This window comes from Cornus florida, unplaced genomic scaffold (genome assembly GCF_030987335.1).
Source record: "Cornus florida cultivar Cherokee Brave unplaced genomic scaffold, ASM3098733v1 CherokeeBrave_3.0.0_Hap2_Chr03, whole genome shotgun sequence".
NCBI lineage: Eukaryota > Viridiplantae > Streptophyta > Magnoliopsida > Cornales > Cornaceae > Cornus > Cornus florida.
In genome coordinates, this window is record NW_026775573.1 from 371947 (window position 1) to 516125 (window position 144179).

The 144179-nt window shown below is 34.3% G+C and overlaps 7 protein-coding genes, 1 long non-coding RNA gene and 1 pseudogene across 12 annotated transcripts; 4 read left to right on the forward strand and 5 right to left on the reverse strand.

Moving 5' to 3' along the window:
- The first annotated feature begins 12514 nt into the window (after positions 1–12514).
- On the forward strand, positions 12515–21195 carry LOC132298877 (U-box domain-containing protein 44-like). 3 transcript variants are annotated; one of them, XM_059795214.1, is made up of 6 exons: positions 12515–12626; positions 12846–13050; positions 13510–14939; positions 15554–15857; positions 18215–18699; positions 19458–21195. In XM_059795214.1, exons 3-6 carry the CDS (start codon positions 13716–13718, stop codon positions 20451–20453), a joined length of 3009 nt encoding a protein of 1002 aa, XP_059651197.1. In that variant the 5' UTR covers positions 12515–12626; positions 12846–13050; positions 13510–13715; the 3' UTR covers positions 20454–21195. The 3 variants fall into 3 exon arrangements, with proteins under 3 accessions (XP_059651197.1, XP_059651196.1, XP_059651198.1); XM_059795213.1 differs by having other exon boundaries at positions 12515–13050; XM_059795215.1 differs by having other exon boundaries at positions 12515–13050; positions 13592–14939.
- A 775-nt stretch (positions 21196–21970) lies between these two features.
- Positions 21971–24260, forward strand: LOC132298879 (pentatricopeptide repeat-containing protein At5g08510). The gene is made up of 2 exons (XM_059795219.1): positions 21971–23382; positions 23556–24260. Exons 1-2 carry the CDS (start codon positions 22456–22458, stop codon positions 24165–24167), a joined length of 1539 nt encoding a protein of 512 aa, XP_059651202.1. The 5' UTR covers positions 21971–22455; the 3' UTR covers positions 24168–24260.
- A 125-nt stretch (positions 24261–24385) lies between these two features.
- On the reverse strand, positions 24386–41615 carry LOC132298878 (calcium-transporting ATPase, endoplasmic reticulum-type). Of its 2 annotated transcripts, none has more exons than XM_059795217.1 (8): positions 41229–41615; positions 32680–34224; positions 32468–32589; positions 31312–31590; positions 30797–31180; positions 26930–27039; positions 26639–26867; positions 24386–25169 (listed from the first exon to the last, which is right to left on the reverse strand). In XM_059795217.1, the coding sequence occupies exons 2-8, from the start codon at positions 34157–34159 to the stop codon at positions 24609–24611; spliced, it is 3165 nt and encodes a 1054-aa protein (XP_059651200.1). In that variant the 5' UTR covers positions 34160–34224; positions 41229–41615; the 3' UTR covers positions 24386–24608. The 2 variants fall into 2 exon arrangements, with proteins under 2 accessions (XP_059651200.1, XP_059651201.1); XM_059795218.1 differs by having other exon boundaries at positions 32680–34237.
- A 5797-nt stretch (positions 41616–47412) lies between these two features.
- On the reverse strand, positions 47413–48312 carry LOC132298880 (calcium-binding protein KIC). The gene has a single exon (XM_059795220.1). It carries the CDS (start codon positions 48145–48147, stop codon positions 47689–47691), a length of 459 nt encoding a protein of 152 aa, XP_059651203.1. The 5' UTR covers positions 48148–48312; the 3' UTR covers positions 47413–47688.
- Positions 48313–51626: 3314 nt separating this feature from the next.
- LOC132298882 (uncharacterized) lies at positions 51627–55056 on the forward strand. Its single transcript, XR_009479982.1, has 2 exons — positions 51627–53012; positions 54725–55056. It is a non-coding gene; the product is annotated as an uncharacterized LOC132298882 (long non-coding RNA).
- Positions 55057–55652: 596 nt separating this feature from the next.
- On the reverse strand, positions 55653–59623 carry LOC132298881 (serine/threonine-protein kinase WNK8-like). Of its 2 annotated transcripts, XM_059795222.1 has the most exons (8): positions 58788–59623; positions 58344–58381; positions 57945–58172; positions 57640–57860; positions 57393–57550; positions 56899–57292; positions 56352–56821; positions 55653–56204 (listed from the first exon to the last, which is right to left on the reverse strand). In XM_059795222.1, exons 1-8 carry the CDS (start codon positions 59136–59138, stop codon positions 55917–55919), a joined length of 2148 nt encoding a protein of 715 aa, XP_059651205.1. In that variant the 5' UTR covers positions 59139–59623; the 3' UTR covers positions 55653–55916. The 2 variants fall into 2 exon arrangements, with proteins under 2 accessions (XP_059651205.1, XP_059651204.1); XM_059795221.1 differs by having other exon boundaries at positions 55653–56821; positions 58788–59622.
- Positions 59624–78378: 18755 nt separating this feature from the next.
- On the reverse strand, positions 78379–95626 carry LOC132300912 (aluminum-activated malate transporter 10-like; annotated as a pseudogene).
- A 27349-nt stretch (positions 95627–122975) lies between these two features.
- Positions 122976–128221, forward strand: LOC132298885 (uncharacterized). The gene is made up of 3 exons (XM_059795224.1): positions 122976–123434; positions 124706–124854; positions 127813–128221. The coding sequence occupies exons 1-3, from the start codon at positions 123258–123260 to the stop codon at positions 127946–127948; spliced, it is 462 nt and encodes a 153-aa protein (XP_059651207.1). The 5' UTR covers positions 122976–123257; the 3' UTR covers positions 127949–128221.
- Positions 128222–128292: 71 nt separating this feature from the next.
- LOC132298883 (dof zinc finger protein DOF2.5-like) lies at positions 128293–129879 on the reverse strand. The gene has a single exon (XM_059795223.1). The coding sequence runs from the start codon at positions 129378–129380 to the stop codon at positions 128664–128666; it is 717 nt and encodes a 238-aa protein (XP_059651206.1). The 5' UTR covers positions 129381–129879; the 3' UTR covers positions 128293–128663.
- Between the last annotated feature and the right edge of the window lie 14300 nt (positions 129880–144179).

Consider the following 144179-nt stretch of genomic DNA (forward strand, 5'->3'; position numbering starts at 1 on the left):
TTTAATATAATATTAAAAGGTTTAAGGGAAATATATATATATATATATATATATATATATATATATATATAAGAAAGTCATATTTTTTTAATAGAAAGTTAGAAACTATTTATAGTTAGAAAATATTTTGAAGGCCAAGTATGCATTTATCTATATTATTCGTATTAATAAAAGTTAATAAAATTTTTGGGGGGGCCATGTACCCTGCTGGCCTACCCCTGCCTCCGCTCCTAGGTTCGAGCTCGGGCGTGGGTAAAAAAGTGTATGTGTGTGTAACGTGTGTTTGTTTTACCATCTTAAAAAATAAATAAAAAATAAAAATTGAAGAAGAAAGAAAGATATTGTCCAAACCATTCTCTGTCCGTAGAAAAGCCCATGGATAAGTCTTTGTGGAGGCCACAAAAAGCGCACTTCATTTTGAATGCATGCCCCCTCCCCCCTTTCTCTACACTGAGACACTCTCTCTCTACAATTTGATGCGCGCCAGATGCTCTTAGAAGAGCCCATCCATCCATCCTACTAATTGATGGTGCAGCTGTTGGGAAACGTGCAAGTTTTAATAACTTTTCGAGGGATTTTGATTCATAGATCTTGATTCATCACATAGATACAAGTTTTATGCAAAAATAAAAATATGATGTATCATTCAATTAATGGATTGAATACTTACATCAAAAGTCTGAGTAAATCTTTAAAACTTTCCTCTAAAGTGAATGTTCTCACTTATTGTAGATCCCTTAACAAGATGCCTTCTCCTTGGATTTTCATCTTCTTGGTAATTATTTTGCCTTTAGGAATCACTCATAAGCCTCCATGAATTACCTTGGAAAATTAGGCTTGTGGGAGCCTCTATTAGATGAGACCATAAACCCTAATTTTCTAGAGAGAGAAAAGTTATTCATTTTTCCTTCTCATAAAAATCACCACCTAAAATATACATAGACCATGTATATTTATAGGCAACATAAAAATAAAGAAAAGGAAACAACAAATCCTTCTCCATCTCTAATTCATATGTCTCAAATCTAATATGATTCCAATATCAAGTTGGGCTATGAGTGAGAATCCATTGGGCCTATTATTTTATTGGCTACAATGAATTAATAATTGGCCCGGTCCATGAACCCAATTCAATTAATTCATAAATTAATTTCTACTCCACTAAAAGAAATTAATTGAACTCCAATTAAATAATAAATAACCTCTAAGTCAATATTGCACTTTGACCCCTCTATGCATAATTAGTTATCGGATAAATATAGCCATCAATCCGACTACTTAATTAATATATTTATTTTGGTACCTTTGATTATTTCTGGCTCGATCACAATAAAACATTTGTTTGACAAAAATAATAATTTAAATAAATAAATATATAATAAATCATTTTGTCTAAAAACACATGAAGGCCTTCGAATTTACTTTGTGATCAACCATAATCAATACAAAATAAATACAAGTAGCAATGATGCAAATATTGAAAATATAACCCTCTAACTATTAATTACATAACTACCCAAAGTGTCGGTCTAAGGATCCCGAAGAATCAGCCGAACAAATCAAAATAATTATTAATTAATAAAAGAGTCTATACTTTTCTCATGCTTAAGAGTCAAATGCCATGACGGTGATAAGGAGTAATTGCATACGACGGCTCTCGCAATATATCTCAACCTAACGCGGATCCAGTTCAAGTCTTAATTAATTATGAGTCCATCCATAATTACCGACTATGAACAATTTATAATTACTATTTATATATCATGCATTGATTGTCATCACATACATATATATAAATATTTCTTGTAATTAAATGGACACTATCAATTTCATAGTGAATCGAAACATAATACATTGAATTCACCAATTATATAAATCATAAATATTTCAGATATGTCAGGAACATATGTCACTACAATCCAGATAGGAATTTGCTATGCCAAGGCATATAAATCCCAACAGCTCCCACTTGCCCTCATAGCCAATTCAAATTGCACCTAACTCCAATGTTATCCAGATGATGATCAAAATTATTGATCAATGACACCTTTGATAATGGATCAACAAAGTTGTGTTCCAATGCAATGTTCTAACTACAAGTGCATTTTCTTGCCGGACAATATCATGTAGAACATGATACTTCCTCTCAGTGTATTTTGTTCCTCTATGGAACCTTGGGTCATTGGTTTGGACTACTTCTGCACTATTGTCACAACATAGCTTAATAGGCAGGCTAGTATACTCCACAACCTCTAAATCAGTGAGATCAAACTAATAGGCTTCCTTTGCCGCCTTTAAAGCTGCAATATATTCCACCTACAGGTTTGAGTCAGCAGTTGAAATCTGCTTAACAATCTACCAACTGATCTCCCTTCGATTAAGTGAACTTACACTGAGTCATGAACCTCATAGTATCTACTTCTGATTGAAAATCAGAACTAGCATACCTGACTAGGACTATATCATCACATCCATAAATGAATATGATATCATTGGTTCTCCTTAGGTACTTAATGATATTTTTCACAATAGACCAGTTGTCAAGTCCAGTATTGGACTGATCTCTACTGACTATCCCTACTATGTAGCGGATGTCCTGTTTGGTATAGACCATGGCATATATGAGACTCTCATATGCCGAAACATATTGGTCCAGTCTCATTTGCTCAATCTCCTTTGATAGTCTTGAAAAACTACTTACTAGAGAGAGCCATCCATATCAATAAAGCAAGAACTCAATCTTTGAGTTATGCATACCAAACCTGGTCAAAACTTTATCAATGTAGGATTATTAAGATAAGCCTATTTTCCTTTTAACCTGATCTTGCAAAAGCTTGATCCTAGGAATATAGCTTACATCTTAAAAATCCTTCATTTAAAAGTAATTGAACAACTACCTTTTTATTGATGACACAACTTCCACATCATTCTAAATGAGTAGGATGTCATCAATATATATAGAATTAGAAAAATAATGACATTCCCTTGCACACTCATGATTTATTCACTAAGAAATCTTCTGGTATCTTTTTGTAGATTAGCTTACCTTCCATAGGAATCACCCTACTAGAAAGTTTTACAAGATCCCAGAATTTATTAGAATACATCGATTCCAACTCTGATTTCATAGTAACTCACCAAAACGATCTGTATCCACATCGGTTCACGCTTCCGTGTAGCTTACTGGGTCCAACTCATGTTTAACAGGGATGTCCATAATGGTCTCACCTAAAAACATGATTCTGTCGAATTGGATGATAATCTTCCCACTACATCAATGTACCGATATAAGAATCTGTGTAGTAGATGATGCTAACGCATCAATAGGGAATTCATATATTATTCTCAATCTCTATAATAAGTGTGTTCACATGTGGTACATCTGGTACTCATACCAAATTCTCTAACATTACGCTACTAGGTATGTGATTCATAATATGATTCTCCTATAGATAAACAGTGAGTGAAAACAATTAACTTTTATCTTTGAGATTATAAAATAATCTATCCTAGTGACATTTAGAGTAGCTATCAAATCTAGCATGCCTATGATCTGCTTCCAACTTACTTGTCCATATCAAGCGCACATGTGCAAGACTACCCCATATGTGCATATGATTCAAACTAATATTTAGTAAAAAAACACAGCTCAACGGTATCCTTGAGACAGACTAAGATGGAATGCAGTTCATAATGCGCATCGATGTCATTAACGCTAAACTCTTAAATGAAAGAGATAATGTAGCATAGCTGATCATAGATCTACCCATGTTAAGTGGAATTCTGTTATTCCTATTTGACACCTAAATACATTTAGCGTCAATTGCGGAAAACTGGTCCATAATACCCTCATTGACCATATAGTCTTTGCACTATCCCAAGAAATACTCATATCCTCGATCAGATCGAAGTGTCTTGACAAGTTTACCTAATATGTGTTCCACATCAGTCTTAACCTTCTCAGAAAATACCAAGAGTTTAAGACTTGTGTTGCATCAGATAAACTTATCCAAAACGTGAGTAATCTTGCTTGGATGTTCATAAGACCACACGTGTCAGTGTGTACCGACTCCAATTGTCCTTTATGTCTATTTCATCTGGCTGATTAAGCCCTAAGAGTTATCTATCCTTCAAAACAGGGTTCACAAGTTTGGTTTAGGCTTCCCTGCCTCACTAGGTAATTAACCTTCTTTGACCAATCTTTGAATCTTATTTTGATTGATAACAAGCCAAAAATAGACATTAAAAATACAATGAGTCAGGAATAACAAATTTTCTCTTAACATTCAATCTAGAAGATGCAACATTAGTTTCTACATCCTGCAAATCTTAAGAGTTTGTGATTATAGTATATTAACCATCTTTCAATACACCAGAAGTAATCGCATATCTATTCAATTTTATAAAACCAGTTTTACAAAATAACAACACAGTTTTTATAAATCACAACTGAAACAAGAATAAGATAGCGTCTAACTTCTGTGCATAAAAATAGTTCTCTAATACTAATATCCTCATACTCTCTATTTTCAGATGTAATACTCCCACTGACTTAGCTACAACCTTGATATCAGGTTAAGTACAAATATATTCCATATCATCGAGGCTTCTGGAATCCTGAAATCCTTACAATAAATTGCAAACATGTTTAGTGGCTCCAGAATCTATCCATCAGGAATTAATAGACACAACCACATAACATGGCTCAATGATTAAATATATATTTTCCTATGCCACGTCATTGCTTAAACAGTTCGTCCTTTAGTGTTTTAGTTAGCGACAAAAGAAACAGTTTTCTTCGCCCTCAACATACACTGCCTTATTCCCTTTAACCTTTTTGAATACCCATGTTTTGTGCTAGTCTAGTCCTATTATCATCATTCTTCTTTGCTTTGCCCGTCCACTTGGGCCTAGAAGAAGATGGTATAGACTAGGTTAGATTGATAGGAACGCCCATACTCTTGATTATCCCTTCATCTGTTACCAATTCTATAAGAATATCAGCGAGTGTGAACTCAAACTGATTCCTTATTTAGTTCACTCTAACAGAGTCGAATGAGTTTGGTAACAAGGCAATAATCATGTCAACTTGAAACTTACCACCCAAGTCAGCCTTATTGATCTTCAGCTAATTTTTAAATAATAAACAATCATTTTCCAAAATTTGATTTCAAACTGGAGTTCATGAGGCTATCTTGATGGTATTTAAATTTGACACAGTACTTAGGCATATGCTCTATCTAATCTCACCAAAATATCTCATTGACATTTAATATGATGCTTGAAGAAAATAAAATAATACAAATGTTAGCTTTGGAGTATATTCGAGCTAAACTCTAGAATATTGCACCAAGTAATATCATTTGCCTTATCTAATTTATTAAAAGCATTAATGTCAAATTTGGTATCTCAAAGTAAAAGAGATAGGTATAGGAGTAATAAACACATTTTGTACCCTTACGTTGTGAATAAAATATCTAAGTTCATTTTCCAGTCATTATAAATAAGGTCCAATATCATAGAATATGTAAGCAAGCAGATAAACTGGAGTAGACATAATTAATCTGAATATAAATGCATTCATACAATATGCAAGGTGAACTATTAATAATGTCATGCATATTTAAAATTAAAATGAGCTTGTTAACCACATAATACAATAAATCTCAATCGAACAAGAGATCATTATCATTATTGGTGAACAATCCCTTTTAATTAATGCGGGTCCCTCAACTCTGTAGCATAATAAATCAGCTAATCAATATGTCAATAACTTATCCTGTTGGAGGAGTTCATTATTACTATTATTGAGATTCATTTGCTATTAAGCGAGCACTTCCATTAAAATAATAATATGTGGGTCCCTTAACCACTGCATGAAAAATCGAATAACCAATACGCCAATAACTTATTCGGTTGGCGAAGTTCATTATTGCTATTGGCGGGCAAATCCCATCATTTCCATATCTCTTAAGACAATGCCTTGTCTATCATATGAAATGATTCCCGATTTAATTTAGCCTTTCTAAAATCACCTAGTATAGACCACTTCGTTGGGAAGCTAACACTATTGATTTTAGATTGAGTGTATAACGTTATTAAAACTCTAACGAAAAATTAAACATTAAATATGTTGTCATTATAATCTAGACTCTTTAAATCATGCGTAGGGCCTTATTTTTAAAGATCTAATTACAATGAACATTTAATATTTGTATTTTCATGAGACAACCATTCTTGTAATATTAAGACTCTTCAAATCATGCGTGGGGCCTTATTTTTGAAGATCTAATTACAATGGTGTTAATAACAAAGGCCATGGGGCAATGTATAAAAATCCCCGCTCCCACTCAATTTTTAATCATTCATAATTAGGGCTTTCATTTTATTCATTTACATGATATAATGCATGCAAAACGTCTTGATTTTAATCCAATTAAATTTAGAAAATATTTGTACTTTAAACGATTCACTAATATTTAATTTGAAGCACACTTTAAAAATAATTTTTCTGTTTCCCAATAAATGCCCTCAAATTAATTAGCAATCTAATCCAATTTATCTTCATAATTTAACTAATATAAATCAAGCCATTTAATTAAAAATCATGGATCCAATGCATGAACAATTATAACAACTATTAAATTATTACATGCATCAAATAATAGGCAGAAGCAATATAAATGGCCAATGGATTCAGCTTTTAACATTTAAAAACTATTCTTGCTGTACGGGCATCCTTCAACTGTCTGTAAACACCCATAGGAAGCTTGTACGCGTCAGGAGAAGCAAAACGCCGCTTGAAACTAGCCCGGAGGACCCCACACTCGCTGGCACGCGCCTAGGGCAAGCTGCACGTGGTCCCACGCGCCGGCACGCGCCTGGGGCGCGTGGAATGCACACTCACGCCCTCCCACGCGCCTGGGGCGCGTGGGACGCGCCTCCACGTGCCTTCACGCGCGTGGAGGTCAAGCTACCTTGGCTGGCGCGTGCAATGCACGCGCCAGCATGTGCACTCTCCTGGCGACTGTGGAACACGCGCCAGGCTCACCATCTTGACGCCACACCTGATCCGGGCCACCTCCGACGCCCCTTCTCGCCGCCGGCGAAGCTCCGGCCACCGGAAAAACGCCGAAAAAATTTCAAAAAATCCGGAAAAATCCCAGAAAATTAAATTTAGCCTCAAAAAATTCCCGAAAAATTCGGAAAAATTCCAGAAAATTACTGAAGCATAATTTAACCCTTTCGGACCCTATTGAAGCTTCATAGCATCCTTTGATGAATATTACATGGCTTTAATAAATACTTACAATTTGAAATACAATGGAAAAAATTAAATTACATCATTGAATTTTCAAACGGCTAAAACAAAGCCTTAATTACATTCATCCAAAAATAAAATTACATTCTATATACCTATAAGCTTCATCCATGGCCCAAACACACATCATCATCCATTCACAATTATACATACATCAACATGTATTAATATATATCAACATAATAAATCATACATCAACATATATCAATAATTTTATATATGTATATATAATTTGGATCCATGAATATGATTTTTATAAACACATGTTCTCTAGTAATGAATCAAACCATGTGCTCTGATACCACTGTCGGGAAACGTGCAAGTTTTAATAACTTTTCGAGGGATTTTGATTCATAGATCTTGATTCATCACATAGAGACAAGTTTTATGCAAAAATAAAAATATGATGTATCATTCAATTAATGGATTGAATACTTATATCAAAGGTCTGAGTAAACCTTTAAAACTTTCCTCTAAAGTGAATATTCTCACTTATTGTAGATCCCTTAGCAAGATGCCTTCTCCTTGGATCTCCATCTTCTTGGTAATTATTTTGCCTTTAGGAATCACTCATAAGCCTCCATGAATTACCTTGGAAAACTAGGCTTGTGGGAGCCTCTATTAGATGAGACCATAAACCCTAATTTTCTAGAGAGAGAAAAGTTATTCCTTTTTCCTTCTCATAAAAATCACCACCTAAAATATACATAGACCATGTATATTTATAGGCAACATAAAAATAAAGAAAAGGAAACAACAAATCCTTCTCCATCTCTAATTCATATATCTCAAATCTAATATAATTCCAATATCAAGTTGGGCTATGAGTGAGAATCCATTGGGCCTATTATTTTATTGGCTACAGTGAATTAATAATTGGCCCGGTCCATGGACCCAATTCAATTAATTCATAAATTAATTCTTACTCCACTAAAAGAAATTAATTGAACTCCAATTAAATAATAAATAACCTCTGAGTCAATATTGCACTTTGACCCCTCTATGCATAATTAGTTATCGGATAAATATAGCCATCAATCCGACTACTTAATTAATATATTTATTTTGGTACCTTTGATTATTTCTGGCTCGATCACAATAAAACATTTGTTTGACAAAAATAATAATTTAAATAAATAAATATATAATAAATCATTTTGTCTAAAAACACACGAAGGCCTTCGAATTTACTTTGTGATCAACCATAATCAATACAAAATAAATACAAGTAGCAATGATGCAAATATTGAAAATATAACCCTTTAACTATTAATTACATAACTACCCAAAGTGTCGGTTTAAGGATCCCGAAGAATCCGCCGAACAAATCAAAGTAATTATTAATTAATAAAAGAGTCTATACTTTTCTCATGCTTAAGAGTCAAATGCCATGACGGTGATAGGGAGTAATTGCATACGACGGCTCTCGCAATATATCTCAACCTAACGCGGATCCAGTTCAAGTCTTAATTAATTATGAGTCCATCCATAATTACCGACTATGAACAATTTATAATTACTATTTATATATCATGCATTGATTGTCATCACATACATATATATAAATATTTCTTGTAATTAAATGGACACTATCAATTTCATAGTGAATCGAAACATAATACATTGAATTCACCAATTATATAAATCATAAATATTTCAGATATGTCAGGAACATATGTCACTACAATCCAGATAGGAATTTGCTATGCCAGGGCATATAAATCCCAACAGCAGCACCATTGGCCTCAGGGGAGCTGAAAAATTTATGTTTCTCATATATATTCTTCTTTAAACACCCAACATCGACATTCACTGCTTTAACAATTACCTGGGCATCACCCAACAATGGCCACATATGAGTAGCTAGCTAGCTATATTATTATTTGTTTGTTTATTTTATTGTATGTTGACTTGTGCAGTCGTCCTGATTAATTTTGCAGAAAAATTAGTCCAATTTGGGAAAATAACATATTGTTGTAAATTTGTATTGATTGACATTTTCTTCTATGGTTGCTTCATGCTTGTGATTATAGTATATACATATTCTATTTATTTTATTTTAAATATTTATTTCGAAAATTGTGACACACAATAACATCTAAAATAGAGCGAAGATGGTATATGCACACACATGTAATATAAAAGAGCTTAGTGGGTAGCCAAGTGTGTGATGGCTTTGACATTTCCCTTTTATTATATGGGAAGTATAGTTCTTGTTGACAACTTAGCTGTACATCGTTTGATACACGTTTTCGTACGCGTGGTGCAAGAGCTACTAAATTCTTTCCTACATGCCTTTTAGTTGGAATTTTTGTTCCTTATTTTGTGGACCGTAAAAATGTTTAAAAAATAGTGGTCTAAATTCAAACTATTAATTTAATATTTTTACATATTACGTACTGTAGCAACTGGTAATAGATTTGTTAATCCTTTCGGGAATGTGCAAGAATCGAATGGTTGCTTAGTTTGTAATTTTGAAAATAATATTCTCTAATAATTAATTACTATAAAGGTAATTTATAAATTGACCAAATAATATAATTTAATCTGATATTTATTTACTTAATTATTTTTTATTTATTTACTTTATATTCACTTATTTTTTTCATGATTTCATCCATGTAATTGAACAAATCATTTCCATGTAAAAAGTGTTATTTTTCTTTTGGTTTCTTACCATCTTAAAAAAATAATAATAAATAAAAAAAAATCTTAATAATAAGAGTGAGTAAACTTTCCAAAAGTTATTCCCTATACTTCTTCATCCACATAGTATGTAATTTTTGAATAGTAGGTGGTGGAATTAAAACAATTTTTGAGTAGTAGGTGGTGGAATCAAAATAGTATATGATGAGATGATAAATGCATTTCTCTCAAATTAAATGACTTAAATATCCTTTATAATTAAATTATTGTGAATTGAATAGATGGCAATGATGTCCTTTCACATTAAAAGCGTCATATTTTTAGGTTTTTAACTTGAGTACATCAATTACAACAATTTCATTTCAAAAAGTTACTTTGTGGTATTTCGTGTTCTCAAAGTAAGGAATTTTTTTTCGGATTTTAAAAAGAAATTATGTTGTTTTTTAATTGTCAATTTTAGTGTACTTCCCTTGCAGTACCATAATTCAATTAAGAAAAAGAAAGAAATTGGACTAAGGAAACATGACAAATTATTAATTATTTTTCTTAAAATAATTAACTGTTATAATGGCCGCTAAAGATCAAGTGCACTGAGAGTTTTTGAGCTGCTTAATTTTTCCATCTTCTATTCAAATTCAAAAGCCATTTTTTTTTTTTTTTTTTTTTTTCGGGAATTTTTCTTTACTACTTCATCTACTTGCTTGAGGGAGAGACATAGAAAATAAATAAATAAATAAATTGTCTAAAGAATAATATGTTAAGGAGTAATTGCTTTCGAAAAATGCCCTCATATAATTGCTTGAACGAACATCAGTTAAAAACACCCTTTGAGATTGTTGAAGGAAGTTTTTTGCCAAAAATATTCGTAAGAGAATTTTTCGCAGTTGGTTAATGGTCGAGCAATTTTTTACAATTCGCCATTTTTTATAACATTATCAAATTGATTTATTAAACAAGTTCATTAATTACATAATACTGCTTCTTTTCCATAATAGATGTCCCTTATGGGGAGTAGAACTTTTTAAGGGGACATGTAATTATTGCATTGTCCCCTTTAAAAATTATAAAGATACCCTTTCAAGTTAATATATATATATATATATATATATATATATATATATATATATATATCTTTTCATAAATTTTTTTTTAAATTTTAAGGGTAATTTATGAAAGATATATATATATATATATATATATATATATATATATATATATATATAATCAAGTTTGAATTTTTTTTAAAATTTTAAGGGTAATTTATGAAAAGATGTGAAATATGTTGTTTAAACTTGGTAAATGGACAAGTATTATGGAACAATCCAAAAAGAAAAGATAGACAACTATTATGGGACGGAGGAAGTAGTCATTTACCTTTTAAGAATGATAAATTAAAAAAATTCACTCAAATAAAAAAATATTAGAAATTCACTATCATTAAATAAAAAGTTGAATTCCCAAACATACATGTTATTATTATTAGGGCAAAGTACAGAAAACCCCCCCTCAACTTGTAACATTTTCTAGTAAACCCCCTGTCTATTTTTTTTACCAAAGAACCCCCCTCAACTTGTATCAATTTTCCAATAAATCTCCCTTATCTAATTTTTTTACCAAAGAACTCTCCTCAACTATCTGAAGGAGGTAAAATAGTTGATAATTGAACCAAAATGCTCTTTTATTTAAATATTAATTCTCCCGAACTTCAAAAATTCATATCTCACAAACCGTATATTTAAAAATTATAAATAATATATGCACGAAAAGCTTATAAAATAAGGATTCTAGAAATATTAGATTTGTACAACAAACCTTCATAACCAGATAAAAATTGGAAATTTAAAAATCTACTCCAACAATCTTATTTTGTTTTTAATAAATAAAATACTCGAGATCTTTACAAGAAAATTTTCAGAATTATTCATTTACATATGGAGCCGAATATATAAAAAATTAACCCCAACAGAGATCAATTTCATGAGATATCATATTTTGCGTCAAAGTATTTTCATTCTTTTATAGACTCGCCATTTAAAAAAATATAAAAATAAATATTCGGTCTCTATAGGGGCTAATTTTTTTATATGTCATGCTCCATATGAAAATGAATAACTTTGAAAATTTTCTTTCAAATAATCCGAGTATTTTATAAAAAATAAAATAAAATAAAATTATTGCAGTAGATTTTTAGATTGTCTATTTCTCTCTGGTTATGAAGTTTTATTAAATAAATCTTATATTTTTAGAATCTTTGTTTTATAAGCTTTTCGCGCATATATTACTTACAATATTTGGATGTACGATTTGTGATATATGAATTTTTGAAGTTCGAAAAAATTAAGATTTAAATAAAATGATATTTTAATTCAAATATTAACTCTTTTACTCCCTTTGGATAGTTGACTAGGGTTATTTGGTAAAAAATTGGACAATGAAGATTTCTTAAAAAGGACTACAAATAGAAAGGTTCTTTGCTAAAAAAAATTACAAGAAGGGGGTTTATTAAAAAAAATTACGAGTAGATGGGTTTTCTTTACTTTGCCCTCATTATTATTGTGCAGAGAATGGAACACGGAAACGGTAGACCTCAAAGTAGAAGTGGTCAATTTGGGGAAAAGATGATCTGATGAATCGAAAATGTTTGCAAAGCCAAAAGGAGGTAGTACTAACGTAGTAGTGGTCTCCTCCTACCAATAACATCCATTCGTTTTATGTTTGTCTTAGTCCAACTACGGTTGATTGACTGACGAACTCCTCCTGATTGTGTGTGTGTGTGTGTGTGTGTGTATAGTCCATTCACACAATCGATCGCTTAAATCAACACCGTCTACTCTACTATTTTATACCATATACAAACAATTTTTCTCGAATTTTCCAGGAAAATAAACTGAGGCAGCAGGAAGAGCTAGCATTTTCATCCTCGAATTTTCCGTCACCAATCCAACTTGGATTGCAATCTAACTGGGCAGACGACTCGGTGTTTGTTTGTTGATCATCCTCTCTGATTTTTTGATACACATACACCCCCCGACACACAGACAGACAGACAGACAGACTTGGTGGTTAAATTTTTCTCTCCTCAGGTCAGCTTTACTAAATTGGTCTTCTTTGCTGCTTTCCTTAACTTTATAATCCCAGGTGTTTTGTTTCAATATCTTCAATTTCATCAACAATTAATTATGCTGAAAACACCTCAACTTTTTTCACATCATATACTTATTATTTCTATTTCTCAACTATAAAATTTTGCCGTATCTTTTTGTATACTTCAATTCAACTCTGCTGCGTTAAATGATTATGGTGCTCACTTCAATCCTTCTTTTCTGGATGAATTCTTCGTTTTCTTGCCAACAACACTAGGAGGAACACAGCAAACCATGTTTGGTTCTAGTTTCCAATCTTAAACTTTTCATTTTTTAGATTACATGTATGAAAACTCCTCCACTCAATTTACCCCTGTTGACTTTAGGTTTTCGTCAAACTTGACGCTGCAAATGTAAAATTCAAAACCCTGTATTCTCTTCTTTTCTTTGCCTTTTCAGCTACCAAATGAAGCGCTGGTGGTTTCATGTGCTTCTTTTCATCTTACCGTCAATTAAGTGCACATGTGGGTAACTCGTGTAGGTGCTGATACAAACGCACACTAATTCGGGTTCAACTGCATTCAGCTGTGGAGTTGACGAGATCTGGTCACATGGGGCAGACCATCAAGCTTTCTATACCTCTTTAGCTGGGTAACAGGATAGTAATGGATGTCATTACTAGTACCTCATTTGCACCAGCTGCTGAAGTTCTATCACAGACCATAGAAATCATTATTGAGATTGTAACTACTGGCACTAGTGTTTCCATTGAGAAGAAGAGTTTTGCACAATTCACAGCTTACCTGGACAGGATCATCCCTCTCCTAAAAGAGTTGAACAAAAAAAATGTCACTAATTCTCAAGGCTTAAACAATGTTGTCGACATTCTTAATAGGGAGATCAAAGTTGGAAAGCAACTAATTATGGAATGCAGTAAGAGAAACAAAGTATATCTCTTTGTCAACTGCCGCTCAGTTGCTAAACGTTTACAGGAGTGTACAAGAGAGATTAGCCGGGCGCTAAGTCTCATTCCTTTGGCCTCGCTGGACATTTCATCGGGTTTAATCGAGGACATCAGCCAGCTATGTGAAAGTATGCATAATGCAGAGTTCAAGGCAGCTATAGAAGAGGAACAGATTTTGGAGAAGTTAGAATCAGGAATACAGGAGAGGAGTGTTGACCGCTCATATGCCAACAATTTGTTGATTTCCATTGCAGAGGCTGTTGGAATTTCAACTGAGCGCTCAGCATTAAAGAAAGAATTTGAAGAATTCAAGAGTGAGATCGAGAATGTTCGGCTGAAGAAGGACGAGGCAGAAGCTATACAAATGGAACAAATAATCATGTTGCTAGAAAAAGCAGATGCTACTTCATCTCTGAAAGAGAAAGAAGCTAAGTATTTCACTAAAAGGAATTCCTTGGGTAGTCAACCATTGGAACCCCTACAATCATTTTATTGCCCAATCACTAGGGAAGTTATGGTTGATCCTGTGGAGACTTCTTCAGGACACACATTTGAGAGAACTGCGATAGATAAGTGGTTTGCTGAGGGTAATTACTTGTGCCCCCTGACCATGATCCCTTTGGATACAACAATGCTACGGCCTAACAAGACTCTGCGCCAATCAATTGAAGAATGGAAGGATAGAAATACCATGATTACAATTGCTTCCTTGAAACCAAAACTCCAGTCAGTAGATGAGGAAGAAGTGCTTCATTGCCTGGGACAACTACAGGATCTCTGTGAACAAAGGGACCTACATCGAGAATGGGTAGTATTGGAGGACTACATACCTGTTCTTATTGAACTTCTTGCTGCCAAAAATCGAGACATAAGGAATCATGCTCTTGTCATCCTTTGCATCCTGGCAAAGCACGATGATGCTAAGGTACATCTTAGCATGTTAAATTTATGTCTTTTTTTCTTCTAGCCTTGAAACTTAACTACAAAGTTTGTTTTTCTCTTTCTGATATAATGCAAAACATTGTAAGTTCAATCTCTTACCAATTTGATTTTCTATATACTCCCATATTAGTGAAACACAGCTGTCATGTGTAGTCCTCTCAGGATGCCTTCAAATTAGTTATGAGAACCTTGAAATTGATGCGAGAAGAATACGTTCGAATGTGCATATGATATTTCTAATATAAGAACAAATCCTTAGGACTTGATTTGAATTTGATTTACATTCCTACGGAGTTAGTAGGTGAAATTTGATTTTTGGTGTCAATTAGATAGATCAAACTCAGGATGCCTAACCGATACTAAATGAAAACTCAATGAAATTTTCATTTTGTGATCAAACGGAAATCAGAGTCCAATAAAGAAGAAGTTCTAATTGTGTTCACTTGTGATCTTCCATACTGCTTACAAATCATACACTCTTGTTAATGAATCACTAAAATTAGCTCCATTTTCCTTAAATAAATTTGGTCATCTTTAACTGAAAAGATAGTTGGTGGTCTCAGATTTGTGCTTGCCTGTGATTGAAACATGTTGCAGGAAAGAATTGCAGAAGCTGATAATGCAATTGAATCTATTGTTCGCTTTCTTGGACGTCGTGTTGGAGAAAGGAAGTTAGCAGTGACATTGCTACTGGAACTGTCAAAAAGTGAGTCACTACGAGACTGCATTGGGAATGTTCAGGGTTGCATACTCCTCTTGGTGACTATGTCAAGCAGTGATGACATTCAAGCTGCCTCAGATGCCAAGGAGCTTTTGGAAAATCTGTCATTCTCTAATCAGAATATTGTCCACATGGCAAAGGCAAATTATTTTAAACATCTCCTGCAGCGTCTTTCTTCAGGTTCTTTCCTCTAATATGATGTCCTTTTAGGGTTTAGAAGAATTATTGATATCAGTATGTTATAGTGGCATTATAGCAATTGAATCATCATTTGAAACTCATTTAAATGCTAAAACTATGAGTAAAATAAGCCCACAGAATGTTGAAATATTGATAAATGCTTTAAATTTAACATATGGAGTAGCCTGGAAAGGACCCTGACATGTAGGGCCGCAAGTTAACTGAGTTGTTCATAATAGCTCGGGCTCGTTCATTAAGCAAATGAGCCAAGCTTGAGCTTGATTTCTAGGCTCATTTAGTAAATGAGCCGATCCTAAACAATATTGGGTTCGATTTGTGCAAGCTCATGAATATATTCATGAACATAGGGTTTGTGTCGTATAAATTCATGAACAAGTCGAAATGGTCTCGAACACGAGCTTAAATTGAGCCCAAATGACTTTCATTATTAAATGAGCCGAGCCTGAACTTTTCAAAATAATAATGAGCTGAGTCCGAGCTCAGCTTTTTGAGCTCGTCACGAACCTGAGTTGAGCCCACACATGAACGAGCCGAGCCCGAACAGACTCAAGCTCAGTTCGGCTGCTTCGGCATGGTTCATTTGCAGCCCTATGAGATTTTGCTCTCAAGTCCTAACTTTCTTCTCATATTGGAACTCCTTTTAGTGGGAACCCGATAATAATGTATATGGACTGAGTTGTAGAAAGATGTAACTCAGGAACTTCTTTTCAGTAAGAGGTTAAGATGAAAATAACCAAAAAGGTTGAATCCAGTGGCATTCTGCTGAAATAATTAGACATATGCGTCTTACAGAATCACAAGGAGCCTAATTTCTCGAGTTTGTAGGCCTTGTTGATACAAGGGGAAAGATTAAAATGACATGAAAAAAGGCAACGTGGAATGATGCAATCAATGAAAAGAGTTTAGTTTAGTGGAGCGATGGCCCTGCAAAGATGCAATCAATGAAAAGAGTTTAGTTAGTTTGAGCTCTTTATAAGGGTACTGATGTTAAACACTGGGCCAAAGAGGCAATCAATGCAAAGAGTTTAGTTAGTTTGAGACTCTTTATAAGGATACTGATGTTAAGCATTTCTTCTTGCAACTGTCTGCTTCACTCTGCTATTTAAATTTCTACTTTGTGTGTGTATCTATACACATTCTCATTGGTAAACTGTCTTTCTAAATGCACTGACCAATTAATAAGAGGAGCTATAGTATGACATGAATACTATAGCTTAGTTTTATTTCCTTTTTTTTTTCTTTTCTTCTTCTTTTTCCTTATATTTTATGCCTTCAATTGGAATATCAGTGTAAATTGTTTGTCTCGCCCAAAATTCTGATTTACGTGAAAGAATAATGGACTAGCGCTGATGATTAAAATACACTTTGTGAGAGATTTCCTCATAATGCAGTAATAACTTAAAGAGAAGATGCATAATGCGCTTGTTCCAAATGCCACGACTCTCATATTCGCTTCTTAATCTTTCACTGAGACCTTGTTTGATAACTTCATCATTTCATGTAACTTCCTCTCGCAATAGAGAAATGACTTTATCTCTGCAAAGAAGAAAATTTATAAATAAGTTTTCAACAAAATTAGAGTGGGATGGATGAAATGGAGAAGTGTTTCTGAAAGAAAGAGAAAGGAGATGACTACTTGACCAAATTACTCATCCAACCATAGTGCAAGAAGATTACTGACTCTTACCTTTCTCCTTCTTTCTCTTACTTGCACAAATTGTTTTTTGGAGTCATTTGGAATTCATCCTAGGATTTTTTATTGACACCTAGAATCTTAGCTTCTTTAGCGAAGATTGCAGTAATATCTGGTTGAATACTGATACTCTTGATAATTATTCTATTCGTGGTTGATTTCTTTTCAAAATTCAAGTCTAAATCCTTGTGGAATTAATTGTTATTCACACCAAACAATAGATTCTTTCATCAATACATTATTACTCGGTACTGATATGGAGAAACAAATTTTCCTACATTGCAACTTTTGTTATATTGTTTTGCCAAATCTTTAACAATGCATGAGCTGATTGATTTATTGAAGGTCAAATTCATCCTCAATGTTACATCATTCATGGAATGTTATTGAAATCGTATGTAATAAATTTGAATCGATTTCATAGAAGAACAACATTTATAATGATAATGTAAAAGGGGTATACTAATATATTTACTTCTTATCTGTTGGAGATGGTTGAGATATAGGTATACAAATGCTGATGTCTACATCTAAACACTTCTAAATCATCTGTGATAATTTGCATCTAATGTCCGGCTGATTGTTTAACTTATTATCAAATAAATTATATAACCCGTGAACACTGGGCTATCTGTTTCTGCAGGACAAGATGACATAAAAATGATCATGGCATCAACTTTGGCAGAAATGGAGTTGACTGATCACAATAAATCATCGCTGCTCGAAGATGGTGTACTAGGTTCACTTCTTGACCTGCTTTCACATGATGATATTGAGATGAAGAAAGTAGTAGTTAAAGCTCTTCAGAACCTCTCAAGCTTACCAAAGAATGGTCGGAAGATGATAAGAGATGGTGCTGCAGGGCCATTACTCGACCTTCTTTACCGTCACACATCATCACCACTACGTGAACAGGTTGCTGCCACAATTATGCATCTTGCTATATCAACTGTAACACGAGATTCCAATGAGCCACAGGTGTTGCTGTTGGAATCTGATGATGATATTTATAGACTTTTCTCCTTGATTAACCTAACTGGGCCTACTGTACAACAAAGCATTCTTCGAGCTTTTCATGCCATGTGCCTATCTCCTTCTGCTACTATTATCAAGACCAAGTTAGCACAGGTACATACCTTTGTGAGGAAGATATTTCCTTTTTTATGAAAATTTGACATCCTCTTTATGGATAGACAACATAGAAACTGTTGCCACAAACAAGTAGGGTATATATTGTGAAACAATGGTCATTTTGCTCAAATTACCTTCTTGTGTCCAAAAACAATGTGTTCAGATGTAGAAGTGGAAATGATTTCTCATGTAACCACAAAAAATAATAATAATAATAATAATAATAATAATAATAAATAAATAAATAAATAAATAAACGAAAAGGTAAAGAGTGCCTAGTTTCTCAAAAACTTGCAAAATGGTGTCGAGAAATCTCGTTGGTAAAGAGGTCCTACTTTTAAGAAGGATATATGCAATTCAATATATCTGTCAATAAAAGCCTGGAACCTAAGAAAATAGCTAGATGTTAATTCCATTTGTGACAGAAGCACCCTTAAAAGCATTTTAGTATCAGTTGGTCTTTATATATATATATATATATATATATATTCTTTCTTCCCCCTTGCCCTTTCTAACGTCTTTGCATGTGGGGGTGCCTATGAAGAGAGTACTGATTCCTTTTTCCTTCCGTATTTTGTTTCCTGCGGACTAGAAAATTATAACCTGTTATGGCCTTCCTTTATGACCTTTAAGCATTTAGATTCTAATTTTTACAATCCTCTCACGCTTTTGCTTATTTGTTTTCATCACTACCAATGTGATCTTTATTATCAGTTGGATTGTTACTTACTCTTGGTGATTTGTTGCATTTACAGTGCTCAGCCGTGCAAGTATTGGTACAGTTATGCGAGCTCGATAACCCTAATATAAGGGCAAATGCCATTAAGCTGTTCTGCTGCTTGACAGAAGATGGTGATGAAGCCACCATCTTAGAGCATGTTCGTCAGAAGTCAATTGAGACCATACTCCAGATCATTAAAACTTCTAATGATGAGGAAGAAATTGTTTCAGCAATGGGTATAATCTCTAACCTTCCTGAAGACTCCCAGCTCACTCAATGGCTACTAGATGCAGGGGGTCTTCAGACCATTTCCAATTTTATTTCCAATGGCAAGAATAACAGTCCTCATAACAAACAGTTAATAGAGAATGCTGTTGGAGCTGTATGCCGTTTTACAGTTCCAACAAACCTGCAAGCACAGAAGAAAGCAGCTGAGGCTGGTGTTATTCTTGTGTTGGTACAGTTGCTAGACTTTGGAACTAGCTTGACAAAAAGACGAGCAGCCATTTCACTTGCTCAATTTTCAAAGAATTCCCTTGGGCTTAGTCGGCCGATTACAAAGCATCAGAAATTCTGGTGCTTTTCAGCTGCACCAGAAATGGTGTGCCCAGTTCATCGGGGAATCTGTACGGTGGAATCATCATTTTGCCTTGTGGAGGCTGGTGGAGTGGAACCTCTTGTGAGAGTTCTTGGGGAACCAGACCCCGAAGCATGTGAAGCTTCTTTAGATGCACTGTTGACTTTGATTGAAGGTGAAAGACTGCAAAGCGGTAGTAAGGTGCTTGATGAAGCAAAAGCCATACCTTCGATAATAAAATTACTTAGCGCCCCTTCCCCCAGATTGCAAGAGAAAGTTCTGAGTTCTTTAGAGCGAATTTTTCGACAGGTGGAGTTCAAATACAAATATGGAGCCTCAGCTCATATGCCTTTAATTGACCTGACTCAGAGGGGAAATACTAGTACAAAATCTTTGGCAGCCAGGATACTTGCTCACTTGAATGTCCTTCATGAGCAGTCCTCTTATTTCTGAAGGTTTTTTTAGTGTTTCATAGCTCTCATCATGTGAATGTAACTCCCTCTAATCAGTTTTCAGGAGGTTGTTCTCTGCTTGCTCATAGAACTCCCCCCGGGATTCTTTATTATGCAAGCGTCATGGATTTGTGTAGGAATTCAGATCATCCATTATACCAGGCGTAAAGCATCGTCCCTCTTGCATGTTTAGCAGGACAGAACATCTTTCTCCTTTCATCTTCGAGTTGGCTCAGCAGCAATTTGCTGCAAAAGCAAGACTAGTGGTGGTTATACTTGGATCATACTCATGGTTAAATATATGGGGAGCATGCATGCCACATGTGATGGATGTGAAGTGGTGCTTGTGGTGGTTGCTCACCACCGCATGACAGTATAACCATAATATGGATCGAATTCAATTTGTCATTTGTATAGTACGTACGTGAAGAAAGCAAAGGGCTGCTGAAGTGTAAGGAGAGATCTTCCATGGCTTGTATTATTAGCACTGAAGGATCAGTTGTTTCAGTAATAGAAGCTTGACGTGTCTGTGAATGCAGTGTAAGGAGATGAGAAATCAATGAAAGCCACCATTGGGATTGGACAGACTGATGCTGCAGACTAGATTCTTTAGAATTAAGTATATTATTTTCTGTGATTGATGATATAGATAGCTAGCTAGTAGCTTATTCGATTCGGTTGCATCTCTGGAAAATTAGTTTTAAAGAGTGAAAATAAAAGACCAAGTCTGAGTTCAGTTCTCTCAAACTTCTGATCAAAATTACATGCAAGCACGTGAGTTTACGTGCGCTTAAGAGTTGCATGCATATATATATATATATATATATATGTTCGTGTGTGCTTGAGAGAGTGAGAAAGAGGCAGTTAAATGATGATAGAAAACGTGGTCAACCCAAATGCGTTTAAATGTCTATCTAACCATTAAAATCTGTAAAATTTGTCAGGGTACAAGTTGTAACTGACATTTACTTGGGCCTGTTTGGCATATGTTTTATTTTAGACGTTTTGTTTTTGGCTAAAACAGAAATGTTTTTGCAATAAGAGTCGTTTTGGAAAAAAATTGGAAACACGTTCAGGAACGATGTTTTACTGTGGAAATGTCGGAAACAGAAACATGCACAGTTATAGTTTTGGGCCATGAAGAGTTGTCAAAACAAGAAAAAAAACATATTTTTGGTATTTTGGTTTTGGGTTATTGTTCACGAAGTGTTTTAGCACTGTGTAAAATAAAATTAGACTGCACCAAAGATGTTTTTATTGTCAAAATCGACATTGTAACAGTCCAAAAATAAAAACAGCAGAAACAAAACGCATGTCAAACGAGACCTTAGCGATCAATCGCATGTCAAACGAGACCTTAGCGATCAATTAGAATATTTGACATACGAATTTTGACTAATGGTGTTTAGAAGTGACCGAATCCACTTCTTTACACCTTGGAGTAGTAAATATTTATTTTTTTGAATAATGATGCGGAGCAAAATATTCTTTAGCCAAAATGTTCTGCTAAGTAGTTTAGGATACATTATCCCACTATAGAAGCATAGACAAAAACCCAAAATGTTCTGCTAAGTAGTTTAGGATACATCATCCCACTATAGAAGCATAGACAAAAACAGTTTGACTAAGTTGGTTTTTACGAGGGTGTTTTGCGTGAGTGCCATTACTTTTTGTTTTTTTATGGGTTCAATTAGAATGAAGCGGGGGATAACTCTTTTTCTGAGTTGGTAACTACAGTAATAAATAGTAATATACATGGAAAATACCCCTAAGAAATAGATGTGTCCATGCCCAGTTCAGAGCCACACCATAGGTCATAACCCTAAGAAGACACATTTTAGTAAGTGGTGAACTACTTTATTACTCCTTAAAAAATACTATGAGATTGATTCCAATATATATATATATATGATGTGTAGTAGAGCTTAGCTTATCAGCTATTTGGTTGGTGAGCTAATTATAGATATTGTCACATCATCCATCACATAGGGTCAAATTTTGTTATGAACCAACTGAAGCAAATACATGCCTACACCCTCAGAAATGGCACAGACTTCTCCCGGTTCCTCATTGTCAAACTGCTTGAAATCCCCAACATCCCGTATGCCCACGCACTGTTCGATCTTATTCCTAGCCCAGCTTTCTATCTATATAACAAGCTCATTAAAGCATACTCTTCTCATGGCCCTTACCATCACTGTTTGTCCCTCTTCAATCAAATGTGCCTCCAAGGTTTCTCCCCAAACCAACACACCTTCACTTACCTCTTCTCTGCTTGTGCTTCCCTTTCCTCCCCGCGCAACGCTCAAATGCTCCACACCCATTTTATCAAATCTTTTTTCCAATTTGACATGTATGCTTTAACAACTTTGGTTGACATGTATGCTAAACTGGGTTTGTTGGCATGGGCTCGCCAACAATTTAATGAAATGAGAAGAAGAGATGTGCCCACCTGGAATTCGATGATTGCGGGGCATGCTAGGTGTGGGGATATGGAGGGAGCATTAGAATTGTTCGGTTTGATGCCTAGGAGGAATGTGATTTCATGGACAACAATGATATCTGGATATTCACAGAATGGGCAGTACGGAAAGGCACTTGAGATGTTTATGGTTATGGAGAAACAGAAAGGAGTGAAGCCAAATCAAGTGACAATAGCTAGTGTTCTTCCAGCCTGTGCAAACACTGGGGCATTGGAAGTTGGGCAGAGGATTGAATGGTATGCAAGGGTAAATGGATACTTCAAAGATATGATTGTATGCAATGCTATACTGGAAATGTACTCCAGGTGTGGTTTGATCGATATGGCAAAGCGAGTGTTTGATGAGATTGGTAGCAGGAGAGATGTGTGGTCTTGGAATTCAATGATCATGGGTTTGGCTATCCATGGAAAATGCAACGAGGCTCTTCAACTTTTCCATGAAATGCTGGTGAGTGAGTTTGTCTGTCTGTCTCTCTATGGCTGATGATGCTACTTACCCATTATTATTATTATTATTATTATTATTGTGATTATAATAACTTCTTGTTGGGTTGCTTCCCACTAACATAAACCATAAACATGGTTCGTGTCTTTATGTTGTTGACTGTTAATAATAACCAGAGAGAAGGAATGGCACCTGATGATGTCACTTTCGTGGGGGTTTTGTTGGCATGCACTCATGGAGGCAAGGTTGAAGAAGGCCGCAAACTATTCGAATCAATGGAACACAAGTTCTCGATCACTGCCAAAAAAGAACACTATGGTTGCATGGTCGATCTCCTAGGCCGTGCTGGAGAATTGCATGATGCTTATGAGCTCATACAAAGTATGCCTATGAAACCAGATGCTGTAGTATGGGGAGCTATGCTGGGAGCATGCAGTTTCTCTGGCAATGTTGAGCTGGCTGAAAGAGCGGCAGAGTATCTCTTTGAGCTTGAGCCATGGAATCCAGGAAACTACGTAATTCTTTCCAATATATATGCAAAAGCAGGCCAATGGGATGGAGTTGCGAGGCTAAGGATGCTGATGAAGGGCTGCCAGATAACCAAGGCTGCAGGATATAGTTTTATCGAAGAGGGAGGCCAAATTCACAAGTTCATCGTAGAAGATAGGTCGCATCCAAGATCTCACGAGATATATGCGTTACTGGATGAAATTTCCATTAGGTTGAAGCTTCATGGAAATCCATCTCATTTAGATTATGCCGTTGAACAATTGTGCATAGTCAACTAGATTCTATTGTTTCTATTTATTGAACCGTAATCTCTCTACATTATTTAAATTACAACACAATATATCTAAAATTGACAGATATTTAAACATAAATATGTAGCTTGATGTTTGCATGATAAAAGGAATGAGACAATGCATCAAGCCCGAGCCGGTGCACGTAGTACAAATGTATTGGTTGAAGTTGAGTAAAAGGAGAACAAATCTGTTGAGATAAGCACTTCAACAAATAACTAAAATTCGTTTCTCATTTCATTTCTGTTAATTTTCCGAACAAACATAATTAATGTCACTCCATCAATATGGAACAAGGTATTGTTGTGCAGCGAGAAAGAAAGAAACATATATGAACGAAAATTATTTCTTAAAACCTCAACATTTTTTCTTCTAATTAATGACCTGCGGAAAGACAATGCTTCACCAAGCGGGAACCTGATACACAAATTATGCTGTCTTTATCTTTGCTTTCCATCTTCTACTCCTTACCACAAATTTAAGGAGCTCATCAATTAGAATCACTGGTGCTGAAACCAAAATGACCAGAAGCCATTCGTTCAGGCTTAGTGGAACAACAGCAAATACATCTGCTAGGAAAGGAACATAGAGTATCAGGCAGTGGAGCCCAAATGAGACCGACATTGCAACAAGAAGCCATGGATTCCTCCAAGGTGGCATTCTAACCAAACTGTTGTCTTCAGAAAGGGCATTTAGGGAATTGAACATCTCAATCGCCACCAAGACAGAAAGTGACAGAGTCACTGCCTTCACTTTACCAACAGAAAAATAGTCACAAGGGTTTGAGAAAGTAATCACACGGCCTCCACCAACTGTGAATGGAGTTGCAGAGAAATTTGCCCATGAGGAGCACTCTCCCCAGTTGCGAAGCTGAGATAATTCAACAAGTGTGTGCCCATCACTTAGAATATTGATACCCAACAAAGAAGCCTGAGTGTACCACAAGATAAAAATGCCCACGGTTGCAATGCCCACATATGAACCTATTACCTGTAATTGCATACATAATAGTGATTTAATAAGTATTAACATAATTTATTTTTTCTTTTTTGCTCAACACATAGTAATAGTCCTCTAACTAAATTACTTCCTTGTGGAGCACACGATAAGGGGATTGAATTCTGCCGTTTAAGTTGTAATATACATACACAAGCATGCACTCTCATAAACAAATGCAAAATTCATGCCAAATGACAGCAAGAAAATCCATTGACGGGACTGCAGGCTAACAACTAGGGTATACACAATGTGAAATAATAAGAATGAAGTTGCTTATTTTACCACTGAGACTTTAGCTCAAGTGTCAACTCCTCTACCTTCCACATGGAAAGTTGAGGGTTAGTCCTCAATGGGGCAATAGTAGGTATGTGTATTATCTGCCAGGTGAAAAAAGAGTTGCTTATATTGTCTTGATAAAATTACAACATCAAAATTCATAATAACATTGGTGTGAATTTATTAATATCTGGTGAAACTCCAGCCCAGGAATTCGACTAAAATTACTACTTGAACCTTCATGTCCTGAAATACATGGATTGTGATCACTGGGGGAAACTACACATAATGTGGTTGTATTGAATGGAAATAATATGGGATCAAAAGCACATGTAATCTAGTTAAAACTATTGCATAGTGGGAAATTACGAGGGTAATTTAATTTCTATTTGCTGTAATATCATGCTAGTTATCATTGTTCTGTGATAACCAACCAATGGTGGCATAATAGCCTCTCAAGTAGAACCTGCTTTAGACTTGCTACTTATATATCGTTCAAATAGTATTTTCAAACAAATTTAAATATCCCCATGAGCGGAGCATCGGGGGAGGAGGACAGTCCAGCTCACACCTCATCATATACCCCACCCCACCACGAGTTACAGGGACTCTGCCAAGCTCCCACAGACACAAGCTCTTCAAAGTTTCAACCACCATCAAATTACACACTCACAGTCCATTGCTAAAATTAATACTGAAGTGGCAAAGATGTAACACAATCAATAAGAATAACATTTGTTGGAGAAAAAACTCATTTTATACCAAAATATGTTAGATTCTCAATTACCCAATTAAAGCTTTTTTTGCTCAAAGTTACCACACGTTAATAAATCATGTTCTGAGCGTTGAACAAACAACTAGCTATAATGCTGAAGGTGCAAATGCTTGCACCTGTATCTTACTCGTTAGCTTTCTACGATAATGTAAACACCTTGGTTTCCAAGCCAAATGGGATTTTAATGAATCGACAATTATTACACATCTTAAACCATAGAAAATTTTAATTACTAATGATAATAATATGCAAAATCTGGGATACGAATACTATTACCATTCATTTTAAAAATGGGAACTCATCTTGAAATTCGGGGTTGGTAGACAAGAAGGTTAGGCAAATAGGAAACTATGAATGACCAGGGGCTATGTGCTAAAATCAAAGAAAAACAGCAATAATCAACACTAACCATGTATCGAAAGAGAACCCAAGAGTTTATTAGAGCATCATCACTTTTGCGCGGCGGTTTTTGCATTATATCAACATCAGCAGGGTTAAACCCAAGAGCTGTTGCAGGTGGGCCATCAGTGACCAAATTGACCCATAGAAGCTGCACTGGCATCAAACATTCTGGTATGCCCAGAGCAGCAGTCAAGAATATAGATATAACCTCCCCAAAATTAGATGATATCATGTACCTGCAGATTAAAAAAAGGCTCTGTTAACTGCTCCAGGAAAAGATTACAAAGAAAAGTCATACCTGATAAAAGCTTTCATATTATTATAAATAGAGCGACCCTCAGCAACAGCTGAAACAATAGTGCTGAAATTATCATCTGCCAGCACCATATCTGAAGCTTCTTTTGCAACCTGGAATATTGGATGGTCAAAGGATAACAAGTGACCGTTACTTATGAAGTCAGAAAGAATTTATGCAGTCAAAATGTAAAACAAAAATGAATATTGGAACAAAGTCACTAAAACAAATCATAGGTATTGTTGTGACAAACCACAACAAAGCACAAAGTCAAACAAGAAATATGCAATGGCCACAAAATGAGAAACCACACGCCAGACTGAACACAAAGAATAAAACATGGTTCAGCTTATAGCCTACGTCCACCATTGAAGACAGCAAAAGATTCCACTATGCAAAAAAGAAAGACGTAAAGTCTCTCAAACTCTAACCTCAATACACCCTTTCTATGTCTCACTCTCTATTTCGGGATTTTCGCTATTCAACCTGAACAATACAAACCCTAACACACTGAAATATATCGAGTAACAATAGAGACTAGAGACCAGGTCAAAACCCACAGAAGTATCCATAAATCGGGTCGAAACTGAGTTGCAACACCTTGAAGAATTCAGGCTACAACTGAACTTCCTTGAAGTTCAGGAAAATCAAATGTCGGCCATTGGCTAGAAGTGCTAACATGCACGATGTGTTGGGTTGGTGACTCAAATTCTTGAAGTTTGATGAATGTTGAAGAAGTCCCACTTTAAGTCCGACCGGTCCGATTTGGTTCTTTTGTAACACATTGCTAAGTCCCACCACTTATGTGGGACTGGTCAAACTTGTTATGGATATTTTAATAATATATATATATATATATATATATATATATATATATATTTAATATATTAATTTATTATATATTAAGGTTATATTTAATAGCATGGTTTATTTCTTTTAAATCCCTTATTGAATTGGACTAATTACATTCACATTCCTTGAGATTTGCCCTATTGACAACCAGATGATTTTTGAACAATCACTGACACAGGACAAGTAGTGTGTAAATAGTAACCAGAAAGAAAGAAAAGGAATGAGAATGAGAAGATGAGATGAGACTTACAAAGGAGTGACAAAATAGACGAATGAGATGAGAAATCAGACTGAAGGAGGTAGGCTAGAGAGACTGAGGGATTAAGAACAACAACAACACGAGGGAGAATAGATACAAAGAGAGAGAGAGTTTGCAGACTCAACGATAATAGTCAATATTCCAAAAACTGATTTGTCTAATTACATTTGAGCCTTTATATAGGCAAAACATAAACAAACTCTAAAACAATAAAGTACTAAAATACACCCAAAATTAAAACATTACAAAAAATAACCATAAACATAAATAAAAACCTTAATTTACTAATATCCTTAATTCTATCTTTCTTTTCCCCTTCTCCAATGATAAGTTCGGGTCATATGTGGTTCTAGCTCTTGAGTTGTGCCTTGTTCTCCACAAATTCTCCTTGGCTGAGAAGAACTCTTCTTCGAAGACTAAAACGGCTCAAAATAACTCGGATCAAAATGGCAAGACTTGTCTGTGTATCTGTATCTATACGTGTGTGCAAGAGAGGGAAGACCTATGTGTATCTATATATGTGTACATATGTGTGTGCGCGCAAAATTGGGAAGAATCGATTTCAATTGTCTATATATATATATATGACTCTCTGCAAAAAAGGGAAGAAACGATTTCAATTGTCTTTATATGAGTATCTGTATATATGTGTGTGCAAGAGAGGGAAGAAGCATGATTTGGGGGTTGTTGTGGGCTTATAGCCATGGTGGTGATGAGTAATGGTGGTAAGTGGTGGAACAATCCAACGAGATGGTGGTTGCGGTGGCGAGTGCAGAGAGATGGTGGCGGTGGTTGAGGAGAGATGGTGGCGATAACAGTGGTTGAAAGATGGTGGTGGTACACAGAGAGAGGAAGAGAAAGAGTGTGTGTTTGGGCTAGAAGCGTATGAAAATCCTTGGACAAAGTTGTCATTTTACAATTTGAGATATTTTTTTCTTTTTATTATTAAGATAAAATTAAATATTGAAGGACAATCTTGTCTTTTCCCCGTGTTTAAGGGCCTGTTCAGATCCAAATTCTGACCAGGGGGTGTCATTGTTCAAAAAGAAGCCTACTTTTATATGGATGTCAATAGGGAAAACCTCAGGGGTGTGAGTGTAATTAACCCTATTAAATTTTATCGAAGTCGTTACCTTTCTATGCACCTAAAAGACACCATCTTTATCTTTTGTGGTAATTCAAGTGAAGTTGACATTCTTGAGAAAAAAACCTTTCATATATTCTTCTCTATATATTCCTTTCTTTGTTCTACTCTTTCTTATATGTATATGAGTGTTTGAGTATTTTACGTATTGACTGGGCAACGGGACTTATATAGACTTGGACCTAGGCTTCTTGTGGTCGTGCACATAGAGGAGACGCCGCTGCGAGCTGATTGGGCTGCATCTTCGCCAATACCCACACTAAGGAGAGGACTATCAACTTTAGGTCAATGTGTTTACACGTGCCTCTACAATCAGGCTAACTCTTTCTTATCTATTTTACTATTGTTGTTTTCATTTCTTAATTTATGTTATTATGTTAATTTTCTATTATTGAGATTATTCTACATTATATTCTATATACTATTGCCAACCACTTTTGTTCACATTGATGTATCATTCATTGTGTTGTAAGAATTGCAAAGTGTTATTGATGTATTATTCGAAGTTATTTAGTAATAAATTATTCATTGTTTTATTTTATTGAGTATCAATAGATTGTTCTATTGTTGTTTGTGTTTTTTCTTTAAAATATGTTCCTTTTCCACAACAAAACTTGCCTAAAATATGCGAGAATAGTTTCCTTAATTCAGAAATTGCTTTCCTAAATGCTGCAGACTTGTTGGGCAACAAGTTGTTTTTTTTTTTTTTGTAATTAAGGAAGTTGTCTCTCACTTGAATTCCATTTTGGAGTTAGTGATCGATATGGTAACTTTTTGTTAGACAAGAACAAGGAATGGGTTGAAGACTTCATAAATAAAGGTGGAGTTGGTGAAAGAAGGTAGAGAAAAGAAAAAAGGTTTGAATGGGTGAGGAGAGAAGAGAGTGGGTGAGTGTAGAGAGATGTAGCCTCATAAGAAGTAGGTTGGCTCTTAACCAGAAATCAAGAGCAGGTTAGCTTTGAGCCCAAAAAGAGCTAGTGAGGTTGGTTGGTAGATAGACTTCTTATGGGATGGGTTGAGAGCTATCTACTTGTAATATCTCTTCTTGATTCATAATAGTGAAAGTTTTCTCTCTGTGGACGTAGCCCTAGAGGATTGGGTGAACCGGCGTTAAATATTGTGTTGTTCTTGATTGATGTATGATTGTATCTCTACACGATTGTGTGATTGATGATGTGCTTCCACTGTGCTTGAATGAAGAAGGGATTTATTTCCAAACAACTGGTATCAGACCTAGTTGGAGGGAGTTAATATTTCTAACACAATGATCAACAAATAATTTGGTATATTGAACATTAGCTGTTCATACAAGAAGAATAAATCAGCCAATATTGACCATCCAACATATTGTGCGCACTTAAATGAATCAAATTATTAAATTTTAATATATACCACCAGTGGCCTCAAGAAAATGTCATCACATATCCATATCCCCTGCATAGATCAATAGTAAATATATCTCCCTGAGGTCGAAGAACTTGGGGAGTTTGCTATCTCAATGACGTGATCTAGGAATTACTTTAAGTGACGAGAGAGCGGAGAGAGAGTATAATTCAACAAGTAAAGAGTGAGGTGCATGAATTAAACAGTCCCAGTGAGTGGTTGAGTACGATACCTCTGTCCCAGTGATACCCATGGCGATTCCAATATCGGCAAGTTTCAGTGCAGGTGCATCATTAACACCATCTCCAGTCATTGCAACAATTTCCCCCATCTCCTTTAGCATCCTTACAATTTCTTGCTTGTGCCTAGGCTCCGCACGTGAAAACACCTTCCCTCCAGGTTTTGACAAAATTTTTATTTGTTCTGAAGAGGAAAGAGCCATGAACTCTTTGCCTGTAAAACTTCTCCCTCCGAGATCATCGCCTTCAGAAAACAATCTAATCTCCTGACAGATAGCCTCGGCAGTGGACTTGTTATCACCAGTTATCACCATGACTTTAATTCCAGCTCCTCTACAATCATCAATTGCTTTGTGAACTTCCTCACGAGGTGGATCCTGTTTAATCCAGTTGTTTATCAAAGGTTTCCCAAAAAAATAATTATTGTTAATAAGCAAAGCTGTGAACCTTTAACAAATAAGAGTACCCTTTTATCCTTTTTAAATACCAGACAAATAAGTACACTCACCCTTAGACCAACAACACCTACAAAAACTAGGTTACTTTCAATGGAGGAGTAGCAAGCCTGATCAAGCAATTTCTTGTGGGCAGGATGATTTTCAGTATAGTAGTCTGAAAACTCTCCCATGTCATCCTTGTATGCCAAACCCAAGCACCGCAATCCCTTTGAACTCATCTCCAAATTTCTAGACAATAAAAGTTGCCTACAAGGTTCATCAATTGGAACAAGTGACCCATCTGCAAGTTGCACGTGTGAACTACGCTCCAAAAGACTCTCAATAGCACCCTGAAAATACCAGTTTAACAGAAATGCAGAACAATAAGATCAATCATGAAAGCATGCACCAATGTGTAAATAAGTAACAAAGGCCAGTGACAGCAATGGAAGGGTATTTGGCAACTGTAGACCAAACCATATGTAAAGCAAAAGAAAATTCAGTTAAAGACATTAGTTTTTCTTTTTTCTTTCTTTCGTTTTGGGGGGGGGGGGGGTGTGTGGGTTTCTGCAGTTGCATTTTCATGAATTATATAATGAAGCAAAATAAATGAAAACCTTCACGTTTAAAATATTACACAAAGTACGATATTGGTTTCTAGGAATCCTTATCCTAGCAGAACATTGTTATAAAACTGAAGTTTGCTCAAAATTCAAACTAGACAAGTTGACTCTCCAGACTATAAAACCCACTCAATAACAATTCAATCAGTTATATTTCACAAAAAAACCTGGCCAACTTGGCAAAAAAGGCTCAAAATTCCATGCCTTTTTAATTAATTTAGCAGCTCGGTGGAAACTACTTAGTTTTCAAGGCATTTTTAATTTTATTTCAGTAACAATAATTAGTTTAGATTGCCATCCATAAAGTCATCACTCAGTTAGCCTCAGCTATGTGGGGTGCTAGGAGGTGAAGACTGGAGACAGACGTAAACTTTGGTATTAATTTTACACAAAGTAGCTATTCTCATACTCCAACCATGCTTGAACTCCAGACAGCACTATGGGAGGAAAAACATTAGAAATATCCAGTTAATCTTTTCTCAAACATTCAAACAGGAGAAAACTCATGCCATGTGGGAAATAGGTAACAGATTGTCAGTGGGAACTCAAACAATGTTAATCTCACTCCTTAAAACAGACGGGCATGAACAGAAATAACAGTTACCTTGACAAGAAGTCGATTATTCCCAGTTGGCTCACGGACGATTACACTCATAGACTTGCGAACACGATCAAACTCCAATGTAGCAAGTCTCCTTGATCTTTTCGTCCACCATTCACAACAGCCTATACTAAACAGTAATGAATACAAAACCATATTCTCATAGTATAATTGCAACAAATACAGATATCATATAAAGGAAGTTTCCTGCTCACCTAATTTAACAGTGTCGTGGTCAATCAAATAGTTTGCTGCAAGCTGTGAATCACGGATTTTGCTCTTTACCTTGCTGTCTGGAACACCCATCTTCTCCACCAAAACCTTAAGAGCTGCCTCAGTGGGCAGACCTGTTGCTCGAAAGAGGCGGCCATTGCTGAAAATACCAGCATCATTGCAGACTGCACAAATTTCTGCAATAGCTTGCAAGTTAGCGTCCATATTATAGCAGTTCCAATCAACAATTTCCCCATCTCTAGGATCATAAGTTGTCCCTTCAACACGAAAAATTCGAGACGTGGTGGTTTTCCCTCCTAAAGTGAAAAATTCTGTCACAGACATCTGATTTGTTGTCAGAGTCCCAGTTTTGTCTGAACAAATGACAGTTGTACATCCTAAGGTCTCGACACTTGGAAGCTTTCGTACAACGGCATTCTTTTGTGCCATTTTCCTCGTACCCAGAGCTAAACATGTTGTGATTACAGCTGGAAGACCTTCTGGGATTGCAGCAACTGCAAGGGCAACAGCTATCTTGAAATAATATGTGCACTTCTCAAAAGAAAATTGGAAATTTGTAGGCCATCCATTCACAATATCCCATATGAGGAAATATTTATAGTTAATAACCCACACAATGAGGCAAACAAGGCCAATTGCAGTTGTAAGTCTATTCCCAAATTCATCAAGCTTCTTTTTCAAAGGCGTGTTGCTCTCTTCCAGAGAAGCCTCATGAATTTGCCTTTGAATCTTGCCAATCTCAGAGTGCATCCCAGTGCTTATGACAACACAAATGCAGCTACCATTCACAACTGTTGTGCCCGCAAACACCATATTTTCTTTAGCCTGCAATTCACAGTCATCCACGAAAATAGGATTAGTGCCTTTTAGAACAGGCATTGCCTCTCCAGTCAACGAGCTCTGTTCAACTCTTAGGGTTGAGGTTTTCAAAACTGCAACTCGCATGTCAGCAGGGACTTTATCACCAACCCGCAATTCCACAATATCCCCAGGGACAACTTCTCTTGCTGGCAAATCTGGCACTAAATATCCATCTCTTAAAACCCTGCAAGATTCACATTGCATCTCTTTAAGGGCTTCAAGTGCCTTCTCAGCATTAGCCTCTTGCCAAACTCCCACAATGGCATTAAGTACTAAAATCAACACGATCACAAATGGCTCCACATAGGCTTCAACCCCAGATTCCCCAGATTCATTTCCATGCAAGTGAGCTAGAATGAAAGATATGAAGGCTGCAATTAGAAGAATTTTTACAAGCATGTCATCAAACTGTTCTAATACGTGTCGCCACAGGGGCTTCCCCTTCTCTTTCTTGAGCTCATTCCAACCATATCTCTCACGCCGCTTCTCAACCTCAAATGTGCTAAGACCCTTATCTAGTTTCACTTGGTACTCTTTCAAACACTGATCAACTGGCCATGACCATGCAGGGAATGATTTTTCATCCATCAATTGTTCCATGTGGAGTTCAAATGTCACTCCAACCAAAACTTCTACATATATTCTCTTAAACCAATTTCAAATCCCTATAAAGAAGTTCTGATAAGTGCACAAAACACATCATTTTATGCACTCAAATAAATATTTTATTAGTATTTTATATTATTTAAGTATTATTATATATAGGTTTTATGTTTTATAGATATAAATTCCAGAATGAGAAGAAAAGAAGCAAAAATGGCAGAAAATGAGAATGTATGGCAGCAGAAAGGATGAGAATTATTTATGGCTAAAGAAAAGAATCAAAAACATTGCAGAAGAGATGGTCCAATGCATAATTTACTTCCCAAGAGGTCTCAAGTTCAAGATTTGCTTGTAGCACAATTGCTTTATTTTTTATACACCGCATTCAAATTCAAAATTGGCACTCCATCAAATCAGCAAATATCAATTCAAATTGGAAAGCAGCATGGTTTTAGGAAGATTTTATTTTCTTATTTTCTCTCCTGTATTTTGATTTTCAAATTGTTTTCTTTTTCAGTCCTAATTCCTCCCTTCTAAACTGTATAAATAGGGACATATGAAGGGAGTTAGGGATATACAGAGAATGAAGGAAAAAAGTGAGAGCGAAACAGAGAGAGCTAAATGGAGCAAGCTCAATCTTTATGTATTTATTTATTTTTCTCATTCAATAAAATTAGTTATGTTTTCATCTATTCTTTTCTTGTTCTTATGTTAGTATAATATGTTGGAAGATATATATTATTTCCCTTTATTTTAGGGATTTGATTGATTTCTCACTATTGTAAATTAGAACAAGATTGTAGGACATATTAATTGCAGTAAATTAGGATAGATTGATTGCTTTAAATTAGGAACAGACATCACTATGGGAGGAAAAACATACTTGTACAAGATGTTAATGTTAATATATGAGGCAGAATATTTTACAGAGAGAATTTCTACATGGTATCAGAGAGAAAAGTTTCATCGGTCTGAGCGATTACCGCTGACTTATTCTCTTTGTCCTCATACTCTTGTTCTCTTGGTGTGCAATTGTCTTGGACAACACCCTAAAGCCTAGATTCTAAACACCATACACATCGAAACATGTCTGTTGTTACCTCTAAATCTTCTGATTCTAGTACAGCACCGCCCATTCCTTCGATTGTGACAAATCAACTTGATAACATGAGTGTGCAGATGACTTCTTACAAATTTGATGGGACGAATTATTCTGCCTGGTCCCAGTTTGTGAAGTTGTACATCACTGGAAAGGGAAAGTTGGGGTACTTGACTGGGGTGAAGAAACAGCCGGCAGATACTGAACCTTCCTTCTCTATTTGGTTGGAGGAGAATGCCATGTTGATGTCATGGCTTCTTAACTCAATGACTCCGGATATTAGCGCCAGTTTTCTTCGACTTCCCACAGCTCATGCTGTTTGGGAAGCCATGGCTCAAACCTATTTTGATGTTAGTGATGCTTCTCAGATTTATGAACTAAGGCGCAGGGCAAATGAGACTCGACAGCAAGGGAAGACATTGGCTAGCTATTTTTCTGCTTTGCAGGCCATTTGGCAGGAGCTGGATTTTCTCCAGCCATATGATATGGAGTGTGTTGGGGATACAAATCATACAACAAAGCTAAAGAAGAGAATTGAGAATGAAAGGGTCTACGATTTCCTAACCGACCTCGACCCAGGGTTTGATCAGATCAGAGTACAGGTTTTAAGGCATGATCCTCTTCCTAATCTTCGTGGTGCATATGCCTATGTTCGACGTGAGGAGCTCCGTCAGGCCACCATGCTTACAGGTGTCTCACAGGAGAGTTCAGCCTTGGCTACTATGCAGACTCCAACTGCACTGGTTACTTCTTTCTCGAGGAAACCTAAGAACAAAGAGTCTTTGTTCTGTACACACTGTAATAAGGCTGGACATACTCAACAGACTTGTTTTAAGCTGAAAGGTTATCAAGACTGGTTCCGTAAGAAAGGTGGAAACAAGAGGGATAACTCAAATTCTAGGGCACATCATACAACTTTTGATGTGCAGTCTGATGCACAATCTTCTTTTGCAGCCCAGCCACAATATTCTCAAGCTTAGGTAGATAAAATAATGCAAGAGTATGCTCAGAAGCTATCCTCAAAAGAGGCTTCATGTAACTCAGCCAATACAGGTAACTTTGGATTAGCCTTGAACACTTCTGGTCGTGTTGAGTCATCTTGGATTATTGATTCAGGTACTACTGATCATATGACACGTGAATCTAGATTTTTTTCTTCTTATAACACTCATCCTAGTACAAAGAGTGTTAAAACAACAAATGGATCTACTTTTATTGTGTCTGGGGAAGGTTCCATTCCAATTACTTCTTCGATGTCTCTTTTTAGTGTCTTACATATTTCATGTTTATCTGATAACCTATTGTCCATTAGTCAAATTACTAAGGCTCTTAAATGTTCCGTAACATTCTTTGATACTCATTGTGTCTTTCAGGACCTTCTTACGGGAGCGAAGAGTGGTCTTGGTAGAGAAAGAGGTAGTTTACTACTTGGTTATGAACTGGGCTTCGAATGGAAAAGCAAATCAAATAGTTGGCAGGTCAACATCAAAAGAGCAGATTTGGCTATGGCACAAAAGATTAGGACGCCCTCATTTAGCTATTTGCATAAGTTGTTTCCATCTTTATTCTCCAGCATTGATATTTCTAATTTTCATTGCGATAGTTGTGTGTTAGCCACACACACCATTGCACTTCTTTTCCTTCAAGTTTTAATAAAAATTTTGTGCCTTTCTCAATTGTTCACAGTGATGTGTGGGGGCCAACTCGTGTTCCTAATCATTTAAGTTCTAAATGGTTTGTTTCCATTATTGATGATTGCACTCGTGTTTCATGGATCTATTTGTTGAAAGAAAAAAGTGATGTTTTTGCCACATTCTAATCCTTTCACCAAATGGTTTTGACCCAGTTTAACACGAGAGTACAAGTTATATGATCAGATAATGGAGGGGTGTATTTTAAGAGAGGGCTTGGTGTCTACTTTCAGGCTCATGGCATCATTCATCAAACTTCGTGTGTTGATACACCCCAGGAGAATGGAGTAGCAGAGCGTAAGAATCGCCATCTCTTAAAGGTTGCTAGGACATTACTCTTTACTATTAACATTCCTAAAACTTTATGGGGAGATGTTGTCCTTACTGCAGCATATCTCATTAATAGAATGCCTTCAAAAGTCCTTCAGTTTCAAACTCCTACCAAAACACACGCTATTCCAACTCTTCTTCACATTCCATCAAAAGTGTTTGGCTGTGTTTGTTATACTCATATCCACAAACAACACCGAAGTAAGCTGGATTCGAGAGCACTCATTGGGGTATTCTGCCACAAAAAAGGGATACAAATGCTATCACCCTCCTTCAGCAAAGATAATTGTTTCTATGGACGTTACTTTTGTTGAAAATCAGGCTTACTATTCAGGGGGAGATTCAAATGCTACTCTTCAGGGGGAGAATTTAGGAAATGAAGAGAAGTCTTGGGAGGTGTTGCCACTACCATTAACCAGTGTATCATCATCTATTGAAACTTCTGCATTGACTTCGAAGGAATCTCATGAAAATTCTGCACCGACTTCAAAGAAATTCCTTGAGCCATACAGATTTGTATACTCAAGAAGGGAGAAGACACAGACAAATCAGCCACCTCTTGATCAACCCAATGACCAATTAAGCGCTCCTGTAACTGGTAATCCTGTGGTAATTCCTTCCTCTGAACTCTTTATTGATACTTCTAATGAGTCCGCTCATTTACCTATTGATCAACTTCATCAACCACATGATGCTACTGAATTAGTTATTGAGAATCAGGCACATTATCCCACTCGAGAAAGAAAACCTCCCTCTCGTTTTAGTCTTTCAGTTGTAAAATATCCCATCTCTCATTATGTATCTTCACTGCGTTTATCTTCATCTAATAAAATATTTGCAAACCAGTTATCGTCATTGTTAGTCCCTAATAAGTTACAGGAAGCTCTTGACAACCCCAAGTGGAAAGCTACCATGATTGAAGAAATGGAGGCTTTGCAGAAAAATTCTACATGGGAACTTGTTGAGCTACCAAAGGGAAAGAAGATAATTGGTTGCAAATGGGTATTCACAGTGAAGCATAAGGTAGATGGTTTAGTGGAGAGGTTCAAAGCAAGATTGGTAGCTAAAGGTTATACCCAAACCTATGGGATAGACTATCAAGAAACATTTGCACTGGTGGCGAAGATAAATACAATAAGGGTCCTCTTATCCTTGCCTGCAAATTAAGAGTGGCCTTTTCAGCAGTCCGATGTGAAGAATGCATTTCTTCACGGCAATTTAGAGGAAGAAGTATACATGGACTTTCCTCCAGGCTTTGTGAATTCCTCTAAAAGAGGTAAGGTATGCAGATTGAGGAAATCCTTGAATGGACTCAAGCAGTCACTTAGAGCTTGGTTTGGCAAGTTACTCAGGCCATGAAGAAATATGGATAACACCAGAGCCAGTCGGAGCACACTCTATTTCTCAAACATTCACTTGGAGGTAAGATTACTGCCTTAATCGTGTACGTGGATGATATTGTGGTAACTAGTAGTGATGGTGAGGAGATGGGTAAGCTGAAAGCATATCTGGCAAAAGAATTTGAGATTAAAGACCTTGAGTCTTTACGATATTTTTTGGTATTGAAGTTGCTAAGTCAAAGAAGGAGATCTTTGTTTCCCAAGGAAAATATGTCTTAGACTTATTGGTTGAAACTGGAATGTTGACTTGCAAACCTATTGATACTCCAATTGAACAAAATCACAGGTCAGGTGAATGCACAAATGATACACCTATAGACAAAGAGAGATACCAAAGGTTGGTTGGGAAGCTAATATATTTGGCACATACTCGCCCTGACATAGCCTATGCGGTGAGTGTAGTAAGTCAGTTCATGCATGCTCCTTACAAAACACACATGTTGGCTGTACATAGGATTCTTAGGTATTTAAAATTAGCTCATGGGAAAGGTCTGCTATTCTCCAACCAAGGTCATCTCGAAATGGAAGGATATACAGATGCTGATTGGCCAGGATGTGTAACAGATAGAAGATCAACTTCAGGATACTGCACCTTTGTGGGAGGGAATCTAGTCATGTGGCGTAGTAAGAAACAATCTGTTGTGGCCAGATCCAGTGCTGAAGCAAAATTTAGAGCCATGGCTCATGGTATATGCGAGATGTTGTGGCTGAAGGCTTTGTTAAAGGAGCTGGGCTTTAATTCTAGGGATCCAATAAAGCTTTTCTGTGATAACAAAGCTGCCATTAGCATTGCTCACAATCCAATTCAGCATGATCGTACTAAACATGTTGAAGTGGATAGACACTTTATCAAGGAGAAATTGATAGGTGGATTAATTTGCACTCCGTTTGTGAAGACAGAATATCAGCTTGCAGATTTTTTGACAAAGGGAGTGTCAAGTACGACTTTCAATTTGGCACTTGACAAGCTAGGCATTCGAGACATCTATGCTCCAGCTTGAGGGGGAGTGTTGGAAGATATATATTATTTCTCTTTATTTTAGGGATTTGATTGATTTCTCACTGTGGTAAATTAGAACAAGATTGTAGGACAGATTAATTGCAGTAAATTAGGATAGATTGATTGTTTTAAATTAGGAACAGATTTGTAGGAATATTTTTTATTCTTTTCCTTGTATAGCTTTTCCTCTTTCCTATATATACTTGTACAAGATGTTAATGTTAATATATGAGGCAGAATATTTTACACAGACAATTTCTACATAATAATCCCTTTCAAGGGAGTGATGAAGCCACCATGATTATATTTAGATAAATATATTTTATTTCTTGTATTAAATATTCCTCTAGCGAAAATTCTTTGTGAATCTCATTGATATAAACCTCACAATGAAGGTTAGTGGCTAGAAAAAATAGAGGGAGCATCATTCGTATTAGTGTGATAATGGCGACCATTATTTACAATACATTTTACTAGAGAAATAAAGGAAGGATTATTCATTTTATGCCAATTAATGGAAATATGGGGAATGCCTGCCACTATTTATTCTTTCTAGCAAAAGAGGTAGTCAAGTAGGTTTTACAAGAATATCACTCATGATGGAAAATTTATATAAGAAAGGTAAATTATTTGTTTATATGAATCCGTGGTGATGTATTCTCTTCCTTGAGATTTTTTTTAAAACTTATTTAGTCTTATTATTATTATTTTTATTTTTAGTTTCATTATTCAAGACTCAAAATTTTGTTTTAAAATATTCTTTTTCATCCCATAAATTTTGGTTTAGACTTTGAGTTCTGAATCAAACTTGAGAGTGGTTCGACCCTGCTTATCCTATACCATTTTTATTAGGTATTTGTAGGTTTTATCATTTTTGCACGAGGTGTAGAAGAATAACGACAAATATCCATAATTCCATAATTCTATACCCGTAAAGTTCTTACACAAAACCAATTTAAGGAAACTTGAAATACATCTACTTAAAACAGGTTTATGGTTTTGGTCAAAAAGCCAAGCACATAATCACAGACTATAATTCAAAAAATCAAAAGAAGTAATTAAAAAATATTTATGCGTAGGATTTGTGTTCAAGTCTACAAGAAATTAATGCAAAAAAATTAACATTTATTTGACCTTAAAACAAAAGACTAATTGATGTGAACCGGCAATGGAAATTAATAAGAAAGACTTAAATCACAATAAAAGCTGAAAACAATCTACACGTCTCAATGCGTATCTGCATTAAGTTATGAGGTTATTACTTATTCGCTATAACAAAGCAACAAGGATGGGGGAGACTAAACCCAACAAACACTTGGAATCTAAATTTCAAAACCCCCAACCAACTTAAATATGGGAAGCAAGAGAAAAAATGAACAAAAAAAAAATAAACAGGAAAATTACCAAAAAACCTAAGTGAAAAAAATCAGACAAAAACACCACCAAATTACAAAGACGACTACCAATAGTGAGAATAGAAGTAGTTGGTAAAACAAATATAAAACCAAATAACACAGATACTTATGTAAAACATAGATGAACTTACCAACAATAATCAACCAACCGTCGTCGGAACTATTGTCCCACATGCACGGACTCCAATTTGGATGCAGATATATATATATATATATATCTGACAAAGCAACGTTTAAGCAGAGAAAAATTAAGAAGGAAGAGAGGAATTGAACCTATATGAAGGAAGATATCGATGGAGAAATGGCTTTGAGACAAAGCAACGAATATATATATAAAATGAAGAAATTCTTGAGGGGCTCCACAGAGTACTTTTCTCACATTCAAGGGCTTCGAATTGAATTGAATTGAATTGAATGAGAAGCTGGTTCGTTCTTCGCTCACTTTTGAAGGAAGAGTGATAGAGAGAGTGCGCCTCTGCTTTTTAGACTATCCGACTCGCTCAAAGTGCTTTAGAAGAATTTTGGTACAGTAAAACCAACACTATTCTTGTTTTTTCCTTTTTAAAATTCCTTCCTTCCAAGTGTCAGTTTTTTTTCAAATTTTAAAAGAGCCTATCATGTAATTACAATAAAGCCCCTTGTTTTTTTCTTCCCACTTTTAACACTGATTATGCCTCACTTGTTCACTCCCATCACCGTATCTCCATGCATTCGTATACACAAAATCTGTGTGAAATTCCTGTTTTTTGTTTTTCTCTCTCTAAGGCGTGGGAGTTCAGAGTTCAAACAATACTCTACATTATATGTATATCATAGAAAAGAAATTGGTTGAAATTTATAAAATACAATAAAAAAATCCAAACGTTCACTTCTTCTTTTATCTATTTTTTTGCGTTTTCATTTATGTGTATTATACAATCCCATTCATATTGTTTCTAACAAAGCCGTAGTACTCAATTTCTTCTTTGGAGGGGAGAGACTAATACGATAATACCTCATTGATGGACAAGTGTTTTTTTTTTACCTTGGCACTTGTAGTACAATAGTAAGTTTTACCGTATTAATCTTTTAAAATAAAAGGTCAAGAATTTAAATTTCTATATAGGGGTATAATTGTTATCAAGATTTTTATTAAAAAAAAACTCATAAAAGTTATATAAAGGTTTTAGTTATGTTGCATAATAATGATAAAATTAATTGAGTTGCATAATAATAATAATAATAACTACATCAATAATCGTGTGCATGTATTGCACGTTTTGGCATAAACTAATAAGGGCTATTAACTATACTCATAAGAACGCTACAGATCATTTTAACAGTTGAGCAAGAAATTAAAAAAGAAAAAAGAAGTCTAGGGAACAGTTATTATCGAATATTAAAACACACACGCAAGAGCGGCTCGCACATATATAATTGTGTATAATATATATCTATATATAATATATAAACAGAGGAAATTCCTGGAAAGTTCCTGTTTTTACTTTTTACCTGCAACACCCAAAATGTCAGGTATATTAGTAGTAGTATAAGATAAGATGTTGCAAGCGTGGGTGTGGTCTAAAAAAAGGCGCTTTGATTTTACATGTGTCTCTGCTTAGCCAACCAACCTTCTAAAATTTTATTTTATTTTTTATTAAACCCTCTATAATTTTTAAGTATAGTCGTTGTCCACTTTTCTTGTTCCTGGCCCCTTCCGTCGGTTTTATTATGTTTCTTTTTCCTGTGCTATATGGGTAGTCACTATATCCTACCTTACACAATTATTCTCGGTATCACTTTCACATATCCAACGCGCTCTCATCCTCATTTTTTGTGCGTGTTCTGGTTCAAATGATCGTTATTTTATTTATGACGTTTTCACACTTTTATTCTCGAATTCGCTCTCGCTTTATGTGACTTAGACTATATTTGTTCAAATAATTAATAATAAAAATAAACTTACAAAAGTGTTTCATAATGTACCTTGGGTTGCAATGACAGCTCATATTCATAATTTGACATCATGATATCATATGTGTGCATAAAATAGATGGACCAAAAGTAGTGTGTATGCTACAAATGCCTTTTCTTTTTCTCACTAGTGCTATAACACAGGAACTACATACATTTTCTGTTTTTTTTCGAATACCCAGTAAATTTTGAATGTAAGCAAGGCCCGAAAACAAATTAAGTATGAACTCCATTTATTCCATTCATATTGAGTTTTGAAATCTAGTCTAAAATCTCTTATTAAATTTGATTTCTTATTTAAAGATTTTGTTATTATTATTTTTATCCTCTTATAGGTACGTAGAAGACAAGAAAAGAAGAAAGTAGTAATAAATAAACTTTATTTTAAGACTTTAGATGTTTTTTACCAAAAATAAATGCAGTAGATATGCAAGAACACAAAAGAGTACAGAAAATAATAAGAAATATGGATGGTTGGTTGGTTTGAGAATTAAAGTTTGTTTCTTGGTTTTTGTATTCTTCATCCATTTAAACCAATTTAAGTTGTGTACCAACAATTGGAAGTCATGAATTGAAGCCGAACCATGTAACTGTCTTCAACATTATTATATACACGTATACAGTACCTATATATATATATATATATATATACAGGGATAATTACATTTACCTCCCTGAGATTAGGCGTAATTACAGGCAATACCCCTAACGTTTCAAATATTACAGTAACCTCCCTCCAATGTGACTGAGGTCAGTTCCGGTAAAAACCCCATGTTAAATGACTAAACTATCCTCTATTATTAAATTAATTTTATTAATTGAAAAAACCTTTAATAAAGTTCCCATTCTACCCCTAATTGAAAAAAATGGTGAGGAAAAAAACAAAAAATTTGAACCAGGAACAAAATTTTCATTTTTCCCAGACCTGATCCCATCCACATGAGCCTTCGTTCCAAGACCTGAACAACACCATTGTTGAACCCATTAAAGTCTGCCTACTTATTTATCTGTACTCTGAAACCCCAACACTTCCTCCATTTTCGTTACAACGAACCACCTCTGCACCACCATAGCCACTACCGATACCATCACATCTCACCTCATACACTTCTATCACCATAAAACGCATATATAGTTTTATACATAAATGGTAAGTGTGTATATATGATAAGTGTGTGTGTGTGTCTATATATATATATATATACACATATATATATGTATATGCAATCTCAACAAAGGGAATCGGATTTAGACGAGATCTGTAAATGCAGAGATTACGGTGGTGCAAGTAACAACATTCGGATGAAGCATTTCATCAAACAACACATATGCATCATTCGAGAGTTAGACAAACATAAGATTCAATAACAGAACTAGAAAACCAATCTAGCCGCAGTCCTCACCAACAAGTTACCGCCGCCACTGGTTCAACGACAGCGTCCTTGCTTACCGATGGTCAGTATCACTGTTGAGATCATGCATCACCGTCGCTGTTTCAGTTCGCTTCATCACCGGATCAGAGCGCCGCAGGTGTCTTACGTCACAGGGCTCACTCTCTTTTTCTACATCCATTATGCCCACTGACCGTAGATCAGTCCTCCATCGCCGCCGTCGTTTCATTCCTCGCTGCTTGCTCACCGTCTAGACCTCACGCCGGTAAACATCGATAAGTCATTTCGTCCTTTTTGTTTACCGTTCAAACCTCACCGTCGCCGCATCACTGACGTCCTTGTTTGCCGTCGACTGAGCACATCGTTGCTCATCGCCGGTGGGTTATTCATAGCTCGCTAACTTGGGTGATTATCCTATCAGCGACGGTCCAGACGTGGATCCAAGAGATTAAACGGATGTGATTGCAGCCCTCGATGAAAACCGTTGATATGAAATTGGCGATGGAGAGGGGAGCGAATTCCAAGTAGTCTTTTGGCGAGGTAGTGCCGGTGATCAAGCACACCATATACTAGTGGGACGATGGACCATGGAACCACTTTTCAAGGTCGGTGGTGAGAAGCTTGTGGATAGTTTTAACGTCTCGAGCGTTTAAGGCTTCATTCTGGGCGAGCACCAGAGAGTGTACAATTTTTTTCATAATTTCGATTGTGGGAATCCTCCAGAATATCCTTGGAGTTATACATATCAGAGGCTTTGGAAAGAGAGTTTAGAGGGAGAGAGGACATCAGAGAGTGTATAATTTTTTTCCCCTAACTATTAGGGTAATTCGTAATTTTCAATTAAAAATGAGGGTATAAATGTCTTTGCAATCTTTGTAAGGGTAAATGTGATATTTCACCTTTAAAAAAGATGATATCAGCAAAAAACGATCCTTGACTAGCGTTGACTGCTACCGGAAGGGGCAAAATGTTATGCCGGGGTTAACCTTGAGGAAGGTTATTGTAATATTTAAAACGTTAGGAGTATCGCCTGTAATTACGTCTAATCTCAGGAGGGTAAGTATAATTATCCCTATATGTATATATAGAAAGGGTAAAAAAATTTGGGAACAAAGCTTTACATCGATCATCAGCGTCACTTTCCAAAGGTGGGCGGATTTGACTTTTTGACCGTTGCTTTGTAAACCTTTTGACCCATTCTTTTACCTATTGTCAATTTTGAGATCTTCAGTCTCTGTTTAAGTTTTAAGTGTGTAGTTGAAACAAAAATAGTAAACAATAAAAATAGAGAGTTGTGACTTTAAAAATAAGTGAAGTCAACAACTGTACATATTTTTTAATGAATTTGTTGGGCCAAATTCAGCATAACTTAATTACCCTTCAAAATATTTAATTATAATAAGGAAGTTTACCTTTAAATCTTGAATTCTAGCAAATCAAGTACTGCTCCAAGTCTTTAGCCTTCATTAAGGATTTACTAATTAAGTTATCAGAGAAACAAGAAAGACGGTCTTTTATTGGGGTAACCAATTCAACATCAATTCATCATGTTTTTTCAGTCTTATCAAGTAGTATACCCTTTCTCAATTACTTTTATTCACACCAATTACAAATCCATTAAATTCAAAGAGTAGAGGGTGTGTTCGGTTGCATGATCAAATTAGAGATTTGAAATTAGAATTTGTAAAATTTGAAATATTTTTTGTTCAATTTTCTTAATTGTTTTTCTTAAATTCAACAAATTTCAATTTCAAGCGACCAAACACACCCCTAAATACTTTTATGAATTATATATGATATATCAGTCTCCAACCTTTATTGAATTTTAAATTAGGGTTATGCTAATATGCCCACTGTGTACGTAATAACTAACTAATAACTGAACTTTGGCCCATCCATTGTGGCATGGGCACTAAAAGCCTAACCCTTCCTTCATCCATGAAATAAAATCTGAGCCCAAAGCCAATAAAACCAGTTCTAGCTGCTTAATTATGAACCTTGAGGGTTTAGGGTCCATTTATAATGGAGCAGTGGGTTTTTTCAAATATTGCATTTGAAAATCTATGGATTTTGTGGTGATCATTTTTCCAACCCAGCCTGTTTAGTCGTTAATTTGAATGATTTTCATTAGATGAAATACTGGTTGGCTTTAAGTGTAAATAATTTTAACTTGTCAGTTCTATTCATATAATAATTGTGCGTGACCAACAGAGATGTCCTAGTATTGGGACTTGGGAGAGATACGTAGTTCTTATACAAATATATGCGAGGAAGGCCTCTAACACTACGTACTGTGTGAATCTTTCAAATTTTTTTTTTGTTTGTATAGCTGACGTCATTGTTCCATATTATACCCAATATTATTTGCTAATATTATATATATATGTGTGTGTGTGTGTGTGTGTTCATTAATTTTATGCTTAGCTTAATTAAGTTTAGGTGATGAAAGAACGTAATTTGATTGATTTGCGCTGACAACTGACTTTAATTTCTTCAAAAAGTGTATTTGGATCGAGTTCAAAATGGTTAGGTGGCTAACGCTTAACATCTTTTATATATGATGGACACACCCTATATACAATACAAATATGAAGCAGATCGAATAACTTAATTTAATTTCTGGTTATGCAACTTTGGTTGAAAATATATAGCTAGCATGAATATTAAGGGAAGAATTTAGCCAGATATTTTAATTAATTTGGAAGACTGGCAAATTTTAATACATCGATGCCTCATGGACATAGCAGCGTTGACAGAAATTTAAGAAGTAAGTTATTGAAGTTTCAGTTTTGAAATCGCACTCCTACGTTAAATGGTGCTATGTGTTGTAGGGATCGATACACGTACTCAGAAAAAAATTAAAATAAATAAATTAGTCTAGTTAGTGGGGAAGTGGTTGATCTAGCTATCATATTACTCTCACTCATTAACCCTATTGTTTCGATCAAGTGTGAGTGATTGAAATCCTTAATTTCTCAAAAACCAAGTTAATATTAAGCCTCTATCATAATCCTAGTGGTACATAAAAGTTCCATCAAATATATATATATAAATATATATATATATATATATATATGATCATTACATATAATTCGCATCCCATGATCATATATAATTAAGCAGCCAGATAAGACAGCCAGTTGAAAATGAAAATACGTACGTACAAATTGATCGATCATAAGGTATATTGGATCGAGTGTAATATATATATATATATATATAGGGAAAGCGAATAATTAATAATTAATTAAGCTGATGATGATGGCGGGGAAGCCATATCCATATGATGCAGCATCTCTTGATCAAGTGCCTTCTGAAGCCAAGTCTGGGCATCTTGCATGATGGTTGGGCTAAGTCTGACCATGAGGATGCAAAATTCAGTCTGATTGAGTGCTCCATCTCCATCCAAGTCTCCTTCTCTCACCATCGCCTCCGACTCTTGCTTGCTCATCCCTTCCATACCAACAACTCTACAATTCTTCCTCAGACTCTCCGATGTTATCAGCCCCGTTGTAGCATCTGCCAGAAGACGGAATCCTCCACACAGTTCCGACACAAAGCTGTCCACGTCTAGCTTCTCCGCCATCACTCCCATCAAATCCTCATACTTGTACTCATCATCATCACCACCACCACCACCACCACCACCACCACCACCACCAGCAGTACTACTCGTCGACATACCTTTATAAGCTTCCGCGGCCATATATATATATATATATAATGAAATCGAAAGCTGGCTATCTTTATAGCAATCTAAAGTGATGGAGAATGCTTTTTCAAGCCATTTTTAGTGATGAATGAATGAATGCATGTGACGCAAGTAGTGGTGTGACACGCACTTGTGCTATGGACCATACATATATATATATTGATTCAAAGGAGCTAGGGTGATATATATCTGAAATGATCGAATATATGAATGGCTGATTGATCATAGAATTGGACACTTGTATGGCTGATTGATCATAGAATTGGACACTTGTATGGCTTATAATAATCCTCAGTGCCAAACTATACCACGTTGATCCACCTACTTTATGTACATGGCTAGTGCATCGTAATTATTAGTGAATTGATGATATAGTAGGTTGTTGTCACGTACAGAAGAGAGTTTCTAGGAAGGTTCCTTTGAATTGAAGAAGGTGGAGTTGGGGGGATCTTTTGGCTTAACGCAACTGTCATTGCTTAATTTGTCCGGGGATCACCCTTTCTTCGAAGCTTCCTTTGCCGCGATCTCTATCTCTTTTTCATACACACACTAATTATTTCATAAATGTTTTTTTGTATTCTTCTATATCTTTTTTTTCTAAGTGGTCCAGCTGTCCAATTTTTCTATCCATCAAAACAAAAGTAATTAGCAACTACGGAGTACTAAAATAACGCATGCTTAATTTTATTTATTTGTATGTGATATTAATTTTATTAACTCTCTGCTGGGACCATTTATAATATATAGTTTTTCACATTTTGTTTGTTTGTTTGCTTGCTTATTATGATCATTAAACATTGAAGGTCGGTCCATGTATAATATCTAGCCCTCGCAAATTTTCACTAGTCAAGCTACTCAGAATCTTTACTTCATCATGTGCTATAGACTATAAGCATGGGACGCGAAACTACGTAATTTTCATATACACACCTACAATAATGAGCATATATATATGTATGACATTGTCAAAATATTGTTTCAAATAAAAACGTACAATCTCTTAAAAACCAAATACCAACATAGTATTTTCCTTTCTTCTTTTTTTTCTTCTTTTTTTTTTTTTTTTTTTTTTTTTTTTTTTTTAAAATGGTAAAACGAACACACACTTTTTTGCTCACGCTGGGACTTGAACCCCTCTCCTCTTCTTTGAAGATGGGTGAGCCAAAGGCCCTTTGGTTATTTTTCTTTCTTTTGAACCGAACAAAAATAACAATTATTACATTAAGTAAGGGAAGAGATATTTGCACTCTATTTTTTTTTTTACGTTTACACTCCATTTTTCTTTTTTCTTAAATGTGAATGACGAAAAGCCCCTAAGCTAATTAATGCATCATTCCTTATTTTGTTATACTATAACTATCCTTTTTTCTATAAGCTTTCTTTTTTTTTTACTTCTTTACTTATTCCGAAAATATAGTTTAACCTTAAGTGACAATCTTACATGGCATATTAAATGCACTAACTAATTTTAGATAAATTTACCCTTTCATCATTATTTTCTTCACCTTTTTTCTTACTATATCAGATATCCCCTTTCATCGTCACCTTAGTCATCATTTTTCTTTCTATATCAGTTATTCTATGCAGTATTGTTTTAGCTGAAAATTCTTCTTTTATAAAATACTTTTCTTTAATAACTCTTTTGCTTTTGATATACATCTTTAATTAATATTATATATTGTTAATTTTTATAAATAAAAAAATTCCAAGTCAAAAAAAAAAAAGAAAAGGAGAAAATATTTGGAAGGTGAATTATATGGATGTAGGTTTTGACGTAATACCCATCTCTTTTTTTTTTTTTTTTTTTTCATAAAATCCCTATTCTTAAAATTTTATTGTCAAAACAATTAGGGCTTTTCTCATCAATAAGAAAAATTTAAAAATTTAAATACATTACAAATTAATTCTTAAAAATCACGTGAAGGAAAAAAAATTGAAATTAAACTCAAAAAACAAAATACCAAAACAAAAATAAAAGAAAAAATTACCATCACCATTAACATGATGGTGTTGAATGGCTCTTGGAGTTCTTACACGCTTTTTGTAATATTAAACCCTAACTAAAATAGAGCAGATAATTAATACAAAGTAGATATTTAATCGAGAGATATTGTAAATGACCCAAACCGTTAAAATTGGGGAGAGATTGTGAAAAAAAGATTTATTTCTATAACAAAAATAGAGATTGTGAACAAAAGATATATTTCTATAACAAAAATAGAGATTGTGAAAAATAGAGATAAATTTCTAATGATCAAACTAAGAAAATGATTAAGATTCAAAATAATTTGAATTCCATTCGACTTCCAACAAATTAAAAATCTAAAATATTTTACTTGTCTATTATACAACACTAAAAAAATGTGAAAATAAAATCCTAAAAATAAAAGAATTTGGATGAAAAGGCAATGTATCCATCTTTTGTTAGAACATGTTATGTAGACTTGTACAATGGATATGTTATGAGTATATTTTGCGTGGATATTTAATTGCTATATATTTTTGCATATCATTGTTTGCATTTTCTAATTGATTGTATATTTATTTGGGATATATGGAGATGTAAATTTCTTTTAGCAAATCTCTAAGAAATATTTTATTAAGAAATAATTTCACCAAAAACATTTATCAAAATTCCTTATTAGCGACCAAAACTGTCACATAAAGATATTTTGGTCATAAAAAAGAAATTGTTTTTCTAATCTAAATACTTGCGACCAAATTCTTTTGACATTTAGAAGGAAAAAATAAAAAAGGTATTATCAAATTTTTGAGTCTTTGGTATTATATCATTTTTCACATTTTTTGGGCCACATGTATATTAAATATGACTAATAAATATTAATAAAAATGCAAGTTGGATCAAGTATTTTAATTTAAATACCATGATTAAGGGAAGGAATGGCTAATACTATAAAAGAAAATGGGGACCAAAATCTAGACAAATTATTGAGTATTCATGGTACCGACAATTGAGTACCCATAAAATAAGCACTTACTTTGTATAATTTTTTTTTTACTTATTTAACTTTTTGTTAATAAGAAATAATCACCCATTATTGATAAAATGCACACCGTGTAACAATTCGCTTGGGTTTAATAAGGCATTGGGATTGAGAAGAAAATCGTCCCGTTTATATTAGGAGTGTAAAGTTTGATATGATTCGTCAACACGACATGTGTTAAATGTGATTGGATTGACTTTAAACGAGTTTGAATTATAAACGGGTGTTTAGTTAATTGTATTATGTTTGACTTGAGATGATTCAACCCGTATAACCCGTTTATATCTATTTAATCATATTTATTATAAATAAATTTATATTTAAATTCTAAAATAAATCTCTAAACTTGTGTCTTACTATAATTTACTCTTTTATATGATTGAGTATTATTAATAATTTAATATTTTATTTTAGTAAATCGGTCATTAAAAGGGTTACATGTGTAACTCGTTTAATAAGTATGTTAAATTAGTATTGAGAGTTCTTAATACGAATATTAAACGAGTGGTGTGTTCAAGTTTTAACTACTTAATAAAATACCTTTATATGAACCTCTGTTCAAGTTTTAACTATTTAATAAAATATTTTTAGATGGACATGACATGATGATTATCAATTGCCACCCCCTAATTTATATAAATAATGATGAATTTACCAAAAAAAAATAAAAAAAATAAAAAATTGCTAGACTTTACTGGTAAGTGGTAATGACTATATATCGCCACGTAATTCTAATTTTCTTTGGATCCACAGTCCCCACCACAGTCTCTTCTTCTTTCTCCAGCTGGTGAGTGGTGATATGTTACTCCTTTTTGCGAGTTGAAGTTGCAGGTTGTCTCTCTTCTCTTCTCATTTTGTATTCCTAAACTAAACAATGCTAGGTAGGCTTTGACAATTGCTACAAATCTAAGTGGTGCTGTCAAAATCTAAGTGGTTTCACAATTGCTACAAATGGAGAACACTGTCAATTCCATTAGATTGATTGTTCCCAACCTCACATTCATATACATTTTTTTTCTTTTCCCCCTCTTTTTTAACTACACATATACATGCATATATTTGTTTAACTAATTCACCAATCACAGTCAACAGTTTATTTTGGTCGCAAACCTCTTTTGCACTTTGATCAAACTATTCAAATTCAGTTTTTCAGTCAACAAGTTGGTTACCCAAACTCCCCTGGAATATAAACAAATAGTAACCAAGTCTACTAACCATATTCACCCCTTACTTAGTTCATGAATAAATCATCCAGCTTTTAGTTGGCGATTGTATTAACCCTTGGGGAAGTACTATTTTTTTTCTTTCTATAATCTGCACCTAAGCTGTTTGATGAAATGCTTTTTGTTTTTATGGGTTTAAAGTAGCCTTCTTTTTAAAAATGCTTCATGGTTCATTAGTCTAGAGCTAGGCACTAAGGGCCTGTTTGGCAATTGTAATGTTAACATGGAAAAATGCAACAACAAAACATATGTTTTTCTATTGTAAGATGGATGGGCTTGAATTAAAGTCTCAACCTTCCATTTGGCTCAAATTATTAAATGTATTGTTCTATAATCCTTTTTTATTTTCTTTACCAATTCATTGGAAAAATGCAAGGAATGGAGGTTTATGCCCTCTCGTCCGCGCCAGGTGTTTCATACTGTAAAATTTTGGATCACCTTAGCTTATTGTTCATTTTTTAATATTATTTTTATTGGAAAGCAACATATAACAAGCAGGGAAAAAAAAAAGCACACACACATTACAGTTTACGGGGCATGCCACCCAACAAGAGAAGGCAACATTTAGTTAAGAAAGAGATAGAACCCATTTTTTCCTAAGAGGATATGAAGAATGCTTCCACAACCGAAGGTGTATTTCTATTCTATACTTTTTGATTCATAATGTGTGCTCTATGTAGTTATGCTTATGTTGTGTAATTGAAGATTTTCAAGCTTGCTTTTTATTTCTCTATATGTAGTTTTCCTGTTGTGTTCAAATTTCCATATCCTTTTACAGAAGCTGATCTGATGCAATTGTCCACATGATATGTTCTTTTTTTTTTTTTTTTTTTTTTTTTTTTTTTGAGGATTTAGTTAAATGTGGTATACTTACCGAAAAAGAGTTTAATATGGTACTCACATTTCTGGGTTTGAAGGATATTAACTGCTTGTCCTTTGTACTTTATTAGAATCGTAGCTTTCATGATATAATCAAGATAGTAAACTCTAATAAAGGTCTGAACTATATTTTGATTTTCATATTAACTGAGTTCTCTGAAAGTCATCCTCCTACCACTTGATAAACAGGTTAATGGTATGATGATTTCTGTGATATTGTTAGTGGTTAATATTAGCTCTCTTCTCCTTTAGGTTACATTCTCCTATTAAGGCTTCATAAGTGGAATGGTGTAGTTAAGTTCATAGATGGAGTAGATAGAGCGATAGACTAAGTAGATGCAAGGACTTGTTTCAAACACATTGTTTTTTTTTTTTTTTGTTGATAAGTCGTTTCAAACACATTGTTGTATACTTGTATTACATCCTTTACACCTCATGTCCATTACGCAACTTATTATTACTACAGCAGCCATACTGTCAATTAAAACCTCTGTTTGATGTTTGAAAATTGGTTGCCAATTTTTCTATTCTATTTTTAGGGGAAAATTGCGTATAATTCTTGTTTCCTTGGTACACTTACTCACTTAGTATGGAGGGGTTATTGCTTACTGTAATAGTAAAAGCTTGATCTCACAAGTGTGGGACATTTTGTGCAAAATAATGTCAAGGTTAGGTCTTGTCTCCCATCTTTCCGTCCCAAGTTCCCACACCTTGAGGAGGCAGGGATATACACTGGTGATGCCCTTCTTTTAGCCCTTGTGTATTTCTTGCGTAACAACTGGAAAAAAGTTTTCACAATTTCTATTAAATAATAAATCGTAATGCACCTTTGGGAACAGAGTTGAAGTAACTAACAAGATGCATCCTGTGAAAGGGTTCATTTCCTCTACCATCCAATTTTTTGTCAAATTTTGTAGAAGTATGGAACTAGGATACATACTTCATGTAATAGTTGCAGTCACTTGTAGATTTCCCTCCAATCTCAGATTGGTGGGCTGAGAGAAAATTCTGCGGATTGTGAAAGATTTGACTTCTGTTAATGAGATGTTGACATTTGATCAGAGGACTTTATGGAATATTTCAAAACTTACATGGAATTGGTTTCCTCGAACACAAGACCTGATGCATGCACAAAGCTGAAAGCCCTACGACGATGAGGCTGTGTGGTTAGCTTTTTAAAATTAGAGTAGTTTATAATATTCATATAAACTTAAGACTTAAGTAAATACACGTAAACTTGGTAGGATAGAACTTGATGAGAATATGGACCAACATAAATAAGATTCTATTGTTGGATGCCTGAATTTATAGGTTGAAGCGACATTGCGTAACTGTGATATAGAAAGTTCATGTTGTAGTTATTCATGCTCTACTTCCTTTAGATGTTGGCTAATTGTGTAATTCTGAAATCCTTTTTTCCCCTCCCCCCTTTTTCTTCTTCTTCTTCTCTCTCTCTCTCTGCAGCAACATGCCCTAAGTGTGGGTTTGGGAAGGCTGCTTTCCAGCAAATTCAGATCGGGTCAGCTGATGAGCTGATGTCAACATTTTACAAGTGCTTGAATGAGCATTGTGGAGAGCAGTGGCGCGAGGACTAAATACTTGGCATGCCTGCATTTATCTTTGCTGCAATGCAGGTTGGACGTGGCCATCCTTTCATGTTTTTGAGTGTCATTCTCTTTTGGTTGCTTGTAGTCTCGAGTGAAATTCCCTTTTGGTTGCTACAATTTTGAGTGAAATGATTTTTTGTTCCATGAGTCAGTTTACAGAAATGAAAAGCCTAATATTTTATAATTCAATTCTGTTCAGTAATTTCAATTTCTGTTAGCAGTCTGCTATTTTATTCATGGTATATTTGATTTCAATCTTAAATATTATTGTGTCCATAATCCAATCTTAGTGAGGTATATAGTTCATTCTTGATGATATTAAGTTTGGGCATTGCATTTCATCCTAGATATCATGGTTTTTAATTTGCCAATTACCGGTGGAACTCCACTCCCTGCCTTTTGTGCCTTCAGTTTTCCCATTGACTTGTCGCTAGGATGCTATTATTTTGCCCCCCTCCCCTGGGAAATCACACACACCCCACTAATATGTCTCACCTGGCACCCGAACTTCCAAATGAATGTAAGCTTGAAGTTTCATACTCACTGGGGTGGAAAAAAAAAAAAAAAAAAAAAAAAAAAAAAAAAATGAAAAAAAGCAGAAAAAAACTTCAATTTCCATTTGCCAAAGTCATATCCTCTAATGAATCGAAAGCTTCTTCTCTAGCGTATTTGTACTTTGCTGTCCTTGGTGTATATACACATTAAGGTTTTTTTTTTTTTTTTTTTTCTCAGATGAAGATAATTGTTACTGTGTGAATAAAGTGCACCAAGAATCACGAGGATAATTTTTCTTTAACAATAATAATAATAATAAGGAATACAAGATCAATCCAGCTGTTCAAAACTGGTCAACCTATATACACAAAAACAACATAACCTTTCTCCCCTATATACAAAAAGGTGTCCAGAGAGATCGTGTTCCACAAAAATATAGGTTGTCCCAAATAATATGACCATAGCCCACATATATATAGATATATATAATATCAGTGGAAATTGTAAACGAATAAGCAAATCGAACACCTGAAAATATATGTGAACACTACTAATTAATAAACAACCGGCTTCTTTTTTACTATCCATTTCTTCCTGGTGGCCTCCAATGTCTCCTCCCTCATCCTTGAGAGTTCTTGGAACCATTGCTGGTACTGTTCTTCAATTGTGTCAAGCTCCGACTTCAGCTCAAGATGTTGATCTTTGTCTGATGAGGACAAAGATGAACTGCTGCTTGTCAAGCTCATTACCTTAGAAACTTCAGATACATCAATGACAGACAATTCCGAGCTCTTTGCAAATTCATTCATTGCTTTACATTCTACAGCACTGCTACTATTTTCCTGCATTTTAAACTCGTCATAGTACAGGTGGTCTCTGAACTCCACCTGAGAAACCCACTCACACAAACCTTTAGAGCTTTCATCAATAACAAAATCAACACATTCAGCTGTATTATCATTTTTGGTAGAAACAACCTCGGCCATTACCTCAGAAGAAGCAACTGATGCTTGTGACTCTTTATCTTCCGAATTTGTAAAACTTTGAGGAGTATTGATTTCAACATGAGTAACACAATTAGAGTTGCTATGTGAGGTACCTTCATCAGCTTGTACATAAACTTGTTGAGGACTTGTCTTTAACTCAGAGAGTACATCTTTCTCAATCCCTGATTTGGCAGGAATACTTGTTAGCACTGTATCCCATGGATTCGCAAATGAGTTTATATCATTTGCAGCTACTGGAGACCCTGCTCCATATGCACTTGTCACTCCAGTCAAGTTATAATCTGATGAGGCTTTCCAACCAGGTGAAATTCTCATTAATAAGTAATCAATAAACTCAGCAATGAAAGCCACGTCATGATCTGCTAGCTCGAGTTGTTCAACCATCTCTCCCGCGACTGAGAGTGCAGTGTCAGTATCAAGGTAGAAATCAAAGTGAATATTCCTTACCCTGCCTGCAAGTAACAAAGACCATTTACATAATGTAACATATGAAACAGAAACAACTAAGCTAATGGGGTGATCCACTTACCACATGAGTCGGCAATTCGCAATGTCAATGATATCGAGTTGTCATCATTTTTCTTACCCCTCAACCTAAAATCATTATTATGATGCATCCTCTGTAATTCCAGAAAAGGAGAATGTGGACTTCCACTGTTGGAGTCTGTACATACAGACTGGTTATACTCGGGATCTATATCCATGGAAAGAGGCCCCGAATTCAATAAATTTAATGGTCTTGGAGATGGGGATGGTAACTGTAAGGGATCACGAATAGGGTCCTTCAGATTCCCTAGTTGAAGAAATGGATCTTTAAGAAGCTCCTTAGCGGGCAATCTTTTAGATGCTGGAACTAGGCATTTCTCAATGAATTTCTTCACTTCAGGATCATTCACCTTGTCAAGGGAGGCAGGTTTAATGCCCTGCAAATGCAAAAAGGTCATTCATTTGTACGCGGTGGTAAAAAAGTAAAACAGAGTGTGAGTGGTGATGCTTGATTAGTTGAAGATAATCTCAACTTACAGAGGTAACCTTCTTAAAGATTTGCGCTGGATTCTTGCACTCGCTATAAGGATATTCAAAAGTAACCATTTCCAACATACACATCCCAAAAGAATATATGTCAGCTAGTTCATTATATTCCTCTTCATAAAGCTCAGGAGCCATGAATTCAGGAGTTCCTTTATGTAAAAAAAAAAACACAAAATAGTGAGCACTTCTAACTATCTATGTTGCTTGTTTTCAAATAAGTCAAGAAAATTTCTCTTACCAATAACACTCTTAGCTGTAGGCCGTTGCATTACAGTTGCCAACCCAAGATCTCCAATTTTAACTTCTCCATGATTTCCATTAACAAAAATATTGTCGCATTTCAAGTCCCTGTGGATAATAGGCGGGTTCTGACTGTGAAGATGGTATAAACCTCGAAGAATCTGCCCTGCCCAATTCTTTATAGCCTTCAAATCAACATTTTTATGCTTCTTACGATATCTAATAATCAAAATATACATGGATTACTTTGAAGATCACACAACGACCAACACAAAGAAAGTAGGAACAATCAGTATAACTTACTGCCTCAGACTCCCAGATGTGAAGAGCTCAGTAATCATGTTAACAGTCTTCTTCTCATAATCAATCCACGAATCGTAACATTTAACAATACTTTCATGTTTCAATGATCTAAGAAGATGAACCTCCGAATACAATTTTTCCAAATCTTCTGGTGACTGCATTACATCATCAATCCTCACCCGGTTCCAGGCAACTTCAATTCCGTCAAGCTCGTCAAATGCCTTGTAGCTACAAACAAGAATGGAGGAACCAGAAGTAGAACCATCCATGAAGTTAGTTAGTAAATGTTTCTCCCAACAAAAAGTCAGATTTTTTTTTCTTCTTTCTACTGTTCTATATTGATTTATAAATAAGAAATTGAACTAAATTACAGTAAAAGATAAAGTTTTGGAACCATACACAGTCTTGAATGCACCCTTTCCCAAGATTTCATTGTACTGAAAAGAAAAAAGAAATAAATAATAAATAATAGAGGAATAAGGACTAAAAATGATGCAGAATCTATGTGATTAAAGTTTTCTAAATTTTCATTTGTCTGGTTGACTAGACTGCTGCTCAGTTGCTAACAGGGACTAAAAAAAACACTTAACTCTGCCATATAATTGATCAAAATTAACTGACTTGATATATTGTGTTATTGGAAAATGAAGTATCTCAATGGAAAAAAAAAAAAAAAAAAAAGAGGGAATGATAGGGATTGCAGCAAATCAGCATCAATACACCACAAACCCCATCAAGGGAAGAACTCAGAAACAAACAAACAAGTAGGGATTACCAAATTTAAGGAACAATACTGGAATACAATGTGCTTTCAAGGTGTAAAGAAAAGATTAGTAGTATTACCCGAACATAACGTTTTTTTGGGTCTTTTTCCACATAGTGGGTCTCCAAATCAGGAGAAAGCTCTGGTTTTCCAAACAAGAAAGTGTTGGTTTTGAATTCATTTGTAGAATGAGGCAATGGAGAGCCAGGACCGGAATTCATTCCCGTGAACAAGTATAACCAAAGAGCTACAGGGAGGAGGAAGAAGAAGAAGAAGAATAAGGAGGAGAAGAAGAAGAAAAGAAGAGAGAGGAGGGTTTTTCTCGGAATCCAATCAAAGAACTCCGAATGGAAGGTAAGCGGGAAGGGTCTGGCGAGCCATGGAGTAGGGATCCAATGCCAATCGCAGACGCAATTGGGACCCACATTCATCTACAACAGCAACCAATACATCGAGATCCAAGGAGCTCGATGATGATGATGATGACGATGAGGAGGATGAGGAGGAGGAGAATGAAGAAAAATGCGACATGACCATAACCCAACTTCCCATATGTTGTTACCAACTACTCCTTCATTATATGAATCAGTGGCAACACCGTCATCAGAGACTCTTTGACACCATTTTCTTTTTGAAGTTAGTTGTTTTTTGTCCCTTTCGATCCATCATCCAAACCCAAAATGAAAGATAAAATTGTTGGAAATGGAGTGTGGTGTGGAATGAAAAAACAAGAAAGAAAAATGGAAAAAAAAGGAATGTTAGGGAGATGGAAAAAGGATTGAGCTTGGAAGAGGGAAAGGAAGGGAGAGGAGGAAGAGGAATGAGATTGATTTAGGGGAGGAGGAGTGTGCGAAAGACAAGGAATGAACAAACACTTGTCTGGTCAGTCCCTTTTCCTTTTTTTCAACAAAAACAAAAACAAAAACAAAAACGTTTGCTGTGAATTGAATTCTGCTTTAAACACTTGTCACAAACGGCATTGTTAAATTTTTATGCTACATCAATTCTCTTTTTTTCACTCTCTTTCCTATTCCTATGCTTAACTTTCAAATTTACTAAAATGCTCCACAAAATAATTTTTAAAATTTACCAAATTAGTTAGTGTGCAAAGAATAAACTTAGTTGGACATAAATAATAGATTTTTTTTTTTTTTTTTTAAATATCAATTTTGTGAATCTTTACAACTAAGACTTACAATCACACATTACATACCCATGGTCGGAATAAGATTAATGTTGCAGTTGATAACTTCGGATTTGAAATTTTAAAAAATTAATTTAAAATTTTAATTAAATTCCTTTTAATTTCAAATTTATGTTATTAATTCGGTACTCCCAAACATAACACCAGAATTTCATAACTATGCCATAATTCAAGCAAATTTGACCATCAACTATTTGAAATAACAGTGCATTAATATATCAATAAATTTAAGATCAATATAGATGAAAAATTATAGTGCAAGAAATAAATATATAGTAAAACAAAAAATACAGTAAGAGTTTAAACGCTCAAACTATTACATATATAGATGATCATTTTTTTTTAAAAGGAGTTGAATTATGCTCATCAACCCTCGGTTAAAACAAAAAGTTGCCAAACCCATTAACCAAATTCCTAAAAAAGATAGAAGTCTTCTATCAACAACATAGTTGAATTGAGTGTGAGAGGTTTGTCCAAGGAAGGTTAAAACATGTTCAAATGTTTGATTTCTTTCCTCCTCAAGTGATGGAAGCTGCTCTGAATCATTGTAATTTTCTTGTTTGATTTACTGTAATTTTATTTCTATCATTGCTTTAAAATAAATAATAATAATAAAAAGTGAAGCGGACTGAAAATTGATGAAATCAAAAGTTCCAACTATATAAAAAGTTCCAATTTTTATCATTGCTTTAAACTATTTGTTGGGATTTATATGCCCTGGCATAGCAAATTCCTATCTGGATTGTATTGACATATGTTCCTGACATATCTGAAATATTTATGATTTATATAATTGGTGAATTCAATGTATTATGTTTCGATTCACTATGAAATTGATAGTGTCCAGTTAATTACAAGAAATATTTATATATATATGTATGTGATGACAATCAATGCATGATATATAAATAGTAATTATAAATTGTTCATAGTCGGTAATTATGGATGGACTCATAATTAATTAAGACTTGAACTGGATCCGCGTTAGGTTGAGATATATTGCGAGAGCTGTCGTATGCAATTACTCCCTATCACCGTCATGGCATTTGACTATTAAGCATGAGAAAAGTATAGACTCTTTTATTAATTAATAATTACTTTGATTTGTTCGGCGGATTCTTCGGGATCCTTAGACCGACACTTTGGGTAGTTATGTAATTAATAGTTAGAGGGTTATATTTTCAATATTTGAATCATTGCTACTTGTATTTATTTTGTATTGATTATGGTTGATCACAAAGTAAATTCGAAGGCCTTCGTGTGTTTTTAGACAAAATGATTTATTATATATTTATTTATTTAAATTATTATTTTTGTCAAACAAATGTTTTATTGTGATTGAGCCAGAAATAATCAAAGGTACCAAAATAAATATATTAATTAAGTAGTCGGATTGATGGCTATATTTATCCGATAACTAATTATGTATAGAGGGGTCAAAGTGCAATATTGACTTAGAGGTTATTTATTATTTAATTGGAGTTCAATTAATTTCTTTTAGTGGAGTAGAAATTAATTTATGAATTAATTGAATTGGATCCATGGACCGGGCCAATTATTAATTCATTGTAGCCAATAAAATAATAGGCCCAATGGATTCTCACTCATAGCCTAACTTGATATTAGAATCATATTAGATTTGAGACATATGAATTAGAGATGGAGAAGGATTTGTTGTTTCCTTTTCTTTATTTTTATGTTGCCTATAAATATACATGGTCTATGTATATTTTAGGGTGTGATTTTTATGAGAAGGAAAAAGGAATAAATTTTCTCTCTCTAGAAAATTAGGGTTTATGTTCTCATCTAATGGAGGCTCCCACAAGCCTAGTTTTCCAAGGTCATTCAAGGAGGCTTATGAGTGATTCCTAAAGGCAAAACCATTACCAAGAAGATGGAGATCCATGGAAAAGATGTCTAGCAAAAGGGATCTACAATAAGTGAGAACATTCACTTTAGAGGAGAGATCTGAGGTTTACTCAAACCTTGATGTAAGTATTCAATCTTTTAGTTGAATAATACATCATATTTTATTTTATTTTTTGCATAAAACTTGTCTCTATGTGATGAATTAAGATCTATGAATTTAAATCCCTCGAAAAGTTTTTAAAACTAGCACGTTTTCCAACAGTGGTATCAGAGCATGGTTTGATTCATTACTAGAGATCATGATTTTATGAAAATCATCATTCATGGATCCAAAATTATATTTATATATATTTTTATTGATGTATGTTGATGTATGATTTAATATGTTGATATATATTGATACATAATGATGTATGAATGATTGTGAATGAATGATGATGTATGGTTGGGCCATGGATGAAGCTTATAGGTTAAATGAATGTAATTTTATCTTTGGATGAATGTAATTAAGGCTTTGATTTAGCCGTTTGAAAGTTCAATGATGTAATTTAATTTTTTCCATTGTATATCAAATTGTAAATTTATTTAAAGCCATGTAATCTTCATCAAAGGATGCTATGAAGCTTCAAGAAGGTCCAAGAGGGTTAAATTAGGCTTCAGAAATTTTCTGGGATTTTTTAGCAATTTTTCTGGAATTTTTTAAGGCCTAATTTAATTTCTGGAAATTTTTATTAATTTTTCTGGATTTTTCAGCGTTTTTCCGGTGGCCGGAGCATCACCGGCGGCGAGAAGAGACGTCGGAGGAGGCTAAAATCAAGTGTAGTGCATGTGGGGTGAGCCTGGCGCGTGAGGAACACGCGCCAGGAGGTGACATATGCTGGCGCGTGCATTGCACGCGCCAGCCAAGTGTGTATGGCCTCCACGCGCGTGCAGGCGCGTGGAGGCGCGTCCCATGCGTCCCACGCGCGTGCCAGCGCGTGGGGGCGCGTGGCTTCACCTGCAGCATGCCCCAGGCGCGTGTGAGCGCGTGTGGGGCCCTCCAGTCGCGTTCCAAGCAGTGTTTTGCTTCTCCTAGCGCGTATCAACCTCCTGCGGGTGTTTGCAAGCTGATGGAAGATCCTCACGCAATACTTAGAGTAATTAAATGTTAAAAGCTGAATCCATTGGCCATTTAATTTGCTTTATCTGTCATTTATTGTTGTATGTGATGCATGAAATAATTAATTGCTAATTATTATTGTTCATGCATTGGATCCATGATATTTATTTAAATGGCTTGATTTATATTAATTAAATTATGAAAATTAATTGGATTAGATTACTAATTAATTTGAGGGCACTTATTGGGAAACGAAAAATTATTTTTGTAAATTATTTTTAAAGTGTGCTTCAAATTAAATATTAGTGAATCGTTTAAAGTCCAAATATTTTCTAAATTTAATGGGATTAAAATCAAGACGTTTTGCATGCATTATATCATGTAAATTGAAAACCCTAATTATTAATGACTAAAAATTGAGTGGGAGCGGGGATTTTTATACATTACCCCATGGCCTTCGTTATTAAAACCATTGTAATTAGATCTTCAAAAATAAGGCCCCACGCATGATTTGAAGAGTCTTAATATTACAAGAATGGTTGTCTCATGAAAATAAAAATATTAAATGTTCATTGTAATTAGATCTTTAAAAATAAGGCCCTACGCATGATTTAAAGAGTCTAGATTATAATGACAACATATTTAATGTTTTATTTTTCATTAGAGCATTAATAATGTTATACACTCAATCTAAAATCAATAGTGTTAGCTCCCCAACGGAGTGGTCTACACTAGGTGATTTTAGAAAGGCTAAACATAATCGGGAGTCATTTCATATAGATAGACAAGGCATTGTCTTAAGAGATATGGAGATGATGGGATTTGCCCGCCAATAGCAATAATGAACTTCGCCAACCGAATAAGTTATTGGTGTATTGGTTATCCGATTTTTCATGCAGTGGTTAAGGGACCCACATACTATTTTAATGGAAGTGCTCACCTAATAGTAAATGAATCTCAACAATAGTAATAATGAACTCCTCCAACAGGATAAGTTATTGACATATTGATTGGTTGATTTATTATGCTACAGAGTTGAGGGACCCGCATTAATTAAAAGGGATTGTTCACCAATAATGATAATGATCTCTTATTCGATTGAGATTTATTGTATTATGTGGTTAACAAGCTCATTTTAATTTTAAATATGCATGACATTATTAATAGTTCACCTTGCATATTCTATGAATGCATTTATATTCAGATTAATTATGTCTAATCCAGTTTATCTACTTGCTTACATATTCTATGATATTGGACCTTATTTATAATGACTGGAAAATGAACTTAGATATTTTATTCACAACGTAAGGGTACAAAATGTGTTTATTACTCCTATACCTATCTCTTTTACTTTGAGATACCAAATTTGACATTAATGCTTTTAATAAATTAGATAAGGCAAATGATATGACTTGGTGCAATATTCTAGAGTTTAGCTCGAATATACTCCAAAGCTAACATTTGTATTATTTTATTTTCTTCAAGCATCATATTAAATGTCAATGAGATATTTTGGTGAGATTAGATAGAGCATATGCCTAAGTACTGTGTCAAATTTAAATACCATCAAGATAGCCTGATAAACTCCAGTTTGAAATCAAATTTTGGAAAATGATTGTTTATTATTTAAAATTAGCTGGAGATCAATAAGGCTGACTTGGGTGGTAAGTTTCAAGTTGACATGATTATTGCCTTGTTACCAAACTCATTCGACTCTGTTAGAGTGAACTAAATAAGGAATCAGTTTGAGTTCACACTCGCTGATATTCTTATAGAATTGGTAACAGAAGAAGGGATAATCAAGAGTATGGGCGTTCCTATCAATCTAACTTAGTCTATACCATCTTCTTCTAGGCCCAAGTGGATGGGCAAAGCAAAGAAGAAGGATGATAATAGGACTAGGCTAGCACAAAACATAGGTATCTAAAAGGTTAAAGGGAATAAGGCAGTGTATGTTGAGGGCGAATGAAACTGTTTCTTTTGCCGTTAACTAAGACACTAAAGGACAAACTGTCTAAGCAATGACGTGGCATAGGAAAATATATATTTAATCATTGAGCCATGTTATGTGGTTGTATCTATTGATTCCTGATGGATAGATTCTGGAGCCACTAAACATGTTTGCAATTTATTGTAAGGATTTCAGGAATCCAGAAGCCTTGATGATATGGGTATATATTTATCTTTTGACCTGATGCCAAGGTTGTAACTAAGTCAGTGGGAGTATTACATCTGAAAATAGAGAGTATGAGGATATTAGTATTAGAGAACTATTTTTATGCACAGAAGTTAGACGCTATCTTATTCTTGTTTCACTTGTGGTTTATAAAAACTGTGTTGCTATTTTGTAAAACTGGTTTTATAAAATTGAATAGATATGCGATTACTTCTGGTGTGTTGAAAGATGGTTAATATACTATAATCACAAACTCTTAAAGATTTGCAGGATGTAGAAACTAATGTTGCATCTTCTAGATTGAATGTTAAGAGCAAATTTGTTATTCCTGACTCATTGTATTTTTAATGTCTATTTTTGGTTTGTTATCAATCAAAATAAGATTCAAAGATTGGTTAAAGAAGGTTAATTACCTAGTAAGGCAGGGGAGCCTAAACCAAACTTGTGAACCCTGTTTTGAAGGATAGATAACTCTTAGGGCTTAATCAGCCAGATGAAATAGACATAAAGGACAATTGGAGTCGGTACACACTGACACGTGTGGTCTTATGAACATCCAAGCAATATTACTCACGTTTTGGATAAGTTTATCTGATGCAACACAAGTCTTAAACTCTTGGTATTTTCTGAGAAGGTTAAGACTGATGTGGAACACATATTAGGTAAACTTGTCAAGACACTTCGATCTGATCGAGGATATGAGTATTTCTTGGGATAGTGCAAAGACTATATGGTCAATGAGGGTATGATGTACCAGTTTTCCGCAATTGACGCTAAACGTATTTAGGTGTCAAATAGGAATAACAGAATTCCACTTAACATGGGTAGATCTATGATCAGCTATGCCACATTATCTCTTTCATTTAAGAGTTTAGCGTTAATGACATCGATGCGCATTATGAACTGCATTCCATCTTAGTCTGTCTCAAGGATACCGTTGAGCTGTGTTTTTGACTAAATATTAGTTTGAATCATATGCACATATGGGGTAGTCTTGCACATGTGCGCTTGATATGGACAAGTAAGTTGGAAGCAGATCATAGGCATGCTAGATTTGATAGCTACTCTAAATGTCACTAGGATGGATTATTTTATGATCTCAAAGATAAAAGTTAATTGTTTTGACTCACTGTTTATCTATAGGAGAATCATATTATGAATCACATACTTAGTAGCATAATGTTAGAGAATTTAGTATGAGTACCAGATATACCACATGTGAACACACTTATTATAGAGATTGAGAATAATATATGAATTCCCTATTGATGCGTTAGCATCATCTATTACACAGATTCTTGCATCGGTACATTGATGTAGTGGGAGGATTATCATCTAATTCGACAGAATTATGTTTTTAGGTGAGACCATTATGGACATCCCTGTTAAACATGAGTTGGACCCAGTAAGCTACACGGAAGCGTGAACCGATGTGGATACAGATCGTTTTGGTGAGTTACTATGAAATCAGAGTTGGAATCTATGTATACTAATAAATTCTGGGATCTTGTAGAACTTTCTAGTAGGGTGATTCCTTTGGAAGGCAAGTTAATCTACAAAAAGATACCAGAAGATTTCTTAGTGAATAAATCATGAGTGTACAAGGGAATGTCATTATTTTTCTTAATTCTGTATATTGATGACATCCTACTCATTTATAATGACGTGGAAGTTTTGTCATCAATTAAAAGGTAGTTGTTCAATTACTTTTAAATGAAGGATTTTCAAGATGTAAGCTATATTCCTAGGATCAAGCTTTTGCAAGATCAGGTTAAAAGGAAAATAGGCTTATCTTAATAATCCTACATTGATAAAGTTTTGACCAAGTTTGGTATGCATAACTCAAAGAATGAGTTCTTGCTTTATTGATATGGATGGCTCTCTCTAATAAGTAGTTTTTCAAGACTATCAAAGGAGATTGAGCAAATGGGACTGGAACAATATGTTTCGGCATATGAGAGTCTCATATATGCCATTGTCTATACCAAACAGGACATCCGCTACATAGTAGGGATAGTCAGTAGAGATCAGTCAAATACTGGACTTGACAACTGGTCTATTGTGAAAAATATCATTAAGTACCTAAGGAGAACCAATGATATCATATTCATTTATGGATGTGATGATATGGTCCTAGTCAGGTATGCTAGTTCTGATTTTCAATCAGAAGTAGATACTATGAGGTTCATGACTCAGTGTAAGTTCACTTAATAGAAGGGAGATCAGTTGGTAGATTGTTAAGCAGATTTCAACTGCTGACTCAAACCTGTAGGTGGAATATATTGCAGCCTTAAAGGCGGCAAAGGAAGCCTATTAGTTTGATCTCACTGATTTAGAGTTTGTGGAGTATACTAGCCTGCTTATTGAGCTATGTTGTAACAATAGTGCAGAAGTAGTCCAAACCAATGACCCAAGGTTCCATAGAGGAAAAAGATACACTGAGAGGAAGTATCATGTTCTACATGATATTGTCTGGCAAGAAAATGCACTTGTAGTTAAAACATTGCATTGGAACACAACTTTGTTGATCCATTATCAAAGGTGTCATTGATCAATAATTTTGATCATCATCTGGATAACATTGGAGTTAGGTGCAATTTGAATTGGCTATGAGGGCAAGTGGGAGCTGTTGGGATTTATATGCCCTGGCATAGCAAATTCCTATCTGGATTGTATTGACATATGTTCCTGACATATCTGAAATATTTATGATTTATATAATTGGTGAATTCAATGTATTATGTTTCGATTCACTATGAAATTGATAGTGTCCAGTTAATTACAAGAAATATTTATATATATGTATGTGATGACAATCAATGCATGATATATAAATAGTAATTATAAATTGTTCATAGTCGGTAATTATGGATGGACTCATAATTAATTAAGACTTTAACTGGATCCGCGTTAGGTTGAGATATATTGCGAGAGCCGTCGTATGCAATTACTCCCTATCACCGTCATGGCATTTGACTCTTAAGCATGAGAAAAGTATAGACTCTTTTATTAATTAATAATTACTTTGATTTGTTCGGCGGATTCTTCGGGATCCTTAGACCGACACTTTGGGTAGTTATGTAATTAATAGTTAGAGGGTTATATTTTCAATATTTGCATCATTGCTACTTGTATTTATTTTGTATTGATTATGGTTGATCACAAAGTAAATTCGAAGGCCTTCGTGTGTTTTTAGACAAAATGATTTATTATATATTTATTTATTTAAATTATTATTTTTGTCAAACAAATGTTTTATTGTGATCGAGCCAGAAATAATCAAAGGTACCAAAATAAATATATTAATTAAGTAGTCGGATTGATGGCTATATTTATCCGATAACTAATTATGCATAGAGGGGTCAAAGTGCAATATTGACTTAGAGGTTATTTATTATTTAATTGGAGTTCAATTAATTTCTTTTAGTGGAGTAGAAATTAATTTATGAATTAATTGAATTGGGTCCATGGACCGGGCCAATTATTAATTCATTGTAGCCAATAAAATAATAGGCCCAATGGATTCTCACTCATAGCCCAACTTGATATTGGAATCATATTAGATTTGAGACATATGAATTAGAGATGGAGAAGGATTTGCTGTTTCTTTTTCTTTATTTTTATGTTGCCTATAAATATACATGGTCTATGTATATTTTAGGGTGTGATTTTTATGAGAAGGAAAAAGGAATAAATTTTCTCTCTCTAGAAAATTAGGGTTTATGTTCTCATCTAATGGAGGCTCCCACAAGCCTAGTTTTCCAAGGTCATTCAAGGAGGCTTATGAGTGATTCCTAAAGGCAAGACCATTACCAAGAAGATGGAGATCCATGGAAAAGATGTCTAGCAAAAAGGATCTACAATAAGTGAGAACATTCACTTTAGAGGAGAGATCTGAGGTTTACTCAAACCTTGATGTAAGTATTCAATCTTTTAGTTGAATAATACATCATATTTTATTTTATTTTTTGCATAAAACTTGTCTCTATGTGATGAATCAAGATCTATGAATTTAAATCCCTCGAAAAGTTTTTTAAAACTAGCACGTTTCCCAACACTATTATCACTCAAAATGAGAAGTTGGAATAGCTGCTCAAGGTTAGAATGTTATACCAAACATAACATCTTGCATGTTACAGCCTTAAAAACACCTAGTATTTAGTTAGAAAATAAGAATTATGGGCACCCAAAACACATTTTTAATTTGTAGGGGAGGCCTCCTTTTGTAGGCAATTTGGTTTCTTCCTCGTGACTGTTTAACTTTTTTATGCGGTGACTAAAGAAGCTCGATCAGTCAAATTGAGATATTAAGTTTCAATCAACTTTGGATATGATGAGTCGGTTTCTGTTGGGAAACGTGCAAGTTTTAAAAACTTTTCGAGGGATTTTGATTCATAGATCTTGATTCATCACATAGAGACAAGTTTTATGCAAAAATAAAAATATGATGTATCATTCAATTAATGGATTGAATACTTACATCAAAGGTCTGAGTAAACCTTTAAAACTTTCCTCTAAAGTGAATGTTCTCACTTATTGTAGATCCCTTAGCAAGATGCCTTCTCCTTGGATCTCCATCTTCTTGGTAATTGTTTTGCCTTTAGGAATCACTCATAAGCCTCCATGAATGACCTTGGAAAACTAGGCTTGTGGGAGCCTCCATTAGATGAGAACATAAACCCTAATTTTCTAGAGAGAGAAAAGTTATTCCTTTTTTTCCTCTCATCAAAATCACCCTTAAAATATACATAGACCATGTATATTTATAGGCAACATAAAGGTAAAGAAAAGGAAACAACGAATCCTTCTCAATCTCTAATTTACATGTCTCAAATCTAATATGATTCCAATATCAAGTTGGGCTATGAGTGAGAATCCATTGGGCCTATTATTTTATTGGCTACAATGAATTAATGATTGGCCCGGTCCATGGACCCAATTAAATTAATTCATAAATTAATTTCTACTCCACTAAAAGAAATTAATTGAACTCCAATTAAATAATAAATAACCTCTAAGTCAATATTGCACTTTGACCCCTCTATGCATAATTAGTTATCGGATAAATATAGCCATCAATCCGACTACTTAATTAATATATTTATTTTGATACCTTTGATTATTTCTGGCTCGATCACAATAAAATATTTGTTTGACAAAAATAATAATTTAATAAATAAATATATAATAAATCATTTTGTCTAAAATCATACGAAGGCCTTCGAATTTACTTTGTGATCAACCATAATCTATACAAAATAAATATAAGTAGCAATGATGCAAATATTGAAAATATAACCCTCTAACTATTAATTACATAACTACCCGAAGTATCGGTCTAAGGATCCCGAAGAATCCGCCGAACAAATCAAAGTAATTATTAATTAATAAAAGAGTCTATACTTTTCTCATGCTTAAGAGTCAAATACCATGACGGTGATAGGGAGTAATTGCATACGACGGCTCTCGCAATATATCTCACCCTAACGCGGATCCTGTTCAAGTCTTAATTAATTATTAGTCCATCCATAATTACCGACTATGAACAATTTATAATTACTATTTATATATCATGCATTGATTGCCATCACATACATATATATAAATATTTTTTGTAATTACATGGACACTATCAATTTCATAGTGAATCGAAATATAATACATTAAATTCACCAATTGTATAAAACATAAATATTTCAGAAACGTCAGGAACATATGTCAATTAATCCAAACAGGAATTTGCTATGCCAGGGCATATAAATCCCAACAGCTCCCACTTGCCCTCATAGCCAATTCAAATTGCACCTAACTCCAATGTTATCCAGATGATGATCAAAATTATTGATCAATGACACCTTTTGATAATGGATCAACAAAGTTGTGTTCCAATGCAATGTTCTAGATACAAGTACATTTTCTTGCCGAACAATATCATGTAGAACATGATACTTCCTATCAGTGTATTTTGTTCATCTATGGAACCTTGGGTAATTGGTTTGGACTACTTCTGCACTATTGTCGCAATATAGCTCGATAGGCAGGCTAGTATGCTCCACAACCTCTAAATCAGTGAGATCAAACCAATAGGCTTATATTGCCACCTTTAAGGCTGCAATATATTCCACCTGCAGGTTTGAGTCAACAGTTGAAATCTGCTTGACAATCTACCAACTGATTTCCCTTCCATTAAGTGAACATACACTAAGTCATGAACCTCATAGTATCTACTTCTGATTGAAAATCAGAACTAGCATACCTGACTAGGACCATATCATCACATCCATAAATGAGTATGATATCATTGGTTCTCCTTAGGTACTTAATGATATTTTTCACAATAGACCAGTTGTCAAGTCCAGTATTGGACTGATCTCTACTGACTATCCCTACTATGTAGCGGATGTCCTGTTTGGTATAGACCATGGCATATATGAGACTCTCATATGCCGAAACATATTGTTCCAGTCTCATTTGCTCAATCTCCTTTGATAGTCTTGAAAAACTACTTATTATAGAGAGCCATCCATATCAATAAAGCAAGAACTCATTCTTTGAGTTATGCATACCAAACCTGGTTAAAACTTTATCAATGTAGGATTATTAAGATAAGCCTATTTTCCTTTTAACCTGATCTTGCAAAAGCTTGATCCTAGGAATCTAGCTTACATCTTGAAAATCCTTCATTTAAAAGTAATTGAACAACTACCTCTTTATTAATGACAAAACTTCCACATCATTCTAAATGAGTAGGATGTCATCAATATATATAGAATTAGGAAAAATAATGACATTCCCTTGTACACTCATGATTTATTCACTAAGAAATCTTCTGGTATCTTTTTGTAGATTAACTTGCCTTCCATAGGAATCACCCTACTAGAAAGTTCTACAAGATCCCAGAATTTATTAGAATACATAGATTCCAACTCTGATTTCATAGTAACTCACCAAAACGATCTGTATCCATATCGGTTCACGCTTCCGTGTAGCTTACTGGGTCCAACTCATGTTTAACAGGGATGTTCATAATGGTCTCACCTAAAAACATGATTCTGTCGAATTGGATGATAATCCTCCCACTACATCAATGTACCGATGTAGAAATCAATGATGCTAACGCATTAATAGGGAATTCATATATTATTCTCAATCTCTATAATAAGTGTGTTCACATTTGGTACATCTGGTACTCATACCATATTCTCTAACATTATGCTACTAGGTATATAATTCATAATATGATCCTCCTATAGATAAACAGTGAGTGTAAACAATCGACTTTTATCATTGAGATCATAAAATAATCCATTCTAGTAACTTTTAGAGTAGCTATAAATCTATCATGTATATGATCTGTTTCCAACTTACTTGTCCATATCAAGCGCACATGTGCAAGAATACCCCATATGTGCATGTGATTCAAACTAAGATTTAGTCAAAAACACAGCTCAACGGTATCCTTGAGACAGACTAAGATGGAATGCAGTTCATAATGCGCATCGATGTCATTAACGCTAAACTCTTAAATGAAAGAGGTAATGTGGCATAACTGATCATAGATCTAACCATGTTAATTGGAATTCTGTTATTCCTATTTGACACCTAAATTAATTTAGCGTCAATTGCGGAAAACTGGTACACAACACCCTCATTGACCATATAGTCTTTGCACTATCCCAAGAAATACTCAAATACTCAATCAGATCGAAGTGTCTTGATAAGTTTACCTAATCTGTGCTCCACATCAGTCTTGACCCTCTCGGAATATACCAAAAGTATAAGACTTGTGTCGCAACAGGTAAATTTATCCAAAACGTGAGTAATCTTGATTGGATGTTCATAAGACTACACGTGTACGTGTGTACCGACTCCAATTGTTCTTTATGTCTATTTCATTTGGCTGATTAAGCCCTTAGAGTTATCTATCCTTCAAAACAAGATTCACAAGTTTGGTTTAGGCTCCTCTGCCTCACTAGGTAATAAACCTTCTTTAACCAATCTTTAAATCTCATTTTGATTGATTACAACCCAAAAATAGACACCAAAAATACAATGAGTCAGGAATAACAAATGTTCTCTTAACATTCAATCTAGAAGATGCAACATTAGTTTCTACATCCTGCAAATCTTAAGAGCTTGTGATTATAGTATATTAACCATCTTTCAATGCACCAGAAGCAATCGCATATCTATTCAATTTTATAAAACCAGTTTTAGAAAATAACAACACAGTTTTTATAAACCACAAGTGAAACAAAAATTAGATAGCGTCTAACCTCTGTGCATAAAGATAATTCTCTAATACTAATATCCTCATACTCTCTAATTTCAGATGTAATACTCCTACTGACTTAGTTACAACATTGACATCAGGTCAAGTACAAATATATTCCATATCATCGAGACTTCTGGATTCCTGAAATCCGTGCAATGAATTGCAAACATGTTTAGTGGCTCCAGAATCTATTCATCAGAAATTAATAGATACAACCACAGAACCTGGCTCAATGATTAAATATATATTTTCCTATGCCACGTCATTGCTTAGACAGTTTGTCCTTTAGTGTCTTAGTTAGCGACAAAAGAAACAGTTTTTTTTGCCCTCAACATACACTGCCTTATTCCCTTTAACCTTTTGGATACCTATGTTTTGTGCTAGCATAGTCCTATTATCATCCTTCTTCTTTGCTTTGCCCGTCCACTTGGGCCTAGAAGAAGATGGTATAGACTAGGTTAGATTGATAGAAACGCCCATACTCTTGATTATCCCTTCATCTGTTACCAATTCTATAAGAATATCAGCGAGTGTGAACTCAAACTGATTCCTTATTTAGTTCACTATAACAGAATCGAACGAGTTTGGTAACAAGACAATAATCATGTCAACTTGAAACTTACCACCCAAGTCAGCCCTATTGATCTCCAGCTAATTTTAAATAATAAACAATCATTTTTCAAAATTCGGTTTCATACTGGAGTTCCTTAGGCTATCTTGATGCTATTCAAGTCTGACATAGTACTTTGGCATACTCTCTATCTAATCTCACCAAAACATTTTATTGACATTTAACATGAGGCTTGAAAAAAATAAAATAATATAAATGTTAGCTTTGGAGTATATTCGAGCTAAACTCTAGAATATTGCACCAAGTCATATCATTTGCCTTATCTAATTTATTAAAAGCATTAATGTCAAATTTGGTATCTCAAAGTAAAAGAGATAGGTATAGGAGTAATAAACACATTTTGTACCCTTACGTTGTGAATAAAATATCTAAGTTCATTTTCCAGTCATTATAAATAAGGTCCAATATCATAGAATATGTAAGCAATCAGATAAACTAGATTAGACATAATTAATCTGAATATAAATGCATTCATACAATATGCAAGGTGAACTATTAATAATGTCATGCATATTTAAAATTAAAATGAGCTTGTTAACCACATAATACAATAAATCTCAATCGAACAAGAGATCATTATCATTATTGGTGAACAATCCCTTTTAATTAATGCGGGTCCCTCAACTCTGTAGCATAATAAATCAACTAATCAATATGTCAATAACTTATCCTGTTGGAGGAGTTCATTATTACTATTATTGAGATTCATTTGCTATTAAGCGAGCACTTCCATTAAAATAATAATATGTGGGTCCCTTAACCACTGCATGAAAAATCGAATAACCAATACGCCAATAACTTATTCGGTTGGCGAAGTTCATTATTGCTATTGGCGGGCAAATCCCATCATTTCCATATCTCTTAAGACAATGCCTTATCTATCATATGAAATGATTCCCGATTTAATTTAGCCTTTCTAAAATCACCTAGTATAGACCACTTCGTTGGGAAGCTAACACTATTGATTTTAGATTGAGTGTATAACGTTATTAAAACTCTAACGAAAAATTAAACATTAAATATGTTGTCATTATAATCTAGACTCTTTAAATCATGCGTAGGGCCTTATTTTTAAAGATCTAATTACAATGAATATTTAATATTTGTATTTTCATGAGACAACCATTCTTGTAATATTAAGACTCTTCAAATCATGCGTGGGGCCTTATTTTTGAAGATCTAATTACAATGGTGTTAATAACAAAGGCCATGGGGCAATGTATAAAAATCCCCGCTCCCACTCAATTTTTAATCATTCATAATTAGGGTTTTCATTTTATTCATTTACATGATATAATGCATGCAAAACGTCTTGATTTCAATCCAATTAAATTTAGAAAATATTTGAACTTTAAACGATTCACTAATATTTAACTTGAGGCACACTTCAAAAATAATTTATAAAAATAATTTTTCGTTTCCCAATAAGTGCCCTCTAATTAATTAGTAATCAAATCCAATTAATTTTCATAATTTAACTAATATAAATCAAGCCATTTAAATAAATATCATGGATCCAATGCATGAATAATAATTAATTAACAATTATATATTCCATGCATTTCATACATCGCATAAATAAATAAATGACAGATAAAGCAAATAAAATGGCCAATGGAATCAGCTTTTAACATTTAATTGCTCTAATCACTGCGCGAAGATCTTCCATCAGCTTGCAAACACCCACATAAGGTTGGTACGCACCAGGAGAAGCAAAACACGGCTTGGAACGCGCCTGGAGGGCCCCACACGCGCTCACACGCGCCTGGGGCATGCTGCAGGTCTTTGCACGCGCTCCCACGCTTCCCCACGCGCCGACACGCGCTTGGGGCGCGTGGGACGCGCCCTCACGCGCTCCCACGCGCCTGGGGCGAGTGGGACGCGCCTCCACGCGCCTTCACGCGCGTGGAGGACAAAACCTCCATGGCTGGCGCGTGAGATCCACGCGCCAGCTTGCCCATTGATTAGTCCACTCCTGGCGCGTGTGGAACACGCGCCAGGCTCACCTAACCGCTGCCACACCTGATCCGGGCCACCTTCGACGCCTCTTCTCGCCGCCGGCGAAGCTCCGGCCACCGGAAAAACGCCGGAAAAATTCCAAAAAATCCGGAAAAATCCCAGAAAATTAAATTATGCCTCAAAAAATTCCAGAAAAATTCCAAAAAAAATCGAAAAAATTCCAGAAAATTACTGAAGCATAATTTAACCCTTTTGGACCTTCTTGAAGCTTCATAGCATCCTTTGATGAATATTACATGGCTTTAAAAATATTTACAACTTGAAATACAATGGGAAAAATAAATTACATCATTGAACTTTCAAACGGCTAAATCAAAGCCTTAATTACATTCATCCAAAGATAAAATTACATTCAATATTCCTATAAGCTTCATCCATGGCCCAACCATACATCATCATTCATTCACAATTATTCATACATCATCATGTATCAATATATATCAACATATTAAATCATACATCAACATACATCAATAAAAATATATATGAATATAATTTTGGATCCATGAATGATGATTTTCATAAAATCATGATCTCTAATAATGAATCAAACCATGCTCTGATACCGCTGTTGGGAAACGGCAAGTTTTAAAAACTTTTCGAGGGATTTTGATTCATAGATCTTTATTCATCACATAGAGACAAGTTTTATGCAAAAATAAAAATATGATGTATCATTCAATTAATGGATTGAATACTTACATCAAAGGTCTGAGTAAACCTTTAAAACTTTCCTCTAAAGTGAATGTTCTCACTTATTGTAGATCCCTTAGCAAGATGCCTTCTCCTTGGATCTCCATCTTCTTGGTAATTGTTTTGCCTTTAGGAATCACTCATAAGCCTCCATGAATGACCTTGGAAAACTAGGCTTGTGGGAGCCTCCATTAGATGAGAACATAAACCCTAATTTTCTAGAGAGAGAAAAATTATTCATTTTTTTCCTCTCATCAAAATCACCCTTAAAATATACATAGACCATGTATATTTATAGGCAACATAAAGGTAAAGAAAAGGAAACAACGAATCCTTCTCAATCTCTAATTTACATGTCTCAAATCTAATATGATTCCAATATCAAGTTGGGCTATGAGTGAGAATCCATTGGGCCTATTATTTTATTGGCTACAATGAATTAATGATTGGCCCGGTCCATGGACCCAATTAAATTAATTCATAAATTAATTTCTACTCCACTAAAAGAAATTAATTGAACTCCAATTAAATAATAAATAACCTCTAAGTCAATATTGCACTTTGACCCCTCTATGCATAATTAGTTATCGGATAAATATAGCCATCAATCCGACTACTTAATTAATATATTTATTTTGATACCTTTGATTATTTCTGGCTCGATCACAATAAAATATTTGTTTGACAAAAATAATAATTTAATAAATAAATATATAATAAATCATTTTGTCTAAAATCATACGAAGGCCTTCGAATTTACTTTGTGATCAACCATAATCAATACAAAATAAATACAAGTAGCAATGATGCAAATATTGAAAATATAACCCTCTAACTATTAATTACATAACTACCCGAAGTGTCGGTCTAAGGATCTCGAAGAATCCGCCGAACAAATCAAAGTAATTATTAATTAATAAAAGAGTCTATACTTTTCTCATGCTTAAGAGTGAAATACCATGACGGTGATAGGGAGTAATTGCATACGACGGCTTTCGCAATATATCTCAACCTAACGTGGATCCTGTTCAAGTCTTAATTAATTATGAGTCCATCCATAATTACTGACTATGAACAATTTATAATTACTATTTATATATCATACATTGATTGCCATCACATACATATATATAAATATTTTTTGTAATTACATGGACACTATCAATTTCATAGTGAATCGAAATATAATACATTAAATTCACCAATTGTATAAAACATAAATATTTCAGAAACGTCAGGAACATATGTCAATTAATCCAAACAGGAATTTGCTATGCCAGGGCATATAAATCCCAACAGTTTCATCTATTAAATCACACATATGGAGAGTCATAGTCTTCAGTTTTGGAAATGGTGACCAAGATTTGTTGTCCTACAGTTGAAACTTTTGTTCATAGTACCTATAAGAAGGTAGTATTGATGTAAAACAATCATGTTGTAGATTGCATAAGTGAGGAAGCATATACCCAGTTGGTTCATTGTTAATGGTGTATGCAATTTTTTCCCCGAATCATATACTCCAATTAATTAGTTTCTAAAACTTACTTTGTTGAACAATTTGTCTTTGTGATCTTATAAAGTAATTGACTTTTAGTAGATTAAGTTCTCTGAGCTCATCAACAATTAATGTACACGTACCTCATGTAGAGTTTTGTGACAGAAAAAAAATAACCTATGATCGGCATAGTCAGTCTTGATTAACTCAGACCTCTGCATTATCTCTAATGGACTTCTTATTCCTTGGGGGTTTGAATTCCGCTTGTCTTGCTAGATCGTCCACTTCACTGACAATTCCTTCTATTCTTGCTGCAATTTCGATCAACAATGATACCACTGTGCCTAGTGGAAGAATCTCCATTAGAGGTATCACCATGGGTTTCCGGATCGTCTCTCCCTTTGCATCATTGGAAGCTTCAGCTGTCGGTAGTGATGTAGGAACCAACTGATTAGGAAGAGATTTCAAGGCATTCTGAAGGTTTTCTACTGCAAACTTCATCTCTCCAACTGATAAGTCTATCTTTGATGATTTTCTCATGGTAGTCATTGTAGTGGCCAATTCTTTCAAGACATTGGAAGAGTAAGAGCTCAACTTCATGCAAACATCACTGAAATGCTTCTTTAGGAACTCAGGTGCCTGTGGCGTGCAAGAATGTGAGTCTTATGTCACGTAGAACAATAATATTGTTACAAATGACTTACTAGATAATTCAATCAAAGGTGATTAGTTATAATTTATTTAAACCTACTCTTGCTAAGAAATAAATTCATTATCAAAAGTTAAACGCAAATCTTACTATTATTATTATTATTTTGTAGGCTGTAGGCATGCTAACCTGAATTTAAGAGTCAATGCAACCATTAAGAGTCTCAATGCAATAAGCACAGTTCCGCATTGCGGCTCCAACCCTGAGGTACTGTTTCCATGGATGTCGGAAGTTTAAGCGCCCATGTGCAGGCTCCCATCTAGCAAAATTAGCCTGCATAAATATGTAAAGTTACTAGACTCTTTAACAAAATGAATTTTAAAGTTGTTGCTGAATCACTTGCTTAGTGATGTACCATGGATTCCTCTGTTGCCTTTGAATTAAGCACACATTTGTAACCTTGCAATTTTTTATGGACATCTTCCTCATTGATGTTCACATTCCCATCATCTTTGAAGTACTCTGCTACACTTGCCTGAATTTCAAGTTGATAAAGAAAATCAACTTTGTATCATATGCCATAAGGTATTACATTATGTTTTAGCCATCAAAACATGAATATTCCCAACAATAGTTTTTATGTATATACCAGGTAATGAACATACCATCCAAGGAATTGGCAAAATTTTCCAGATTACAGTTGATGAGAAGGTGAAGCTCATATCCAGACCAGACGGGACATATGAGCATACTTATTAGAATGCAGATGGAGGTCCCTATGGCAATTGTGGATAATCTTTGCTGGGCCATTTCAAACAATTTATCCACACGATAGTCTGAAACTGACACCAGACTGAAGGTGAGGATGAAGATCGTGGCACCATAATCATATCGGGCTTTGACTGATGGAATGAATCGGGAGAAGGTAGCCACTGATGCTGCAAGGCAACAATTGCAGGTAACTGTTAGAAAGACATTTCTAATTATAAGCAAGAAAAAATATATGTGTGTGTGTGCGCGTGTGTGAGTAACAACATGAATATGTCAGGTAATTGAATCCAAGTCTCTTTGTGAGCTTTAACACCATATTCATCATTTAAGGTTACAAAATCTAACAACTAACTTTGGAGTCTTGTCCGCCTAACATCCCCACACCCTGAACACAAATAGGAAATTGACATACCAACAAGGAATGCTGAGACCCCCAGAATAATAGGCTCAATTTTTTTTTCAGATTGACTTGCAATCCAATGAACACCAACGCCCAAAGATCCGGCAAGAAAAGTTGCAATTGCTCTGCTAATGCACTTAGAGAGTGTTGCACCTGCAATAGGAAGAGCTCAACTTTAGATAGTCTCCACTAGAAATTAAAGAAAACTTTAGTGTTATGTGATAACCCTTGGATCCGAGACACGAGTTGATCAGGCCCAGGTCCAAATCCGAGGGAATACCAAACAATTAATACTTTAAAACGAACACAGAATACAAATTGAATTAAGAAATAAATTAATATAAATCCTTTAAAAATTGAATACAAATCCGAGGGAATACCAAACAATTAATACTTTAAAACGAACACAGAATACAAATTGAATTAAGAAATAAATTTTAAGCTGAAAGAAACTAAATATAAATCCTTTAAAAATTGAATACTAAAAAACTTACAATTCAAAACTTCATGAGTTTAACAACTCAGGAATCCAACTCTAGTAGATCCCTAATAAAAATCCAAACTGAAATAGAACAATTGAAAGAACATCCTGATATAAGCTATAGAGAAAAATCCTACATCGTCAATAGAGTGAGTAGAAACCTCTGCTCAGCACGAACACGTCTAAGTCTGGAACTGTCGTGTACCTGAAAAATAAAAGTGGATCAGGCCGACGCGCAAGTTCTATACTACTACAATCCAAACAGAGTCCCGATACGTATGTACATCCTAAACAATTCAACAATAGCTAATAGTCTGTAAATATATATATAGTTGTACTAAAGGACTCTCACTGGACTACATGCCGGTCTCAACCTGAATAGAGGTAACATGCTAAAACGCACCTGAAGTGAGCATGTGTACCTAAACCTAAACAGGGTACACCTCCAACCATCGTATCCAGCTATGCATTCCAATGCATATACGCTCCCTAACCGTTGATCCTGAGACTCAAGCTCATATCGAGGTACCATAACAATATATTTAAAATCCATCCTGTATCTTAGTAGTGCCGCTCAACTAGTCGTTGCCATGACACTAAAATCAATAGGACTTAACTTTTAGTTAATCCAATTCTTAATTCAGAGTAGGTAGGTTTTGGTATTTTGAAACCAAACCGTCCCTAGTATATCACCGTCCCATACGGGTGTATACTATCTAATCATCCAGCAGTTGATAATACCAACAATTAAAGTAGACCTCAACTGAATCCATATCTCCATCACAGATACTAAAAGCATAGTGTAAGCATCTAGGAACACGGTCAACTATATACATAATCATGTTCAGCTTTTTATCCATCACTGATACTAACAATTATAATGTAAGCATTAATTAACATAGTCACAGTATATACATAAACCTACTCAGTTTTGGTTGTTCCATAAAATTCGGTATCATGCCAAGTTTAAATCTTAATAGCATTCAACCTCCAGCAATTGATATTATAGACAGTTAAGGTAAACATCAACAAGATCCATGCCTCCAATAATTGATACTAGTAGTGATAATGAAAACATCAATACATAATTACAGTAGACACATAGACATGCTTGATCTGTAATGTTTTCACAAAATCCAGTGTAGTGCTAAGTTTGTTTAAATCCTAAAGCCACTTAACACCAATTCATCCAAAACAAATACAATTCAGACACATGATCATGATATATGATAAAACATGTTTTAATTAAATTATCTGTCTCAGAAGATTACAAATCACAGAGAATTAAACCAAATTAATTCTTCCAATTCCAACCACAGTGTGTTATTTTGTTTACAACGTATACTGTTCAAGTGACAACCATAATTAGATTATTAACATGCCTCCTAAAGTCTTAGAATTGTTTCTAAGCATCATCCATACACCTCACACACAGTTTTAAACCCAACTGCAAACACAGAAAACCAACCACTGCAACTAAAATTGACTGAAAACGAAAAAAAAAAAAAATTTCATCAAGGAGACGTCTCCCAAAAGTGGAGCCGCCTCCTTTAGAACTTGGAGCCTGCTCCCACACTTGGGAGCCGTCTCTTCGTTTTCCCTTTTCTTCAGAACCCTTCTGCAACTCTTCTGCCTTATGCTATGGTTTCCAGAAGTTGTAACTCAATCCCAGTAGGTTCCCCAGTCCATGCTTAAGTCTTTAATTGTAATATCCCTAATTTTAAAAGGATAGTCTAAGTATTTATTTATTTGTTTTAATTGTATTTTTAATTAATTAATTGATTATTTGACTAATTGCTTTTGTGTTTAATTGAATTAGGCATTACTTGATTATTTGATTATGTGACTACGTGTTATTTATATTTGTCTATGTGTTAATTGTTTAATTAGATTATGCGCTTAAATGGTATTTTGATTAATTATAAATTAAATATTTTCTTTTATTTTTCTTTTATGGTTTTGGTTAGTAGTAATGTGTCAACTAATTAGGTCACATGGACTCCTTAGATAGGAGGTTGGATGGGTATGGATTATTACCCATGGGTAGGTGTGTATGTATGTATATAGATATATATTATATACATATATAAAAGGGAAAGTAATTTATTAATTACCTTTATGGTAACTTAGGTAGTAATATTTAATCTGATGTATATGTTTTATATTTAAATAATAAAAATATACATAGATTTGATACGTGTTATGTTTTAAGTTACTTTATAATATTATGGTAACTTAATACTAGTATTATTAGATAATCCATTAATAAATACTGGGATGTGTATAATTTATGTATATTTATTTAATAAAGATATACATAAATTGTATGCGTAACATATTTTACTTACCTTTTTAATATATATAAAAGGGAAAATAATTTATTAATTACTTTTATGGTAACTTGGGCAGTAATATTTAATCTGATGTATATGTTTTATATTTAAATAATAAAAATATACATAGATTTGATACGTTTTATATTTTAAGTTACCTTATAATATTATGGTAACTTAAGTATTATTAGATAATCTACTAATAAATAATGAGATGTATATAATTTATTTATTTAATAAGGATATACATAAATTATATTCGTATCATGTTTTAGGTTATCTTATAATATCATGGTAACTTAATATTATTAGATAATTTGCTAATAAATAATGGGATATATATAATTTATTTATTTAATAAGGATATACATAAATTATATACGTAACATATTTTACGTTACCTTTTTATATTTTAATTTTAATTTTTCTTTATTAAGTTGACTTGGAATGAAATTAGGATTAGGGTTAATTTTCTTTAGCCTATATATACATAAGTATAAATTTGTAGGAGGATTCAAAAATATAGTACGTGATTTTATATTAGAGAGAGAGAGTTAAAGAGAGAAGGAGGAAGAGGAAAAAAGGAGGAGAAAACCCTTTAGAGAAGAGGATCTAGGAAGAAGAAGTTGAACTTTCGATCCGAAAGCTTAAGGCAAGTTCTTCTTCTATCTCTTTCCCTTTGATTCGTGTTTCTGTACATGCCTAGGAAATTCCAGGATTTATTAAACACATAAAATTAAATAATTATGCATGTTTAATTGGATTAGAACATAGGTTTTATGAATTTGGTTCATATATGTTCTTGTGTTATGAATTGATAAATGCATGATTTTAATTTAATTTTTGGTGTGAATTTTTACATGTTTAAATTATGTATTTTTCATATCTGTGGAATGATGGAACGTAGAAACATGCCTAGGATTCCTGAACTTTAAATAGGAATTAGGTTTGAGTTTAAATAAATTTAAATAGACTCAATCATAATGATACTTGCTATTTTGAATGTTTTAAACAAACGAATGGATTTAGTCTTTTAAAATGTTTTAGCAATTGAGATTAAATGTGTAAGATGAATTGGATATGGAAAATACTTATTTGACGGTATAATAAAATATCATCATGTATAAGATTCAGTTTGTGTAGGACATATGATATAGGAAGCTTAAATAAATAATAAGTCATTCATATTTTGTGATAACTTGATATCATATTATCATAGTTATTTCTGGATTGTTTGATGTATTTCCTTAATCGTTACATCAATTGTTGGATTGTGTGATTTAATGCACTGGTATGGGACGGTGGCATTCTAGAGACGAATTAACTTATCAGTTAAGTCCTACCTATTTTATATAAGGGAATGGATTAACTAAAATTTTAAGTCCTACTTATATTCAAGTCAGCTCAGCTGAAAAAGTTGAATGACTTACGAAGGATTAATTTATTATATAAGGGAATTGATTAACTAAAATGTTAAGTCCTACTTATATTCAAGTCATGTCAGCTGAACAAGTTGAATGACTTATGGAGGATTAATTTATACTAGATAGGATGGTTACTAGATTTTATATATATAAGTATGGTGCCATGATATGAGCTTGAGTCTCAGGATCAGTGGTTAGGGCGCGTATATCGCTAGGGATGTGTAGCTAGATATAATATAATTATGTACCCTGGTAGGTCTAGGTACTCATGCCCACTATATGTGTGTTTTGGATGTTGCCTACTATTAAGATTGAGACAACCTTATAGTCTAGTGAGGTTCCTTTAGTATGTATTTATATATATACGGACTACTAGTTATTGTTAGATTGACTAGGATGTATACGTGTATCAAATCTTTGCTTGGACTGTAGTAGAGTAGAACTTGTTTGTGGGCCTGACCCACCATTATTTTTCAGGTGTTCATCAGGAATAGAGGTTGTTCGTGCTGAGCAGTGATCAATCTACTTCACTCTTCCAGATTTTCTACGTAGGAGTTTCCTTTACGTTTCAGTTTTCTGATATAGATAGTTATTGCTGTCACTTGTTCAGATGAGATTATCTAGTGGTCCATATGGTATGGATTCCCGAGTTGTATATTTTTGGAGGATCAGTTGCATCAGAAGAGTTTATTAATTAATAGAAATTTATTCTGAAGTTTTATTATTGAATTATCATTTAGTTTCTTTTCAGCATTTTATTTATTCTTCTTTATTCTTTTGTAATCTGTGTTCGTTTATTGCCGATTTGTTTTTGATATCCCCGGGCGTTTGGGCGTGGGCTTGGCCAACCCGCATTCGGAAATCCGGGGGTATCACTGTACATTCCATACATAGGTTTAAACAAAGAAATGAGCAAGCAAGTAAAACGGTTTAACAGGTTTAGCAAGCAAACAAACATACTGTGATAATCCAATTTTTTTAGCATAAACAGATAACGTTTTTATTGAATAAATCAATCCTAGAATTATTTAGGAATGCAAAGAACACGAAGCCAAAGGGAGAGAGTAAGGATAGAACTTGCCTTATACCGACGTCCGTCTAAAATCTCCGGCGAATCCTCTGTTTCTTCACTTGGTTGTTTCCCCAGACGTCTCCAAACTTTCTGTGTCTTACTATGGCGTAATATACTTCTAAAACCCTAGACAAACACCGTAGATGAGTATTTATAAGCCACACTAATCCTAGGCTCCTTTAAACCCTAATTGGATTTACTCGGCCCATAGAGAAATCTGGGTTAAAACTTATGTCGGCTACTTATGTGTATACTATATATACAACCAACCCTAACAGTTACGTTAACAAAAAAATAAATTACATTTAATTAAATAAATTCATAACATTAAATCAATACTTAACACAATTAATTAAAGCAAAAACAATTAAATAACAATTAACATAATAATACAATTAAAGCAATAATTAAAACCATTAAATAAAAACAACTAATTAAATCAATGAAACAAACACAAATACACTTAAACAATTAAAAATTGAAATTTAAACAATAAAATAAATACTAGGACTATCCTTTTGAAATTAGGGGTATTACATTCTTCCTCCCTAACAAAATGAATTCTGTCATCAGAATTCGCTCTTACCTTCTTCCAAAATTTCAGGAAACTGCGAGCGAATGACGTCCTCCCGTTCCCAAGTAGACTCAGCCTCATTGTGATGACTCCACTGGATACGAACTAAAGGAATAACATTGTTACGAAGGATTTGATCCCGACGGTCGACAATTGCATCCGGCTGCAACTCAATCTCCCCAACATCGATATGCTTATACCAATCCTCATCTCGCAGAAAATTCCGTAACATGGAACACATTATGGATGCGATCCAAGTTATCCGGAAGTGCCAACCGATAAGCAACACCTCCAACACGATCCATAATCATGAATGGATCGACAAACCACGGTGACAACTTCCATTTCTTCCCAAAGCGCATGACACCTTTCATAGGTGACACTTTGAGTAGAACCTGATCTCCAACCTTAAACTCCAAAGCACGAGTACGCCGATTAGCATAACTCTTCTGCCTATTCTAAGCAATACGCATGCGAACCTTAATAAGAGCTATCTTCTCAGAAGTATCCTTGATGAACTTAGGACCCAAGAATCAGCTCTCGCCAACCTCCATCCAACAAACAGGCGATCGACACGGTCAGTCGTATAACTCCTCAAATGGTGCCATCCCAATAGTTTTCTGGAAACTATTATTATAAGCAAACTCCATAAGCGGTAAGTAATCCTCCCAGTGGCCCTTGAAATCAAGAACACACGACCGAAGCATATCCTTCATAATCTGATTCACCCGCTCAGTCTGTCCATCAGTCTGAGGATGGTAAGCAGTACTAAGGTGTAACTCTGTACCCAAGGCCTGCTGAAAACTCTTCCAGAATCCAAACACAAAGCTCGAATCCCTGTCTAATATAATAGACAATGGAATGCCATGTAACTTTACAATCTCTGAAATGTAAAGTCTCGCCAACTGCTCCGAAGTGTAGTCAGTGCAAATAGGCAAGAAATGAGCTGATTTCATTAGTCTGTCCACGATAACCCAAATGGAATTGTGATCCTTGAAGGAATTTGGTAATCCTTCCACAAAATCCATAGAAATGCTCTCCCATTTCCACTTCGGTATCGGTAGTGGCTGTAGAGCTCATGGCGGTCTCTGATGATCAATCTTGACCATCTGACAAGTATTACATCGTGTGATACCCCCGAATTTCCGAATGCAGGTTGGCCAGGCCCACGCCTGAATACCCGAGGATATCAAAACAAATTGATAATAAACGAACACAGAGTACAAAAGAATAAAGAAGAATAAATAAAATGCTGACAAGAAACTAAAATGATAATCTAATAATAAACCTCAGAATATATTTCCATTAATTAATAAACTCTTCTGATACAACTGATCCTCCAAAATACAACTCGGGAATCCATACTGTGTGGAACCCTAGAAAATCCAAACTAAACAAATGACAGCAATAACTGTCTAAATCAGGAAACTGAATCATAAAGAAACTCCTATGTAACATCGGAAGAATGAAGTAGACTGATACCCGCTCAGCACGAACAACCTTTACTCCTGACGAACACCTGAAAAATAATGGTGAGTCAGGCCCACAAACAAGTTCTACTCTACTACAGTCCAATCAGAGATCCGATACACGTATACATCCTAGTCAATCCAACAGTAACTAGTAGTCCGTATATATATATACACACACTAAAGGAACCTCACTAGACTATAGGGTTGTCTCAACCTGAATAGTAGGCAACATGCAAAACGCATATATAGTGGGCATGAGTACCTAGACCTACCAGGGTACACAACTACACTATATCTAGATACACATCCCTGGCAATATACGCACCCTAACCACTGATCATGAGACTCAAGCTCATATCACGGTACCATACTTATATATATATAATCTAGTAACCATCCTATTCAGTATAAATTAATCCTCCATAAGTCATTCAACTTGTTCAGCTGACCTGACTTGAATATAAGTAGGACTTAACATTTTAGTTAATCCATTCCCTTATATAATAAATTAATCATCCATAAGTCATTCAACTTGTTCAGCTGACCTGACTTGAATATAAGTAGGACTTAACATTTTAGTTAATCCATTCCCTTATATAAAATAGGTAGGACTTAACTGATAAGTTAATCCGTTCCTAGAATGCCACCGTCCCATACCGGTGCATTAAATCACACAATTCAACAATTGATGTAACGATTAAGGAAATACATCAAACAATCCAGAAATAACTATGATAATATGATATCAAGTTATCACAAAATAGGAATGACTTATTATTTATTTAAGTTTCCTATATCATATGTCCTACATAAACTGAATCTTATACATATGATGATATTTTATTATACCGTCAAATAAGCATTCTCCATATCCAATTCATCCTACACATTTAATCTCAATTGTTAAAATATATTAAAAGATTAAATTCATTCGTTTGTTTAAAACATTCAAATAGCAAGCATCATTATGATTGAGTCTATTTAAATTTATTTAAACCCAAACCTAATTCCTATTTAATGTTCAAGAATCCTAGGCATGTTTCTACGTTCCATCATTCCACAGATATGAAATATACATAATTTAAACATGTAAAAATTCACACCGGAAATCAAATCAAAATTATGCATTTATCAATTCATAACACAAGAACAAATATGAACCAAATTCATAAAACCTATGTTCTAATCCAATTAAACATGCATAATTATTTAATTTTAAGTGTTTAATAAATCCTGAAATTTCCTAGGCATGTATAGAAACACGAATTAAAGGGAAAGAGATAGAAGAAGAACTTGCCTTAAACTTTCGGATTGAAAGTTAAACTTCTTCTTCCTTGATCTTCTCTCTAAAGGGTTTTCTCCCCATTCCTTCTTCTTTCTCCTTCTCTCTCTAACTCTCTCTCTCTAGAATATATTACGTGATATATTTTCACTCATTTTTCAACCTATAGTTGTGTATTTATAGGCTAAATAATAACCCTATTCCTTTTTCCAATCCAAGTCAACTTAATAAAGAAAAATAAAAAAAATAAAAATATTAAAAAGGTAACTTAAAATATGTTACGTATATAATCTATGTATATCCTTATTAATTAAATAAAATATATACATTAGATTATTTATTAATACTAAAGTTACCATAATATTAAAAGGTAACTTAAAACATGTTACGTATATAATCTATCTATATCCTCATTAAATAAATAAAATATATACATCAAATTATTTATTTATACTAAAGTTACCATAATATTAAAAAGTAACTTAAAACATGTTACGTATATAATTTATCTGTATCCTCATTAAATAAATAAAACATATACATCAGATTATTTATTTATACTAAAGTTACCATAATATTAAAAAGGTAACTTAAAACATGTTACGTATAAAATATATGTATATCCTTATTATATAAATATATAAAATATATACATCAGATTATTTATTAATACTAAAGTTACTATAATATTAATAAATTACTTTCCTTTTTATATATATGTATATACATATATATCTATATATATATGTATACAACTATCCATGGGTAATTATCCATACCCATCCAACCTCCTATCCAAGTAGTTCATGGGACCCAATTAGTTAGCCCATTACCACTAACCATAACCATAAAATAAAATAAAATAAAATATTTAATCATTTAATTTACAATTAATTATAATTAATCAAATACATCATTTAAGCACACAATCTAATTAAACAAATAATACAAATAATACCTAAACAAAATACGAATAATACATAGATAAGTAGCCAATTAATCAAGTAACACTTAATTCAATTAAACACATAAACAATTAGTCAAATAATCAATTAAACAATTAAAAAAATACAATAAAAATAAATAAATAAATACCGAGACTATCCTTTTAAAATTAGGGGTATTACACATTGGGAGACAAAAGGAGCAACGTCCTTTTTCATATTTGCCCACCAAAACTACCGCCTCATATCTTGATACATCTTGTCACCTCCCGGTTGAACAAAAAACTCAGAGTGGTGAGTTTCAGTCATCACATCCTTCCTCAAATCATCAGCAGAAAGTACCACTAACCGTCCCTTGTACCTTAAACCTCCATCAGCCCCAACATAGTAGAATAGAACCTCTCCGGAAGCTATCTCTGCAACCTTGTCAATGCACTGCTGATCCGTGAGTTGTGCCTTCAAAACCTTGTGAATGATAGAAGGTGTAACTACCATACAAGCCATAAAAGCATTCGACAACTCATCTACTGTCCTCAAAGCATTCCACTCAATAGCGAATAGAGCAGAAAAACTACCAACAGGTCGGCGACTGAGTGCATCTGCCACCACATTCGCTTTCCCTGGATGGTACTGTATAGAAAAGTGATAATCTTTCACAAACTCCAACCACCTGCGCTGTCTCATATTCAGCTCCCGCTGAGTGAATAAATACTGCAGACTTTTGTGATCACTAAACAATCTGAAGGACTCACCTAACAGATATTGCCTCCAAATACGTAAGGCAAAAACCACTGCTGCCAACTCCAAATCATATGTTGGATAATTAAGCTCATGAGGCGGAAGCTTCCGAGATCCATAAGAACTAGGTCGCTCCTCCTGCATCAAAACACATCCAAGTCCCTGCAAAGAAGCATCTGTGTAGACAAGATACTTTGTCCCGCTCTGTAGAGTAGCCAAAACCGGTGCAGAAGTCAACTTCCTTTTGAACTCCTCGAAAGCTCTCTGATAATATTCATCCCACACAAACTATACACCCTTCTTAGTCAGATGAGTGAGTGGTCCAGCTATCTTGGAACACCCCTGGATAAACCGACGATAATATCCTGCTAAACCGAGGAAACTCCGAATCTCGGTAGGTGAAATAGGCTGTCCCCACTCAACCACTGCTGAAACTTTGGCCGGATCTACCGTTATCCCCCTTTTCTGACACCATGTGACCCATAAATTTTACTTCCTGCTGCCAAAATTCACACTTCTCGAACTCGGCATATAACTGGTGCTCCCCAGGGTAAAGTACTCCTACGGATAAAACCCTGGCTGAGTCATTGTTGAATCTGATCTCTCAGCTCCCTCATCTCCACTAGTGCCATTCTATATGGTGTCCAGCAATAGGCGTAGTGCCTGGAGCTAAGTCAATAACAAAATCTATCTCGCGACTAGGTGGCAACCCTGAATTCTCCTGAAATACATCCGGAAAGTCATGTACAATTGTTATACAATTCAATGATACAGTAACTTCCTCTCCTGTTTCCTCCTCCACATGGAACAAATAAGTGCTACCGCCCCTTAGAACGTGACATAACTACAACATACATATCCTGACCGGGTATGGTAAATACAACAGACCAATCAAAACAAATAACTTGAGCATGGCAGTGATAACCAATCCATTTCAAGTATTACGTCATACGTGTGCATGTCCAGGACCAAAAGATTTGCTAGAAATCTGAGTCTACCAATACCTAGTGTCACAGGCCCATCCTCTCATGAGAAATGGCAGTATTGCCCAACGAGTAAAAAAAAAATTATCCTGAGGTCTTAGTGCATATGTGTGTCACCAACCAATCTATAAAAATCCCCTGTGTCCGAATACTCCGTATAGCAAAACACATAAGGTAACACGAAATACTCCGCAATCGTCCCATTTTAGATTATTGTTCTATCCTGGGAATTCCTCCTTCCAAACAAACCTACCATATCGACTTACACAAGTTCGTTTATAAACTCCTTGGTAATTGTCCTGTCTCAACATAATGTACCATAAGTAATTATCGATTTGCCTGAGCAAAACCAATCACTTTACTGTGATAGACATTTATGAGCCCAACATACACATTCTAATACAGCTTAATAAAACCATATGTGTATAACTCACACAGAAGCCATCACAAAACAAAATAAAATAACCAAAACCGTGAATTCACTTTATTAAGAACTTTTCTAAACCAAAACCGTCAAACAAATAACCGTAAGGTATTTTTTAACATAATCCTAATGTACGTGATTAAATCCGTACTACATTCTTACTAATACCTCCTCCACTACTAGTAATTATAAGTACTCTTAAAAGAACAGTCATCCCTGAACTCCGGTGCCATCCATCTTGGATGTACCGGTATCTCCTCCATCCTGATCTTCTTCGGGGTTTTCCTCTCCGCTTGGCTCAGCTTCGAGCACCACCGAAGTTGTGTTAGGTCCACAGTATGGTGGCCAATCCCGCACATAAGAAACTTTCCTTAACTTGTACTCCGATGTAACGCTTATTGGAATCAACTCCCTGGTCTCCAATTTCACCTTCTTGGTCGGCCCTCATAGGGGAATCACCGGAGTAACCTTCATCGGCCTTGGGCCCCTTTTTGCTTTCATCATGGACCCCATCCTTTTCCTAGTGCCAAACATTCTGTAATTACAGAGTAATCTTGATATAAGTACTTTCTAAACGAACCGTAAAGGAATATTATGAATCCTAAACTTAAGCTCTAAACAATAGAGAAAACGCTACGCGGAAGTCTTATACTATAGAATCCTAAAGACACTTGAACCTGGAGTGCTCTGATACCAACTGTGATACCCCTCGGATCCGAGACACGGGTTGATCAGGCCTAGGCCCAAACCCGAGGGAATACTAAACAATTAATACTTTAAAACGAACACAGAATACAAATTTAATTAAGAAATAAATTTTAAGCTGAAAGAAACTAAATATAAATCCTTTAAAAATTGAATACTGAAAAACTGACAATCAAAACTCCATAAGTTTAACAACTCGGGAATCCAACTCTAGTGGATCCCTAATAAAAATCCAAACTGAAATGGAACAACTGAAAGAATATCCTGATATAAGCTATGAAGAAAAATCCTACATCGTCGATAGAGTGAGTAGAAACCTCTGCTCAGCACGAACACGTCTAAGTTTGGAACTGTCGTGTACCTGAAAAATAGAAGTGGGTCAGGCCCACGCGCAAGTTCTATACTACTACAATCCAAACAGAGGCCCGATACGCATGTACATCCTAAACAATTTAACAATAGCTAATAGTCCGTAAATATATATATAGTCATACTAAAGGACTCTCACTGGACTACAGGCCGGTCTTAACCTGAATAGAGGTAACATGCTAAAACGCACCTGAAGTGGGCATGTGTACCTAAACCTAAACAGGGTACACCTCCAACCATCGTATCCAGCTATTCATCACAATGCACATACGCTCCCTAACCGTCGATCCTGAGACTCAAGCTCATATCGAGGTACCATAACAATATATTTAAAATCCATCCTGTATTCTAGTAGTGCCGCTCAACTAGTCGTTGCCATGACACTAAAATCAATAGGACTTAACTTTTAGTTAATCCAATTCTTAATTCAGATTAGGTAGGTTTCGGTATTTTGAAACCAAACCGTCCCTAGTATACCACCATCCCATACCAGTGTATACTATCCAATCATCCAGCAGTTGATAACACCAACAATTAAAGTAGACCTCAACTGAATCCATATCTCCATCACAGATACTAAAAGCATAGTGTAAGCATCTAGGAACACAGTCAACTATATACATAATCATGTTCAGCTTTTTATCCATCACTGATACTAACAATTATAATGTAAGCATTAATTAATATAATCACAGTATATACATAAACCTACTCAGTTTTGGTTGTTCCATAAAATCCGGTATCATGCCAAGTTTAAATCTTAATAGCATTCAACCTCCAGCAGTTGATATTATTGACAATTAAGGTAAACATCAACAAGATCCATGCCTCCAATAATTGATACTAGTAGTGATAATGAAAACATCAACACATAATTACAGTATACACATAGACATGCTTGATCTGCAATGTTTTCACAAAATCCAGTGTAGTGCTAAGTTTGTTTAAATCCTAAAGCCATTTAACACCAATTCATCCAAAACAAATACAATTCAGACACATGATCATGATATATGATAAAACATGTTTTAATTAAATTATCTATCTCAGAAGATTACAAATCATAGAGAATTAAACCAAATTAATTCTTCCAATTCCAACCACAGTGTGTTATTTTGTTTACAACGTATATTGTTCAAGTGACAACCATAATTAGATTATTAACATGCCTCCTAAAGTCTTAGAATTGTCTCTAAGCATCATCCATACACCTCACACACAGTCCTAAACCCAACTGAAAACACAGAAAACCAACCACTACAACTAAAACTGACTGAAAATGAAAAAAAAATAAAAATTGCATCAAGGAGACGTCTCCCAAAAGTGGAGCCGCCTCCTTTACAACTTGGAGCCGGCTTCCACACTTGGGAGCCGCCTCTAACTCAAAAGGATCCGGCTCTCTCCAAGGGAGAGCTGGCTCTATCCAAGGGAGAGTCGGCTCTCTCCCTCTCTTGCCTCGTCTCTTCGTTTTCCCTCTTCTTCAGAACCCTTCTACAACTCCTCTGCCCTATGCTATGGTTTCCAGAAGTTGTAACTCAATCCCAGTAGGTTCCCCAGTCCATGCTTAAGTCTTTAATACATTCCATACATAGGTTTAAACAGAGAAATAAGCAAGTAAGTAACACGGTTTAACTAGTTTAGCAAGCAAGCAAACATACTGTGATAATCCAATTTTTTTAGCATAAACAGATAATGTTTTTATTGATTAAATCAATCCTAGAATTATTTAGGAATGCAAAGAACACGAAGCCTAAGGGAGATAGTAGGGATAGAACTTGCCTTACACCGACATCCGTCTAAAATCTCCGGCGAATCCTCTGTTTCTTCACTTGGTTGTTTCCCCAGACGTCTCCAAACTTTCTGTGTCTTACTATGGCGTAATATATTTCTAAAACCCTAGGCAGACACCGTAGATGAGTATTTATAAGCTACACTAATCCTAGGCTCCCTTAAACCCTAATTGGATTTACTCGGCCCATAGAGAAATCTAGGTTAAAACTTATGTCGGCTACTTATGTGTATACTATATATACAACCAACCCTAACAGTTACATTAACAACAAAATAATTACATTTAATTAAATAAATTCATAACATTAAATCAATACTTAACATGATTAATTAAAACAAAAACAATTAAATAACAATTAACATAATAATACAATTAAAGCAATAATTAAAACCATTAAATAAAACCAACTAATTAAGTCAATGAAACAAACACAAATACCCTTAAACAATTAAAATTTTAAATTTAAATAATAAAATAAATACCAGAATTATTCTTTTGAAATTAGGGGTATTACATGTTAACATATAAAGTTAATGATTCTGTTAGTTCTGTGACTTACCACAGTAATGATTAATGAGTAAATATGTTGTTATAACATATAATGACTTTGTACATGAAAAAAAAAAAAAAAAAAAAAAAAAAAAAAATGGAAAAGAAAAAAAAGTAGACAAACCATAAATTTTAAGTTCCTTGAGAAGTTACCGGCAGTGTATTCAAAAACTACCACAACTGTCATAACAGCCCACGTAGCATTCCTTCCAACACCTTCATACAATGGCCTCGTGTAATAGAAAAGTGACACAAGAGAGAGAGCCAACCCCACTTTGAGGCAATGGATTCCCTTCTTAGGATCAGATTCACCTATTTTCCTACCCTTTTCTAGAAATCTCCAAATTTTCATTAGAAATCCTACAATAAGACCCTGTAATCTTATGAAGATTCTGCGAACAGGCCCTGTTTCTGGCACTAAAATCTCTGCCTTTCCATCATTCATGTTTACCGTCCATTCCAGTTTGCTAGAATTTTCTGTTCCTCTAACCATTTTCTATGGAAAATCAATAAAAGCAAATATATATTTTTTGTGGCTGTATGAAGTTGAAAAGCTTAGAGAGGAGAGATGGAGAGCTGCTAAAGAAACTTCAATGCGTGTTCATCTTTGTTTCTTGGCTAGGTTGTATATGCATTGCTAAGTTGCTAGTCAAGTATATGTATGGGAGTCTTGGGTTGCTTGAATTGCTTACTTTAAGTTCAGACAAATGGTATGTTTGGAGGTGATACAATATTTTTTTTTCCTTTCTTGGTAGGTAAGCTTATGTTATTATGACACATAACTCACCAAGATTTGCAATACCTTTTGCACATAAGAATTAATATGACCTAGAAAACAAGACCGAGTTTCATCACTTTATGGTTTTAGTTAATTATACAATCTTAAGGTTGTGGGATAATACTTTCTGAAAGTGGAGCAATTTTTTTGGAGCAGAATTTCTTCTTAGTTCTATAACTTCTAGTGTATGTAAACTTCTTATGCATAAGAGAAGTAGGAATCAGCAAAAAAAAAAGGAAAATCCGCTGACGTAATACTTGGATTTAACCTAAAAAAAAGGAAGAAAAATGAGATCTATAACCTCTTGGAAGATAGCATTAGGCATAAATTGGTCCTAAAATGCTAGCTATTAGGGACATCTGGACAAACACATTCTAGCATTTCCTAGTTTCCTCCATTGCCTATGCCAAGTGATTTCTGAGTCAATTTCATCCTTCCTCAGCTTGGTGTTAGCTAATAGGGAAGATAGCATTACGCACAAATTGGGCACGACTAAATATTCATAATTCTATTATGTCCTCTCTTCTTCATCTTCATCTTCTTCTTCTTCTCTTTTCTTTTTTTCTTTTTTTTGAGTGAAATAGTATTTGTGAAATTCAAAATTATGCAGTAATTGAATAATCAAATAGTCTATGCTTATTAGGTACATGTTTAGCCAGACATCATGTTCAGTACATTATCCCATATGCACTCTCACGTGTCGTGTGCCTAAGATGAATGCTTCTAAACAGCCAGATGCAGTTAGCAATGATTGGAAGCAAATATTTGGACTCGGCAAGTTGAATTTGCATTATCCATTTGTTTTATCACAGAGAAGCTGGCATATCTCTGCTTGACTGCCTCAAATTTTCATGATCAGTTGAAGAACATTTAAATGCTGGTGAGAAGTTCTGAAATCATAACATGACATTAAAATTTTCCATTCCAACTCCTTAGCATCTTGAACTCAAAATGATTCAAATTCTCCCACCTTCTTCTTCCATGCATATATTTTCTCTTCATGGTTATATGAAACATTTAATTCAAGGATCTCCTGATTTTATGCCACATCTAGGTAGCTAGTGATCGAAAGTGGTCTCTTTTGTCATGTTTTGCTTTCTAGTCTTTGTTTTCAGCTAAGTACCCTGAAATCCATAAAGTAAATGTAATTGTTTTTACAAATCTCTTTTCATGATCATTCCCAACATTTTGTTTCACAATATCGCTTGCTTGCATACGCAAAGGATCATCTTAGTGCTTCATAAATTATGAGTTCATCATCATTTATATATAGTAGTGATGAATTACCTATCATCTCATGCATGTCATCAATGAAAAAGTCAGTTCTGTCCTAGCGGTGTCAAATAATGGAGTGACTTGCCATATTTGTTATCACCATTGTGTGGTATTTGTTAATATTGGTATTGAGAGTAATGACAAAAATTACATTAACTTAATTATGATGCTGTCATGTATGTATATATGTATGTACCCAAAAAAAACTTGAAGCCCAGTACTTGCTCGTTTGGGATCAGTTGATGAATCCTCCTACTACAATGCGGGGTGTTAGAGACCTAAATTTAGGTCCTTTCTCTAAATAAATGACCGAATTGTCCACTGTTGCTAGTGCGTTTAGCCTGAAGTGGAAAAGCCGTCAAGAACCAACAATGCTTCATTTGTAAATGTTTGAAAGATGCCATTAAGCATATTTTAGTATATTGTAATATATGTTACAAATTAAGCATATTTTAGTTCATCACAGTCTGTCCCGGGTGTTCGATGCATATCATATCAAGGTCTTATAATGTATGAGTTTAATTATTTATTTATTTATTAATGGTAAAATTAGGTCTTGATTGGGAAACCTGGTGTTTTAAGTTTGGATTCTTAGCTGATTTGATTTAATCTGTTTTGATATCAGTATAATGGAAGGCACATATGTCACTTTCACTTATGAGCAAAAAACACAGAGTACTACATATACAATTAGAAAAGCTATATCAATTATCAGATAAAGGTTAGCTTAATTTAAACTTGTTAGCCCGATAAGAGAGAGAGCCTCTCTGTGAAGAATATACTTAATTATATAGGTGCTATATAATTGGTGGTCATTGTCATTTAGAGCTTTGAAGTTGAAGGGACACAATGCAACATATATATGCTTTTTCTTTAAATATGGTGCAAGTTATATTTATACTCCAGTTTTCTCTTAATGTGGCCGCTTTATGCATGCTAAAACGTAGTGGTGTATGACTTTTGATGAGTGGACTCCATTGTGCAATGCAACATGACATATTATTTGAAATATATATATATATATATATTGACTACTTAGATCTTCAAACACATTTTTTTTTTGTACGCGTGGATGTATTACTGTACCAAGGAGGGGAGAAAGAAAATAAAAAAATCAAAGCACACTCGCACAAACATTTGTTTGCACATGTTCATTCTAATAAGCTAGCTGGATCGATCTTTGGGGTTTTTTTTTTTTTGGTCATATATATGTGTGTGTGTGGTGTGCTACAGCAGCATCTTTCTATTTTTAATTATGTATGTGTGATCTGAGTTGAAAATGGAAGTGGGGAGTGAAGTGACATATATTTATATGTGTGTGTGTGTGTGGTGGTGGTGGAAGGGTCAACATTGATGAGCTATGTACCACGGTCCACATGTTGGGAAACGTGCCAGTTTTAAAAACTTTTCGAGGGATTTTGATTCATAGATCTTGATTTATCACATAGAGACAAGTTTTACGCAAAAATAAAAATATGATGTATCATTCAATTAACAAATTGAATACTTACATCAAAGGTCTGAGTAAACCTTTAAAACTTTTCTCTAAAGTGAATGTTCTCACTTATTGTAGATCCCTTAGCAAGATGCATTCTTCTTGGATCTCCATCTTCTTGGTAATTGTTTTGCCTTTAGGAATCACTCATAAGCCTCCATGAATGACCTTGGAAAACTAGGCTTGTGGGAGCCTCCATTAGATGAGAACATAAACCCTAATTTTCTAGAGAGAGAAAATAAATTCCTTTTTTCTTCTCATTAAAAATCACCCCTAAAATATACATAGACCATGTATATATATAGGCAACATAAAGGTAAAGAAAAGGAAACAACTAATCCTTCTCAATCTCTAATTCACATGTCTCAAATGTAATATGATTCCAATATCAAGTTGGGTTATGAGTGAGAGTCCATTGGGCCTATTATTTTATTGGCTATAATGAATTAATGATTGGCCCGGTCCATGGACCCAATTAAATTAATTCATAAATTAATTTATACTCCACTAAAAGAAATTAATTGAACTCCAATTAAATAATAAATAACCTCTAAGTCAATGTTGCACTTTGACCCCTCTATGCATAATTAGTTATCGGATAAATAATGCCATCAATCCGACTACTTAATTAATATATTTATTTTGGTACCTTTGATTATTTCTGGCTCGATCACAATAAAACATTTGTTTGACAAAAATAATAATTTAATAAATAAATATATAATAAATCATTTTGTCTAAAATCATACGAAGGCCTTCGAATTTACTTTGTGATCAACCATAATCAATACAAAATAAATACAAGTAGCAATGATGCACATATTGAAAATATAACCCTCTAACTATTAATTACATAACTACCCGAAGTGTCGGTCTAAGGATCCCGAAGAATCCGCCGAACAAATCAAAGTAATTATTAATTAATAAAAGAGTCTATACTTTTCTCATACTTAAGAGTCAAATGCTATGACGGTGATAGGGAGTAATTGCATACGACGGCTCTCGCAATATATCTCAACCTAACGCGGATCCAGTTCAAGTCTTAATTAATTATGAGTCCATCCATAATTACCGACTATGAACAATTTATAATTACTATTTATATATCATGCATTGATTGCCATCACATACATATATATAAATATTTCTTGTAATTACATGGACACTATCAATTTCATAGTGAATCGAAACATAATACATTGAATTCACCAATTGTATAAAACATAAATATTTCAGAAACGTCAGAAACATATGTCAATTAATCCAAACAGGAATTTGCTATGCCAGGGCATATAAATCCCAACAGCTCCCACTTGCCCTCATAGCCAATTCAAATTGCACCTAACTCCAATGTTATCCAGATGATGATCAAAATTATTGATCAATGACACCTTTGATAATGGATCAACAAAGTTGTGTTCCAATGCAATGTTCTAGCTACAAGTACATTTTCTTGCCGGACAATATCATGTAGAACATGATACTTCCTATCAGTGTATTTTGTTCATCTATGGAACCTTGGGTCATTGGTTTGGACTACTTCTGCACTATTGTCACAATATAGCTCGATAGGCAGGCTAGTATGCTCCACAACCTCTAAATCAGTGAGATCAAACCAATAGGCTTATATTGCCACCTTTAAGGCTGCAATATGTTCCACCTGCAGGTTTGAGTCAACAGTTGAAATCTGCTTGACAATCTACCAACTGATTTCCCTTCCATTAAGTGAACATACACTAAGTCATGAACCTCATAGTATCTACTTCTGATTGAAAATCAGAACTAGCATACCTGACTAGGACCATATCATCACATCCATAAATGAGTATGATATCATTGATTCTCCTAAGGTACTTAATGATATTTTTCACAATAGACCAGTTGTCAAGTCCAGTATTGGACTGATCTCTACAGACTATCCCTACTATGTAGCGGATGTCCTGTTTGGTATAGACCATGGCATATATGAGACTCTCATATGCCGAAACATATTGTTCCAGTCTCATTTGCTCAATCTCCTTTGATAGTCTTGAAAAACTACTTGCTAGAGAGAGCCCTCCATATCAACAAAGCAAGAACTCATTCTTTGAGTTATGCATACCAAACCTGGTCAAAACTTTATCAATGTAGGATTATTAAGATAAGCGTATTTTCCTTTTAACCTGATCTTGCAAAAGCTTGATCCTAGGAATCTAGCTTACATCCTGAAAATCCTTCGTTTAAAAGTAATTGAACAACTACCTCTTTATTGATGACAAAACTTCCACGTCATTATAAATGAGTAGGATGTCATCAATATATAGAATTAAGAAAAATAATGACATTCCCTTGTACACTCATGATTTATTCACTAAGAAATCTTCTGGTATCTTTTTGTAGATTAATTTGCCTTCAATAGGAATCACCCTACTAGAAAGTTCTACAAGATCCCAGAATTTATTAGAATACATAGATTCCAAATCTGATTTCATAGTAACTCACCAAAATGATCTGTATCCACATCGGTTCACGCTTCCGTGTAGCTTACTGGGTCCAACTCATGTTTAACAGGGATGTCCATAATGGTCTCACCTAAAAACATGATTCTGTCGAATTGGATGATAATCCTCCCACTACATCAATGTACCGATGCAAGAATCTGTGTAGTAGATGATGCTAACGCATCAATAGGGAATTCATATATTATTCTCAATCTCTATAATAAGTGTGTTCACATGTGGTACATCTGGTACTCATACCAAATTCTCTAACATTATGCTACTAGGTATGTGATTCATAATATGATTCTCCTATAGATAAACAGTGAGTGAAAACAATCAACTTTTATCTTTGAGATCATAAAATAATCCATCCTAGTGACATTTAGAGTAGCTATCAAATCTAGCATGCCTATGATCTGATTCCAACTTACTTGTCCATATCAAACGCACGTGTGCAAGACTACCCCATATGTGCATCTGATTCAAACTAATATTTAGTCAAAAACACAGCTCAACGGTATCCTTGAGACAGACTAAGATGGAATGCAGTTCATAATGCGCATCGATGTCATTAACGCTAAACTTTTAAATGAAAGAGATAATGTGGCATTACTGATCATAGATCTAACCATGTTAAGTGGAATTCTGTTATTCCTATTTGACACCTAAATTAATTTAGCGTCAATTGCGGAAAATTGGTACACAACACCCTCATTGACCATATAGTCTTTGCACTATCCCAAGAAATATTCAAATACTCGATCAGATCGAAGTGTCTTGATAAGTTTACCTAATCTGTGCTCCACATCAGTCTTGACCCTCTCGGAAGATACCAAAAGTATAAGACTTGCGTCGCAACAGGTAAATTTATCCAAAACGTGAGTAATCTTGATTGGATGTTCATAAGACTACACGTGTACGTGTGTACCGACTCCAATTGTTCTTTATGTCTATTTCATTTGGCTGATTAAGCCCTTAGAGTTATCTATCCTTCAAAACAAGATTCACAAGTTTGGTTTAGGCTCCTCTGCCTCACTAGGTAATAAACCTTCTATAACCAATCTTTAAATCTCATTTTGATTGATTACAACCCAAAAATAGACACCAAAAATACAATGAGTCAGGAATAACAAATTTTCTCTTAACATTCAATCTAGAAGATGCAACATTAGTTTCTACATCCTGCAAATCTTAAGAGCTTGTGATTATAGTATATTAACCATCTTTCAATGCACCAGAAGCAATCACATATCTATTCAATTTTATAAAACCAGTTTTACAAAATAACGATCTAGTTTTTATAAGCCAAAAGTGAAATAAGAATGAGATTGCATTTCACTTCTGTGCATAAAGATAGTTCTCTAATACTAATATCCTCATACTCTCTAATTTCAGATGTAATACTCCCACTGACTTAACTACAACCTTGGCATCAGGTCAAAAGATAAATATATACCCATATCATCAAGGCTTCTGGATTCCTGAAATCCTTACAATAAATTGCAAACATGTTTAGTGGCTCCAGAATCTATCCACCAGGAATCAATAGATACAACCACATAACATGGCTCAATGATTAAATATATATTTTCCTATGCCACGTCATTGCTTAGACAGTTTGTCCTTTTAGTGTCTTAGTTAACGGCAAAAGAAACAGTTTCATTTGCCCTCAACATACACTGCCTTATTCCCTTTAACCTTTTAGATACCTATGTTTTGTGCTAGCCTAGTCCTATTATCATCCTTCTTCTTTGCTTTGCCCATCCACTTGGGCCTAGAAGAAGATGGTATAGACTAGGTTAGATTGATAGGAACGCCCATACTCTTGATTATCCCTTCATCTGTTACCAATTCTATAAGAATATCAGCGAGTGTGAACTCAAACTGATTCCTTATTTAGTTCACTATAACAGAATCGAACGAGTTTGGTAACAAGACAATAATCATGTCAACTTGAAACTTACCACCCAAGTCAGCCCTATTGATCTCCGGCTAATTTTAAATAATAAACAATCATTTTCCAAAATTTGATTTCAAACTGGAGTTCATGAGGCTATCTTGATGTATTTAAATTTGACACAGTACTTAGGCATATGCTCTATCTAATCTCACCAAAATATCTCATTGACATTTAATATGATGCTTGAAGAAAATAAAATAATACAAATGTTAGCTTTGGAGTATATTCGAGCTAAACTTTAGAATATTGCACCAAGTCATATCATTTGCCTTATCTAATTTATTAAAAGCATTAATGTCAAATTTGGTATCTCAAAGTAAAAGAGATAGGTATAGGAGTAATCAACACATTTTGTACCCTTACGTTGTGAATAAAATATCTAACTTCATTTTCCAGTCATTATAAATGAGGTCCAAACACATTGAATATGTAAGCAAGCAGATAAAATGGATAAGACATAAATAATCTGAATATAAATGCATTTATACAATATGCAAGGTGAATTATTAATACTGTCATGCATATTTAAAATTAAAATGAGTTTGTTAACCACATAATATAATAAATCTCAATCGAACAAGAGATCATTATTATTATTGGTGAATAATCCCTTTTAATTAATGCGGGTCCCTCAACTCTGTAGCATAATAAATCAACCAATCAATATGTCAATAACTTATCCTGTTGGAGGAGTTCATTATTACTATTGTTGAGATTCATTTACTATTAGGTGAGCACTTCCATTAAAATAATAATATGTGGGTCCCTTAACCACTGCATGAAAAATCGAATAACCAATACGCCAATAACTTATTCGGTTGGCAAAGTTCATTATTGCTATTGGCGGGCAAATCCCATCATTTCCATATCTCTTAAGACAATGCCTTGTCTATCATATGAAATGATTCCCGATTTAATTTAGCCTTTCTAAAATCACCTAGTATAGACCACTTCGTTGGGAAGCTAACACTATTGATTTTAGATTGAGTGTATAACGTTATTAAAACTCTAACGAAAAATTAAACATTAAATATGTTGTCATTATAATCTAGACTCTTTAAATCATGCGTAGGGCCTTATTTTTAAAGATCTAATTACAATGAACATTTAATATTTGTATTTTCATGAGACAACCATTCTTGTAATATTAAGACTCTTCAAATCATGCGTGGGGCCTTATTTTTGAAGATCTAATTACAATGGTGTTAATAACAAAGGCCATGGGGCAATGTATAAAAATTCCCGCTCCCACTTAATTTTTAATCATTCATAATTAGGGTTTTCATTTTATTCATTTACATGATATAATGCATGCAAAACGTCTTGATTTTAATCCAATTAAATTTAGAAAATATTTGGACTTTAAACGATTCACTAATATTTAATTTGAAGCACACTTTAAAAATAATTTACAAAAAAATAATTTTGCGTTTCCCAATAAATGCCTTCAAATTAATTAGTAATCAAATCCAATTAATTTTCATAACTTAATTAATATAAATCAAGCCATTTAAATAAATATCATGGATCCAATGCATGAATAATAATTAATTAACAATTATATATTCCATGCATTTCATACATCGCATAAATAAACAAATAACAGATAAAGCAAATAAAACGGCCAATGGAATCAGCTTTTAACATTTAATTGCTCTAATCACTGCGCGAAGATCTTCCATCAGCTTGCAAACACCTACAAGAAGCTGGTAGGCATCTGGAAAAGCAAAACAGTGCTTGGAACGCGCCCGGAGAGTGTCCAGCATGTCCCCACACGCTCCCACGCGCTAGGGGAGTGGACAGGAAGTCTCCACGCGCTACTGGAAAGTTCCAGCGCGTGCCACGCGCTCCCACGCGCCTGCACGAGCTGGAGGGATGATACAGCGCGTGCCACGCGCCCGCACGCGCGCGTGTGATGTACTTGCTTGGCCTGGCGCGTGCTCCTCACGCGCCAGCAAGCAGCTGATCTGGCGCGTGTGGAACACGCGCCAGTTGTATGTAAGGTGCGCTGCACCTGATTCCTTTCTCCAATCCAACCGTTGTGGATCCGTGCGCACGATACTAAGGTGTACCTTACCGCACTTGATCCTCCTTAATCCCTCCGGCTCTACAGTCGTTGCCGACGGCGCTCCGGTCGCCGGGAAGTCGCCGGAAAACCGCCGAAAATAATTAAAAATTCCAGAAAAATTAAATTTAAGCCCAAAAAATTTCAGAAAAATTCCAAAAAATTCCGGAAAAATTCCAGAAAATTCCTGAAGCCTAATTTAATCCTCTTGAACCTTCTTGAAGCTTCATAACATCCTTTGATGAAAATTACATGGCTTTAAAAATATTTACAATTTGAAATACAATGGAAAAAATTAAATTACATCATTGAACTTTCAAACGGCTAAATCAAAGCCTTAATTACATTCATACAAAGATAAAATTACATTCAATATTCCTATAAGCTTCATCCATGACCCATACATGCATCATCATTCATTCACAATTATTCATACATCATCATGTATCAATATATATCAACATATTAAATCGTACATCAACATACATCAATAAAAATATATATGAATATAATTTTGGATCCATGAATGATGATTTTCATAAAATCATGATCTCTAGTAATGAATCAAACCATGCTCTGATACCACTGTTAGGAAACGTGCAAGTTTTAAAAACTTTTCGAGGGATTTTGATTCATAGATCTTGATTCATCATATAGAGACAAATTTTACGCAAAAATAAAAATATGATGTATCATTCAATTAACAAATTGAATACTTACATCAAAGGTCTGAGTAAACCTTTAAAACTTTCCTCTAAAGTGAATGTTCTCACTTATTGTAGATCCCTTAGCAAGATGCCTTCTTCTTGGATCTCCATCTTCTTGGTAATTGTTTTGCCTTTAGGAATCACTCATAAGCCTCTATGAATGACCTTGGAAAACTAGGCTTGTGGGAGCCTCCATTAGATGAGAACATAAACCCTAATTTTCTAGAGAGAGAAAATAAATTCCTTTTTTCTTCTCATTAAAAATCACCCCTAAAATATACATAGACCATGTATATATATAGGCAACATAAAGGTAAAGAAAAGGAAACAACTAATCCTTCTCAATCTCTAATTCACATGTCTCAAATCTAATATGATTCCAATATCAAGTTGGGCTATGAGTGAGAATCCATTGGGCCTATTATTTTATTGGCTACAATGAATTAATGATTGGCCCGGTCCATGGACCCAATTAAATTAATTCATAAATTAATTTCTACTCCACTAAAAGAAATTAATTGAACTCCAATTAAATAATAAATAACCTCTAAGTCAATGTTGCACTTTGACCCCTCTATGCATAATTAGTTATCGGATAAATAATGCCATCAATCCGACTACTTAATTAATATATTTATTTTGGTACCTTTGATTATTTCTGGCTCGATCACAATAAAACATTTGTTTGACAAAAATAATAATTTAATAAATAAATATATAATAAATCATTTTGTCTAAAATCATACGAAGGCCTTCGAATTTACTTTGTGATCAACCATAATCAATACAAAATAAATACAAGTAGCAATGATGCACATATTGAAAATATAACCCTCTAACTATTAATTACATAACTACCCGAAGTGTCGGTCTAAGGATCCCGAAGAATCCGCCGAACAAATCAAAGTAATTATTAATTAATAAAAGAGTCTATACTTTTCTCATGCTTAAGAGTCAAATGCCATGACGGTGATAGGGAGTAATTGCATACGACGGCTCTCGCAATATATCTCAACCTAACGCGGATCCAGTTCAAGTCTTAATTAATTATGAGTCCATCCATAATTACCGACTATGAACAATTTATAATTACTATTTATATATCATGCATTGATTGCCATCACATACATATATATAAATATTTCTTGTAATTACATGGACACTATCAATTTCATAGTGAATCGAAACATAATACATTGAATTCACCAATTGTATAAAACATAAATATTTCAGAAACGTCAGGAACATATGTCAATTAATCCAAACAGGAATTTGCTATGCCAGGGCATATAAATCCCAACACCACACCTACCACCAGACTCTGCAGGCATGTGCTCCAAGTTGCTGTCAAGTCTTTTTGTATTTCATTTTCATCTTTGTGGAAGCTTCGAATGCCCACCCCAAATCATGTTTAATTATCTTCCTTAGTGGGGGCATTTTCATAAATTTTAAAAAATGTAAAGTAAAAAAATAATAATAATAAAATTAAATTAAATTAAATTAATGGGGGTATTTTCATAAATTCGAAGAAAAAAAAAATTAAGGGGGGGAATTGTAATTTTAGGTATAAAATGAAAATATTAAAAATCTATCAGCCCTTACTGAGCCTATGTTAGGTCTGTTCTTGACCAAGCGTTACTTTTTAATTATCATTGAAAAGCTTCAATGCTAAATTTTTAATTTTATGAAACACTACTTGACTTTTTACTTCTATTTTTTCTTTAATAAGGAGTCAAAAATTTAAAATTTTTCGTTGTTTTTGGGTGAATGAATCCCAAGGATCATATATCTAATTAATACGGAGTAGTAAATTGATGAATATAGATTCATGAATGAATTATTCATTGGATCAGATTAATCTAATTAAACTAGAATTAGAGTTCTTAATCCAATCAAATTAGAATTAGATGAAGCCTGATTGGATTTAAATTCAATATGTTTTATAAGATCAAATAAAACTAACTTATATTTTGCTTTACAATGGGAATAAAAGAGAGAGGATAACATTAGGAAATGAAATAATATAAAATAAAAAAAGAGAGGAAAATATAATGTTAAGCTCTTCTTGTGTTTGGATCTTTAATGAAAATAAATAAATAAATAATAGTAGTAGTAATAGCTCATTGTATTGTAAATGTTACTAAAGAAGAAAAAGAAAGAAAGGTATTATTTCACTTTGTGTGAGTGATAATGACAAAATAATAATCCACTTATTAGGCAAATTAATAATTGCTAATATCATATTCTGTTATATTAAGTATATAGATAATTTTGAATTTAATAAATAAAAAATGATACTTTAGACTCATCATTCTCGTCTAATTGTTGAGCCTCATTATATTAATAGGCCTTGGAATGCCATAAAAATAGTTCCTTTTGTAGCATATTTTTAAATGCCATAAACATATGTTATAGCGACCTATCCCAATTTAATGTAGAAAATTTTGTGATCAATGATTAGACCATCCAAACTATATATATCAGAAAGAAAACAATGGAATACATGGATAAGATTCCAAAGTTAACTATTCCAGAACCCGAAATCTTTAACCCATTTGAACTCGTTAAAGATATGATCAGAAAACAACAACCATTAATTACCGAAGCTGATTTAATGGTTAAATGCATGGATTTTATGAGGACCAAATTTGTTAAATCCTTTGAGTCCTCCACTCCTACAGTACGAGATGATGCATCCATGGTATCAGTCTCTAGCCAGACCAGTCAAGACGGTAATCAATTTTCCTGTCTAGCCGGTTATGCACAAGATCCCAATGAAGATCTTATTTCTGAAGATGAGCCTACAGTAGCAGACTATTGGGACTCTCTCACCAGTCACTTAAAGGACAAGATGAATCCACCCAAAAAGTAAAGATTCCTCTTATCCTGCCGACAGAAGCAGCCAAAGAACTTTATCCAAAAGTCTTTGGTTCTACAGTATGTCCTTCATCAGATATCTACTTTTCATCAGATAAGGAGACAGAACTTAGTGGTGGGCCGACCGACTGCATTATTCCAGCACACGATCCCATGCACTATGCGGACTTCAAAATATTAGTTTCAAGTCCATTTTATGTATAAATAGAGGGCAATGTTTCCCTTCAATGTATCTTTCAATTTTCTTTTCTCTCTTTTGTAATATTTCTCTGTACTAGCTTGGAAGTTCAATAAAAAAGTTTTCTGTAAGTCTGTTTACATCTGTTTACATTATTCACAGTTCTTATCAATAGTTCTATTGTTGATATTATCATTACTATATACTATTGTTGATATTATCATTACTATATTGTTGATATTGTTGGAATGTTTAACCCGGTTTTGCATTAGATTGCTGCACAGGGTATTGTTTCCAGTAAATCGTTGACAGACGAGTAATAGAATCTCTCTTAAGCAGAAAGACGACAGAATAGTAACTTACTGTTCACTATATAATATTATAATATTTATACTATGCAGACCTTAAAGCATTAACAATATTTAACAGACATGTTACAACCATCGTCTTCCTCCTCTTCAGGAGTACAGGACAACCAGGATTCAGAACTGGTAAAAAATACGGAAGTCGTGGAATGGACCAATGTTCAAAATAAATTGAACAGATGGACTATTCCTCCAGTAAGTGCAAAAAGCATTTACAAAATCGGAATGCTTAATTTAGCTGATCTATGGACTATCAAGACCATGGAACAGACCATGCAATTAAGCACTAAGGATACAATAATTAAATTATTGTCTTCCCGTGACCTTCAGAGGCACATGCACAAATACAAGTACATCCATATAGGTTTAATTCAAATTGCTTTTAAACCTTTAACCTTGTTAGGTATGGATGCTTGTATTCAAGCAACCCTTCGGGACGCTCGCTGTCTGAAATTTCACCCTTCTTTGATGGGTGCACTGGAAACCAGTCTATGTCATGGACCGGTTTATTTTAATGTCTATCCTAGTCTGAATTTATCTTTAACAGATAAAAACATCCATGAGGCAGTTAGTCTTCGTGTTCAGACCTATGGGTATGATTACTTACCTGGATCGGAAGTGATAAGCGTTATTTATCGCATCCATTACAAAGTACTTGATACTATGTGTCCCAATGCCATACGCAAAGACTCTAAAGGAGTAACAGCGTTGTGGGATACCAACATGTACACGTCAAATGTTGCCACAAAAAGGATGATTCCTTGGAGTGAGATAACATTTCCTGAACACTGGACGATTTCTAATGCCGTTCCAGCACAGCCAATTGCTAATCATAGCTTAGACTGTGTTATTCAGGACCAAGATGGTGATGTTTTTCTGAATTTCAGAAAATCCATAGATCTATCCAGATCTACATCATCTAAAGGAAGTCATCTTCCTTATCATGTTTCTTGTCCTCCTTCTCGCCATTCGATCTCGTCGGATTACCGAAAGGAAGAACTCCCCGAAGCTGTTGGTTCCAAACTCAAGCTGAAAGGAATACAGCAATCTCAGAATCAAATTCCGAGAGGAGTCTACGAGAAAGCACCAATAGGTATGTCTCGTCGCCAATTTGGACTTGAATTCAGCCCAACACCATCTGAAATGGGAATCGGAAATGAATCTGTCAAGGATCAGTTTGATGATCCCACAGACATCAATGATCCTCATGAATATTAGTTTTAATGGATTTTGTCCCAGATAGAATTGCCATTAATACTGAATTTCAACAGGAACAATATAAAGAATTCAGAAATTGGTATTTTAAAGCTTTTGACCAAAATCAATTACAGCTTTTTAAAACTCAATTCTATGATTTTCTACAAGAACGCAAAATGGTTATACCTTTTGTTTCTTGGTTTTATATGACCAATCATTCTCTTGTTAATATTAACATATTGGATGATTTTCTCAAACCATGGACCACATCTGAAGATAAGGTTTTTCCCTCTGTCCATCCTCCCACTGAACATTTAATTCTGAAAAGGATTGACCCTGACAGTGGTTCCAAAGTGGAAACCAAGGCTTATAGCCAACCTAGAATAATTGATCCATCCTGTAATGCTACTAAAAAGAACATTTCTCATGTTTACAGGCAGAACAATTATACTAATGTTTGCCTACAAACGATAGGGTCCCAGCTTGGGAGAATTGAAACAGGCATCGACACGGTATTAAATACAATTAATACTAAGTGTATTGCTGTTAAAACTTCTCCTCCAGAAGCTTCCTTATCCAAAGCATTGGTGAAACCTGCAATTGAAGGTCAAGGCTTCAATCTTACACATCCTAAGAAGAATGAAGAATTTCTTACTCTTCTTACTCAGAAAATTCAAGGACTCAAAATTCAGACTTTATCCCATGATGAATCTGAAATTGGTTCTGATTCTGAGAATGTGTTACCTCATATTGAGGTATTCCAAACTGATTTTACTCAGATGCCTGAGTTAAACCGAATTGTCTACGATAAGAATATCCACTCTAATACAGCCCCTGCTCCGAGTCGATATTATTATCCCAGACCCACACCTCAAGATATCTTGTATGAAGAAGATTATTTTCATACACAGAAATCTTTTCATGGCAAGACCATTTATGAATGGAACATAGATGGTAAATCTGATTATCAGATTTACGAGGTTATTCATCAAATGTTGATGTATAGCCAAGTTTGTAAAATCAACAACAATACTGACCCAACCATTGCTAAGTTTGTCGTTACTGGTTTTACAGGAATCCTTAAAGGATGGTGGGATAATGTTCTCACTGACATTCAGAAAGCTGAAATGTTTTCTGCTACCAAGATTGTTAAAGATGAAGCTACTCAACAAACAGGACCTGCTCCTGATGCGGTTTACACTCTCATTACCACTATTATCCAACATTTTGTTGGCCCTAAAGGTGCTAATAGTGAACGGAGTCGTGAGCTTTTACAGAATCTAAGATGTCCATCTTTAACTCATTTTAGGTGGTATAAAGATGTTTTCTTAGCCAAGGTTCTCCAACTCAATGATGCAAATCATGAGCATTGGAAGGCAAAATTTGTGGATGGTTTACCAACCTTTTTTGCCGAAAGAATCAGGAAAAAGCTTAGAGATATGAATAATGGTATCTCTATCCCTTACAGAAACTACACCTATGGAGGATTAGTCAACACTGTAATCCAGGAAGGTCTAGCTCTCTGTAATGATCTGAAGTTACAATCCCAGTTAAAATCACAAAGATTAACTGGAAGAAAGGAAGTAGGTGAATTTTGTGATCAATTTGCCTACCAGACTCCCTTATCTTATCCTAAACCTAGGAAAAGAAATAAGGTTGAAAAACCTTATAAAAGGAAGTATTCCAAAAGAAATAATTATTCAAAGGATAATTCTAGACAGTATACTAAGCCTAAAAGGAAATATATTCCTAAAGCTAAGGGTAAAGGAAAGCCCAAAGCTGAGGCTAAATGTTTTAAATGTGGACGTATCGGCCACTATGCAAACAAGTGTAGAACTAAGGAGAAACTTAGTAGTCTTCACATAGAAGAAGAACTGAGACTTCAATTAAGTAAATTGTTACTTAATACTAGTTCTGCTGAATCAGAATCATCAAGTGATTATGGGGATGTTGTCATGGAATTACAGTCTTCTTCTTCCTCTGAAGCTGAGATTGAAAAACCTAGATGTTCCTGTAATCCCTCACATGATGATTATTATAAGGCAATTGTTGAGATGAATGGGTTAAGCTTAAATGTTCTGACTTCGACTCAACAATCCTTATTGGATTTTATAAACCATTTCCAGGATCCTCAAATCAAGATGAAAGTCTTTGAAATAGGTTCTGCTCTAGCACGATCTAATGAGGATACGGATAATCCAGATTTTCTGCGAGCAGAAAATCATTACAGCATGAAAGAAGTTCTAAGCAGATTAGAACACCAAGGACAAAATTCTCGTCCTGTTAATCTCCCTGATCTCAGAATGGAGATTAATCTTTTAAAAGAAGAAATTCGTCAATTAAAGTCTCGACAGACTAAGATGGACTTGGAAATTACTCTTTTAAAAGCAAAATCTGCAATTACACCTTCATCATCCCAGGAGGAAGTCCCTCAATCCGAAGGTACTAATTATCTGCAACTCTTGAATCAAGTTACTTACCAAAAATGGTATATATCTATCAATTTGGTAATTAATCAGGAGTACACAATCACTAATGCAATTGCCTTAGTTGATAGTGGTGCAGACATGAACTGCATACAGGAAGGATTGGTTCCTACTCAATATTTTGAGAAAACCACTCAAGGTCTTACCAGTGCAAGTGGAGGTAAGATGCAGATTAAGTATAAACTTAATCATGTTTTCATTTGTAAAGAAGGAGTTTGTTTACCATCCACCTTCTTACTCATCAGGAATATGGCACAACAGGTTATTTTGGGCACCCCCTTTTTAGCTTTGATTATGCCGATTGAGAAAATTGATTCTCATGGAATATGCTCTAATTTACATGGCCAGTCAATTACTTTCCAGTTTTTGACCCCACCAGTAAATAAGCATATCAATGCTCTTAAAGATAACATTATCTTTAAGGAAAAGCAACTGAATTATTTGCAAAAGGAGGTATTCTCCTTAGCAATTAATCAAAGATTGGTACAACCCACTGAGCAACAGAAAATTGAGACACTACGACAAAATTTTCTAAAGGAAATCTGTAGTGAGATTCCTAATGCTTTTTGGGCCCGAAAGAAGCATATTGTTTCTTTACCCTATGAAAAGGGATTTACCGATCGCATAATTCCTTCTAAAGCTAGTCCCAGCCACATGAAAGCTGACTACTTGGAATTATGTAAAACTGAAATCAGCTCTTTACTGGCTAAGAAGCTTGTCACTACTAGCTACTCCCCCTGGAGTTGCAGAGCTTTTTATGTCAATAAAAATGCTGAAAAAGAACGAGGAATTCCTCGATTGGTTATTGATTATCGGCCACTCAATCTTGCTTTAAGTTGGATCCGATATCCAATTCCCAACATCAAAGATCTTTTAGATAGGTTACAATCTGCTGTCATCTTTTCTAAATTTGATCTTAAATCTGGATATTACCAGGTACAGATTGCCGAAGAAGACAGGTACAAAACAGCCTTTTGCATACCTTTCGGACAGTATGAATGGACAGTGATGCCATTTGGATTAAAAAATGCCCCTTCAGAATTTCAACATATTTTGAATGACATATTTAATCCTTTTACTGAATTTTCTATTGTTTATATTGATGATATTCTCATATTTTCAAAATCAATCGATCAGCATTATAAACACTTGAAAATTTTCAAAGATGTCATTTACCGAAGTGGTTTAGTAGTTTCTGCTCCTAAACTAAAACTGTTTTTAACTAAGGTCAGATTTCTTGGTCATGAGATATGTGATGGGAAAATTAGACCTATTAATCGCAGTATTGAGTTTGTTTCTAAATTTCCAGATGAAATTAAGGATAAAACTCAGCTTCAAAGATTTCTGGGTAGCTTGAATTATATTCGAAATCACTACAGAGATCTTGCACAGGATACAGCAATTTTGTACACCAGGTTAAGGAAATCTCCTTCCCCATGGACTTTGGAACACACCAAGGCAGTCCAGAAGATTAAACTCAGAGCAAAACAAATTCCTTGCTTAGCTCTAGCCAATTCTTCATGGTTCAAAATTGTGGAAACAGATGCCTCCAATATTGGATACGGTGGTATTCTTAAACAGAAAAATCCAAACACAGGAACAGAGGAGCTTGTTCGCTTCACTTCAGGAACTTGGAGAAATGCACAATTAAATTATTCAACCATCAAAAAGGAAATTCTTTCTTTGGTTAAATGCATTTATAAATTCCAAGATGATTTAATCAATCAGAAATTCTTGTTACGCATTGATTGTAGTGCTGCTAAACAAGTACTGGAAAAAGATGTAAAGAATTTAGTTTCCAAACAGATATTTGCTGGTTGGCAAGCTGATTTATCTGCTTTTGATTTTTCTATTGAATATATTAAAGGCAGTTCTAATTCTTTACCTGATTTTCTAACTCGTGAATTTTTGCAAGGTTCATGAATCAGCCCCCCCATGGGCAGGGCCGGGGTAATACTCCAAAGGCTCGTGGCAAAAACAAGGCTAAGGCCAAAGTGGTTATCCCACTCACTGATGATCAGTTTCCATATTTGGAGCATGTTGCTGATCTGCTCAAAACTCCTTCTAAAGGAAGCAGCAGTTCCCAGCAAAAATAACAGAAACCAACCATGAAAGAGGTTCTTGAACAAGAAACTCCATGGATACCTAATCAAAGGTATATTCAAACAGTATTGGTACTGGATTCTCAAGATGAGCAATGGATGCCAGATCCTTGGGAAGTAAAATCCAGATATTTCCAAACTCAACAATATGCTGCACCAGATGGTCGTCATCGATACATCTATGAAGCCATTCTTACTGAAACTTCCTCTGTGGAGATCAACCACACGAAGCAATTTCCGAATTCCAAAGATAGTCCTCTTACTTATAGTAAAGCTATCTTTAAGAGGCTTATACGGCCTAGTGACTGGGGATTAAATCCCAATTTGCCAAGGAAAATATCCTATGGTCACAGTTACAATTATTGGGATTATATCTCAGCTTGGACATATTCGTTCTTTTATCAAAATCCGAAGCATAAGCATTCTTGGTTCCTCAAGATATGCCCTCAATCAGTTAAGGCTGATTTCCCAAACTGGGTTATACCCTGGTGGGCTATATTTGGCCCTGATCTGGATATGTTGCCCGAATCCGTCAGTCATTTATACTTGCCATGGCAATAATTTCATCCTCAATTACGGGGACAGGATAATATTCCTGTAGGGAAATCCACCCTATTGTTCTTTACTGAATTTGGAATCCCTTGGATTTGGAAATGGGATTTCCAATGTGGTTATACCACTGATAAGTTACCGGTCCTCCAGAGGATCTTTTATTACAGATGGTGGTCAGGGATGACTCAAGATCTTATCCAAGCCCTCCTCCATCAGATCAGAAAGAAAGGGTTAAGGATCGATGATAAAATATAGTATATAGTAATGATAATATCAACAATAGAACTATTGATAAGAACTGTGAATAATGTAAACAGATGTAAACAGACTTACAGAGAACTTTTTTATTGAACTTCCAAGCTAGTACAGAGAAATATTACAAAAGAGAGAAAAGAAAATTGAAAGATACATTGAAGGGAAACATTGCCCTTTATTTATACATAAAATGGACTTGAAACTAATATTTTGAAGTCCGCATAGTGCATGGGATCGTGTGCTGGAATAATGCAGTCGGTCGGCCCACCACTAAGTTCTGTCTCCTTATCTGATGAAAAGTAGATATCTGATGAAGGACATACTGTAGAACCAAAGACTTTTGGATAAAGTTCTTTGGCTGCTTCTGTTGGCAGGATAAGAGGAATCTTTACTTTTTGGGTGGATTCATCTTGTCCCTTAAGTGACTGGTGAGAGAGTCCCAATAGTCTGCTACTGTAGGTTCATCTTCAGAAATAAGATCTTCATTGGGATCTTGTGCATAACCGGCTAGACAGGAAAATTGATTACCGTCTTGACTGGTCTGGCTAGAGACTGATACCATGGATGCATCATCTCGTACTGTAGGAGTGGAGGACTCAAAGGATTTAACAAATTTGGTCCTCATAAAATCCATGCATTTAACCATTAAATCAGCTTCGGTAATTAATGGTTGTTGTTTTCTGATCATATCTTTAACGAGTTCAAATGGGTTAAAGATTTCGGGTTCTGGAATAGTTAACTTTGGAATCTTATCCATGTATTCCATTGTTTTCTTTCTGATCCGATGGAGGAGGGCTTGGATAGGATCTTGAGTCATCCCTGACCACCATCTGTAATAAAAGATCCTCTGGAGGACCGGTAACTTATCAGTGGTATAACCACATTGGAAATCCCATTTCCAAATCCAAGGGACTCCAAATTCAGTAAAGAACAATAGGGTGGATTTCCCTACAGGAATATTATCCTGTCCCCGTAATTGAGGATGAAATTGTTGCCATGGCAAGTATAAATGACTGACGGATTCGGGCAACATATCCAAATCAGGGCCAAATATAGCCCACCAGGGTATAACCCAGTTTGGGAAATCAGCCTTAACTGATTGAGGGCATATCTTGAGGAACCAAGAATGCTTATGCTTCGGATTTTGATAAAAGAACGAATATGTCCAAGCTGAGATATAATCCCAATAATTGTAACTGTGACCATAGGATATTTTCCTTGGCAAATTGGGATTTAATCCCCAGTCACTAGGCCGTATAAGCCTCTTAAAGATAGCTTTACTATAAGTAAGAGGACTATCTTTGGAATTCGGAAATTGCTTCGTGTGGTTGATCTCCACAGAGGAAGTTTCAGTAAGAATGGCTTCATAGATGTATCGATGACGACCATTTGGTGCAGCATATTGTTGAGTTTAGAAATATCTGGATTTTACTTCCCAAGGATCTGGCATCCATTGCTCATCTTGAGAATCCAGTACCAATACTGTTTGAATATACCTTTGATTAGGTATCCATGGAGTTTCTTGTTCAAGAACCTCTTTCATGGTTGGTTTCTGTTATTTTTGCTGGGAACTGCTGCTTCCTTTAGAAGGAGTTTTGAGCAGATCAGCAACATGCTCCAAATATGAAAACTGATCATCAGTGAGTGGTATAACCACTTTGGCCTTAGCCTTGTTTTTGCCACGAGCCTTTGGAGTTTTACCCCGGCCCTGCCCATGGGGGGGCTGATTCATGAACCCTGTAAAAATTCACGAGTTAGAAAATCAGGTAAAGAATTAGAACTGCCTTTAATATATTCAATAGAAAAATCAAAAGCAGATAAATCAGCTTGCCAACCAGCAAATATCTGTTTGGAAACTAAATTCTTTACATCTTTTTCCAGTACTTGTTTAGCAGCACTACAATCAATGCGTAACAAGAATTTCTGATTGATTAAATCATCTTGGAATTTATAAATGCATTTAACCAAAGAAAGAATTTCCTTTTTGATGGTTGAATAATTTAATTGTGCATTTCTCCAAGTTCCTGAAGTGAAGCGAACAAGCTCCTCTGTTCCTGTGTTTGGATTTTTCTGTTTAAGAATACCACCATATCTAATATTGGAGGCATCTGTTTCCACAATTTTGAACCATGAAGAATTGGCTAGAGCTAAGCAAAGAATTTGTTTTGCTCTGAGTTTAATCTTCTGGACTGCCTTGGTGTGTTCCAAAGTCCATGGGGAAGGAGATTTCCTTAACCTGGTGTACAAAATTGCTGTATCCTGTGCAAGATCTCTGTAGTGATTTCGAATATAATTCAAGCTACCCAGAAATCTTTGAAGCTGAGTTTTATCCTTAATTTCATCTGGAAATTTAGAAGCAAACTCAATACTGCGATTAATAGGTCTAATTTTCCCATCACATATCTCATGACCAAGAAATCTGACCTTAGTTAAAAACAGTTTTAGTTTAGGAGCAGAAACTACTAAACCACTTCGGTAAATGACATCTTTGAAAATTTTCAAGTGTTTATAATGCTGATCGATTGATTTTGAAAATATGAGAATATCATCAATATAAACAATAGAAAATTCAGTAAAAGGATTAAATATGTCATTCAAAATATGTTGAAATTCTGAAGGGGCATTTTTTAATCCAAATGGCATCACTGTCCATTCATACTGTCCGAAAGGTACGCAAAAGGCTGTTCTGTACCTGTCTTCTTCGACAATCTGTACCTGGTAATATCCAGATTTAAGATCAAATTTAGAAAAGATGACAGCAGATTGTAACCTATCTAAAAGATCTTTGATGTTGGGAATTGGATATCGGATCCAACTTAAAGCAAGATTGAGTGGCCGATAATCAATAACCAATCGAGGAATTCCTCGTTCTTTTTCAGCATTTTTATTGACATAAAAAGCTCTGCAACTCCAGGGGGAGTAGCTAGTAGTGACAAGCTTCTTAGCCAGTAAAGAGCTGATTTCAGTTTTACATAATTCCAAGTAGTCAGCTTTCATGTGGCTGGGACTAGCTTTAGAAGGAATCATGCGATCGGTAAATCCCTTTTCATAGGGTAAAGAAACAATATGCTTCTATCGAGCCCAAAAAGCATTAGGAATCTCACTACAGATTTCCTTTAGAAAATTTTGTCGTAGTGTCTCAATTTTCTGTTGCTCAGTGGGTTGTACCAATCTTTGATTAATTGCTAAGGAGGATACCTCCTTTTGCAAATAATTCAGTTGCTTTTCCTTAAAGATAATGTTATCTTTAAGAGCATTGATATGCTTATTTACTGGTGGGGTCAAAAACTGGAAAGTAATTGACTGGCCATGTAAATTAGAGCATATTCCATGAGAATCAATTTTCTCAATCGGCATAATCAAAGCTAAAAAGGGGGTGCCCAAAATAACCTGTTGTGCCATATTCCTGATGAGTAAGAAGGTGGATGGTAAACAAACTCCTTCTTTACAAATGAAAACATGATTAAGTTTATACTTAATCTGCATCTTACCTCCACTTGCACTGGTAAGACCTTTAGTGGTTTTCTCAAAATATTGAGTAGGAACCAATCCTTCCTGTATGCAGTTCATGTCTGCACCACTATCAACTAAGGCAATTGCATTAGTGATTGTGTACTCCTGATTAATTACCAAATTGATAGATATATACCATTTTTGGTAAGTAACTTGATTCAAGAGTTGCAGATAATTAGTACCTTCGGATTGAGGGGCTTCCTCCTGGGATGATGAAGGTGTAATTGCAGATTTTGCTTTTAAAAGAGTAATTTCCAAGTCCATCTTAGTCTGTCGAGACTTTAATTGACGAATTTCTTCTTTTAAAAGATTAATCTCCATTCTGAGATCAGGGAGATTAACAGGACGAGAATTTTGTCCTTGGTGTTCTAATCTGCTTAGAACTTCTTTCATGCTGTAATGATTTTCTGCTCGCAGAAAATCTGGATTATCCGTATCCTCATTAGATTGTGCTAGAGCAGAACCTATTTCAAAGACTTTCATCTTGATTTGAGGATCCTGGATATGGTCTATAAGATCCAATAAGGATTGTTGAGTCGAAGTCAGAACATTTAAGCTTAACCCATTCATCTCAACAATTGCCTTATAATAATCATCATGTGAGGGATTACAGGAACATCTAGGTTTTTCAATCTCAGCTTCAGAGGAAGAAGAAGACTGTAATTCCATGACAACATCCCCATAATCACTTGATGATTCTGATTCAGAAGAACTAGTATTAAGTAACAATTTACTTAATTGAAGTCTCAGTTCTTCTTCTATGTGAAGACTACTGAGTTTCTCCTTAGTTCTACACTTGTTTGCATAGTGGCCGATACGTCCACATTTGAAACATTTAGCCTTAGCTTTGGGCTTTCCTTTACCCTTAGCTTTAGGAATATATTTCCTTTTAGGCTTAGTATACTGTCTAGAATTATCCTTTGAATAATTCTTTCTTTTGGAATACTTCCTTTTATAAGGTTTTTCAACCTTATTTCTTTTCCTAGGTTTAGGATAAGATAAGGGAGTCTGGTAGGCAAATTGATCACAAAATTCACCTACTTCCTTTCTTCCAGTTAATCTTTGTGATTTTAACTGGGATTGTAACTTCAGATCATTACAGAGAGCTAGACCTTCTTGGATTACAGTGTTGACTAATCCTCCATAGGTGTAGTTTCTGTAAGGGATAGAGATACCATTATTCATATCTCTAAGCTTTTTCCTGATTCTTTCGGCAAAAAAGGTTGGTAAACCATCCACAAATTTTGCCTTCCAATGCTCATGATTTACATCATTGAGTTGGAGAACCTTGGCTAAGAAAACATCTTTATACCACCTAAAATGAGTTAAAGATGGACATCTTAGATTCTGTAAAAGCTCACGACTCCGTTCACTATTAGCACCTTCAGGGCCAACAAAATGTTGGATAATAGTGGTAATGAGAGTGTAAACCGCATCAGGAGCAGGTCCTGTTTGTTGAGTAGCTTCATCTTTAACAATCTTGGTAGCAGAAAAGATTTCAGCTTTCTGAATGTCAGTGAGAACATTATCCCACCATCCTTTAAGGATTCCTGTAAAACCAGCAACGACAAACTTAGCAATGGTTGGGTCAGTATTGTTGTTGATTTTACAAACTTGGCTATACATCAACATTTGATGAATAACCTCGTAAATCTGATAATCAGATTTACCATCTATGTTCCATTCATAAATGGTCTTGCCATGAAAAGATTTCTGTGTATGAAAATAATCTTCTTCATACAAGATATCTTGAGGTGTGGGTCTGGGATAATAATATCGACTCGGAGCAGGGGCTGTATTAGAGTGGATATTCTTATCGTAGACAATTCGGTTTAACTCAGGCATCTGAGTAAAATCAGTTTGGAATACCTCAATATGAGGTAACACATTCTCAGAATCAGAACCAATTTCAGATTCATCATGGGATAAAGTCTGAATTTTGAGTCCTTGAATTTTCTGAGTAAGAAGAGTAAGAAATTCTTCATTCTTCTTAGGATGTGTAAGATTGAAGCCTTGAACTTCAATTGCAGGTTTCACCAATGCTTTGGATAAGAAAGCTTCTGGAGGAGAAGTTTTAACAGCAATACACTTAGTATTAATTGTATTTAATACCGTGTCGATGCCTGTTTCAATTCTCCCAAGCTGGGACCCTATCGTTTGTAGGCAAACATTAGTATAATTGTTCTGCCTGTAAACATGAGAAATGTCCTTTTTAGTAGCATTACAGGATGGATCAATTATTCTAGGTTGGCTATAAGCCTTGGTTTCCACTTTGGAACCACTGTCAGGGTCAATCCTTTTCAGAATTAAATGTTCAGTGGGAGGATGGACAGAGGGAAAAACCTTATCTTCAGATGTGGTCCATGGTTTGAGAAAATCATCCAATATGTTAATATTAACAAGAGAATGATTGGTCATATAAAACCAAGAAACAAAAGGTATAACCATTTTGCGTTCTTGTAGAAAATCATATAATTGAGTTTTAAAAAGCTGTAATTGATTTTGGTCAAAAGCTTTAAAATACCAATTTCTGAATTCTTTATATTGTTCCTGTTGAAATTCAGTATTAATGGCAATTCTATCTGGGACAAAATCCATTAAAACTAATATTCATGAGGATCATTGATGTCTGTGGGATCATCAAACTGATCCTTGACAGATTCATTTCCGATCCCCATTTCAGATGGTGTTGGGCTGAATTCAAGTCCAAATTGGCGACGAGACATACCTATTGGTGCTTTCTCGTAGACTCCTCTCGGAATTTGATTCTGAGATTGCTGTATTCCTTTCAGCTTGAGTTTGGAACCAACAGCTTCGGGGAGTTCTTCCTTTCGGTAATCCGACGAGATCGAATGGCGAGAAGGAGGACAAGAAACATGATAAGGAAGATGACTTCCTTTAGATGATGTAGATCTGGATAGATCTATGGATTTTTTGAAATTCAGAAAAACATCACCATCTTGGTCCTGAATAACACAGTCTAAGCTATGATTAGCAATTGGCTGTGCTGGAACGGCATTAGAAATCGTCCAGTGTTCAGGAAATGTTATCTCACTCCAAGGAATCATCCTTTTTGTGGCAACATTTGACGTGTACATGTTGGTATCCCACAACGCTGTTACTCCTTTAGAGTCTTTGCGTATGGCATTGGGACACATAGTATCAAGTACTTTGTAATGGATGCGATAAATAACGCTTATCACTTCCGATCCAGGTAAGTAATCATACCCATAGGTCTGAACACGAAGACTAACTGCCTCATGAATGTTTTTATCTGTTAAATAATCTTCTTTATACAAGATATCTTGAGGTGTGGGTCTGGGATAATAATATCGACTTAGAGCAGGGGCTGTATTAGAGTGGATATTCTATTTTAATAAAGGAACAGATTACTTGATCCATTTCCGCTCATGATATATAATTAAAATTAATCTCTTCTCTTTATGTGAGTAAGGGCCTAATTAGGGAGGCAGTTACCTAAATTGTTTATTGGATAATTTTGGGATTAATAAATAGAGGAAATCCACAAGTGGAATGGATCACAACTCTTCTCCTTGCTGTTTCCTCCTTTCCTTCTTTTGTTTTCTTTTCCTTTCCTTTCCTTTTCTTTTCTTTCAACACGGAGGAAGACAAAGGGAGAGACGTATAGGTTTTTGTGTGTTGTGTTTGTTTTAGGGCATTGAGTTGACGTATCCATTTTTAACAACACAAACGACGGTGGGATTGAGGTGGAGATGATTGCACTGATCACCTCCTTCTAATCTGAAAACCCCCAAAAACTTTATCGTCGTCGTCGTCATCATATTAAGATTAAGATCAAGATCAAGATCAAGATCAAGATGTACGTGAAAGCTGTGCCAACGACGGATCTGAATCGGAACACGGAGTGGTTCACGTATCCAGGTGTATGGACAATCTATATATTCATTGTCTTCTTCTCTTGGCTCCTCGTTCTCTCCATCTTCGGCTGCACTCCCGGCATGGCCTGGACCGTCATCAATCTCTTTCACTTTGGTGTAAGCATACCATACCATACTGTACCACCCCCCATTTCTCTCTTTCTCTGTTTAAATTTATGTACTTGCATCTATTATTTATTTATTGCATATATAATATAATTCAATCAATCAGGGTTTGTCTGTTTTTGATTTTAGGGTATGAGGTTATTTTGTTCATAGTAGATTTCATATTTCTCGTTTGAATTTGTGGGTTGACGTTATTCCCTATATGTTATTGATCGCCGTTGAATTTGGATTTTAGATTGCTTTGATGAGGGGTTCCTCAGTACAACCATATTTATTAAGAAGAGGTTAATGCTTTGGAATGTTTGTTGCAGAGAGTGTTCTAATTTATATTAAAGGGTCTTACTTCTTAGGCAGTCTGCATAGGTTGAATGTCTATTCATGGTGATCTCAAAATTGGACATCTGGATTTTGGTGATATGAGACTCAGTCCGAGATAAATTTATTGGTTGTAGAGGACTGCAATCTTAGATTCTCGTACTGTTACAGCACCACTCTTCATGATACCAGAGCAATGAACTAGTTATCTTTAATTTCCTTTTGGGTTTTATTTGCTTAGGTTTTATCTGATTGGTGGGTTTTAGCCAATTCAAGGTTGGGGCCAATTGTTATATGGGTCTTTATGAAAAGGGTGATCATCTCTTTTAAAACTAATGCACATTCAATTCAGCATTTGCAACTTGATGTTTTACTTAAAAGGTGATATTGTTTGGATTTGTTTTCTCTTCTTAATTTCTGTACTTGTGGTTTTAGTGTTTCGCGTGAGGGTAATTCTGGAGAAAGTTAAGACCAAAATTAAAATGGGTTGAGATAGTAAGGAAAGATATAATAACACTTGGTTTGACTGAGGTTATTTCCATAAAGGAAACAAAACCTAATTCATGTTATGGACCTCAAATAGTTGGGAAAATATTTTATTGAGTTGAGTAGACATGATTTTGTTGTTTTTGTGGAATCATTCAATAAGATTTAATGAACTTTAGTTTTACTCCGTAATCTCTCTGCTACCATTCCTTATCATTTTTATACCTCTTGCTATGATTAACCCAAATTATTTCTTAATGGCTGAAATTGGAAAGATAGTTGGCCAAGTCTTCTTTTGCAACATTGTTACAAGAACTACGAATTGACGACCCTTATGATTTTTATGTGATTGTCTCAATTTCTAGTTTTTTCCTACCTTGTTAATTTATATGTTTCTGCATTTTATTATGTTGCTTCAAAGCTCTATATAGCATGCTTGAGGGGTGTGTTTTTCCATTTAGGTTACTTATCACTTCTTCCATTGGAAGAAAGGAACTCCGTTTGCTGATGACCAGGGGATCTATAATGGGTTGACTTGGTGGGAACAGATCGACAGTGGAAAGCAGCTAACGGACAACAGAAAGTTCCTAACTGTTGTACCTATAGTGCTGTAAGTTCACTTTTTTCATATCAGCCTTTTGGTTTGGTCCGTTTGGATATCTAGATGTCATGCAACCCTATTGGAGGCCATCTTTGTTTGTGATATTTTATGTACTAACTTCTTGTATAATGTATATATGTATATTCTTTCATCTGTCTAAAAGTTAGTTTGCTTCTTGGTCTATTTATATTTGTGCATGTTGAGTTATCTCCTTCTATTGTTACCTTTTCCTTGTTACCATTCGTTTACATGTTTGTGATTGCAACCAGGTGCCTGAGTGACTGTCATACAAATATATGAGAGTCATCGTGAAGTTAGTGGTTATGGCACTTCATAACAGTCTCATTTGTTAGCTTTGATTATGCTATTTATAATATAATATATCATTAAACTCTGCATGTCTCGCCCTCCCTTTCTCTTTCTCAATCCCTTTCCCTCAGATCCAATTTACCAAAGCATTTGTGAGGATTATGAAAGGTCAACAAGTTTTGATTGGAATTTTGCTCACATCAAATTTACATTGCCTCCATTCTGCAATCAGCAGTAAAGAAGTAAACATTCAGCGGTACAGTTGCGACTCTTTCCACTAATTCTCGATATTAGCGGAGATGACATGTTTATGCAAGCACAATTTCCACTAGAGGCTCTTCAACCAGGAAATGATAAAATATTGATTTAGCTCACGGAATCAAATAGTCTTCTTGATAAGTAAGGTTTCATTAAAAACACACCCAAGAGGTAATAGACTACGTTTTTTAGGAGATGAAGTACAATCATTAGCACTTTTGACCACTAAAGATTACTGTACAACTACTAAAGAATCCATATAAAACCTAATAATATACATAACAAGACCCATGAACCACAGCAAAATTTCAAAGTTGTCAAAGTACCTTGATTTATAAAAAAGAGAACACATATGAAAGCGTGAAACTACACCAAGCATTATTGTAACCTAAACCCTAATACAAAATACAATGCAATTAAAATTCAACTTATTGCATGAGGTCTCAGGCGTGCTCCACTCAAAATCCCCAATTTGGTCTTCTTCTCTGACATTCTGGGGTGTGGTGTTGGGGCGTCCCCGACCTCGTATTTGAGGTTTCCTTCAAAGAAAGTGTCCTTTTGGAATCCAATTATAGATGAACACGCAATACCTTTCGAAGGACCCTAATGAAGAATATCATGTCGAGTCTGCCTACCTATTTACAACACAAATTAAAACTCAACTTATTACATGAGGTCTCAGGTGTGCTCCACTCAGAATCCCCAATTTGATCTTCTTCTCTGCATGTTATACTTGGACTATGACTTTAAAGTTGTCAACGGATGCTTATTGCTAAAGTTCACTCGTTTGAAGAGGTTACTCGTTTTTTGGAGGTCCTGTATCGCTAGGTGATCTCAGTTGGGGATTCGGATTGTTGGCTTTGGGTCCCTAATTTTCAAGTTCGTTTCGAGGTTAGGTCCTTTTTTAGGTGCCTTTCGGTCGGCACCGGAGGCCCTTTCCCCTGGAAGTCTATTTGGCGCTCTAAGGCTCTCCTTAAGGTAGCTTCTTTACCTGGACTTCCGTCCTGGGTAAGATTTTAAACCCAGATAATTTAAGGAGCAGGAATCAGGTGGTGATTAATCGTTGTTATTTGTGCTTGTGTGGTGAGAAGACCATTGATCACCTTCTTTTACATTACAGCATGGCCAGAGACTGTTGGGATTTGATGGTTGGATTATTTGGGGTCCATTGGGTTATGCCTTGTTCCTCCAGAGGGTTGATTGAGGCTTGGAGAGGTGTCTCTATTGGGGCTCTCATTCAAGATGCTTGGAGGGCTAAGCCCCTTTGTATTTGGTGGTGCATTTGGCTCGAGAGAAATCGAAGATATTTTGAGGGAAAGGAGAAACTTATTTCTATGCTTAAGTTCTCTATTATTTTCACTTTTTTTTGTTGTGTCTCAGGGAGAGATTGTAGATTTATTGAGGAGATTATTGTTTTTTTGGCGTCTTTGAAGGTTTGAGGCACCTTTTGGCCCTTGTGTTTCTTTGGGTTCCGCTCCCCTTTTGAGCGTTTTCAATAAAATCTTACTTATCAAAAAATAAAAATAAATAAATAAGGCCCATGGACCACTATAGCCCATAGCAGTTTAGTGGTTGATCTTTTGGTTAGGTTCAAGCTTGTATGTGTTTATTTACTATATTCTTCTATACATTACATGTAAACCCTTTTTGTTCTCCATGGAGTAGATAAATTGTGTTTGGCATCATACATACAATTCTTCGTATGCTAACTAATCCTGTAAAAGACAATTATATTATTCTTTGATGATAAGGATAAATTTGGCTGTTGCCATCTCACACATCCCAAGCTATTATGTCATGTATTATCTCTTTTAATGATTTAGATACAAACTACTGCAATCAACAAAACCTTAATACCACCATGTAAATTGGAGATGATTATGTGTGAATTTCTGGGTTGTTTGAGAAACTGGAAACTACATTCAATGAATTTCCATTTGAAATGGCCATTGAAGATTATTTTTGGTAATCAGAGGGGTTTGCTGATAAAATACAGGCCAGTTTTTTTGTGAAAGATGTTGATCTTAACACTAGGTTAATTTTAATGAAGTTTTTGGAAGCATAACAGAATACATTTTTAACTGAAAACCCACACAGCTGATATCTATTCACTGTTTGGCCTGCTGATTGATGCCAATTTTTTAAATTGGGAAAATTATAGAGTGATCTATGCATTGTTAATAAAATTACACTGACCTCCCCATCAGTCTTTGTTGTAGTTTAATGGTGTTAAAGGAATTTGTAAATTTACTATTGTACCCTCATTTAATTTTCTATGATGTATATGAGTGGATCTCAGATTTTTGTTAATTCTGGGACAGATTATCATTATTACTATTTATTTGGTAAGTAGCTTGGACTTATCAATAACCAATCCATTTTATTTTGTTATCCTGACAGGTACTTGATAGCCTCACACACAACTGACTACCAAAACCCAATGCTCTTCTTCAACACTCTTGCAGTGATTGTGCTAGTTATTGCCAAGTTCCCTAATATGCACAAGGTCAGGATCTTTGGAATCAATGGAGAGTAGTGAGTTTTTTGCTGGTGTATAAGGCTTTGATCCTTCCTTTGTTTTGCTAAATTGTTACACATATATCCCTGTATAGAAGCCAGAACTGGAAAGGCTATTCGGACATGTAATGTTTTTTTTGTTCGGACTGTTTTACAAGCTGTCTCTCCCTTAGATATTGAAGGAATAAGTGTACTAATTTATATTTGTACAGTAGAATTTTCGTGTATGAGGAGAATCACGGCTATTCTTATCAGCTTTTCCCCGAATATTGAAAGTGCTATGTTTCCTTGATCCCTTGTGTTTAACGTTTTAAATGTACAATTTGCTAAAGTGGCTATGGATTTGTTATTTCGAAGTTAGACTCCAATGGACAGACAGATTGCCCAACCTTCTTATATCGTAATGCTTGCAAATTTGTAACTGCCCATTTGGTAAATATATTGAGACCATGAGATCCCTTGCTTGCTTGTTTTTTTTTTTTTTTTTTTTTTTATCTATAGCTCCTGCTCCTGCTCTGATCATTAATTAGGGAAACCATGAGCTTCAAACTTTCACAGTAATCAATGAATACATGCTGTGAAGAACCAAGGAAACTATATATTTTTCAACTAGTTAGTTCTCAAAACCTCCAAACAAGCCAGTACACCACCACCATGTTATCAGAAGAGATTAAGGAAAGAGAGAGAAATAAGAAAAAACTTCTTGCTTTCTTATTCCTTTGTGTATTATTTTATCATGATCTCCCACCTAGCATTCCATTTGAGTATCCAGTTGAATTCCCTTGTCCTTTATTCTGATCAACTTCAGTTGTTTCTCCAAAAGGAAACATTAGCCTTCTTCCACCATTCCCTTGAACCCCATCAACAACAATTCCATACGTACTCCCAACCCCATCAGTATAAGAACTAAAGGTTGGTTTGAAGTCATGCAAAGGAAACACTGATGTGTATGGTGTATTTGAATCCGGATTCATCATTGTTGGGATGAACCCCGTGGAGTCAATTCCAGACCTAAGCAGCCCTAGGGTTGAAAGTGTCGATGAAGAAGAATTATGGTGATTGGTCATGTAGTTGTTTTCAATTTTGGGCAGCTTAAGAAATTGAGAAACACCGTGATATTCTTGTGTACCCGGTAAGCCTAGGTTAAGATCATGGGCTTCGTCATTGGTCTTAGTGTTTTGAGAAGAAAACTGTGAAAGGGTTGGTGGGTTCAGATCAGGGAGTTTGTAGGATATAGCGGTAGATATCTTCTTGTTCTTTCTTGAACATCCACCAACAGGAACATTTCTGAGAGATCCACCTTCAGTCCAGTACCTTCTACAGGTTTTGCAGAAGTATCTTGGTTGAGTGAGACTGTAGTTGTTGTAGTAACAGAATTTGGTGTTGGTTGAATTACATCTTGGACAATTTAAGGCTTGCTTCTTCTCTGCCCTAACCTTTCTCTCTAACATACTAGGATTGGAGCTTATATTTGGAGTTGTCTCTTCCTTGGGTTTCACCACTCCAACATCCTGAAACACCTACCCACACACACACACACACACACCACATGAGAACAAATTATTATCACTTACAAATCTAGCAGACAGAAAAACCAAGTTAGCTTTCACTTTGAGGATTCTATAGGAAGGATAAAAATAACAAATAATACCTTTTTCCATTGCTTTATCAGTTATCACATGAGCAAAAAGAAAAAGGGCAAAGAAAAAAAAAAGTGCAGTAGTGCAAGCTTTTATGTTTCAAGAACAAATTAAGTGTTAATTTCGAAAAAAGAAAAAAGGACAAAATTGAGCATGAGTGCATTATGCATTTTCTATGAAAATACAACACATCAAAAAGATATAAATTCCCATGATGATAATATTTATAGAACCACTGAAACTTGTATATATTAAGTAGAAAAAGAAATCACAGAAGAAAATAAGTTGGAGATAAATTACTTTAGCTACCTGTGGCCATTGAGCATTAGTATCCATAAATTTAGAAGAAGCAGAAGAAAAGGCTAAAGAAATGAAAGTGATGTGTTTAGCTAAACAAAATTGTCTGCAAGAGGCTAAAGAATGTTTTGAGTTGTTTGTATGTTGGCTCACTTTATGTATGATAGAATAAAAAGTGAAAGACGTGTTTGTTTTGGCTACATTAGTTAAATCATATTTTAGTGTATATTTTTGTGCGCATTTTATTTGAATCTATTCTAAATGGTGTTTTTATTTTATTTTATTCCTTGTGGGTGGAATTGTGAGTGTATGTCGTTTCTCTTTTTTGACTATAATTGGGAAGACTACTTGATTCATGTTCCCTCACCACTTTGCTCTTAATCTTAATTATCAATTTGTTAGAAATGATCAGTTGGTAAAGGTGGTATTTAAGTTATTATGTTAAAATATTTGAATCATGTTTGAAGTACTGAATCGGTATATTGGATTAAAAAGAAAAAAAATTTAATTCAAAGTTTAAACTGAATTTCATGCTACTCAGTGCTTTTAAACACAACATGAGAGATTTTGCCAATTAAATCAAAATTGGTGGATGCAAACTATTGAAGAGTGCTGCCTCATCTCACCCCACATGTAAATGGCCCATTAATTTGGTTTGGGCAAGGAATATTGTTGGTCAGAGTTAAGCCAGGTTCAAATTAGAGGGGTCGGGCTTGTGTTTATCACTTGTTAACCATATCCATATATTTAAGTTTTTCACGTGTGCATATATAGAGTTAAAATCACAAAATTTCCTATACTATTAAATTGCTGCAAAAAATCTCACTAAAATTAAATTATCCCTGAATTAACAAAACTCATCATTTTAACTATGACTGATCCGTTAATTAAAATGTGAAATGATAAATTTGACCTTATTATTTAATATTAAATTAAAATTTATATATGTAAATAATCAGACTCAACCCACGAACGAGGTGAAGCTCGCCTTGGCGAATGAAGACCGGTGCTGGTCGGGCTTTAACATTGTAAGCTTCATGGGATGTGATATCATATAGGTTTTTGGTCTTACACTGTCTATAACCACCAGCATGGCACCATTGTATAGGATCTTGGGAGAGGTGTACCCAATATATACATAATTACTGTACATATCTAACTGTTGAAGTGTGTGTATATATATATATATATATATATATATATTTGTAAAGAAGATGTTTGTGAACTTCCATGCATGGTATGCGAAATTTGTGTCTCTTTCTGAAAATAAAGAGCTATTCCTACTTATATATACGGTGAAAATTCACCTCCGATGAAATAGTGCAACCATTTGCTCTATTGTTGTGAATGAACAGTACTTATCATGGTGATAAAAAATTGTATTTGCTTTATATATAATTTTTGTGTGTGTGTGTGTGTATATATATATATATATATGTATCCAGTGTTCAAATATACTCTTCTTTCCTCCCTTATTTCTTATTCCCTCCCTCCTTCATTTCAACAACCCATTTGAAATAAAATTGAAATCCCGCCACCCAGCTACCCTTCTCTCTCCCAAAATATTAATCAACCCAGGTATAATTCGATTTCTTTCCAAATAGAAGCAGGAAGCAGGCTTTATTTCGAAATAGAATAAGCGATTCTATTTCCAAATTGAAGGTCATATCAGACTTCTCCAAATCGAAGCAAGAGGTACGATTTCTTTGTTTATGCCATTCTTATAAATATAAGAGGATTTCTTTGAAAATAAAATCTGAAAATTATACATGTATCCCAAATTATCCTCATTTACTACATCACAACAATTTTCCAACTGCATCACAACAATTTCCCAACATTTTCGTAGCATATATCCCGACGTATTTGAAAAATGGTGCATCATAATATTTTTCTAAGGTACATCCCAACATTTTCGTACAAACATCCCACCTTATTTGTAAAGTGCATTCCAACATGTTCTTAAGGTGCAACCCAACATTTTAATTGCTAGTGTACCATTTAAAATGGTACTATTTCCTCCGCCTTATTCGCCTCAGACCGCCGTTATTCACTTCTTCTTCTTCGCCTCACCGTCGTTCTAGTACAACCCAATATTTTCTTAAGGTGCATCCCAACTTATCCCAACTTTTCCAGCCTCAAACCTTCTTCCCTTCTTCTTCATTATCCCTTCCCTTCTTCTTCATCTTCGTTTATTCGAAATTCAAATTCTAACCCTCAGACCTTCCTTCTTCCCTTCTTCTTCGCCTCAAACCTTCGATCTTCACTTCTTCTTCTTTGCCTCACCGGAGTTAGTAATATTTCCTTCTTCCCTTTTAAAGAGAGAAAGGAAGACAGCCGTGCATAGCTTTTAGAGAGAGAAAGGGAGACAGCCGTGCGTATCGTTTTTTAGAAATAATATTTAAAATTTTTATATATATGAAATACAATATTTTAAGGGGTGATAAAAAATAAGTTACCCAATTTTTTTTAATTAATGTGATACATTCTCAGCTACTTATTTTAAATGTATCAAATAATTACACTATGTAATTGGGGGTGATCCTGATCCTTATATACACCCAATAATAGGGGCCTCCTCTTGGGGGACTAGATAGAAGCTATAGCATGGAGAATGGGATTGTGTGGTGTGGGACTATTATTATTGTTACTGCTGTCGTACAATAATATAAATAATAGGCCCTCTCCCATCTGTTCATAAAATTGTCAGGCATTAGGCATCCATCCATCAGTTGCAATCTTCTGTTGGTGGTGGTGCAGTGCCAAGAATGTTCTTCTTCTATGACCAAGTCATCTGGTTTATCATCACTTGATTTTCAAATTTTAATTGCCTCACATACCTTAATATGATTTAACTTTCTAATGTATACAGTTTAGTTGAAAAGAGGCAAATTTATCTAATTCAGTTCAATAATCTATATTTTAAGACAGATTATATATATCTTCACATGCAAATCATATAACAAAGAGGGGAAACAAACTAATTAAAAAAGCGAATGCTTATTCTTTAAGTGGACGTAAAATCTTTAATTATGATGGATTTCAACCATTGAAACCGGATAGCAAAGTTGTGCATCTTATTGGATGATATAATTATTGGGCAACCAACAAAATCTATGCTTTCATCATCACCTAACAATTGTGCGCGCATTCAAGGGTCCACTCAACTTTATCAACGCTAACTCTTCCGTCTTTAGTATTTGGTTTACATAACAAAAATTTATTTTTTTGAAGAAACCACTGGATTCCACCAATTTCACAGTCTAAATAGTATAATGCAAACGGATATATATATATATATATGTGTGTGTGTGTGTGTGTGTGTGTTTTTATTTGTGCCCCACAGTCTTTCATTAGTCTAAATCAGACGCTATATATTGCAACAAAAAGACATTGATGTATTTAGAAAATGAGATCTCATTTTCAAGTTAGGTACACCATGAATTTTCTCTAAAAGTAAGCTGAGGTCGTCAGCAAGTGGTTGTTGCTCCATAAGCTTCCAAACATTTGATGACAATCAGATGGAGATATAAGCATTGTGTGTGTACTCTCTCTCTCTCTCTCTCTCTCTCTCTACTCACATCCATTTATGTAATTTTTTTTCAATAAAACTCTTTGTTTCAGGATTTTAAATTCCTACTATAATCTAACCCCGTTTGCTTCAATCTGCATGATTTACTCCACCCATTCTTAAAATTTCTTCATTTTACATTTATTATTGTTTCTCTAAATTTGGATTTATTACATGAATATGTCTCTTTTACAAATTTAGTGGCAGCAAAAGAAAGTAAAAGTTGCATATATACGCAATAAGACGGTTAAAGTTGACAACTTGACATTACTGCGTATTTATATATGCCTACTAACAGAGCTAGGATCGACCTTTTTCCCTCTTGGGGAAGCTACCTTATTAATTAATGCACACAAACACTCACTCACACACACACACACATTTATATACATACAGCACACAGCCTAAACATACACAGCCACCTGATGCACTGCCAAAAAAACCCTAGCCTAGTTAGCTATATATACACATTACACACTACCAAACAACTTACAAGTATGGAGTAGACATGGCCGCCCATATGGAGTCATGAATCGGTACGTAATAGAGAAAACATTGTGATAGGATACTAAATGTCATTTCTACATATATAGCATCATGCCATCATCATGCTACTATTATATATGTAGATATCACAATTAATGTTTAGTCATCATCAACAATGATTCAAGCCAAATTACCATAAAGTGTAATTTGGGATATGGTGTGGATATAATAATAGTGGTTAAGATTACAAAAAAACATAGAAGAAATTAAAGAGGAGAGAAATTGAATAAATGTATTGGTTAATTATGATAAATTAACTGTTAAAATTAATATTATTAACTATAGTTAAGTCTGATAAATATTATTAACTATGGTTAAGCCTGATAGAGTAATAAAGTGTAATTGACTAATTTAGTTTTGCTCCGTTGACCACATAAGAGCCTTCCTGCATATAATATATAGTATATAGTATACTGGAGTCCTAATCTCTTGCTCCCCATGGAGTAAGAAAATTAATCAACACTTTCTATGTAGACCGTTAGATTAAATCTAACGGCCATTTTTCAAACCCACCTATGACCTTTTCTTTTAACACGAAACCACTCTCACCCTATTTTTAGTTTCTTTATTTAATTTTACCATTACTATCTACTATAACAATAAAAGGTAATTATCAAAATAAAAGTAGAAACCTTTGAGTGGGAGGTTTATATCCAATAGTCAAGCTAGATTGATGGTTCGATTCAACTCTCTCTCCATTTTTTCGTGCGTGGCTGAATTTGAATCCATAGACAAAAGTGTGGACAAATGATTACTCTCCATGGATAAGGTTGTAAGAAGAGCTTCACCCATTTTATTTAGGCTACCTTATTGTTTCTGAGGTGGATTCTACAGTCCCACCATAGTCAGTACATCATCATCATCCAATAATTAAACTTACAAATTCACGGATTCAATAATGAATTTCACCAAATGCCCAACTTCAAATTGAAATAAAAAGAACTTTAAATAAAATTTTCTTCAATTTCAATTCCAATGAATCAATTCAATATTCCAAAATGCAACAATACAGTATATTTGTTGATAAATTTACTTATACTAGAGAAGTATATTAATTTACTTATACTGAGAACAACAAGATGTTTCTTAGAAAAATGTTATAATATTATACTATTGTTGTAAAATTAAAAGATACGGGTATTGTTTTTCTTTCAAAGAAATATCTAAATAAAAACAAATTTATTAATAAAATATACTGGTATTATTTTTTTTTCAAAGGTTTCTATTTTTATTTTGATAATTACCTTTTATTGTTACGGTAGGTGGTAATGGTAAAATTAAATATAAAAACTAAAAATAGGGTAAGAGTGGTTTTGTATTTAAAGGAAAGACCATAAGTGGGTTTGAAAAATGACAGTTAGATTTAATTTAACAGTCTATATAGAAAGTGTAGATTAATTTTCTTACTCCATGGGAAGTAAGAGATCAGGACTCTAGTATAGTTGTGTGTGTGTGTGTGTGTGCGTGTGTGTTTGTGTATTGCGTTAAGTGCAGAAAACCCTTGTAATATAGGTTATGTGCAAAATACATCTCTCCTTTTGAAAAGTTGTATTTCAGTCCATAAAACTCAAAAAATGTGTAAATAAGCTCCTCTGACCACTTTTTGAAATATATATATATATATATATATATATATATATATATATATGAAAACCTGATTTTATCCTTTTTGTTTCTATTTTGCCCTTAATAAAATGTGCATAAGTCCCCCTACCCATTTCCTTACGCCCTCTCTCTCTTTCTTTCTTCATGACGAATGTTTTTCTTACTTTTTTTCTTCCCCTTTTTTTATTTGTTTTTTTTTTTATTAAAAAAAACATTTTATTTGTTTGTATCAAAAAATTTATTCATTTACTCCAAACAAACAAAATGATGGCATGTTTGGCCTTCTTTCTCTCTCTCTCTCACTCTCTCTCTCTATATATATATATATATATATATGGACAATATTTAGATCCTCACTAGTGAGAATTTATAACATAGACTATGATCTTTTACTGTAAACGGGTCATGTTGTACCCATGCTGTAGTATAAATAACTTTATTTAAGGTATATTTATTTAAAAGGTAATTTAAGAGTGAAACGGAATAACCACCGACATTAATGGTAAATTATTAAAAAATTAAAAATCAAAATATACTGTTTTCTATCTCCATTCTCCTTCCAATCTTCCTTGCTGATCACTGTCTTCCTCCTTGGATTCTTTTGCTCTCAGCCCTTTTAAATCAAAATATATAACGCTTATTTTTGAGCTCCTAAAATTAAATTGAACAAAATACTGTATAATATGGTTTGTTGTTATTTAGCCTTCTTCTCTTAAATTGTCTTCTGGGTCCGGAGATTGTAATGGTTGACAAGTATATTTTGATTTATATTTTTTAAATTATTTACCATTAACGTGATTTAAATAATTAGATGTACCTTTTTAATTTTGTTCAACATGAATCTCAACACCTTAAATACATTGAATCTTGTTCTCAACACTTTAAATCAATTGTATACCTACATCTTTTAATCTTAACTTCTAAATCAATTGGATACACATTTTAATCTTGTTCTCAACATATTTTAATATTTATCTCAACAGTTTTTAATATTATTCTCAACACCTTTAATTTTTACCTCAAAGCCATATAATCTTGCTCTCAACGCATTTTAATCTTATTCTCAACACATTTAATCTTTACCTTAACACATTTTAATCTTGTTCTCAACACCTTTAATCTTTACCTTAACGCCATTTAATCTTATTCTCAACACCTTAATTTAATCTTGTTATCAACAACTTTAATATTTACCTCAACCTCATTTAATTATCTTGCTCTCAACATATTTTAATCTTTATTTCAACACTTTTTAATCTTGTTTTCAACACCTTTAATCTTTAAATCAACGTTATTTAATCTTGCTTTCAATACATTTTAATCTTGTTCTTAACACCTTTAATCTTTACCTCAACGAACTTTAATCTTTACATCAACGCCATTTAATCTTATTTTTAACTCCTTAATTTAATCTTGTTATCAACAAATTTAATATTTACCTCAACCTCATTTAATATTGCTCTCAACATATTTTAATCTTTATCTCAACACTTTTTAATCTTGTTCTCAACACCTTTAATCTTGTTATTAACAATTTTAATATTTACCTCAATCTCATTTAATCTTGTTCTCAACATATTTTAATCTTTATCTCAATACTTTTTAATCTTGTTCTCAACACCTTTAATCTTGTTATCAACACTTTTTTATCTTATTCCCAACAACTTTAATATTTACATTAAATGTCATTGAGAGCGTTGAGGTAAGGAACTTTAATATTTACCTTTAATCTTTAACCTTGTTATCAACACTTTTTAATCTTATTCTCAACACCTTTAATTTTCTTATTAACAACTTTAATATTTAACTCAACCTCATTTAATCTTGCTATCAACGCTTTTTAATCTTGTTATCAATACTTTTTAATATTGTTCTCAACACATTTAAACTTATTATCAACAATTTTAATATTTACCTCAGCTTCATTTAATCTTATTCTCAACATATTTTAATCTTTATCTCAATACTTTGTAATCTTGTTTTCAACACCAATAATCTTATTATCAATAAATTTAATATTTACCTCAACCTCATTTAATTTTGTTCTCAACATATTTTAATCTTTATCTCAACACTTTTTAATCTTGTTATCAACACCTTTAATCTTTAATTTTGAGGTAAAGATTAAACGTGCTGATAACAAGATTCAAAGTTGTTAAGAACAAAATTAAAATATATTGAGAACAAGATTAAAAAGTGTTGAGATAAAGATTAAAAATATGTTGAGCACAAAATTAAATGAGATTGAGGTAAATATTAAAGTTGTTGATAGTAAGATTAAAGGTGTTGAGAACAGGATCAAAAAGTGTTAAGATAAAGATTAAATTAAGTTGAGAGCAAGATTAAATGAGGTTGAGGTAAATATTAAAGTTGTTGATAACAAGTTTAAATTAAGGTGTAGAGAATAAGATTAAATGGCGTTGAGGTAAAAATTAAAGGGCGTCGAGGTAAAGATTAAAGGTGTTAAGAACAAGATTAAAATGTGTTGAGAGTAAGATTAAATGGCTTTAATATAAAGATTAAAGGTGTTGAGAACAAGATTAAAAAGTGTTGAGATAAAAATTAAATAAGGTTGAGGTAAATACTAAAGTTGTTGATAACAAGATTAAAATTAAGGTGTTAAGAATAAAATTAAATGGCGTTGAGGTAAAGATTAAAAGTGTTGAGAACAAGATTAAAATGTGTTGATGTAAAGATTAAAGGTGTTGAGAATAAGATTAAAATGTGTTGAGAGCAAGATTAAATGGCGTTGAGATAAAGATTAAATGTGTTGAGAACAAGATTAAAAAGTGTTGAGATAAAGATTAAAATATGTTGAAAATAAGATTAAAACGTGTATCCAATTGATTTAGAAGTTAAGATTAAAAGATGTATGTATGCAATTGACTTAAAGCATTGAGAACAAGATTCAATATATTTAAGGTGTTGAGATTCATGTTGAATAAGATAAAAAAAGGTATATCTAAATATTTAAATCACATTAATGGTAAATTATTTTAAAAATATAAATCAAAATATACTTGTCAATCATTGCGATCTCCCGACCTAGAGACAATTTAGGAGAAGAAGACTAAACGACAACAAAATATATTATCAGTATTTTGTTCAATTTAATTTTAGGAGCTAAAAAATAAGCGTCGTATATTTTGATAGGAAGACAGAGATCAGCGAGGAAGATTGGAAGGAGACCGGAGATAGCAAACAGTATATTTTGATTTTTAATTTTTTAATAATTTACCATTAACGGCTTTGGCTATTCCATTTCACTCTTAAATTACTTTTTTTAACAGACATACCTTAAATGAAGTTATCAGTTTCACTCTTAAATTACCTTTTTAATAAACATACCTTAAATGAAGTTATTTATGCTACAACATGGGTACAGCACGACCCGTTTACAACAGAGGATCCTAGTCCTACAACATACTGACTTCTGATTTAGACCAATAATAAATTGATATGTTATATTTAATTAATAAATCAAAGATATGTATTGATGTCAATGTTTCCTTTGTCTTCCTTCTTTTCGTTTATGCTCCCTTAAATGCAAGAATTATCAAGAATTAATAAGAAAAAATTAGGAAAGAAGGAAAATTAATATTTTTGGAAAGTTTTTTTTTTCATTTTTTTATATTTATTTTTTTATTTTTTTAATGAGAAGGAAAGAAAAGTTAAGGGTATATTATATTGTAATGACCCTGCCATTTTCCTTCATTTCTTTTTTCTGAAATTTTACGGATAATTTTTTTTTTTTTTTGTTGAATTTTCTTTTCTGAGTTCGGTTACTCATCACTTAGTGTCGTCTCGAGTTCTTGGGAATGGTTTCCGAGACTCTTTCCTTTGGATTGACAATTTCCTTTAAGGATCGAGTCCTTTTACATTTTTATTTTTTTTAGACACTATTCACTTTTCATCTTTTTCCCATTTGTCACTTTGTTGGCACAACCTCACTTTTCATGTTTAGAGTTGAGTTTTGACTTCACGAGTTTTCATTTCAGTTGATTTTCTCGAAACGCGTAGCTTTACTTATGGAGAAAAGCTCACTGGTTGTTTCTTTCTCCCGCAGGGGCATGGATGAAAAGATTCTTCAGAAACATTGATGTTTCTTAAGGTGTTTTTCATAAATATCTTTTGGAGATATTTTGATTAGGGGTTTTTAAGAAGTTACCCCTTTTTGTAGGGGTCATTGTGCAATTAACGAAAGTTATTGCAAAATACCTCGTTTTGAGCTTGGATCGTCGTGCAAGATTCATTTTCACTTTTCGTCGAGTCGTGTACTCATAGAATTTCCTTACGGTCGTTTTTCCCAGTTTTAGGGTTTTTGGTCCCGATTGTCGCTAAAATTGTTCGGGACATATCTTTCTGCACGAGACTTAGTTTTCGATGCCGTTTCTTTCGTTATTCATTTTTTTTCATTTCAGTTCTTTTTTGTTCACGGTGTTTTACCGTTTGAACGCGTCTGCTCAGATTTCACTTTTCCGGACCCGGTAAAGCCCTTTCGGGGCACTTTTAGAGTTTTCCTATAAATAAGGAGGTTATAAAATTAAAACATTTGATTTTCCTTCTTCTCACACTGTTGCAGATCAGTCATGGCAGCCCAAGGGGGCTGCCACCCTTCTTCTCTCAAATTGACCTTCTTCTCCTTTGTAAACTATCGTAGTGCCTTGGCGTTTATCGTAAGCCTTGACGAGACGGTCATTTCCCCCTTATTAGAAGCCGATAAAACCATTTTTGAGTTCGGGTTTTAAGTTTGGGTTTGGATTTTTATGGTGCCTCAAGGGTTAAAGTTGTTTCCCTCTTAATCCCTGAAATAACCTAGAAGTATCGTCGGATTCGGAGCGATTTTCTTCTGGTGGGGATTTGAGATTTCATTTCAAAGTGAGGTAGGAGATGTCTTAGGTTTATATAATTGTTGTATTGATTATTTTATAAGCTTATACAACTTGAATGCATGCCTAGGTATTTTATCTAGAATTTAATTTAATTATTTTCATTGTATAAGATTTAATTCTCATGGTTGTAGATAGTTTGAAATTAAATTGTGGCATGTTATTAAATTAGGCCTTGATATGTTTATTTACATATATTAAATTGGAAGTAATTAAATAAGTAATGAAACTTTTATTTAATCTTTTACTTGTATGAAAATTTAGTTCACATGGTTGTAACTAGCATGGAATCAACTTGTAATGTGATATTAAATTAGGCATTGGTATGTTCTTTAACATATGTGAATTTGATAATATTCGGAGTTGTTTTAAATTTAAGAAAATTAATTAATTTTATTTTAAGTGTTTTACACACTTAATTGGATTTTTAACTTTATATTGCTGATGAGCTTTGTGACAGCCCAAGTTTTTCAACCCGGTGCATCAGTGATGACCCAAAAGTTAACCCGATAACGGATCCAAAATGCAGAAATGAAAGATGTAAAATGGCCTCTAAAGGTGTATGTCATCCCAAAGGCACCAAAATGACTCCCCATGAAGTCATGTAACTCAAATGAGCTAAGTACTAAAGCAAAAATTTCAAACTCGAAAAGAAATAAACTAATGGTAAAATGGTCATTTCAAACTGAAATGGATGCCACCGTGTATACCATTGGAAAGACAACGAAAAATGAATTAGGTTAGACTCAAGAATCACCTGATTCGAAGTTCGGACGGAAAAGATATGAAAATAGAACAAAGTAACATTCTCCGTTTAAGAGATACCACGAACCTATCCTATTAAAACTATAATAACTCTCACTATGATTGGAGTTTTGATGTGTTGTTGGTACCATTGGAAAGCTAACTTCAAGCTCTTGAATTTAGACTCAAGAACAACCTGATTTGGATTAGAAATGAAAGAGTTATGGCCCTCTGAAGTTGGTGCAAAAAAGTTGTCCAAGAAAAACTGAAAAGGGAAAACTCCAGGGAGGATTAGCCGACCGATGACAAGGACCAGCCAGCCAAACTCCATCGTCAGCCAACCGAACCCCAATCATCAGCAGGCTGAAACGATTCTTTTTCACTAGAAAGCCTACTAGAATTGGTCTCAAGCATGTGTCAGCCTGCTGATGGCTCTTATCAGCCAACCGACGTAGCAGACAGCAGCAAAAGCTGCTGCTGAAATGTGTGGGGAAGGTGCTCGGCTCAACCTAAAAGCTATACATGCATCCCATATGATCCGAAATAAGTTTGACAACATTTCCTAGCCTCATCCAAGCATACATGACATGTTAAATCAAAAGGAAAACTTGAAACTTACTCCCATACATGAATTTTTGCATAAAATCCATAAATCATCCAAAAATAGTTCAAAAGTCAGAACTTAAGAGTTTTATGAGATGTGAACATGCCGCAAACGTAAAATGATATCGTAAATGTAATACCCTTAATTTTAAAATAATAGTCTCGGTATTTATTTATTTATTTTAATTGTATTTTTAATTATTTAATTGATTATTTGACTAATTGCTTATGTGTTTAATTGAATTAGGTATTACTTGATTATTTGATTATGTGTCTATATATTATTTGTATTTGTTTATATATTAATTGTTTAATTAGATTATGTGTTTAAATGGTATTTTGATTAATTGTAAATTATATGTTTTCTTTTCTTTTATTATTATTTTTTTCTTTTATGGTTATAGTTAGTAGTAATGGGCCAACAAATTGGGTCCCATGGACTACTTGGATAGGAGGTTGGATGTGTGTAGATTATTACCCATGGATAGTTGTGTATGTATATATATAGATATATATTATATACATATATAAAAAGGAAAGTAATTTATTAATTACTTTTATGGTAACTTGGGTAATAATATTTAATCTGATGTACATATTTTATATTTAAATAATAAAAATATACATAAATTTGATACGTGTTATGTTTTAAGTTACTTTATAATATTATGGTAACTTAAGTATTATTGGATAATTCATTAATATATAATATAATGTGTATAATTTATTTATTTAATAAATATATACATAAATTATATACGTAACATATTTTTCTTACCTTTTTAATATATATAAAAGGAAAAATAATTTATTAATTACTTTTAGGGTAACTTGAGTAGTAATATTTAATTTGATGTATATGTTTTATATTTAAATAATAAAAATATACATAGATTTAATATGTGCTATGTTTTAAGTTATTTTATAATATTATGGTAACTTAAGTATTATTGGATAATCCATTAATAAATAATGGAATGTGTATAATTTATTTATTTAATAAATACATACATAAATTATATACGTAACATATTTTACTTACCTTTTTAATATTTTAATATATATATATATTTTTTTAAGTTGACTTGGATTGGGAAAAGAGTTAAGGTTATTTTATTTAGCCTATAAATATATAGCTATAGATTGTAAAAAGGGGTTAGAAATATTCACGTGATATATTCTAGAGAGAGAGAGTTAGAGAGGGAAGGAGGAAAATGAATGAATGAGGAGAAAAACCCTATAAAGAAAAGATCAAGGAAGAAGAAATTTAACTTTCGATCCGAAAGTTTAAGGCAAGTTCTTCGAAATTTAACTTTCGATTCGAAAGTTTAAGGCAAGTTCTTCTTCTATCTTTTTCCCTTTGATTCGTGTTTCTGTACATGCCTAGGAAATTCCAGGATTTATTAAACACATAAAATTAAATAATTATGCATGTTTAATTGAATTAGAACATAGGTTTTATGAATTTGGTTCATATCTGTTCTTGTGTTATGAATTGATAAATGCATGATTTTGTGAATTTTTACATGTTTAAATTATGTATTTTTCATATCTGTGGAATGATGGAACGTAGAAACATGTCTAGGATTCTTGAACATTAAATATGACCTATGTTTGGGTTTAAACAAATTTAAATAGACTCAATCATAATGATACTTGCTATTTGAATGTTTTAAACAAACGAATGAATTTAATCTTTTAATATGTTTTAGCAATTGAGATTAAATGTGTAGGATGAATTGGATATGGAGAATACTTATTTGACGGTATAATAAAATATCATCATGTATAAGATTCAGTTTGTGTAGGACATATGATATAAGAAGCTTAAATAAATAATAAGTCATTCCTATTTTGTAATAACTTGATATCATATTATCATAGTTATTTCTAGATTGTTTGATGTATTTCTTTAATCGTTACATTACATCAAATGTTAGATTGTGTGGTTTAATGCACCGGTATGGGACGGTGGTATTCCAGGGATGGATTAACTTATCAGTTAAGTCCTACCTATTTTATATAAGGGAATGGATTAACTAAAATGTTAAGTCCTACTTATATTCAAATCAGGTCAACTGAACAAGTTGAATGACTTATGGAGGATTAATTTATTATATAAGGGAATGGATTAACTAAAATATTAAGTCCTACTTATATTCAAGTCAGGTCAGCTAAACAAGTTGAATGACTTATGGATGATTAATTTATACTGGATAGGATGGTTACTAAATTATATATATATATATAAGTATGGTGCCATAATATGAGCTTGAATCTCAGGATCAATGGTTAGGGCGCGTATATCGCCAGGGATGTGTAACTAGATATAGTGTAGTTGTGTACCCTGGTAGG

Bases quoted from the DNA above. Each gene is read 5' to 3' on its own strand.
- LOC132298877 (XM_059795213.1), top strand. From the start codon at position 13,716: ATGGATGTCATTACTAGTACCTCATTTGCACCAGCTGCTGAAGTTCTA. The intron at 15,858-18,214 runs GTTCTTTCCTCT...CTGTTTCTGCAG, and splicing joins CCTGCAGCGTCTTTCTTCAG to GACAAGATGACATAAAAATG. The intron at 18,700-19,457 runs GTACATACCTTT...TTGCATTTACAG, and splicing joins TCAAGACCAAGTTAGCACAG to TGCTCAGCCGTGCAAGTATT.
- LOC132298879 (XM_059795219.1), top strand. From the start codon at position 22,456: ATGAACCAACTGAAGCAAATACATGCCTACACCCTCAGAAATGGCACA. The intron at 23,383-23,555 runs GTGAGTGAGTTT...AATAATAACCAG, and splicing joins AACTTTTCCATGAAATGCTG to AGAGAAGGAATGGCACCTGA.
- LOC132298878 (XM_059795217.1), bottom strand. From the start codon at position 34,159: ATGGAACAATTGATGGATGAAAAATCATTCCCTGCATGGTCATGGCCA. The intron at 32,590-32,679 runs GTGAGCAGGAAA...TGTTTAGTATAG, and splicing joins CCACGACACTGTTAAATTAG to GCTGTTGTGAATGGTGGACG. The intron at 27,040-30,796 runs GTATCGTACTCA...CCAATATTCCAG, and splicing joins TGGGTATCACTGGGACAGAG to GTTGCAAAAGAAGCTTCAGA.
- LOC132298880 (XM_059795220.1), bottom strand. From the start codon at position 48,147: ATGGCCGCGGAAGCTTATAAAGGTATGTCGACGAGTAGTACTGCTGGT.
- LOC132298881 (XM_059795221.1), bottom strand. From the start codon at position 59,138: ATGAATGTGGGTCCCAATTGCGTCTGCGATTGGCATTGGATCCCTACT. The intron at 58,173-58,343 runs GTATGGTTCCAA...TCTTGTTTGTAG, and splicing joins AAGGGTGCATTCAAGACTGT to CTACAAGGCATTTGACGAGC. The intron at 57,293-57,392 runs GTAAGTTGAGAT...TTGCATTTGCAG, and splicing joins TCTTTAAGAAGGTTACCTCT to GGCATTAAACCTGCCTCCCT.
- LOC132298885 (XM_059795224.1), top strand. From the start codon at position 123,258: ATGTACGTGAAAGCTGTGCCAACGACGGATCTGAATCGGAACACGGAG. The intron at 123,435-124,705 runs GTAAGCATACCA...TTTTCCATTTAG, and splicing joins TCAATCTCTTTCACTTTGGT to GTTACTTATCACTTCTTCCA. The intron at 124,855-127,812 runs GTAAGTTCACTT...TTATCCTGACAG, and splicing joins ACTGTTGTACCTATAGTGCT to GTACTTGATAGCCTCACACA.
- LOC132298883 (XM_059795223.1), bottom strand. From the start codon at position 129,380: ATGTTAGAGAGAAAGGTTAGGGCAGAGAAGAAGCAAGCCTTAAATTGT.